The sequence below is a fragment of the Parambassis ranga genome, chromosome 24 (genome assembly GCF_900634625.1).
Source record: "Parambassis ranga chromosome 24, fParRan2.1, whole genome shotgun sequence".
Lineage (NCBI taxonomy): Eukaryota > Metazoa > Chordata > Actinopteri > Ambassidae > Parambassis > Parambassis ranga.
This window is the reverse complement of record NC_041043.1, coordinates 2,866,977-3,011,155: the sequence shown is the minus strand read 5'-3', so window position 1 is coordinate 3,011,155 and position 144,179 is coordinate 2,866,977. Positions and strand designations below refer to the sequence as shown.

Below are 144,179 nucleotides of genomic sequence, written 5' to 3'. Positions count from 1 at the left end.
ATGTGATCATATTCATGATAGAGTTCTGCTGCTCTTTGGTGAGTGTTTCTCTAAGCAGACGCCTCCTGAATACGAGCTGACCAAACAAGTTTTTATGCTAACTTTTGTTATTTACAGATTCCAGTGAAGCCCATCTCCTTGACCTCGCCTCATCTTCCAGATCATCTATCTCCTTTGACTCTCTTGCTTTCCTCTTTTTTTTTCTGGCTCCTTTGGGTTTATTTCAAAAAGTGCCTCCTCTCTTGCTCTGATGAACTTCCAACTATGATGCAATAGTTTCTAAGACTGGCATGTCTCTTTGCGTGGCTCTCTCTCTCTCTCTCTCCATTACATCTATCCATCTCTATCTATCCAGGCTCTCCTCCTTGTGATGTGCACAAATCAACAATTCAGTCACATCTATCCTCTACACTCTGTCTCCAGCCCATTTTTGTGGTTATTCTCAATTCTTTGTCTTGCTTCTTCTAAAGCTCAGTCTGGGCTCACAAATGGCAAATAATATATCTTTTATAATAATTCTAAATGAATGAAGCATGCATGTGAAATTGCAACTCTTCAAGTAGAAGATTACTTTGCACTGTTGCTGGTTTGTGCTTATCGATGCTTTGGTTACAAATACATTTCCTGTTTATTCAAAGAAAAACCTACACATAATATGCTTTTACTTTGAAAGAGGAGTAGTAGGAAGTGATTGCAATGAGTTTGATACTAAAACCTGAAGGTGCTGCCCAGTTAACATAGATGATGGACTGAGAGGAATCATTTGAATTGCATTAGAGGACACTTATTATAATCTACACTAGAGAGGAGTCACAGTGTCAAGAACACACTTTGTGAAGTGTCACACTTGACTGATAAAGAATTATAATTGTAATTGAGCATAACAGAGAGGCGACACTGTGCCTTAGCTAGTTTTATTGGTCTGTTTTGAAATTGCCATGCTTTAACACACACAGGCTTACATTAACTTTTGAAACAAAGAAAAGATTAACTTGGTTGTCTGGAAACTTCAGTGACTCAATCAAAATTAACAGGTCAGTGAACCTTGCTGTTGATTACAGGCATGTGAACAGTTAAACAGAGGCTGTAGACCTTACTGCAGCAGTGCTGGTTCAATTTCAGCCTGTAATCTGTGCCACTCCTCTCCTGCCCCCCACCCATTGTGGTCTTTCTCTCTCTACTTTACAAGGTTAAAAATACCTTGTAAGATGCAGAAAATCTCTGACTAGAAACTAAATGGACCATTTGTTAACTCATACATATAGTATGTATATAGTAGTATAGTATAAATAAAGATCTATCACCAGCTCGCCAGACTATATTTGTTAATAAGGCACCAGGAGAAGCTACCAATCGGACTTCATTAGAGCCATTTACATGTGTATGAAAATCCTGCAGCCTACATTCTGCAGTGCTGCTGGTTTGGATTCAGTGTTTCCTCTGAGCAGAAAAAGAGGTTTGCATTTGGACTGCGACTTTATGTGTGAATCTGTCTGCTCCTGATAGAAGCCTCAGCCTCGCTTGTTATCACCAGACACTTCATAAGTGATTCCCAATTGGATGCTTTCCTGAACTGGGACCCTGAAATCAGATTGTGAATGACTGTGACACTTCAGTGTCCCTCCAGCAGTGTGTCTGAAGCGCTCTCCCTGCTTCTGAACGACAGCAACCTGCCAAAAACCCTCTGAGTGTTTGAAGAGGGGACGTTCTCTGTAATGCCTGCCCGAACCTCAAGTCCTTATTTGTCTCCTACAGGAGAGAACCTCTATTCTCCCTGGATGGTCAATCAAAGCCACTCCATACTGCTTCTGCTGCCAGGGTATCCAGTTCACTTCTGACTCACAGAAGCTGCTTTTTTTCTAGGCATAGAGTTCAGCAGAGAAGATGATGGGTTATAAAACACAGCACGTTTCTGGATCTCTGTAAAGACTCTGATGTAGAAAAAAGAGATGCATATTCTGCACACACGCAGTGCTCACCATGTTTAGTAATTTCCTATGTAGAAATAGCTAAGGCAACATCACTTTGAGTCTGAAGATAGGAGAAAAATGATGATGCTTGTTGCAGCTGGCAGATGATGGTATGACACGGAACCGCTTTAATGTAGTGAGAGGGTATGTTGGACCAAGACATTTTCCTGAACCTAACCAATGTATGTGTCCATTGTTGGACTTTTTTAGTGGTTAGGTTTGGGTTTGGATCAGAAAAAAAGGTCATATTTTGTGTGTGCGTGCAATTTTACACAGCAAAATTCTTTTATCTGCAACAAGCTTTGCCACCATTTTTTTGGCTAGCATCGTTAGGAGTAACACATCAACATGTTATTATGCACACAACAACAGGTGGATACTTTAACCACTACTGTTGCAGTCATTAAATCATAGAAATTCAGACATCCATTTTGATTTTATTGGTGATTATTCAAGCCTATTGGCTGTACAATGTGTTATTGTCTGTGTAGTTATTGAGCAGTGACGGTTCTGTGTCCTATGTTTCACTAGCTAGCATAAACCGCCTCTCTTTTATGACTCCACCTGTGGTGAAGGTAAATAACCAGTCTGTCGATGTACACAGCAACAGGCATTCTTATATTCACAGCACCACAGGGCTTACACCGACTACATGCACTGCAACACAGATGAGTCTGTGAGTGATGCAAGGAGCTGGAACTGAAGTGACATCAAATGAATGAAACAATCCCATTAATGGGGCACTGTTAGAAAAAAAATAATTAAACTTCCATTTCTTCTTATTGATAATTACAATATTGAAGGAAAAGGTACACAATTAAAAACAAACACAAAGGGTTACTGAGTCCTTTAGTTTGGCTGATGTGGCTGATGATGCATCTGCTCAGGTAATTATGGTGCCAGTTAGATACTACTAAGATAATCTCCACCTCTACATATCAACTGTAATTATCAGTGAACATTTGATTACATGTTCTCTTTTCCCCCCTTATTTTTTCCCCTGAGAGCCAGAGGCCTTAAGAAATGTCCCACATCAACAGCTGAGGGAGCCATGAAGGTGTTTTGAAGACAGATGGAGACCATACTTGAAAATCTTTTCGAGTTTTTTTCCCCTACCATGACTGCTCAGTACGTCTGTGTATCCCTTCGCTTCCCATCTCCCCTCACTGTCTCAATCTTCCTCTGTTGTGGGTGTCAGGCAAAGAGGAAGGAGTGGCTGCTGTACTGCCATGACAGAGTGAGGTTGTTGCGCCTCTTCTGTTTTTCATAGCTGCTGCGAAGCTGTCAACCGGTCGCCTGGGGAGGTAGACATATAAAGACAACAAGACAGTAGTATGCCATGCAAGATTGAAGTGTCACATATTGAGGAGACTCCTCCATCATCAGGCTCTGCATAATATGCAAGAGATCACACACACTGTGAGACTCAGGGGGCTAAGTACGGACAAAGCAGGTTTACATGCTAATGTGAAATGTTGTGCTAATGGGTGTCCTTGTTTACTTTTTGGGTTTGTGATAGCTCTCTATACCTGTGTTTACATGTTCCCGTTATGGACATTTTGTCTTGTTGGACAGATGTCACTCTGACCAGTCTGCTGCTACCCAAATAACAGCGAGCTATACCACACTGTGTAGCCTGATACATTCTTATCACAGTAAGCATTAGGCCTTTTCAGTTATCAGCTCCTATATAGGATCAGACCACATGAGGCAGCCACTCACATGAGGTGAGCTGTGAGCACCTGCTGTCTGACCCTGTTTCCGGGTCACTAGCTGTTTTTCCTTGGAGCCACTCTTGTTTAACGTTTTCATAGTTTTTCTGCTTCCAGCCCATCAGCTTCAAGAATGGACTGCTCACTTGTTTCATAATATGTTCCTTTCAATGATGTGCCAATGTAAAAAAATCTGTCAGTGGGTTTATGTTGATGCAAATGTGTGTTTGTTTCATCACTTTTAATATTGTAAAGATTATTCATCGATGATTTAAAAATCTGTACTTTTTAAAAGTTAAACTTTTTTAACCCTCAGAACTGCATAACCAGCAGCTCATTTACACCTTTTCATATTTCTTCTCCCTGTGTGTTGTCAGATGTTTGGCTGTCATAGTGGATCATACTGTGAAAATCAGTTGTGTATTTCATGGTGAAAAATTACTTAAAGCCACAAAGGACACCTCTGTCCGTCCTTGCCTGTTGTCTGCGGTCATTTTGTGTATGTGTATACTTTGTGTGTGTTTACTGTGTGTTCGGGGCCAGACACGAATTGTCTGCTGTGACACTGATAAATGGCGTTGCTCTTTGAGAAGCGTCTTTCAGAGACTCAGTCCCTGCTGGCTGTCTTTTCTCGTTGCTCTGACCTATTATTTATCTGTGAAGAGAGAGGTGGATGACCAGCCTCTGTCTCTCAGAAGACAATCCATCTGCACTGAGAAGCAGTACTGTCACCTGGGTGTCAATCTCTCTCTCATCTCCTTGCTCTGTGAGCACTAAGCCTTATCGCTGTCATGCAAAACTTTGGCACACCCACTAATTTTCACATACAAAGGGTTTGGAGCTGTTAGGTGTTGCTCTATTACTGGGCTGTCAACATTTATAGGACACTTCCAAAGCAGATAGTCAGTGGAAACTTGAGTTCTCCTCACCTTTTGAATAATGAATTATAAGCTGTAATGATACTGCCGCCAACAGCCATCACAACAGCTGCACAAACTTCTCAAATGTTCAGCCTTCTGGGGTATTATTTGTGTGAAATGGAGTCGAGGCTTCAGGCTCCTCTGGCACTCTTTGACTGACGTGTCAGTCTTTGACAAGATTTGACTGACATTTCAAAGCGAGCGCTGCTAAGAGACATGCTGCTAACTTCAGTGGTGAACTTCTGACTGAAACACATCACATTGTAAACGAGGTAAAAGAGGCATCTGGCTTTCAACAAGCCTGCATGAAGCAGGTACACTTCAAGCTTTCTGTTCTTGTAATGGAAGGATTCATTATGCTAATAAGATTGCATTTCACCTTTGAAGTGAAAACTAGCTAGATTAGATGACTAGCATGCATCTTTCATAAAAATATTACAGTATCTAGCAATGGTTTTATCCACCTTCCACAAGGGGAAGCTGAAAAGGTAAGGTAAGGGTGACTAGCCAGTTTAGCTCTCATCCCAAGCTAGTCCAGGTGTAACTCCATATTCTGTCACCTATGTGAGGTAAATTTACCTGTCAACCCATGCCGTACAAATATTTTGACAATGTAATCACTCCTATTGCCAGAATGGGGAGACAAACATTTAGGCACTGTAGCTTTAAAAACACCTGTGGCTGCAGATTGAATGGCAGTCCACACAAATGTTTTAGTAATGACATCATTAGTGCACTTTGTGGGGCTGCTATTACACCAGATAACTGATAAAACAGCAGTTTGTGTTTTTGATAATAGGAGATTATGCGGCAGACATTTGGGTTATTGTAGTATAAGAACAGCAGAGGTGTCTCTATTAACATTAACTGTGACTGTGTCTATTTTAGGGCCCTGGAAAGCTGTGACAGTGTGACAGCATGCACACAGCCATGTTGTGGTTATTTCTTTGACTTCCGCCTGTGCTTTTCATACATGCTCGTCAAAGTACATGTCAAAATGTCTTCCTTAAAAACAATATACTTTCAGTCAATGCACACTTTCAACTCGACCCTCGCTCAGTAACATTTAAATTTAAAGTTGGTTCATGGTTGTATGTACTTGGTGTAGTGTCAGTATTTTCAATGCTTTTCCATAGTCCTTGGTAAACTGAGAGATACTGGTGAGAAAGGAATGCTAATCTGGGAACATGAATAGGACTGTTGTGTTTAACTTCAAAGACATTATTGTGTTACATCTCCACCAGTGTTTTAATTAACTGGGTCAAGGACCACATCTCCTCTTCATTGTACTGGTTTCAAAGAGCCCCGTTATGCATAAACAACAATCAGTTCTGCCCGCTAGTCTTCGGTTTTATCTTATCGCAGTCACCTGGTTCTCAGGCAGGATGTGTTCAGACATTTTGTGTGTGTGTGTGTGTGGCTTAGGGAACAAGGAGGCATAGCTTTAAATGAGAGGGACTTTTTGGGTCATTATTCAGGATGGGGCTTTTAGATGTGCGACTAGATCATCTTTAAAAGGCAGATATCACTGTTCTGGCTTTCGTTAGGTCAGAAAACATCACGTGCAATGAAGGAGCATGAAATGTAGCAGACACATCGACATTTAAGCCGTAGATAGACAGGCGTCTAATCCCCACACAGGAAGTGAGGGAGCAAAAAAAAGTGAGCATGACATGGAAGGAAGATGGACTTAGGAGGTTGAAAGACAGCAACTGCCCACTTCACTGGCAACACTTCTCCTCTGATCTGGTGTTCATTGGCTCATGTTCTAGGCATCCATTCCCAGAGAGCGGGTCCAGCCTGCCAACCTGCTTTGTGTTTTGCATCTGCCCCTTTCACACTCAGCCCTGCCTGCAGCTAATGGATTTATTCACTACAAGAATGCAGCTGGCTGTTTTGATCACAGATCATGTAAGAGGCACAATTCAACTGAGCAGTCAGAGTGTGTTTTGATGGGTTGGTGTGAGTGCAGGTTAATGTTTTTCATGATATATGGCCTATTATTTTGAGTTTTAAGACCTTTTACCAGCTATCTTAATTGCCTTCCTGTTATCTTTATGTGAAGCCGTTTAAATTTAAGTGTGAAACTACCAAAACAAAGCTACTTAGCGAAACACTGTCTTGAGGGGATAACAGCATGTGGATGATCTGGTTGATACATTGGCAGTGAAGCACTAGTGAAGCAAAGGTCTGGTATTTCCAGCAAGTTACACACTAACAGCTCCCTCCTGACTGCAGTTCATCAGGTGGCCACAGGTGGCACTATCAACAAGGGTTGTCTTGTTACATTTAGAAACTTAGAAACAAACATGGCAGTGTTATTTCTAAGTAAATAAAATAAAGGGAACACAGCATACCAGTGCTTCATTGTTATTCAAGAGTGTTACTAATGTTGTTCTTCGCATGAGTAAATTCTGGCTTTTTTTCCCTTTTCCCATCTGTCAGTGCTAGTGGGTAAGACATCATCACTTAGAAAGTTTTTTCTATTCTGAACAAAATTAAAAGTCTACACTGTCACTGTTGTTTCATTGCCTGCAGGCTTTGAAAGCACATAATTTAACAAATACTTGCGTAAAAAATACGAAAATCCACTCCTGAACAACATACCAACCATAGAGATGACTTTGTCCAACATTATTACTGTGCAATATGTGAGGGCGAGCTGGTTATTGATATGAGCTGAGGAGCAGGTACAGTGCTCGGGTTAATGAGGGTCACAGCTACTGCCGGCTGTCAGACAGCTGAGGCGAGACCATCCAGTACATATTAACACAGTTAATTGTGGCTCTAATGCAGCGTTGTCTAGGGCTGCCCTCTCCTTGTAAAGGACCTGAACCGTACCGATGGCAGAGTCTCTTAGACGTCCCCTTGAGGTTGAGAAATTATAACTGCAACACTTAACTTCTGATAGTGACCTACATATTTGGACATAAAAATGTATTTCAAGGACATATTGGAATCAAGAGTACTGAAGTCGAAACTTTATTCTGACACATTGCCTGGCATAGATGTGGTGAAATCTGCAGGTGATGGAGGGGAAGATAGAAGCGCATGTCATTATACAATGCCCCCTTAGCAGTGATATGTTAATATATGAGGATGATGCAGTTGGAGATATCACAGACATATAAGCTGGAGCACCTTGGCCCTGACTTTTCTGACAGATTAAACTGGTCCAGTAGTTTTGGCTCGAGACAGGAAGCACCCTATCAATTCAGTCTCCAGGGTACTACTACAAATGGAGTCTTTCCATTATGCTCCTGGCTGTTGTGACTTCTGTTTTCAAGTCAGTAACGTTGGTGCTTCTGACAATGACTGTAATGCTGAACCACACACTTGTAAATCAGCCTTTAGACGGAGACGAGGGCAGATGTGAACACCTGGAACGAGGTCTTCCCTGTGAAATTAAGGGCCAATCACATTTGATTAACAGACCGCGTGCATGTGAGATTGGGTGGTTGAGTGCACATTCTGAATTTTATCCTAAGATGTTGTCACCATAGCTACTGCTCTAGAGACTGCCTTTGGTTCCATAGCAGCACAAAGCAGGGTGAGGTAGCCACTTTATAGTGTTAAAACTGAACAAGAAGGTTGTGAAGCATTCATCAAAATCTATGTGCTGACATTGTAAGGAGTGCTGACAGAGGACTACTCCACTGAGACACACTAAGTGAAGCACAGCCAAAGATGATGAGGATGTGTTTCATTCACGTTGGTGCTCTGCTCTGATTTTTACATTTTCCTGTTAACTGTCATTCCCAGTGGTGGTGTGGTGTGGTGTCATCGATAATAGATGAAGATTGTTTCAGCAGCAGAAAATGTCTTTATAAAATTTAGAATTGATTTTCCTTTAAAGTTGCTTTGACAAGAACTCCAAACATTGAATTCCTTTGGAATATGAATGTACTTTGAGGCTATCACGCTGCTTTAATATTCCTCGGTATAAAAATAAAATGACTGAATTGGCAAATTCTTGACATTCTGAGTTCTGTCAAGAGCAGCATGAAGAAAAAAATATAGATTTTGTTATATAAACCACAGAAACACAGAACTGGATCTGTTGACAACAAATGACTAAGTCTGCTTGTCAGCGCCTTTAACACAAGTGTTTTTTCTGCTGTGAAATCTAGTTCAGTAAAAAGAATGCTTCTCTGTATGAATGAACAATCGACAACAATGCCACATAAAATGGAAAACGCAACTTATTTTGTAACTTTGGCAGACTTTTGCAGTCATTTGTGCTGACAGCATGTGGCTGATTTTTATAGCTGGTCATGTAAAATCTCCCAGTAAGGAGCCATCATGATAGACAAAAACATGAGAATGAGAAGCTCCAGTAAAGCTGTTTTTGGTGAAAATCAGCCCATTCATGTGTGAGGATGTGTCACATAACGTAACATAAATATTTCCCAAACACACACAACACCATAGGATCAGTCTGGTATGGATATTCAGCCTCACACTCATCTTTTGTTGTGGGATTTAAGATTTGGCGTGAGGCCTCTGGCTGACAGCTTGTCTTCATTCTCTCATATTGTGCCTGTTTGGCATGGCTTCCTAAAAGGAATAAAGGAAGGGGACCTGGATTGTTGGATCCGTGGTGGATGGTACTTGGTTTCACCTGGCTCCTAGAACACTCAGCAGCAGGTGAAACCAGAGACTGCACAGTAGACTGGGTACTCTAGCAACAGAAACTGGAGGGCGAGTGGTGGGGACTGTGGCAGTTCAGAGAGTTATGAGTGGTGTCACTGCTGTGACGCTACAGAACAGCTCCACATCTGTGACGGCAAGGAAAGAAATAATGCCAGCAATGGGCAGCAAGTTTAGAGAGAGGGTCGGTACAGACAGGCAAAGGGTCTGCCACACTGTGTCGTGGGATCAGCAGAAATGGAGCTGAGAATGTTCCCAGCAGGCATCGCTTCATTGATGGAGGCAGCAGGAGACATGGCCGTCTTGGTGGAGACAGGCAGGCTCAGCAGCTGAAGGTGGACTACAGTTGGATGCTGTTGCCATGTCACAAATGTTGCCACTTTCAAAAAAAGAAGCAAATGTCTTCTTCCTGTTCCTTTTAACACAAGTCCCTAAGACCAGATTAACGGTAGTCAGTGCTCCTTTTCACTTATGCTTGTGACTCATGAGGGCAGATTATCACCTGCAGGATGTTTCACATCCATGACACTGTGTCCTTGATCACTCTCGAGCTGCCTGACAGAGCCTTTGAACAGCTTTTAAAGACACCTGCTGTTAAGGCTAAGAGTATGGGTGAGTAGCTTTAACAAGTTAATAGCCCTTCAACCCTGCTTGAGCACCAGTGGGCACTTCTATAATTTGCTAACTGTTAATATCAGAGTAGCAGACCACACTGACAGAATTACTGCAGCACCCTAAAACCTCTTGAAATTGCTTGCTGAAATTAAAATTTAGAGTTACTTCAAAGGTGTTGTTCACAAGTTTAGTTCCTTGTTTGTTGAGAGTTTTTCTTTGTTGCTTTTGGAAATTGTGACATTTTCTGTCCCTTTCATGTTCAGGAGTTTGATGAATTGCCAAACTGTTTGTTGTTTTTACAAAGCTACACTTCTTTTATCATTTGCCTGTACTGGAGTTAATGTTATTTGTCCCTTCTGTTCACAGTGTCCATGTTGATTTGATTACACATACATACACCTCTTTATGCTTAAGGGAAATGGAGGACCCATCATCTCCTTGGTGCATATCTGGTGTTGTCTTAATGCTGTGATCATCCTCTGTGAGCAGGTCTTTATACAGTCTCATCCTATCAATCAGCCATTTTGGGAATGTCGACCTATATTGTGCCATTTCTGTATGAGGACATGTTGCCCTGAGGTGCTGCTATTGTGAGAATTATGGTGACCCAACAAGCTGTGTGCCTCTTCACAAATCATCAACACCTAAAGCTGTTCATCCTTGACTCCTTGAACGAAATAATGAATTCCTGACCCTCTGTAAATCCTCAGAGGACAAAGTACAACCAGATTTTTGAAGGACTAGCACGTCCTTCGTTGCTTCTGTACACCTGTGATACACCACAGAGGGCAGCTGATTGATTAAAGTGTAGTTAGTGTACATTGTCACAACAGGGGAAGACAATCAGGTCTGACACCTTGACACCAAGCATCCTCAAAGGTGCAGCTTCAATCAATTAGAATTACTGCCACTGTGCATGTGCTGTCTCCTGGTGAATATCTGATCGCTAATTAGTTAGCAGCTGTCATTTCCTCATCTGGATAACATTTACATCCCTGCATCAATATTAAATGACCTGAAGAGCCATTTAATCCTTCTTACATGGTAATTGCATAAACACATCGGAGGAAAAGATTCTCATGTAGTCAGCTTGTGTTTAATGCTGCGATCTGCAGATCCTGTAGGAACAGAGACCGGTCATCCATGCTTTTTCCTGATTGTCGCTCTTGCTCGTCTTGCCACCACAACTCCACCTTCCACCAGGGGATTTAAAGGCTCCTCACCGGGGCAGGCTCAGAGATGTCTTCCTGCAGAGTGCTCTGCCACGACCTCTGTCACACGTTCATGGAGTCCGAGTCAGCACCGAAACCTTCACTGCTTCATTGTCAGTTATTTTATCAGTATATTTGCATTGACACTCGCCTCACAACAAATGTCTGAATGAAAATGACCTTTATGACTCTTCATCAGAAACTTCATACACATTTCATATGGTAAAGTTTCTTCTAGTTGAACTCCGCCTCCGTCCTCTCCTAGTCTCAGCCTTGTTTGGAATCATGAAGAAGGTTTCCTGCATTTGAAGGCACACACAGGCTCCTTTGGATTAGGTCTAGGAACAGGTTCCAAATAAACAGCTCAGCTCCTGGATGGTCCCCACCAGCTGTATCCTCTTGCAGCTGCAGCTACCATTGTTTGTTCCAGCTGTGTGTCACTTATCTAATCCGTTTGTCATGGAACCACGAAACCATGCATGTTTCATGCATCTACCATCATGGCTGGTAGGTTGGTTGAAAAATGATTTGTTTGTATTTCTCTACAAAACCCAGAACCAAACAGCTGTTGAGTCCCTTCATTTAGCTACACTCTGTAAAGTTCCTTCCTGTTCATGTCATCATTTGTAATCATTCTTTCAATCATTTAAACCCATGTTATGTCTAGAAATGATGGATTGTCATGGTGTACCAGCCCACACATGTACATGCTCACACACACACACACACACTGACTTGACTCCAAAGTAATTTACAACTGGGATGGCCGCCATCTCTGCAACAGCGTCTCGGTTTGTTTGGAAGAGAAACAGTACATGGCTGCAGCCAGCGGCTACTTGTCTGTCAACAGTGAGCAAAACAAAGCAAATAACGTCTATTAATCATTTACACCTTTTTTCTCATCAATTATTTCTGCATTATGTCAAATAACGTGTTCAGACATGAAGGTGCTTTGTCAACAATGGAGCCTCTGCAGCTGCACGTTCCCGTGAGCTTTGACAGGCCACTGCTGTGAGTATCAGTGTTAGCTAATCCACCCGGGGGGGTGCATCCCTTTACTGAAACACATTTTTTGCTGGCTACAATCCTGCTGAACCAACTTCTCCATCCTGCCAGCCTTCCATCTTACCTTTTTTTAGTTTTTTTTTCTACACAGGAATCACAAACATGAAGCCAGTTCTATCCACAGGGGAGGATTACAGAGGAGAGGAGAAATGTCTAATGCACTCATGCACAGTGCTCTGACATTCTAACTGAAGTCAGCGTGTGCGAGTGTGTGTCCTTTTCTGCTCCAAATAGCCTCGCAGAAATGTCCCGCACATTAACTGACAAATTGTCAGTTAATGTAACTTGCCTTTGTTGCAGGCGTGCCATCAGAGACCCCCCGCTGCTCTGAAAAATTGTCTTCTCAGACCCTTGGCTGTTTTACATCTGCTCATCTCACCACTGGGGTTCTCCAAAACCCCTTGTAGTCCCCCATCACAATGACTGTACCCCACCTTTAGAGCGTCTTTGGTGACAGAATCAGGACAGCTCCGCCATCAGCAGCATCAAAGCCTCGGTGAGACGGAGATGGATTAATAAGTAAAGAAAAGGGAGACAGAACAAGAAAGGCGCCTAGATCACACAAAGGCTGTAAAGTCACCTGGGGCCTCTGAAGGAGACAGAAGTTTTTGAACCTGTTTGTTTTGTCGTACTGGCTCAAAGAGTTCCTATGCATGAGCATCCACCATTCCAGGAAACAGCGGGTAGAGAGAAGATGGACTGCCACTGCTAGCTGGCATATCGAAGTTTGAGGAGCAAAATAAGCCATGTGCTTACACCCGCTTTCACTCAGCACGCCGCTGTTCATTATTCCACCAGTCTGTCAGCTCCCACAGCTGAATCATCGTGGCAGTGCAGGAGGGGGGGGGGGGGGGGGGGGGACGCCACAGCCTCCTGATGCTTTACAGTAATTTTTGATGTTTGAGGATATGAATGGCTCATTGATTATGAGAGGAAATTTAAACAACACACATTCATATGCATGAGAAAAGACTTCAAGTGAGTGAGGCTGAGCTTTTGTGCCAGAGAATTATGTGCTCATGACACTTGGGATTTAAAATTTCATGTGTGGCCCTTTGTCTTCTCCCACACTTGTTCTGTTGCCTGATTCACTTCCTCCTCTCCGGTGCACCATAACTGTCATAACTGAGACAGTCATTCTTATCTCAGCATTGACAGCAGCATTTTGTGGCTACTCCTACTATCAGAGTTGAATACAGCCCAGAGTGTCGGCTCCCTTATTTCCCCTGCCGTCAATCACACAGAAGTTCAACTCTATTAAAAAAAATCACAGCCAAGATAAGATTTTTTTTTATCAAAGTCTGTATGGCTGGCAGCAAAAAGGTGTTTATCAGATACTTAGAAGTTTATGAGGCATTACTATTTATCAGCCTCTATCTGGCATTTAAGTTGAATTTTTATGACATCCCGAAAACAGCTGTGAAATTTACAGAGCAGCAGTAAGGTCACCCCTACCGATGGGCTGTGGCGATCTGCCACGGGCGTCAATCGCCCTTCCCTGCGTCTCACATCTGAGCCTTAACCCGCCCAGCAACTCATGTCACAAAAAAACCCACCAACTATCACAGTTTATTACCTAAGACACACAAACAGAAACAAGCCGTTAAAGGTGTTTCTGTGGTGACATCTGGGATAGCACTTTATGGAGTCGTAGACAAACAGCACACTCCCACACTTAACTTGCTGTGATCCTGCCTGACCTAGGAGAGGTATGGGGGAGGTGCACTGAAGGCCACTCTGCTCCCTTTTCTAATCTGGTATGACAGGTTCTGACTCCAAAAGTATGATTAATGTGAGCTGCAGCTGGACACATTTAATGTCATCTGCAATATCACCCGGCTCCGACAAATGAGGCCCCAAAAGTCATAAATTCCTGTGGCACGTTGTCTATATCCATTAGCAAACAATTTATTGCAGACATTTGTTGTTATTTTCTTATGAGGTGCCACCGAATCCATCAGTCCGTCAGCCTCTGAGCCCAGGAATGCCACAGAAAGTCAAAAGACTGATAGCCTGTATCAAGCTGCCATGAATCATTCATCCGGTATTCACTCATTAAGCAGGTAGAGGTTTGAATTTAGCTTTTTCACTTGAGACAGCACAGAGGAAACCTGAGCATATGGAGCACATTTATATAGGAGTCAACAGTTTTGGGGGTCTGAAGTCTGGTAAAGGGAGTGTTCATAAGTATGACTGGGTCAAAGGCAATTTATAATGAGTGGGGAAATGTCATTGGTCAAAGAAGTGATTAGCTGGACATGTCCCAGGATTCATACAATTTATCTTTCATCATTAAAAAGTCAAAACAAGTATAAAGGAACAAAATCACAAAGTTGCTTCTGAGCTGTGAGTCAGCAGGTGAATGTTATTTTCCTGTCTGTGGCTGACCTTAGTGCTTAAAGGGTCAGTGTGTGGGGGATTAAGTGGCATCTAGTGGTTAGGTTGTAGACTGCAACGTGCAACCCTGAACAACATGGTGAGCTTTTAGGAGGGTGGTCATTAATATTCCTAAAGAAGGTTCTCCCTGATTAGTCGGTTTGATATCACAGTGTTGTATGGACTTGGGAACCCAGTCTTAAAATAGGTGGCAGTGAGGTAAACATTTCCATATAGCCTCCTATTGTTAAAGTGTAACCACCTGTGTGGCAGAACGTAGCCTCACACTTAGAACACAGCATGATAAGTGATATAATTGATGATAAATTGAGTATAGTTCACTATGTTAATTCATGTTATTGATGTAAACATTGATTACTTGGCTTAACAAAATCATTTTCTCTAAGTAACTAGCGCAATGCTAAGTAGTTTTCTGAGTAAAGGTGAGACTTGCCTACACCACATTTGCCACTAAAAGCTTTCATGAATATTAACTAGCTTTGTCAAATGAGAGAATATGACCATCCGTCACAAGTCTTTGGCTGCATCCACTTTCATTTTGTGAAATTCCAAAATGTGATCCGACCTTTATTATGTTGCCCTCACCTTCAAATATTCCTCCTTGATGTTTGTGACAGGTGTGAAATGCTGCCTTTCATCTCCAGTTCTCGACATTTTGCAGTTGACTCAACAGAAGTCTAAAAGTCAGAGTAAACAAAGACGGGTTTTCAGGCTCAAATGGAAAAAAGTAGCACAAATTATAGGCGAATCACTGCTGATGTTTTGTAACATTGCCCTCAATCCAGCACCGACACACCTCACATAGAAAGTATTTGCCCCCCCCGACACCTCCAGCCAACTAAGACGTTTTCTCATTCACTGCACGTTCGACTGTAGCATGCATCTTAATCTGAAGAGACGGTTCCATTTCAGCTCGCTCCCAATAACCTTCCCATTCATCGCTCCCCGCATACACCTTCACTGAAAAGAGGGAAGTGCCCAGAAATAGAAATGAAAGAAGATGATTTCAGTGGCTGAATCATAGATTTACTGGGAACAACTTGAGAGAAGTAGAAACGGGGAGAGAGGAATAAAGAAAGGGGAAGCAAGTTAAGATGAAGTGGGGGGGGGAATGAGGAGATGCGCAGAGAAGAAAATAGCTGGCGTGTTTGACTTTGTGGTGTAGTAACTTGCTCAGGTTGGTACTTTTAGAGCTGGATCTTATTACTGTCTGCCTGGTAAAAAAAAGAGAAAGAAACAAGGTCCACAAGCTTTCAATATTTGTGGTGAGGTGAACATGTTGCGTCATGACGAATGGTCTGGTTAAATACTCCACTTTCTCTATATCATCTTGTTTAAAAAGCAATCAGTATGCTTCCCTGTTTAAGCTGCTAGAATTTGATAGACAAATGAGGTTCAAATCGGAAATGAAAGAGTCTAGAGGAAAGTAATGAATAGATTCCACTCTCCTGATGAGCTTTATGCTGCTGACAAATTACTGATAGACCCAATATTGAGTGCTATAGACTCTGTGCAGTAGCATGATACTTTGTGGGTGCTAAAGACCTGTTGGCACCTTTCACTTTCTCTATTGTCTCTTGGAATGAGACAAGCTAATAAAGACTGGCCTTGATTTAAATGTCATTGTGCCATGTTTCCGTTGCCAGGGAAACATTTCAGTTCAGACCTTGTTGATGTCCAGGCTTTACTTTTATTTGCACCATTTAAATAGAGGTAGCCTCAGCAGGGGCCTTCGGTCAAATGAATGGCTGTAGTGTTTGTGTGAGAGTGTAAGAGTAAGAATAAAAACAACTACTCACCTTTTCTCTACCGCTGTGGTGACGGAGCACAGAGATGTGTAGATTTTGTCCTCAGGCTGCCAGAAATGTCAGCCTGACAGCACACACACACACACCGGTGGTCACTGGCAGAGCAGGACAGAATGCTGATGGGGATGCTGGATAGAGTTGCTGCACAGGTAAAGGCTTCTCTGGCTGCACATACATGACCCCTGAGACACATGTGTAAACACTCAGGCAGAGGCAATCCAACTTCAAAGGCGACAAAACACACACACACATGCATATATTCACACTGTGGCTTCAGTCTGACCACTGGGGGCTCCGGGAGTTGAGAACTGGCTGTCACCGGGCTGTTGTAAAGAGCAGCAGGAGCAGACAAATCTTCAGAGGGAGCTGACCTTTCTGCTGCATCTCTAACCTTTTTTGTGGATCACCTGCTACATCTCCAGGGAACATTCGCGCTCTCAAACTGCTCTAAATCCCTTGTCAGCCTGCTTAAAGTACACACTGTATTGCTGATGCAGTAGATAGGCTGTATGGCTTATGAAGAATAGATAAATCCAATAATGCAGCTCCAAGATCCAAACACCACCAGCACCGCCTCAGACTGGATAGCATCTCTTGAGTACCTCAAGCAGAAAAAAAAAAGCTTCAGAATATTCTCAATGTTTTCATCCTGTTGAAACCACACCAGGCCTCCCCATTGGCCAGTCATTGCAAACCAGACTTGTGTAGTATAGACTTGCAGAACTGTTCTTTGAAATTGTAAAGGAGATCACTAAGTTTGCATGGATACCAACTACGCAGGGGAATAAAGAATAATCCAGAATTCAGAGAATTCAGAATGCTAAAAATCTTCTTTCTCTTTGTGTGTGCAACTCAGCTGTATTGTGTATAAGTGTGTTTTAGACATTCACATGCCCAGAAAATATGAAACATAAAACATCAGAAACATTTAGGAAGGCCATAAGAGCAGTAAAGTTAACATTAAAGGAAGTAGTGCCAGTGTCACTGGTGTCACTAGGTTATATTGTAGTCAATTATTACAGGGCTATGTTCAATACTGAGCTGTGATTGGTCTTCAGTTGCAGCATTTTGTGGTCAGTTATTTCTGTCCTGTGCAGAAATGAGGATCACACACAGTCTGCCAAAGTTCTAAAGGTCCCGCAGCATCTGTGAGACCAGATGGTGTACATGGGAAATCATAAAGTTCACCAGCCCCTAACTTTAAAACCCAAGATGGCTGCTCTGCAAGTCAACAGCAGCAATAACACACTGTTTATTTGCATTTCATCACACAGTCATACACGTGTAGTTATCAGATGCGTCTTGCAGGCAGTGCTCCTTTTAGTTTTCTCATGTTGGTATTACTGGATGCTATGCTCTGCAGCTTGCTTATTAGCATGCTGAGTTCATTAGATATCTCTGCAACACAGAGACATATCAAAAGTGACTTCATCCTTATTCATTAATGGACTCGCAATGCAGACAGATGAAAGCCAGTAATTAAGTTTCATAGAGCTACTTCAGAGTGCAGAGAAACCAAAAACAATTAGAACTTCTTCACCTTTTTTTTTGGCCACATTTGCAGCAGTGCTACCGCTCCTGGGAAAATAGTAAATCTGTTCATTGAAAACTGCTAAAACGTTTGTTCAAAGAACAAAAGAAGAAGCTGTTCACATTCATATTGCTCAGTGTGTGAGATGAATCATGAGCTCAACACTTTTTGTTATGACTGAAGTTTTTAGAGAGCATATAAATCAATAATATCCCCTGATGAGCTTCACCTCCAGTCTCTCAGCAACACTGAATGAATGGGAGCCCATTATCCTGTGGCTTCACTACATCCTACAGTGCATGTGTTCATTATGTGCCCCGCCTCCCTGCTTCCTTCCTGTCATTCTGTCAGCCTCATTGCTTAGGCGATCTCCGCCTTGTTGAGTTGTCTGTGTCCCTCTTGCCTGTCTCTCTCTCTCTCTCTCTCTCTCTCTCTCTCTCTCACCTCAGTCCATCTCCTCTGCTGTAATAGATGCTGAGACCTATTGATTTTTATCCCAAGTACTTCTCACTGGGCATCTGGCTGTCTCTTTCATTTAATCTGTGAGCAGCGCTGAGGTTTTTTCAGGTCAGCGAAGGGTGATCAATTAGACCACCTATTGGATTTTAAGCTCCACATTTTTAATTCAAAAAGGTGCAGCTGACTTTGAAGCTCATACACAGTTTCAAGCAAAGGAGGTTTCAAGGTTTTGTTGCGTGAGGTCTCGTATAAGCTCCCCTGCCGAGGTACTTCAAGGACTACCGCTTACTACTAAATGATAGGACAGTTTGGAAATAACAGACCATTTGTCCCTTGAGCACCTCATAAAAAAACCCTAATGTTGTTTTCTCCCCATTAATCCAAAAGTAGTTTTAAATCACCACAAATTGACACCCTTGAGCAGAAAGGTCTTCAGAAAACGATGCAGCTCCTCCGATGCTAGCTGCATGTGGTAATGAGAGGAAATTGAGTAAAATGTGTTTTTAATTAAAAACAATAAAGCGGCCGATGTTTCATGCATGAAGTACACTCTGAGACTAACCAAAGATGCAATCATGGGTAGCTAAGTCAACAAAGTCAAATATAATGCTCGAGACAAAGGGAGCGACGTGCCCAGACATTAATCAGGCTGTCAAGAAGTGTCCAGATAATAATCAGAGACGACGTGCATCATGCCACTGTGTAGTATCTAATTGCTTGACAGTGTGTGACTCGGTCCCTGAGAAGTGTAATGGGATGAGAGAAGCAGGAGCGTCGCCGCCCCGCCGCCTGGTGCCTGACGCCTCTGGGCTCTGTGTTTGAACAGTATGATTTTTCTAGCGTGCTGCGGCTCGGTGATCATTACTCAGATACTGTAGCTCAGCCAGGGACTATCGACAAGGGTTATTTCTGCCATGCAGTTTGGCTTAAGGGGAAAGATAATGATTATGACATGTATTATTCTAAAAGGTTTTCCTTGTTGCCCCCTGCCTGCTGGATCAGAGGCCTTCTGTTGTCCAGTTTCTCTAGCTGTTCAAAAAAAAATTGCAGCACAGAGGCCCATTAATTAGACTACAGACCCAAACTACAAGCTAAATATTGAATTTTAATATATTCTGCAGATAAAGAGTAAGAACATCATTAACTGCAGCTTTATTTTGTTGATTTTTGAGGTAAATAAACCCCCTGCAGCAAACAAACTTCAAATGTTAACACATGATTACTTTTTATTTAATGAACGAAGCAGACTAGTGAAGTCGCAGAACTTCATTAAACCCTAATTGACTTGTTAGGGCCTGTAAGGCAGGTCAGTGTCAGCTGCTGCTGACAAAGCTAATGAAGGCTATAAAAAGATATCCAAGCTTTCCCGGCACACTTTAACACCTTTGGAAATGTCACAGCGAAAGTGATGGGAAGAAAGGCAAAAGTATGACTGCAAATGGTATGAATACCTGTTCATGTTATTCCTTGAAATGGTCTTTACATAACAGGAAAAAAATAATGTATGTGCATCTAACAGCAGCTAACATCATGCATGCATCCCTCCCTGCTGTGCTCTGTGCTCACCATGCACCAACCCTGGCCTATAGCGCTAAACCTTACTGACATTTCAAGCTTGTTCTCCTATATATTACCAGCCCACCTGGGTAATGTTACCATGCTGCCCTGACAGCTGAGAGTACTAACAGTAGTCATGTTTGTTGTTGTGACTGTGGATGAGGTGTTTTCTTGAATGCCTCCAGTCCTTGTTGTGGTGTGGTAAGACAAAGAGGTGACCCACTAAACAAAACGTGGCTCGTTGGCACCACAGGCAGGAAAACTCAGCAGGGTAACCTTCATTTTTATCTCAGAGACACCATCACATCTGAGCAGACCAAAAAACATTATTAATGCTTTAATGTTTTTATGTCAACAGTGTGAAAAATTATGTAATATTGGCAGACTCACTCTGACCTTAAACCTAACATTAACATCCATCATGCCCTCTGATTTAAATTTGCATGTTGTCCTGTCCATGTAGTCCAACTCAATTTTTTTGTCACACTTATTACAGCAGTGGAAAGTTCAATAACCTCTGTCCTGGACTACTGATATCATCAATAATTTCTGGTTGTACAGCAGTGGACATAAAGCACAGCCCTTCCTCTGTGCTCTCTCTATATATTTCATATAGACACACAAGGACACAAGGACAAACACACACACCCATATGTGGCCTTCTTGTTATCAGGATATACTACAGCTACTGGAGAGTGACTGATCTGTGTGTGTGTGTGTGCTTCAGCTCAGTGTCTCTTGCTCAGGCAGTTGGCCATAGTCATTTTGCAGGAGTGAACGGTGACCTTTGACTCCATTACAGCTGATTGGATTGATCCCCCCCTCCGACAGTTGGCCAGCCACACAACACCACACCCTGCCTGCAGTGACACAGCCAGGACCACACACTGCTGCCTACGGTCCCCTCTGCTCCCCTCCCTCCTCTCCACCCCCTTATCCATCTACCTCACCTGTCCTACAGCAGCTCCTTCCTGCTGCCCTCCTGTTCATTCATCTTTGCCTCTCTTCTTTTTTTCTTCTTTTCTTCTTCTTTTCTTTATTTCCTTCCTACAAATTATCCAGGATGCCTCTTAGGCTTCCTCCTTTATAATGTATCTCTGCTCTTCATCTATCCGTCTCTATCTTTAACCTGCTCGCCCTTCCTTCCTTCCTTTATCATAACTCTGTTGCTGTCTTCTTCTAGTATGTGCACCAACATGTAATTGCTTGATTAATAGGCTTTAATCTGCTGCTGTTCCTTCATGATATTTCAGCACCTGGCTGCAGGGATCTGCTCTGTTGCACTGATGTTGGGTGATAAAGCCCGGCTTACGGTCCGTGTTCCAATCCATTCTGAAAGTGTTTGATTGGGGTTGTATCAGGGCTGCAGTGAATAGATGACTGAGGCTCAGTTGGTGGAGCAGGTGGACCATTAATTGAAATGGTTTGATGTCTGGCTCCACATGTTGAATCTACTGCTGAACAACAAGCAACCTCTTATAAACTGTTAGAATGATGTTACAAGGGGTTAATATATAAGCGATTAGGGGAACTAGAATCATTCTTTAATGCTTGGTATGGGTCTAACAGGATTGCTAGAACGCCCAGGATCTTTCTTTCATGGTTGTTTAAAATGCAACTCCACAGCTGCTGAACTGTATCAGACCTGACACTGTATTCAAAGCAAATGAGCCGTTAGGAACAGACCTTTAAAATGACCGAAGGATCACAGTCTTCTTGGTGAAACATTTGATCTTTTTTCCCCCTCTGCAGTCAAATAGCAGCTAGTTTTCTCCCAGAGTGCCTGTGAGTTGAACAATTGTCTTCTTTTAGTGTGCATTCACCTCCTGCCAATCAGAAAGCAGGACTGACTAAGTCACAGTGAGCCAGTTGATCGCCTCTGACTCACTGACAGAGATCAGAAGCTGGAGGAAAAACCATCAAACTGCTGTTTGCTAACTCTTAACTTTTAAAGGCTTTTAGAGGCTACATCTAGCTATGGTTTGTCACTAGATGGTTCTGGTAAATCAGGATTCCAGATATTAACCTCTGCAATCTAATGGAGGAGTTTAAGTTAGAGGAGCCCCATTAGATTGCAGTCTAATGGGGCTCCTCTAACTTAAACTCCTCCAGTACTTAAAATGGCCACTTAAGGAATTTCCCCTTGGGGATAAATAAAGTAATTCTGATTCTGATGATTCTGATTCTGATAGAGGCTGGCTCCAAAGTGAGTCAGTCCCCATCGACCTTCATGTTAAAATGTCCAGCTAGGCTAAGCATGTTTGAGCTGAATTTCTCTGTCCATAAACATGTAGAAAGTTTAAAGTTAAAGTAATCAAGGACACAACTACTTTGATTGACAGTGCCATCACAGGTCACCCTGACTTTGCCCTTTTTAGATTGCGACCATTGAGTGAATATGATGAAAAATAAAAAGGTAAAACAAAATAAAAACAAAAAGTGTTTTGGCATCAAAATGTCTCTTTCACTCAGTGCTAGAGTTAAACGTCTTTGGCAATACATATTATTACCCTTTTACCTTCTTAGCCTGTCAGTCTCTCTTTATCTCATGCCATGCATCCTTCCCTCGGTTCTTCATTTTGCCTCTATCTCTCCATCCCCTCTCTCACTCCATTATCAGCTGCTGTCTCTCTCTCTCTCCCTCTCTCTCAGTGTTCCAGCCCGGAGCTTAGCTTCCTGGATAAGGTCACTGTCAGCTTATATTAACTGTGGCTGAGTAAATCCATCACTACTGTTGTGTCTGTGTGTTCCAGGATATAAAAACAAACATGTTGTTCCCATCAGGTGTGTGGTGTCCAAATCCACTCTGTGTCCAACATGGCAACATGTCAGGTTTGGACTCATGTAGTCCTCGGCGGTGGTCTCTCTGCACTGTGGTTCCTGGGTAATCATTGTTTATGACTGAAATCAACTTGTTCAGAGACACAGAGTATTTTGTAGCAGGCAGTGATAATAGGTAATAGATTGTCACGTTGTCAGGGTTTCCCTTCACTACAAGTCTTATATTTCAAAGTTAAACAGATGATGGCACGTTGAATCATCAGCCTTACTGACAGTCATGTTTCTGAACAGTTCCTTCGTGCACTTACTGCGTACGCTGTGCCCTGTAGCCCCAGTGTCACTGCATCGTCACCTCCCTTCAGAGTAGAACACCCACTGGTCATTTGTGTATGCAGCTAATCATGACAATTCTTTCTTATGGCTGCAGTATTTCTAATGAGAGCATAGGGGGAAGTTAATGATCCACAAAAAGAGGAGAAGAGTATCTGTGTCACACAGGTCTCACTACTGTCCTGCCCGGGCAGGCGTCTTTACTGGACAGCAGTGGTAGGTCATGAGTCTTTAGGCTCTTTTCACAGTTCATCGATTCCTTTCCTCATCTCCTCTGAGAGTGTTTTAGTCTCGCCTAACTGAGATATGAACAAAGAAGATGAGGAAGGGAGTTGATGAAAAGGACATCTAACAATATGAGACACCACCACCTTGATACTGTCAGTTTAAAGCAGCGTCAATTAAACATGTGTGACACAGCTGCATGTCTGTGTTGTTTTGTCTGTTGCCTGCTGCTATATAATTCTATTTTTTTCTGCCAAAATTCTAAGAAGAACTCAAATCCTCCTCCTTCATACTTTTATCTGCCACAATTGCTCAAAAAACTTCAGTGACACCTGTGTGTATCCTCACTCCTAGCTCCAGTAAGCCTCCTCGGTCCTTGCTCCTCCAGGTGCATTTTAGGAACTGAGACGTCCTTCAATATGGGGCATTGAGATTGATTTCTTAGTCTGAGGAAGAAGGACCGGGAGGCACAAATTGGAGAAATGAGAAGTGAATGTAAGAAGTGAATGTAAGCACAGATTCTGACCGATCCTTTTGTTCACTCTGTATTAGAATATAATTTTTAAATAAACTGTTTTGAAGGTCATCAGCACACTTCTTAAAAATCTGGCACACTATCTGGATTCACGCTAATGTTAAGTTATGCATTATGTTAAATATGGCTGTATAGCTGCATTAATATCTAATATTTAAGCAGTTTGCAAAAATAATGTTAAAACATGGCCTTCTCATTGGAGAGTATGTCATGCAATTAGCGCAGCTTGTTGTGCTTCATGCTCTGATGGCAGTCAGCCCAGGTAAGAAGGTGTGGTTGTTATTTTGTTGTGCGCCATGTGTACTGTAGCCTCATGATCTGTGTGACTTTGACTGTCATGGATAGCCCTGCTCTTAGACATCTGGTAAACACAGCTGTAGCCTGAAGGTGCTTTGAAAACCTTTAAATAAGGGTATTTCTTGATGTAGCAGTGGATATCTTTCAGGAAAGCACAGATGAGCAGGTATATTGCTGCATAGTGCTTTTAACGGTACAGTTAGAATAAGGGAATAAAAGTGTTGTTTCTTAATGGCACACGTTTGATGCTGTTGTGTGTTTCTCTCTTCTTTCATGAACTCACGAAGTATATTTATTCCTTTAATCTGTACAGAAACATGTATAAATACAGAGCTCACCTCACCTTCAGTGTGCAGAATTATTTCCAGTGTAAGCACGAAACAAAAAAAATAATAATTGAAGTCTTGTACCTTTAGAAAGGGAGTGCGTGAATACAGTGTTTAATAAATTACAGTCTTGCTGCATTATAGTGTGGAATGCATTTTAAATGGAGTTCTACTGACCCTGACATACTGCATATAACAACACACACAGACACTCTCTCACATAGGATCCTGCAGATTAACTCGCATTAACCAATCAGTGTCTTTCAGTGGGATAATTGTGATGGTTTCACCAGCTTGTGTGGAAATGTGATTGAAAGTTTACCTCAGCTGGTGCACATAATGGCTTTACATTGTCCTGAGCTCTGGCTTTCCGTTTGTTGCTGCATGAAGCATGCAGCTAACTATGCACTGAGGCTGTGACATTGCTTTATTCTCCTTCATGTCCTGAAACCTGTTTTTTTTAATGTATTATTCAACACTGAATACGAGTGAAGCATTTAAAATGTGTCGGTGTGTGAACAATGCTCCTGTATGTGCGTGCTGGGATCTATTATTCAGCAACAAATTCAAGCAAATTCAAAAAACAGCTCTGTAAAATATGTCTGCACACACATGCATGTGTGTCCTTGTACAAATGTGTGTGTGTGTTTGTGTATATGTGTGTGTGCACTTGCCTTAGAGTCAGCCTTCAATTGTGGACCATGGCCACAAGGGCATTGTTAATGAACCAGGAACTTTGCTGCTATTACTGAAATTTACAAAATAAAAAAAATAAATAAATAAAAAAAGGAGGCCACAGCGTGATTTACATGGTAATGAAAGTATTAGCCGGTTTTGACACGGCTCCAAATGGATAGAAAACAAATATCAATTAGCCCCTTCAATCCTTTGATGTGCTTCATACTCTGAATAAGTTGCGGTGGGGGACGGGGGGGCTTGTCCACTTCAGCCTGATGAAGCTTTTGTTGCGCGGATAATGATGAAGCACAAGTGGACAAATGAACAAATGAGTGCATTTCCTGATGATTGTCTGATGATTCGAGTTTTTTTTCGTCACTGAAAAAAGTGACGATAATCAGGCCACTCAGGGAAATGTTATACGAGTACTGAGGGGCAGTTTATACAAAGGCACCTGTTTCAAATCAATGGAGAAGCAGAGTAAGGAACATTTCAACTGGATGTCAGTCAGAGTTGGGAGTGCTGAGAGGAAGATGCCAAGTTTACCAATCACTATCAGCTTTGATCCATGATCCTACATCATGCCATCTGCCTTGACTTCTAACATGAAATAAATATTACAAAAAAACAGCACTGTTTTAAAAACTGTTAAAGTAATAAATAAGATACCTAAAATGTTTTGTTCTTGCAAAATGCCCCCTGCGAGTCCGAATGTTTCTTCAGCAACCGATGGGTGACATCACAGAAGCTTTGTATTTACTGTCTTTGCTCAGCACCACCTACCTCTGGTGTCCTTGGAATCAAATCACAGCTCCCCTGTGATGATAATTAGCTTGAAACATGACTAGGAAAGCAAAACAACAACCAAAAAAACAAGTTGATATAAACATACCAGCCATCACCACAAGCCATACTGTGCAGGGCTGCATCTCTGTGCATGCAAAACAAGCTAATCCTGTTTGCACGGCTGTGTCCAGAGCTCTGTGGGTGAGCATCACCCCTGTGAGAAATCAAATCAAGTTGTTGTAGTACGTTTTTTAGCCTAGCTTTGCAATCTTGGCCTCTTTCCATGTCATTTTGTCTTCACACAAAACCTGATTTCCCCTCATTAAGTACATAGAGAACTGGAGGAGTTGCCTAGCGACCAGCAGGTAATCCAGCAGGTCATCATACATCATACAGGTTGTTTGTTGGATTACTTCTGTGCTCGATACAAACACCTGCACATACATTTTATATGCTTTTTGATCAAAAATGGATTGCGGCATCGAGCTCCTTCCTTCATTACAGGTTCTCCTGTAGGACTTGGTGGATGTTTCCCGGTGGAGGAATTGTGCTGCACATCCAGAAGTATTTGCAGCCTGTGTATGATGCTGCCAACTGTGTCTCTTGGAGCTTGAGTCTCTTGGAGCTATAACAACTGAAAGAGTGTATCTCTTTGTTTATGTCCTGTTTTTCTACAGAGCTTGAACACCTGCATATAACATAAAAATAACACCTACAAACTGCACAGAAAGTCAAGTTTATCTGCAAACATGTATAAACATCTGAATAATTTTTCCTCCTCCTCCATCTGGGTTACTTGTCAGACTCCCTTAAAAAAGAAAGAGCTAACTTCATGGGGATTTACACAAATAATTTGTAATCTCACAGACTAGGAGAGGTGTGGGTTGAATCAAATCTTTCTGTGTTATGATGACACTTTAAAAAACAAGGCAGAAAATTCCACCAGCACTGAAAGTGTCTGCAGTGTGTGGGAGTGTCTAAATGTTTTTTAGAAGTTACTTAACTGTTCCCAAACACTCTGAGCCGCCATAAGAACGATGCTTTAAAAAACATCATATGCCCACATTTTTCTATAAGAGCTTCTGTTTGTGCTCTCTGTTGGGTGCGGGGTGTGTAACAAGGTTATCTGCAGCTTCTTTTGAGTTTGCCCTGCAGTCGTTGACAAAAACTCTGACTGGGCTTTGATCACTTTGCTCTCTGTGCCGTCCTCTCTTGTTTTTCCACCTCTTTTTCACTCCTCCACTTCCCCTTTTCTTCATCCCATTATCTCTCTCACCCCTTCTTGAACGTTTTTTTTCTCATTCCCTCCCCCTTTCTGAACTTGTTCTCCACGCTGGATAAGAGAAAAAGAGACATCTGTCTAGAAATCAAAAGTGCAGGGAGTCGCGTCTCCACATGAATTCCTACACACCTTGTAATTGCTGTCAGCGAGCCCTCCGACGGCTCACTTAATTGCCTGCCATCCAATTTATGGTGAGATTGGAGAGGTGGGGGGAAGAAAAAGAAAAAAGAAAAGAAGCAAAGACAGATGACAAAAGGAGTAAGGAGGGCAGGAGGGGCGGTGGAGAACCAGGCCCCCAAAAAATGTGGTTTTAAGCACTGAGAGAGGAGGGGCAGACGTTCCATGAAAGTGTGACTAATATTTGATAATAGTATGGAATTTTTATGGCATGGAGTGTGGTTATTGGATTTCCCCCACGCTCAGAAAAGAAGAATGTCACGATGGACCTGCAATTAGTGCAGCACTCCTTCATATTAGTGACTTGAGAGGAATGAGGGTGCTGAAGTAATGATTCTAGGTGGGAGGACTGCCATTGTTCGCATAGATGTTCTGCACAGCATAATTGGTATAAGTGCTGTCATTAACGCTCCACTGAGCTATATAATGTTGTTTTATGCTAAAGCATGTTCAGGGCCTTTTTTTCTGCTATAACATCTACAGATAATGCTGACTGGTGCTGGGATCTGACTGAAAATACAGATAAATACAGGAGGAGTGAAACCCCTAAACACCATCACTGATCACCAGTCTGTGGATGCAGCCCCTGACGAAAGGGGAACAGAACTAAGAAAGGCTGTGATGTAGTCACTTATTCCTGAACTTCCTGTCTACTGAAAGCCACATTATTTCCAGTTTTGTGTTTTTTGGGACACTTTTCTTAAATCAGAAAACAGAATGATGTTTAGGGTATACTGCTGTCTTATGTCAAAACAGATTATTTATTATTAACAGTATGTTAGGGTTAAGAAACAGTCATCGTCCCTTACTATCATTTTATGATGTTTTATGAGATGACCTGACAATACATTTTTTAAGATGTATTGTTATTGTCTTAAAGAGGGTGTTTTAACATCACAGTATAGTAAATTGTTAATTAATCATGCCAAAAAGTACACTGTAAAGAGTAGTTTTTTCACTACATTAGAGTAAACTATCAACTCAGTATTGTGTAGTATCAACACTTATTACACTCCACTGAGTTAAATTTAACTCAATGGAGTGCTGTTGACATTCGAAAGGTAACTCAATTTGAGTAAATTGTGTTATCAATGATTATAATTATCAACACTACAGAGTAACATTTCCTCTCTACAGAGTTATTTATCATACAGAGTTAAATCTTATTAACACTTTACAGAGTAAAACTGTATTAAATTTTTACTCAAATTAGTGTTAATTTGACCCTAAAATTTTAACTCCAGTTTGGAGTAGGACAATGTAGACTTGGAAACAGTTAAATTTGACTCTTTAATGGTTAATTTAACTCTTCAAAATTTACTGTCTATAAGTCATTGATTGGTGAGAAACTGAAGTCTAAAACTTTCCCCATTTTGTCCATTCTAGTATGCTTAATTCCTTCAGTTTTAATCAGCAGTGGTCAGGTCCAGATATTAAGGAACACATATAAAGGACTTTCTTTAAAAAATGTTAAACCATTTGACCATTACATGCAAGTACCGACCTCTGGGGCTTAGAAATGTGGGTCAAGTGTCAAAAACTGCACTTTCCTCTACTGGCCACTTGTACTCCACCTCCTTGCCTGTATTTGGATCAAATGGGGCTTTCATCAGCTTATTACTGAAGACTCTCATGAACTCAAAACACCTCTTTAGTAACCTAAAATAGATGGTTTGTCAATGTTTATTTACAGCCAGGATGAGTTTTAAGCCTTGCAAGGTAAATGATTGTCAGGCTAAAAAAATATCTCTCACTCACAGTTACTCACAATTAACCTCAAATAACCTCATTTGCTGTTTGTCCGTTACACACTCAGGAAGCAAGCTTGTGTCTGGATTGTAGTTTCCAAAAGTCATAGTTACACACTCCTCATGTGTAGTCTCACTCTGCATGTACACTTTAGTCCCTAGTGAAATTTCCCAGCTTGGGATGAATAAAGTATTACTATTCTATTCTATTCTATTCTATTCTATTCTATTCTATTCTATTCTATTCTATTCTATTCTATTCTATTCTATTCTATACACACATTAGAGTACATCCTAATTGACAACAAACATGCACGCCCATACAAACAAAGCAGCAAACCTTTTTATAGTGCAGGTTCATCTCCCAAGCCATGGCTGGGAAGGAGGAAAGAAACAGACCTAAATAAAGCGTGTTGTTCCTGAAGATGAAGTGGCCAGCATCTCCCCTCTGGGTGCAGGCGGTGGATTTGATGAATATTCATGAGAACATCTCTGGTATGAAGGTGGGGGTGGAAGGATGGGGGGGGGGCTGTTTACTCCAACGAGGAGTCAGACGCAGGGTGTTACTGTATCAGAGGTTATGGAGTTGTGTGTGTGTATTTCTCCCTCTGGGGAGTGAGACAGTAGAGGGCCAAAGACGGATGAAGAGGCTGTAGCCGTGGGGACACCTGACATATGGATGTGAACCTAAAGGTCAGAGGACACAGATATGATGTGTTAACATGTGGATGAGTGTGAGTGTGTGTTCTTACAAACTGCTCAGTGTTACATGCTGTGACTTTAATATTCCTCAGGCTCACATCAAACACAGAATGTATAATATCATGCTGGCTTTTGTATAAAAGCAGCAGGTCCTTAAAGCTGCTCATGGTGTGATGAGACGTGTTACACCACAATAAATGCTCCTTAAAAAGGGGCCTATGCAAGTCAAATGGTTTGCATTTAAAAGGCAACAGTGATATAGTGTATATCACAACACCCCCACTTACTTTTCAGTGTATGCCTATACAAAGAGCAAAGTCGAGATGCAGAACACTGCATCAAGAAGCACATTTACATTCTCCCTGGATTCAGCCTTGATTACCTTTCATACTTCTCTCTCTCTCTCTCTCTCTCTCTCTCTCTCTGGCATCCGGCATGTGCTACAGAAATCAAATGACATTTTGCATCAAGGATAATCACCCAACTTTACAGCTATCTGTGAAGCTAATACAAAGTTTGTGAGGAAAGTCCTTACATTATAGACAACTAAATTTAGGTAACATCTCAGGCTGTGTCGGCTTTAAGGATGCTTATTAAAGCAGGATTCTGAGATATACAGACAGAGTAAACGTGATGAAATGAAATGGATGAATAGGGTCAAAGATGTTTGGATTCGTGTGCAGAAGTCGCTCGAGAAAGTATTCTGTGGATGAAATCCCAAAGGAGGTGAGTTGTTGCAGGAACAACAGTGTAAACATGAGTGAGAGAGGTATCGGAGTACAAAGAGTTATAGAAAGCGCAGCATACTCTCATGGCATAGCTTCCACAGGCGGTGCTATGAATGGATGACAACACTCCTGTCTGTCTGTACGCTCTGCTGTTTGCAGTGACACTTTGAGCTGGGATGACTGCTGGCAGTCAAACACAGAAAGAAATCACAATAAAGCACTATATTCCTGAAGACGACTGCTGTTACAAGAGACCTGCTGCAGCCAGAGCGACGCTAGGCTAATGTTATTAGCTGTTTTGCTGACTTGGCACCACTAGATAGGAAAGAAACAAGCCCCTTTAAAAGGCTGTAAAAAATGTCATCCAATGATAATCTACACCTAAAAGAATGTTTAAATATAGCCTTGGCATTTATTTATGAACAATTGTGTCACATTTTTGTGTATTTTCCTGCTGCATTTTGTGTAACTTAGTGAATAAGAATCAGTAACTACAGGCAAGAGACAAAGCTGTAGCTCCTTTTGTACTTTAAGGGAAAATAACAGAGAACTATTGTATGATGATGTCTACATTTCCACTTATTTAAACACTTGAAGCTTAAAGCAGGCTAATTTTGTGCAAACAGTTTTAACAAGTGGCTCCAGCTACACTGACAGAACCTAATGTGCTGACATGTTTTGGCAACATGAAACATTGTAATTAGTGTTTGTCACCCGCTCTCTAACCTAAAGTGTGTGTTGGACTCTTCTTCATTTAGCAGGTGTAAGAATGGAAACTGTTAGCTGAAGCAGGCGAGGCTGCAGGCTGCACGGCAAGTGTGCTGACGAAAAAAAAATTGAGTCACGCTCAATAAAGGTTGTTTGTCTGATGTTAGCTGCAGACAGAGACGAGGTTAGAAGGGCTTAGGGCAGACCAGATGACATGAAATTCTCCTGACAAATCTCCACCCACGGCCTAACACAAGTTCTGGACACTCTGCTAAGTGAAACAAATGTAAAGTGAGTGAGAGGACTGTGAGCTATTGTGGTTTTCTAATATTTGTAATTAAACTTTTAGGTTGTTCACCAAGTTGTTTCAGCCTTAACCCAACTTTGATGTGACAGAGGAGGCCTGGAGACCACTGGAGGGATAAAAAGAAAGGAAGATGGTCACTGAACAGAAGACATGTGGGAGCGATCACTGTGGGTTGAGCTGCAAAAGACAGCAAGCTGCATCAAAGTCTATTATTCTACAGGCAATACACAATCAGAGCAGTGGGATAAATGCAGAGACAGGCTGAGACGGAGCTGGGTAAACAACTGCCAACAATGTATGCAGCAGAACATCTATTTAAATCATGGCAGAGTTAGTGCATTGTAAAAAAAAATACATTTTATTGCTAATAGTCAAAAGTGTGTCTGTGTGTGAATGCAGATGCTGCTGCACCATCTGCAGCTTGGGGAGTGAAGCCCTGATCCACAGAAACCTCTGGAGAGAGAAGGAGCTTTAACGGATGGAGGGTAAAAATAGTAATGGCACTGAAACAAAAGGCGATCCATGCTGCCAATATCAGCTTGTAGTCCTGTGGAGGGAGACTGAAAAACCAAACTGACTTTGCTGGCAGCCCTGCCTCATGTCCCGAGCAGCACCTCGGCGTTTCGATTTGTTTAGTCAGTCTTTTCTCTGAGTGTATTCTTTCTGAACGTGTCACTGTACTGTTTCTCTTTCTGTCTCTGTTTATCAATCTGCCTGTCCATCCAGAGCCCTTTTCCTTGTTAGGAGGTTTCAATACTGATGTGTGCACTATTTGCTCCTAAAGGGGTAAATGTAAACACTCATTTGACTTACATGTGCTTGTGTTTTTAAAAATACTGCATAGTCTTAAGGCTAACTGTAGGATTGTGTGAACTGTTACTACTACAAATGGGACTCAAAAAGACTCAAACCAGCCCATCGTCTTCATACTCGTCAATGACGTCAAACATTCAAACATTGTATTTTCTTTTTTATTACAGTAAGGATGTCAAGGCTGCACACGGTGACATCGCTGCAGCCAACAAAAAAGATGTATGATCTTATACCCGGGCTGGGTCTGAGGTCATGGTGATATTGTGATAGCACTGACTTCTTAGTTTGATTACTATCAGCCTGAGTGACTGAAGAGTGTATTGACTGAGAATGTGAAGAGCTATCTCAGATATTTATGACCGCTCCTTGCTCATGCATTCCTGATGCTGCGGGAAAGGCCAGAGACAAATTGAAATTGTTGAATGAATTGTTTTTGGCTTAGTGTGAATGTATTTCTGGAAGTCTAAATGTGAGCATTGTATTTCTGCTCGTACAGAAAATAACTATATGAGTGTATGTTAGGCAGGGGTTATGTGTTTTTAGCTACGAAAATATGTGTGTGTGTATACAGTATTTATTTACTAACTTTCTTTACAAATATGTTTCAGAGGGAACATTTTGTTACACTCCAGAAAGTGTGATATTTTGAAGCAGTATGGAGGAAGTTTTATGGAACAGTAGGGGTTGACTCTGAGCTTACACTCTGTACCCTACATTACATATTGTGCTACATGTTAGTGTGGATTTTTCCAATATTTAACCAAGGTCTTTCCCTGGCCCTCAGTCAAGGGGATATGAGATGCTCTGATAATATAAAAGTGAGGTGGAGATGTGCTCAATATAATGATTTATATAAATAAATAATAAGATTCTTAAATGCGAAGGATTACAACATATTACAAACTGATTATAAGGTTGAGAGACGGTGACACTTTGGTGCCTCGGGTGCCGTTATTTTCAGACATAAACAAAACTATCCAATAATCAGACAAAAATGATCTATAAAACGATCAATAAGTCGCAGCCCTGAAACTTTTCCAGGGTAATTTAGTTCAGTTTTAACACTTTACTTTCAGCAGCTTGGCTGTGTGACAAATTCAACAGATGCCATCCCTGAGCCTACGAACTTAAACGCTGTTAAAATAAAGAAAGAAAGAAAGAAAATGAACGCACAAAGCAAAATGTCACGAAGCTCAGCTTTATAATAATAATAATACTGCTAAAGGAGTCTGAGGGGAAAAGATGAGGAGAGCATAAAATTGCAAGCAGCCGGTACTGCAAGGGCACCAAGGAGCAGAACAAATAGGTGCATGAACAATTTGCAGAGCCATTTACAAAAACTACAGCGCGAGTGTGTATAGATATATATATATATATATATATACAGGTTGCTGTGATGTAGATTTGTCACGTCACATGTTCTCCTACACCTTAGTAGCCATTAAACTGAGAGGATTTTGCAGCATAAACAATAACTGTCAAGTCTACCTGACATAACATCACCCTGCTGCTGCCTCTGTAGACTCAGTCATTTAACGTCGTCTTCTTCTGATGTCTCTCTGTTCACTGTGTTAAATTTCAAATAGGAGTTCTTCAACATCTATTACTGTACACAGCTTCCAGTGTGTTGGCCTGACATTTACAAATTGGATAATATATAGCTTTGTATAAACACAGGACCTCAGTTTGTGCTACAGTCCCTTTTAACAGCTGCTGCCATTCATAAGTCACTGTCATGTTGCACGCCTTTGAAAATAACTTGAGAAAATAGAGGAGGGATCACGCACCCCTGTTATTTTGTCAGCATTGGTTATTCAATATACAGTGACAGGGATAGGTTGGGTATGTTGAGGAAGTTGTGGGTTGGTGAGGGGGGTTGGACCTTGAATTTAAGCAAGCAGGAGACCGGGGCCCAGCCGAGCAACTGCCTGGCAAGGCAGGGGAAAATAAACAGCGGGCCTGAGGAATCAATTCAGCGTGCCTGTCAGAGGACTGTCAAACTCCCCTCCATGATGGACAGTCTGGATGTTCACAGTCTATTTGCCGCCAGGCTGTGGAGCCGTGAGTAAGTGAACCATGCCGGGCTGAGCACAGACAATATGAAGAGGGAGTGCAAAGCAATATCTGCTGTTGCCATGCTAGATCAGCATAAACGTCAAGGCCAGTGTGGCGTGGCCTGAGGGGTCTTTTGGGGGGAGTCACATGCATGTAGGTGGGTGTTTGTGTCAATACACTCTGATACATATTTGTCATTGTGTGGTTAAATGTTTAACGTGAATCACGCTTGAAATCCGCTCACGCTTCGATTTGTTTGACCAGCTTATTTCACATGAAATCTGAGATCTTTGCAGTAATTAACGACAGGTTTTCTTCTCAGAATTACACAGAACAATCCAAAAACAAACAATATCATCTGTAATTACTCATAATTATCGGCCATGTGGTAGCCGTGCTGAGCCACCCACAGCAACAGCACAATTTTTAAAACCTGTCTGCACTTTCAGAATGGAATTCGTCCAAGACCCAGTTCCAGACAGATAATATTATTCATCCAGTTCTGCATTTCAGTTTTTTTTTTCCTTCGAGCTTGACTTCCCATCATTGCTCAGTGATGAGGAAATTCTGATTAAAAATAGATTCATGGGTTAAAGATTAACCCTGTAGCAGCAACCACTCACTGGAGGGTATCAATATGTTTTTTTCATAGCTTGTTTACTGTTGTTTATGCTATTATCCTGACAATATGTCATCTTCATTCATTATCAATAATTATAGCAAGGCTTGTAAAATGATACCTCCTTGTAGCTGCTATAATTACTCTATCTGCATAATTATTCAAATTATGATTGTTTTTTGTTCCAAACTACCAGATCAGTGTTTGTGTGTTAAAAATAAATAAATAAATAAAAACGGCAGCATATAAAAGGAGGACGGCACGTTTCTCACTTTTCCTGAATCGCTAACACTGGTCTCTGGGGATCTTTGGCTCAGTGTGGATTCGCCTGGTATCCATGGTACAGATGGTTTAACCTATATTCTGTCTGATTGGACGGGGTTGATGTGATCAACGATGAAATGGAATGTGATACACACTCACCGAGCAATTTATTGCACACACCTGTGTGATCTAATACAACGCTCAGCTGTAAATAAAAAGCTTTAGTAAACGCTTACACGTTTCCAGCTCTGTTGTCACAGAGGTGATAAGTCTTCTCATAAAATGGTTGGTGAGTACAAAATAGTTTGAAAACATAGAAAAGATTCTCATTTGAAGGTTTTAACGGTTCCATGAATATAAATTTGATTGAACTTTACAAGTTTAATCAGATTTTAATGCAACTTTAAAAATGAGACCTTAGCAGCTTGTTATTTTCTGGGTTTTGTGTTATTCTCCTTGTTTCTTTGTCATTATTCCTGGGTCTGGATGGGTCTATCCCTATGTTGTTATTATTGTTTTTTTTCCGTATCTGTGGGGTTTGTTTTGTTACTCTGGGTTTCTGTTTATTCCTTATTGTGTCATTGTGTCCTTAGTTGTGTTTGTCTGTGCTCCTGATTACCCTCGTGTGTTGTAGTTGTTTTGTGTTTCCTGTTTTATTTTGAAAGTCTGGCGTTCTTTGTGTAGTCCCATGTGTTTTACTTCCCCCTGTGTTTCCCGTCTGTTTTAATTACCTGCTCCTCCCTAGTTGTGTTCACCTGTGTTTTGTTAGCTGTGTCTGTTTAAGTCCTGTGTTCCCCTTTTTTCTTGTCAGGCCGTCCTGTTATGTTCCAGGTGTATTAACATGTGTTTCCCCATCATTTTTCTAGGGCTCCTGTGTGTATGTTCCTGTCTCTACCTCATTGTGGGCTCCCTCTCCTGGTTCGGTTTGCCTTTCTTGCCGTTCTTTGTTTTTGTTACTGGACCTTGTGGCTTTAATAAAAGCTCATTTTCAGTTGAACATTTGCTTTTGGTGTCTGTGTCTGGGTCCTCCTCAAACTACACACCTGACAGTATGCCCTGACTTAAATGGACCCAGCAGACTAGCTTTTTAATTACCCCTCTGCCATGAAGGAGGGGCAGGAGATCAGTGAATGTCTCAGACTATGCACTCCTCCCCAGGTTTGGGCCACTTTTTGCCTCCATCTCATGGTCTCATGGGCCCTACTAGACAGAGGCGGCGTCCAGTCTAAGGCCTCACTAACAGCCAAAGCCACTCGCTGGTAAACCAGTGGTCACTATGGAGCCGGCAGGGACCAATTCTTCTGTTCCCAAATGTGCTGGTGGTCCAGAGTCCTCCATGGTGTCGTCTGGGCCGATGTCTTCCCTCCTGGGGCTGCCAGGAGGCGGGCTCCGCTCAGCATCTGCAGCTTTGGAGCTGCTAGGTGGCTGGCTCCAACCAATGTCGTCAGCCATTGGACGGTTTAGTTAGCAAGTAAAAACACTAATAGTTGTGCCATTATCCACATGTAAATATAATATATGTCTGTGGCATTAATTCAGATATATTTAAATGCACTGATGCCATGTGAAGAGAAACGGCTTCTGTTCTGGTGACATTTTGACTTAGCTGGAGGATGGCTGTAATGACTGTGTTAAGCTATTAAGTGTGTTGGTGAACCACCAGTGAGCCAGCATGCAGTGTGATTACACTGTTTACACCTGTGTTTGAAGAGTCAAACTGTCTATTGTATCATCTGTGCAGAGCCGTACAGGCTGTTTGTGATCTGCTCATTAGAGAATGTGCTGCTTTCTGCCTCTTTATTTACATGGACGTTGCACCCTCTGTACCGCATCTCTCCTCCAGAGGAAGGAGGCATTTTTCTGAGAATTTAAATCCTGATTAACTTTTCACAAATGGCTGTGTAGTCCCTCTGCTTAAGCTACTGATTCCTTTCCTTTAGGCAGAATCACCACACTAACAATCAAGCAGCTCATTAATGCTGCCACTGTTTGCCTATCAGATTACTGTTCTGATCACACTTAATGCACGGCCCCCTAGTAACCTGCTGTTCTCACTGCCACTGACCCACATCCAGTGTTGGAGAAAAGAATTACATCTAAACATTTTTAATTACAAAATTAATGCATTACATTACTGTATGTAATTAAATTACAGTTTCTTTTGGAACTTTTAATTACAATTGGGGGCTTTTATTTAAATTAAAAAACTACACTATTTTTGTAATTGTAATTGTAACCAATTACCTTTCCAAGGTAATCTTCCCTACACTGACCCACATCTCAGCAGATACTAAAAAATGTTGTCAGGCACGGGAAAAGTGACAGCCATGTTTTCTGTAGAAATGTGACAGCCGGCCTGATGAATAGGCTGCTGAATTTTACACGCTGTCATGGAGGTTTTGAACAGAGAGAGATGCATGTGCTGAGAAGTAAAATGTCCTGAAATCAGCCATCACAAAATTGTAGTTTGAATTAGGAGTGTCACAAAATGCTTGTCTTGTATGATACAAGATGTGAAATAATCCAGATATTTTCCCTTTCTTTATGCTCTAGCTTTGTTGCAGTAGGTGGCATGGAATGGAAACTAAAAACGAAGAACAAGATGTAACTTGCTAGATTCTAGCAAATCAGAACAAAATGTCAGAGGTTACAGAGTGCAAGACGCTCTTCTTCCAACACGTGGAATGGACCAGAGTATTCAGAAAACCCTGATCCATCAGTATGTGTGAAAGGGGTCAGTACACCCAGGCTGTTGGTTCACCTGTAGCTCCATCATCCTGCACATTTTACCACAGCAGAGAGAGGAAGATGCAGGTGCTATAAAGTGAAACTATATACTTTTTTTTACATTAGAATTATTGATGACAGATAAATTGAGAGGGTCTGCAGTTCCTTCCCCTAGCACTATGTAAGTCTGAATATTGGTCAGAAAACACACTGCACTACACGTGACTGGCTTTACAGTGTGTCGGGCATACATGAGTTATGTATAATGTATTTGTTATGTATGCTTGTTGTTCCCTGAATGGATGTTATGGTAGAGCCAGCAAAGAAACCAGAGAGGATCTTGTCAGAGGAATCAAAGAACAGAAAACAAGGAAGCGACTGAGCAAAATCCCAGACAAGATTGAATTGGATGGAAGGGATGCAAGTCTGATGGTGATGTGGTCTTTGCAAGCACACATATACACAGGTATTACTCAGCTCATCGTTATGACAGTGGCAAATCTAGGGGGAGCGAGAGAACAGTTTTCCCATTAAACTCCATTGTGTTGCTGTAGTAAACAGTAGTTGAAGTATACAGATCATAATATTACACATAATTAAAAGTACCTAATTCTTTCAGATAAAGTCCAGAAAGGTTGAGTCCAGGTTTCAACTAGATAAGGTGTTACAACTAATCTTGGTGAGGATGCAACTTTGTTCTTGTTGAAAGAATATTGGGCATTATACAAAGGTAGTCTGCAGCCTGGCTGGGATTTCAGAGGTCTTGCATGGTTGCAGGCGTGTCTGTATATGCAGCGTGACGCAGCTTATGGTGTTTGGGCGCAGGATAACAAAAAATAGGGGCCTCTGTGGACCCTCCTCCCTGTTTGTATCACAGCAGCTTGCGCTGCCAGAGCATTCACGCTCCATTGCTCTGGCCTGAGCGCTCAGCTTTGCCTTGGGATGTCTGGGTCCTGCAGCACAGGACGGTAAATCCTCCTGTGTCTGATGGCTATTGATTAGGTATTCACATCCTGCCTCCTGCCCAGGAGAAAACAGCTCAGGCCTCTGCTCTCTCATCATCCCCCTCTCCCTATTCACCGGCAGGCCCTCACACAGATATGACAGCATACAGTATATTATGCAGGATACAGGCACAGCTTCTTGCTTTTTCTCTCTTCAGCTCAACAAACATCTCGCCTCCGCCTTTGTTTATCTGGCAGTACGACTCTCCTTCCCTTCACCTCTTATCTGACACTTTCTATTCTTCTCATCATCTTTTTTTTTGTCAGCACCTCTCTCATTCTCCTACCTGTCCCTGTCATCTCTGGGACACACTGTGGACATAATTACCAACCGCAGAGGGAGTCTGGAAACACACGCTGTGGTTGTGTGTCATCGCCAATCATGTTAATGTATGCAGATGAGACTGCAAATATAAATCGAGTGTTCCCCTTGGTGGAAGGTCTAAACTTAGCTGACCAGGCGTTCACCACCCTAACCGCTTGGTGACACCGGTTGCAGAAGTGCTTAGTGTGCAATGTCGGTGAACCCTATGGAGTAAACAAACAAACAAACAAACAATCTCAGTGGAGAGTGAGAGTAGCAGCACATGCAAATATGTGAACAAGAGTTCAAACACACAAAAAAATAGAACAGGTTGACATGATTAATGACAAAAAACACCATGGACTTGGTGTTGTTCTGCACAGAAACACTGAAGCGTGGCACTAAATGTAATTTAGGAGACCAAAAATTGCAGCTAAACTATTTATAGCTAGGGATGTGTGTAAACAGTACACCAGCACAACTTTCAATCAAGCTGGAATCAACTGGAATACATCACTTTTATTTGCTCTGTATATCTCCATGCTGCAGCTGCTTTAATGTGTGTGTGTAATGTGTGTGTGTGTGTACAACCCCTCCTACTTATTTCATAAGTCAACATGCAGCTTTTACTAAGAATACAAAGACTTTAATATCATTTGAGGGTGTTTTTTTCTACAGCAGATCTCACTACTGTCTGTGTACAACTATGCATATTATTGTGTGCATGTGTGTGTGTGAGACAGAGGGGATGATAGCAGGAGAGAGGCTTGTTTATTTATGATTTTCTGTGTGAAAGAATAGTTGAGTGAGTGTGGGCGAAAGTAGTGTGTGTGTGTGTGTGTGTGTGTGAGAGAGAGAGAGAGAGCGAGAGAGACAGATTGAGAGGCGTGCTTTCAGGATTTTGTTTAGGTATTGTCACTGTGGATGTCAAGAGTGTTTGTGACAGAAAGGCAGATTACTGTAGTGTGTGTGTGTGTGTGTGTGTTTGTGTGTAAGAGACAAAGAAAGGTATACACTTTTTTCATAAGTCTTGAGAGAGATACAAGGAAGATATGAGTGTTTTGTGGTTTTCCAGGTTGAGCATGGTGTGTGTGTGTACGTGCTTGTCATGTGTGTATGTGTGGGTGCATGTGATGGAGGATCCATAAACCTCCAGGTTCCTGAGCTGGAGGGCTGCCCAGGATCCTCTGCTAACCCATTCTTTGGTGATTTAGGAAGCTATTGATTTCATAGTCCTGCTTTGTTTTTTCCGCTTTCTCATAAATAGCAGATCAAACCCACTATCGCCCCTGTTTGTTTTTCTCTTTTTCTCCTGCGGGCTATTTACTCACTGACATTTCCACCACTATCCTTGTTACATGGTGCAGGAAAACCATTTCATTCTTCTGCACCTCTGCAAATTATCACAGGAAACGCTAATGATGCTTATGAAACAATAAAACATTGTAAACATTGTGATGTAAAACAATACTGACATTGTTAATGTAGCAGAATGTAATGGCGTTTAAAATTACAGGCTCAGTTATGTCCAGACAGTGGTCTAGATCCTTTACTAGCAATAAAAATACCCCATTACAAGTCATATAACTTAATAAAAGTAGATCCATACTATCCAGGTTCCTTCTGTCTCTATGTTGGCAGAGTCCACACAAAGTCCCAAATTCAGGCGAAGAGGTGGAGGGTGAGTGGAGCTGAGGCACAGAAGCAGTAATTGGCACCCAGCTGTCACTCAAAGCCCTTAATTATGCAAAATTATAGGTACTTGCACAATTGAAATAAGTGAGGTGGGTAGCAGCTTGTTAACATCTATGGTCTATGGGGAGTGATGCGGTTTTGGAGACAGCTTCCAGGACCTGTAGAGGGAGCTGCATGGGCTTCATTTCTTAACTCTGCTGCTTGGTTGGTGCATGGTGCAACCTCTGCATTAGTTTAACAGCTAAGGTTCTACATTCATGACGTTCATGAGTGTGGAGCCTTTCGCTATGTTAGCCTCCATAGCTCCATTTTCACGGTTGCAGGGGTCACACGACCCTCCCTAACAATAGTATATAAAAGATGAAGGCATCTGCTGTTTTCTGAGCCTTCACAGTGAAACTGCTTTTCACGCACTCCTCTCTGAGGCTGGTGTGTGTGTGTGTGTGTGTAGAGTGCCATTTTTCTTGAAGCATGAAATGCAATGCACCTGCTTCTTATAGCTCACTGTCTACCTTGCTGCAGTTTTTTGTGTTTTATTGTTTGTCTTCTGAGTTATTGATCTGGGAGTTGTGTGAATATTTCCAATTTTACCAAAGAAGGAGGCCTGTTGTTCTGCTGCTCTGGCTCCTCGTACACATTGAATTTTATGAATCATTTTAAGCATACAAGCACAAAACTGCATGTATATTGTATAAAAGACCCCCCCCCCCAAAAAAAAAAAACAAAAAAAAAACATTTTTTTAAAAATTACAAAATTTGTTCCAGCAGACACTTGCAGGAAAAAATCACACAAATGTCTTCTTGTGGTACTGAAAAGTACCGCACTGCTGCTTTGATGATGACAAAAAGATTGATGATATAATTTAATTTTAATAAATGAAGCATAGCATCAGTCCAGGCTGAGCGTTGTTGTAACACTGTAACTAATGTGCATTAGCTGATTGTTTCATTCGTCAGCTGTTTAGCTAGCAGCTGATGCAGATGTTCAGGGCAGCCATTTTACTCTGCCTCCTCTCAGTGTCGCTCCTCTAACGATCTCAAAACCACCTCCTGCGTGTATTAATAAAGAGGTGGTTTGCTCTAAACCCAATCCTTTGTGTGACTCAGATAGGGCGAGGACCTAAATGTACGATCATTTGCAGTAATTGGTCGAACATCGAGCGGCCATTTCCTCTGCTGAAAGATGATTGTGATGAAGTCCTATGACATAGTGTAATGATGATGAGGAAGAATGTGATGACAGTGTGCTGAAGTAATGGCATTCATGATGATGATAACGATAATGATAATATGCTGTCAGACAATAATGGTGACACACGAACTGCAGATGAATAAGCTTATTAATAATAACACATCCAGATACAGTTATTTTGAGGAGTCAAATATTTGTCTGGCTGGTACAGGTTTATTTCTCACCTTGGCATTTGGGGGATTTCACTCAAGCGTGACTGCAATAAGGTGTGAGGAGGCGGCATGTTTTCTCCTGCGCTATTTTTAAGTCTTTTAGTCAAAGCAGGAATATCAGATTGTCATATGAGAGCTCAGGTAATGTCTGCAATTATGTAAGGCACAGTTTAAATGGGGCCGGCAGCAAAATACTTTGTAACCTTATTAGTCTGTTCAGAGTGACAGAAATATCTCATCCTGTTGCAGACTAATGTCAGGCTGATTTATGGGATGTCACCTCCTGAAACACAAACATTAGCAGCCAAAGTTGTGTTGCGAGTACTCACAGCAGATTTCCTGATTACTTCCCTTCATTGTGTGGCGCAGTCTGGTATGTTTTTGAGAGGCAGGCTGTCACAATGGCCACTCATCATTCGTTCCAGCTATGACAGCGTCATGTAAATTATTGATGTCCAGCGTGACTCGCCGCCTTTTTAAACGTATGATCCAGATTCAGCAGCTGCACAGATTATTTTTTTTTACATTTCTGAAACACTTTTAGGTGTCCAGTTGTTTCTAAACATGCTACTGTTGAAATTGGTGTAGCTAATGTCATGGTTTCTGTCGGTCAGTCGTGTCTCTGTCTCTGTGTGGCTCGCCTATTAATTTGCTAATGCTGGGAAAAGGGAGGACTGCTTACATCCATAAATGCCCATCAGGCATGGAATAAACCAGGAATGTCAACTGCAAATTGACAGGGAGCCACTCCGGACGTTGTCCTTCTATAAGAGGCCACTGTTTTATTTTTGTTTTATTGTTTATTTTCCCACCATCCCCTTTTGTATTCGGCTTGAAACACCTCTATTGTTCACTGCCGTACCACAATTAAAGCTCTAAGGGCCTGAGTAGAAGCGCCTCCCTTTGATCTTTGCCATTATTTTTGCTGCACACAATAGATTATGTTTGTTAGTATGACTGGGGTTTTATTCAGTGGAACATTGTGGGTAGTTTAAATTTATATGAAAAATGAAAATGTTACATTTAAAAAACAGATTTGGGCCGGATCATCTATGTTTTGGACATTGTGGTGCGGGCCAGATGGCTGGATTTGGGCTGCAGGCCTTGAGTTTGACACATGTGCATTAAACCGTTGCACACATGCAAAGCTGCACATACGCTGTAGTTGAGCAGCATGTACAGGATCTGCCTCTTACAATACTCAAGAATTTATATTTTCCTCATCCACAAGACAGACAATGGTAATGTGTGGGTGTTCCTATTATACTACTACTTTAAATGTCAGCCCACAGTCCATTGCGTGCACGGGGGAATTGGCGTCTGCAGGATTGTTTGCAAATAACTGTACTTACTTTTAAAAGCTTCTCACACAAGAGAGTACACATCCATGCACACCTATAGCCCTTGCAACTAGTGACCTCTCATGCAACCCCATGTTAACATGAAAACTGGTGTATAGACAGATATCGGCACAAAGGCTCGCTTTCATCCTTTGGTAACAAAATTTCCATCACACAGAAACCTGGGAAAGCTGACACACACTTTGTTCCCTCCACAAGTTATTTTTTGTAGGTAGTAAATTGTGGAGAGCCTCACAAACAACATGAACATAAATGTTCATGTAATCTGATCTATAATTTGGAGGACTTTCTTGTGTTAATTTGTCCTAAAACTATCTAAAAACAATATATTTATTTGATGCTAAAAATATTGTGAGACTTGTTTGGTGTAATATTACCCCTTCATACTTGTAGAGTATGCTAATGATAGCAAATTGGCTATTGCTGGTGGAGAGGTTGATGAGTGGATGTAAATTGTGTAATAGGGAATATGATAATGGTCATGCTAATGATGAGAATGAAATACTGAATACAGCAGCATTAATGGAGTCAGAATCACAGGGAAGCACAAGCTTGTCTCTGTGTCAGGGCAACAGCTCTAAAAGACTGTTCACCCACCATGAAACAAACAATACGCAGAGCTGAAAAGCAACCATAGCAACCATTTATTTCAGTGTACTGTCACTGATGGTACAAGGGTCCAAATTAGTTAAAAAGCTTCCAGTCACACTCGCATTTAGCTGAATTCCCACTGAATTATCATCCCAATTTATCTTGCAAATGGCATCCCAATTTGTCTCTCTTTTTAGGGGACTCATTGGGGTTTTTGAAGCAGGCCCTATTCCTTTGCGGATATGCATCTCCAAGAACACAGATGCCGTGTTGTTTGTCTCGCTGAGAGCCTCAAAACCCCCCACAGATGTGCTCATTTCCCTAGGCAAGGGAAATGACATGCCTCTGTGCAGAACTTGGACATATTCCCTGCTAATGATATAGAAATACACAGCTAAGCAGTTCGGCTGGGGACAGATTCTGCCTCATTTGGTGAGAATTTTGTTTATATGTGTACAGTACCATGACTCAAACTGTGCCCATATGTCACTTTCAAGTAACAGTGGTAATTAGGTTACAATTAGGGGAAAACACCCCCCGTTGTGTGATCCATGGCATGAAAGTCTCAAGGGCATGAAAAAATGTGCAAGAAACACGAACATGTGTGATCAAAGGAGCACAAGAATCAAAATGAAAGACTGAGTGTGTCTAATGCACCTGCCATTGATCATGGTTCCTCCAATTGTCTGTTGTAATTATTTAGCTGAAGCGCAGCAGGTCGCCACTGACCACAACCTTGCCCTGGGACACGCTGTCAGCGGAATAATAATAAAGCACAGGAAGAAAATTGAAGCAAGGCGCTGGTCTTTCCTTTGACACAGGTCAGACAGCAGAATGTGTTTGTATCATTTTGTGAAACCTAAATTAAATCCAGGTAGATGTAAGAAGGCACTCTGAGGGGAAGAAGGAAGGTGGAGAATTTAATATGGCTGAAAGTAGCATTTGCGTTGGCAGCGTTGATTTTCTGTATAAGATGGTTTTAGGGAGGTAGGCCAAACTGAACCACTGGAATGAGCTCAGGGGATAAGGTGAAGGAGGAAGGAGGCTGAAAAAAAAGAGAGGGAGGTGAGTGAGAAATGAAGATGAAGTGAGGCAGAGAGAGAAGGGAAACTGTCTAGAATGTGTTGAGACAGAGGATGAATGTTTGAGGCCATAGCTTTTAAAAACTCCAATAAAGCCAGCTGGCTCCTGGCCGCATTGGAAAATGGAAAAAAGGAGGCTTTGAGTGGCGAGTCCAGGGGCCTAGCAGAGCGAGGCGGGGCCCGGTGAGGCCGAGCAACGGGGCGGCCTTCCTTTGTGAGCGAGAACTCATTTACAATGGTTAAAGCAGGGTGAGCCGCACTTAGCCAGGCCAAAAAAGAACTGCAGCTTTCATCTGCAGTCTTCAACAGGACTCCAATCTATCATGTGTTTGTAATGAAACACTAGGCTTTCACAATACAGCGTTATTCATCACCTTCTGAGGACATGAAATAGGGGTTGTGCCTTTTTTTTCCTTCTTTCGACTGCATGACTTGTACAAAGCTTTGACTTAAAACAGCATGTGGTGAAGTTGTAGAGGAAAAGAGCCTGCTGGGCAATGATATGACTAAGAAGATGCTCCGCTCACAGTAAACACCAATCCTGTCTGGTCGCGCTGCCATAATGACTGAAAAATCCTGCTGCGCCCTCCCTGCCTGCTCCTCTGCACCTCCAATATTAACATTTTTTCTCAAAGTCAGGCCAAGGCAGGGAGGGGATGGTTGTGTGTTTCTGTTTTAGCATATGAAATGAAGATGTGGAGGCTGGTTAATGTTGTTGACGTCTTTAGGAAGAGTTCTGCATCATGGGGGAAGCATACGTTAGTAACAGGCGGCTTTAAGTTTGAAGTGAATGTATACACCCATAATCACAGCTGACACTGACTAATTAAAACATTTTCTGCTCCACATACACATAAATATATTACTTCAGAGACGTTATGAGCAGGGACTATTTTTTGACAGACAACATCCTGCTGCAAAGATTGTGCATAGAATCCCAAACATATTTTCTAGTACATTCACTCACAGAGTTAATGATGGACACTGATCGATCGTCATGTACGATGTATCTGTGGAACTTCACTTACATGCAGATCACTTCCTTTGTGGCTGGTGTCACTGCTTAATGAAATGCCTTGTTCAGCTGCCAGCCCAGATCACATTTTGGCATATTCAGTTGCATCCACTTTAAATCAACATTTGTGGAAATTGGATCTAAATCCATTTCACTTCTAATCAAATTTTTTTCTGGATGCTTTGGTTGCACAAATCTGACTTCAAATGAAACATGTGTACTAATACCAGCCCCCAGTACGAAGCATTTACACCATGTAATGTTGGTTAAGACTGGATCTCTGCTTTTAAATCTAAGGGGAAAAGGCTTGTGTAAGGTTCGCTCTCCTAAAGATAGAAACTCCTTAGGTTACAGACACTGAGTCAGTGCTTTCTCAGTTAGAGTTCAAAAGTAGGTGACCCCTGTGTACCTAACATGAAATGGAAAGGAGGAAAGTTCACACCATCAAACCGGTAACATGATGTAACCACTGAAAGACGTCAGCAAGCACATGTGCTCTGAGCTCTCTTCTGTACACATAACGTGACCCCACCATTAACAAAAGGAAAATACTGCACAAAGAAAGCAGAAGCAAGGATGTTACTTGTGACCCAATGTCAAAATGACTTTCAGACTCTAGATTGAAAGATTAATGGATGAAAAATTCCAGTTTTATGTGGCATAATGCTTTTATTTTTCCTCTCCTATTAATCATCTTGCTAGCTCTCAGATTTATCTTGCAATTATATGAAGGTCCACACCTACCTTTATGCTACAGATGTGTCAGATATCAGCTCATAAAATGCTTTGCTATGATGAAAGACCTCTCCCTTAGGAGGGAAAATAGTTTATTTTGAGGACAGGAACACACCACTATCCAGGCCACAAGCATTTCCTAAGGGTATAATCAGTGTTTGAATAGATATCATGTAAATGTGTATTCTACCTATCCCACTTCTCTGATAGCTGTAAAGTGTGGAAAAGGTTAGTAAGTGAAGGCAGAGCTGTCCAGATATTTCCCTCCTGCTCTCATCTTGTGTTAAACAGGCCTTCACACTATGATCTGCAAATGTAAAGCAGGACGGACCTTGTTGCAGTCGAGAGCCAGAGGGTGCTTCGTGCACGGAGGGGCGTGAGTCAGTGGATTTGACTGGAATTAAGATCCCCATGCCCATTGAGAAATGGGGCTCACCTCGCCATTACCCATAAATCCTAGCTGCTCTCATTATTAAGGGGATTTGTCTTGTCAGGGGCCCGGACATAGCTCAATTTAGGCTCCAGTTTGCCATCCAGCTTTATTGAGTGGTCTCTCTTCTTAGTTGGAGGCTGGAGACGCCCTTGCCAAACAGGGCTGGTGCGATGACGTCCCCCATCGACATCTTTACAACTTCATCCTCCACTGACTTTGCATACACTTACACCACATATCCTCACTTTGTGCTGAGTCACAGGGATTTGTTTTGAGATGATGTGAGTGTGTGTAGATGTGTGTGTTTGTCCATTTATCATGTGAGGTTACACTGTTTTCTCTGAAATCATAGTTGCCCAGTTAAAAATGCAGACACACACCTCTCTGTCTTTGTGCTTTTCTGTGGGCGGCCTGTCATTATTCTGCTTTGCGTCCTCTTTAACATAGCTATCAGTGGGAGAGAGGCCCTGTCTTTCCAACCTGCTGGTTAGCAGACTGAAGCCGGCATGGCCACCGTTGCATCCATGCTTGTCACTCTGGGTGTATTATCATCAGCAGAAGGCAGATAGCAGTAAAAAAATTAAACACTGCTGTCTCTCTCAGTCTGAGGTTTGTTTTTCTTTCAGTGTCAGTGAATGGTCTGTGTGATAAGCTGGGGGAGGATTTGTTGGTGAGTGGGTTAATCTAGGGTCTACAGGAAGAAAATCAATCAAGTTTTTTGCTTAATTTTCTGTTTTCTGTCTGACCTAGAGGAGTGATGATGCACAGGGGTGATAGAAATGTTTTTCATACTGTGGCAGCAGATGGTACCTTTAAATGTACCTGTGGAGATGTTATTATGTCACTTTCTCTCATCACTATGCAATGAGCAGTCTTTGATCCTTTTATGTTAGCAGTTAGTAGTTGATTGCTATGTTTCCACCAACTGTTGATCAGGTAACCAGTGTCGAAACAAGACTTTGAAAATTGCAGTATTATATTTTGAGACATTGTTCACCTAGAGGTTGCTTTGTCTGTTTTCAGTGTTGTGTGTCATACTCAACTTGTCAAGTCCCATTTACACACACAGAGCAAGTCTGAAATGTTTAGTCATCAATCAGTCATTATGTTAGGTGCCACTAACATATACAGTAAGACCTTGTTAGTGCAACCTTCATGTTTTTGTGTGTTACAACTATTGACGCGACCTCTTCCAGGACGGTTGTTATTGTAGAAAGAACACAATTTCTTGGTTACAACTCAGGGGATAAAAGTTAAAGAGAAAAAACACACACAACAGGGGGACAGCAGTGGCGCAGTGGTATAGCAGGGTTGTCCAGTAACCGGAAGGTTGGTGGTTTGATCCCAACTCCTCCCTAGTCACTGTTGTGTGTTCTTGGGCAAGACACCCAAGCCTGTGGCGCGCCTTGCTAGCTATTAATCCTCTGGGATTAATAAAGTATCTAAAATAAATAAAAAAAAATAAATAAAAACAAAAAGGAAGAAGAGAAGGACGGTGAGACATCCAGACAGATTTAGATTTAAAAATCACTTCAGGAGTCCAACGGTTTTAAAAAGTGTTTCTGTTCCTGTAAATTTCCTGCAGTAGACAAATGCCCATGGAGTCCCACAGGGCTCTTTTCTTGGGCCCTTACTATTTTTCCTAATAAAATATGTCAGGTAACATTTCCATGCTGATGACACACTATTATATCTCTCCTTTACATAACGCCACACGGCTTAACAAGCTTCACATGTGCATTGCACATGTACATAACTGGATGGCTGTTGGATCATTTTAGCCTGCATTTTAAATCTACCTAGCTTGAACTATAAAAATATTCAAAAAAGCAATATGAATATAGAGTATTTAAATTGCAAGAAAAAGAATCCATGTGTCATTTGTGCTGTTGAACTCAGGCACAGGCACACAAGAAACGCTGATACCTGCCACGCACACAGCACACACAATATAAACGATATCTCTCCAACCATTCACTTCCGCTGCATCTCCCATTTACAGCAAGAGATCTCCCAGATAACCCACTATCTCGCAAATTAGAATAGTCACTCAGCCAGCTCCTCTTCAGCACATTCCTTAAAGACAGCAGATTTGTGACAGTCTCAGCCACCAGGATTCAATTTAAATCTCCACTTGACATGCTGAGTATGAGATGGTGCTTTAGAACAATCTTTCTTGTGGAGGTGACAAGGATTTTCCACCGAGGCAGGTCTCGCTGCTGAGTACAATGGCTGATTTAAAAATGCCCTTATGTTCGGTGCTTGACCTTGCGTGCTTGTTTTACAATGCAGTCAAACGGGTGGCATTTTCAACCTGAGAGTAGCTACTGATGAGTTTCATAGTAGCACAGCTTTACCTGCTCATTAAGTCTAAATGCCAGGCACCACCACAGATGGAAGTGCTGCAGTCATTTAACCTAGCGTGTGACAGTAAATGCAGGTAGAGCCATCAAACTGTGAAGAGATACAGGTACGACAATTTGGGAGCAGATGTCAGCTTCAGTGCCAGTGCTGAGCCCTTAGACTCACATATCATAAACCTTGAAATTTCTCAGCAGAGCTGAAAACACTCAGAGTTCTGACCTCAAGGGATATTGTGGCAGTCATTTGCTCTGCAAAAAAAAAAAGCTGCTGTGTGACTCAACAGCTTTTATGAGAAATAAATGTATGAATCACACAACAGAGATGAAATTGAAAATGCTGGGAAGAGTGCCCTGAAATAAACAAATGCTGGGAAGTCACTGCAAGTCAGTGGAATCAGTAGAACTTGAGTGCGAAGCTTTTTACTCAGAGGGTTGAGACAGGTCGCATTGTTTCCAGTGAAGTTATGGGTAGGGATGCACATTATTATTATTTTCAGCAAGAGATCGGTCATGAAATTGGCATCAGGCTGAAAATATTACCTTTAGCAAATCAGCTGGCAGTGATTAAAACTCACTCTGTGCCCATTGTGTACATCCTAAAGACGCCATTACATCATTGAGCATAAAAGGCAGCCGGTATGTCTGCGTAGTGGAAGAAGCTGATAGAGCTGTTATTCACAAAGATAGTTCATGCAAATTGTGTTTATTCAACACTATAAATTGAGAGGGAGGATATATGTGCATATTTTAGCTATGCCAGCTATCAGCCAATAAAAACAATATCAGCATATCCTCAAAAAAGTCTAAATCATACATTCCTGGTTATAACTGGCATTATCAAAGTTATTCAAATGAGAACATGGTCCCTCCTCCCCTACCCCGACAACAGCTGGTGATTTAGTGAGCAAGGAAGTAAGTGAAGGGTGAAAAAAACAACAATCTTTACCTTCCTCGTTGTGCCAGGTGTGTATTTTTTCTATCATGATTCAAACACGGACACTGATGATGATGATGATGATGATGATGGTGAGCAAAAACAGAGATGAAGGCAGGGTTAGGATCATTGTGGTGGAGACTGCAGTAATAGCCTCTGTGGAGTAGCTTCAGTGACACCTGCTGGTGCAGAGACTAGCATGCGAGGGCCTCCTGTAATCACAGTGATTATCTGAATGTGACCAACAGGAAGGTGCCACATTCTTTCCCTGGTTTAATCAGCAGACACATTTACATATCCCAGGAGGTGGCGGTGATGTGCATGACATTAAACAGAAATAAACAGGAATAACCGAGTGCACATAATAAAACAAAGAATTTCACTCCAATGCTGACTCAAGCGTAATACATTATTTAAATAAAAATGTCAACGTGTACAGAGGCTGTTGGATTTACGGCACTGCACAGGATCAGGATAAGACTGAGCAGATGTGATCACACGTCGCCATCTAGTGTTTAAAAAGGAACGATGACTTAAAGGTAAATGTCACTGAATATTTACTTTCCCAAAGGTTGCCTACACATCCAACAGCAGTTACTTCTGTGTAAAGTGCATGTGGTGCAAATCCTGATATTTTATGGGACAGCTCTTAAACAAAAACTAAAGGGAGGGTCTGACCTAATGTGCAGTAATATGCTGGATCTCTAAGATAGGCCTGGACAGTATGACAGATTTCTGATGTCAGAAGGTTAAGTGTCATTGCGGGAAGATACTTTATTTAGGCTGTTAGGCAAAGTATATGTTAAGCATTTTCACAGATAGCATACCTTTATCCTATTAAAAATGCCATGACGCTGAATGTGACAGATCAGAGCACAGTGTTCTGAGGTGTGTGTGTGTTGATAACCAGGGGAAACATGGAGGGAAACTAACACCATACCATACCTCCAAAATTAGAGTGTATATGCAGTGTTTATTTCTGATGATGACAGATGTTAATGGGTTTTTGTCCTTCATAAAATGACCTAACAGTTACAATAGTAAGAACTCTAATTGATTTAAATAAGAAAAAACTTGCAGGACATTTTTCCTTTGGCCTGCTTTCAAAGATGAAGATTCTAATAATATAGTATTATAGTACTATAGTAATATAGTAGTATATAGTAATAGTTTTCAGTAGAACTGAGAGGTGAGACGCATGTTAAACAATCTGTGTTTGGCAGCAATTAAACAAGACAAACGCTGAATGATTATTGACTCTTTTGTGCGTTGGTCTGCATTCTGTTGATAACTTGCTTTGTTTTGTCATTGTTAAAAGTACCTGTTTAAACCAAGAAACACATACTGCATTTAAATGCATTCTGTGGAAGGCCAAAAAATGACATAACCATAATAAATAAATATACATAAATCATTAAATAAAAACATATAAGGAAGAATTTAAAGAAATAAGTGATTAAATAATGATTTAAATAAGTCAATAAAAAATGAACATAAGATTATTAGTAGGTATGGATATAGAAGAGACCTGAAAAAAAGTACAGTATGTACATATATCATTAGTGGCAATCAGCTAAATCAAGTTTTCAGGTCATTTTTTGCTGATGAAATATTTTTTCCAAGTTACAAATCTCAAGTATTAAAATGTTATCATATATTTAAATGGCCACTTTCATTTGTTATGCTCAAATCCCAGGGTTCACAGTGGGAGTTTTGAGTACTGTAACATTCAAAACAATGAAGAACATGAGCACAGATTAGCACTGGTGAGCAATGAAAGATCATTAATACTAGAGCGTAGTCTTTGAAGTGTATAAAATATGTAACATGTCACATTTCTGTTCATTAGAGAAAGTGATTTAAACACATCCTCACACCTTTTAGGTTCATATGTGCTTGTATGTTGCATTCAGTTAATGGTATACTTTTCTAATCTGTGGAGAGATTTAAAAGAACATTGACAGGATTTTACTTTTTTTTGCAGTTTTAGGATCATTAGTGTGATCAGAGTGTGCACAGATCCAGCTTTACTCAAAAAAACTAAATTCTTTAGGTGATTGTAATTTTGTGCCATTATTCCATCTAAAGCAATCAAGTGATCAATAGCATCCTTGTCTGTTGCCTTGATTGTTGTCTTCTTCTTTTGTTAGAGCACCCACATACATAAGGAAGTTGGTCATGTAGTGGCTGATGTGGTAAAATAGGAGGAGGTGGAGGTAAAATGAGGGGATCAGGGTTGTTGTCTTGCTTGCTCTCAGTCTTGCTTGTTCTCAGTTTCTGGTTCTGTGAGCAGTGAGAGAAGTAGAGATTCTGCCAAGCAGAGTTTTCGGTGGTAACTGTATCCTGTCTCCTAACCTGTTTGTTATTTTATTAGATATGAATTTTTTATGCTGATCCACATTGAGTCATTTTCTGTTGCTTTTTTTTTGCTTTTATCTGTTGCTTGTGATCCTTAATCCAGAGCCCCAGAATACACTCATGAAAGGTACTGGTTGAAGTTAGTTACTCAGTTATACATTAATGATTTTAGCACAAAGTGACTTAAAAGAGATGCTTTCACAATTTAGCAATGCAGACAAGAGAGAGAGAGAATTTATGTAAGGTAACTTAAGCAACCTTTTGTTTTCAGCTGAAAGAAAGTATATTTTCAGAGAAGAACAAATTTTGTTGACCACTAAAGTTACACACAGACTGCGCTTCAGCACCTGAATGTCAATACAGGATTTAATCAGCTGCAGGGAAACACAGCCGACAGACGCTCACTCCAGTGAATCAATCAGTATGCATCTGTTTGTGATTATTTCAGTTAAATCACAACTAATTCTGTGTTTTTCAAACCCATCCATTCCTCATCTGTTTAAAACAAACTGCTGCTGCTCATTAAAACCAGCAATAAACACTGAAGAGGTGATAACAGAGGCTCCAAACCTTGAAGTGTGTGTTGTTTGTTTCCCCTTCCTCTCTGATTCCAGGGCATTCTACTCTTAGGTCATTTCTTAGGTCTGGTGTGCTGACATAAAAACAAGGAGCTACCTCATTTGCGCACCAGTTTCCCTCCATTTAGCGTCGAGGTCGTCTGCTTCTTTCTTGTTTTTGACCAGCTTTTTCCACCACTAGCCTTTTAATGTCCTACTCTCATTACTCATACTCATTACTTTTTGTGCAGCAGTGGCATGAAGTCATTAATGCTAAGCAAAAAGGATGAGATTGCCTTGACGTTCAATCTTCAGACACTTCATCAGACCCCACTGTGAAGTCGACGTGATTTACAGCAGGCTACAATTTGTGCTATCCACACAATTAAACAATGCTTCTGTCACTGAATAAAAAATGAATCTCTGCCATTAACTTAAAGGTTGACAGGGTTTTAATGGTTCTGCCCTCCTTCCAAAATTCATTAAAAGTTTTAATTTGCACTTTTACACTTCAGCCCGTACAGTATGTTTACTCCAGTGTTTGCCGTAAGTTCAGTATGCCATTGAAATGTTGGACAAAGCTTTGACTTCACATAGTTCACGGTACCACAGAGCTCCCCGCACAGATCTGAAGGAGACGATTGTTATGAATATGAGGGCTTTAACTTGCTCATCACCAGGGCAACGGCGCGTGCTCATTAAGATGTTGTAAATGTCACGCATTCATTAGATGTTTTGCTGCACAGAATACATTCTGGACAGCGTTATGGACACGGCGATGATATTCTAATGATCTTTTAATTAGTGTTTTTTTTGTAGCTTAAGATTTTCATGGGCTGAAGAGTGACACATCCCTCAGTGTTGCCTGGCCTGATTACAGACCTCTCAATGTTTCATGATTCCTCAAAGATTGCAATTGAGTGTGATTATCAGGATTTACATACATAATTTAGCACCTGGTGTTCCATGTCAGCCATACCCCCCCCTCCTCCAGCTTTACCTGCAGCTAAATAGAGTTGATATATTCTGTTTTTGATACTCTATGTCTCAACCTGAAAAGGTCAGTAAAGAAGGTCAGGAGGAATCGACCTGCTTCTGCCCCACTGAGACCAACACTGATGATGATATTAGCTGACATCTATTGTGTGTGTGTCCTTGTGTTAGTCATGCTGTGGAGGTGTACACTGTTTACCTCACATTTTTTACCAAATAATAAGGTAAAGTGTAGGTTTATAGCCAGGTTTAAGTTACAGTAGATCATGCACAGGCTCATCTCTGTTTATAAAACTGCTTAGAATATGACACAAAGATGTCGCACTGTGCTATTTGTACCACATGATGGCGATGCTGCATCACCATATGCAACAAAGAACCACCTAAGTAAGATGGAAACTATGTGCGCAACAAATGTAGGTGGAGATTGTTATTGTGATTCAGCTCCTTTTCACAGAAGAGAGACTTCTCAGAGGCACACACTGGATATTTGTCACAGATGGAGGGGGAAAGCAGCAACAAATAAAACTCTTTGGGGTGTTGTGAATTTGATTTAGTGGCTTAGGGAGTAGGAAACATCCATATACACTGCAGTTCACAGAGACTGGTGCATTAAATTACATGTTTAAAGGCAACAAATTACTACCTGAAAGTCTGTTTACAGTTTTACAACACACACACACACAGAGGGCTCCTGTATGCTTTACTTTTGGCTGAAACACCCTTAACCCCAACATTACTTTCTGAGTATAGTAGCCTGCTGTGCCTTTGTTCAATGGCAAAGAACAGGGAAGGTTTGTTTGTTGTTTGAAGTTAATGAATTATTTAAAATTAATATCATGTAGCCTAATCAGAGCCATGAATTACTGAATCAGCAGGTCTTCACTGAATGCTGAGCTTAATAATGTGCAACCTTTACAGCAGTGTTTTATAACTGTGTGACTGATGGCCACCCGGGTAATCTATTAACAAGTGATGCAAATGAAGTGAGCTTTGCACCACCATAATGTCAGGTTTTTACTATACCAACCCTGAAATGATTGTTTTAAAAATGTACTTTGTTGTATATGTCTCAGGAAAAAATGTATATCCTCATTTATTTTATTAAGCAAGGTATTTGATATTATTAAGCCTACTTGGCTCACTCAATTGAAGATGATGCTGATTATGATGAAGAAAGAGAATACCAGAGTGTAATCTTAGAGGCTGTAACAGATGAGAAATGAAGCAGCTCTGCAGGTAACCTAATCTGTGGATATGAGTGAGGACTTATCTCATTACACCGTATAGGATGTGACTCTGCTCTGCACCGACGCTGTGCCAGTCAGAAGGTCGAACAGAGTGTCAGGCTCAAGGGGCGGAGGGGGGGAGGGGAGTCGTGCCCTCAATCGCCCGGTGGCACGGGGGTTTGTCATCCCCGACTGCAGTACAACAAGCCGACACTGGTGTGCGCAGTGCAGCTTCCACTAAAACAGTCTGAATTCAGGGTCTGCACCAGCCAGCATCAAGCCAGCTAGCGAGAGACACGCACAGACTGGAAGTCATCCCACCGCGCCTTCAAAATAAAATGACCGAACTGATCATACACAGAGTTCAAAATGTCACACAACTGTAAATCAAAGTTAGCGGAGATGGGTATTAACATGAGAAGAATTCAAATCTACTAAATAAATATTCTCAAATATAATAAAAGAAGTTCTAATTTTGGCACAAACAGAGATTGAAGTGATGTATTATTTGGCAACCTACAACAAAGGTATGAAACTATAATGTAGCGCCATGTCAGAATCAAAGCTGTTTAAATAAATTAAAATCATATCGTAGATACATATTTCTAAATTCTAAAATTAGTTGTGAATGGTAATTTTGTCAAGCTGTGTATTTTTTGTTGGACAAAACAAGAAAGCTGAAGACATCATTTTACAGAGTGGGGATCAATAATTGCTTTTAGGCTACGTGCATTGACACGATACAATTTATTTCATAAACATATTTAAGTTGGTGCATTTAGAGCTAACACCGCCTATTATTTTGAAAATCTATGACCGGATGTTGAGTCTCCCCTCCTCTCCAGACTGTGTTGACACCGGCCATTCAGCAGATCCCTACAGAGCAGCCTCGACTGCCGTATTCTGAGATCCAGGCTCCCTCAGTTCCTGTTTCCGACGCAGCCTTTCTAGTCAGTTTTCTGGAGCAACAAATCTCAGAGCCTCTGCGTCAGTCCCAGTGTCGGCAGCACCGGTCGGATGCCTCTGGACGCCGGTGTATCATGTCAAGGTAGGCGATAATACACCCCCCTCCCTCCATGAATGGCGGAAACGCAGAAGAAGCCGCGGAGGCAGCGCTCTTAAGATTTCCCCGCTACATCCCGGCCTGTTGACTGCGTCGCTGATGAGATCACGGTGACCAAATAGCGGTCATGGTAGGCAGGAATGTCTGGTTCCGTTATATCAGCGGGTGTTTGTGCTCTTCCCAAGGGGCTTGATGCCCTGTTATATTCTAAGAAACTGCCATTCGCCTTCTTCTTTGTTGCTGCTTTGAAAAGAGCGAGTGAGCACGTTCAAAACAAACGCAACGAGCGGGGTAGTTAGCCGGAGACCTGCTTTTACAGAGCGCATCATTACCTGTAGGCTACTGAGCAGTGGGAACGAACGCGGCTTCATTATAACGGCAGCAACAGTGTTAGCTTGTATGCTAGCTACACATCTGTCTGCGTTTGTTTTCCACATATACCGATAAATGACCTCTAGCCTCACACACACACACACATACACATACGCAACAACCCCAGACACATGACATTGAATACAAGTGTGTGTCTACCCGTCGTTGTGTGGTGTGTTGGCTGCTCTGTTATAATCGCCGTTGCCAGGCGTGCGTTTGTTGTCAGTATCTGGAGGTGTGGTTAAGTGTGTAATAAGGCGTCTGATATGTGATTAGGAAATAAAACGGCTCAGCTAAGTCTATGCTTCATCTTCATCACATCAGGACAGCTATAGAGAGGGTGATTTCCCATCCTCTCTCTCTCTCTCTCTTTCACTCACACACACACACACACACACACACACACACACACACACACACACTTTACCAAGCTGATGATAGTAATATGACATTGCCCACATGCAACAGACAGTGTGGTTTTGTGTTCACTGTAGCCTAACTGATAGACTCTGGCACAAGTGCTGGTGAGGCTTGAGGTTCAACTCCCAGCAGGCTCCTGCTGGGAGTTCTAATGGGTGCTCACCCATTAGAAGATGTATGCTTTCAAAGTGATGTGGAAGTACCAACAAATGGCTCGTACAGCTCCCACTTTAAACGCATTAAGGCAAGAACAATTTTTATGGGATACATTTAACTGGAAATAAGTGCAGTAACGTATTGTTTTTTAATGATTCTCCCACTTTTTTTTCAAACCACCTAAAGAAATAGTTCACCACAAAATCAAATATTCATATATTTGTTCATGTAGATGTTTGATGTGTGGTTGAGTGAGACAGTTGCTGGGTGTAGTGATGATGATTCTACACATAATTCCTCATAGCAAGGTCTGTAGATTTTTAGATTTTTTATTAAGTCACTAAGTTCGGATTTCTGGCAAGAGACATTGATATTTAGGTTTTCAGTTGTCAATTTTAGTTTTACTTTCCTACTTAATATTATAACTGTTTAGGTTGATAACAGCATATTTAATTTTAGAGTGAACTGTCCCTTTAATGTGTGATGTTTTTAGCTCTGTGGAGTACACTCATTTGTCTTTCTTTGAGAGTATATTGTCTGACATTAAATTACGAGCCCTGTGTGTTGGTATGGTTTTGATCCATTTACTGCCAATATCCATTTGAATGGAAACCCAACACCTATGGACAACTAATGCATCATTAATGTTATCTAATAAAGTCAGCCATGCTAACTGGGAGCAGATTGATTGAAGCCCCGATCTATTTATGAATAAGTAAACAGCAGCATTATATATTATATATTGCAGTGGGAGCTCTGTCCTGGGTTCCAGTGGCAGCTACTGTGCTGCTTCGGATAGACGCCTGTTTAAATTTGAACTGCTATAAACTGTCTGGGGCCAATTATTTTACATAAAGCAAAGTGACTCATGCTTTGGCAGCAATTTGCTTTGATCTGGGCTTTGCCATTTTTGGATTGAATAGGCATCGCCATGGGTGGACCCATTTATATCAGCCAAGTGCAAATAATTACATTAGAGTAGTTTATTCAAGGCTGCGTAATTTGTGATGAAGCACTTAAATCAAATTGTAGTGATAATGCTCAAAGTAACCCTTGAAATTTACTTGGCAGGTTTGCATTTTTTTTTGCAGAATGCCACATCTGATTGTGTTGTTTCTGCTTGTCGAGTTGATTGCCATGGACAATTCACTGCGGTGCAGCTCCTGAAACACATGATACTGCATCTATAATACAGGAGAATGTTTTGTGGAGAAGTAGCCCTCCTCTTCCTCTATTCATTTGATCTATTTTCATCTGCCCTTTGTGCTTCCACCTTCCATGCCTCATGCCACTGTCTGTCTTCATTTTTGACTAATGAGTTCATTAAACATATTAGCGTTGCTCTGCCAAACAGGTTGGATGCGGTGAATGAAGAATGGGCGGTGATGCATTCAGTAGTTTCACCTGTATTTATACATTTGTCACGTGGCAGAGCACCGTTTCTCTGCTTGGATTTAGTTCAGCAAACAAGCCTCTGCCAAGTGGAGTTTTATTTAAAATAGCATTTGGATTTGTTTTTTATTTCAATCCTGCCTGCAATACCAGCCTGTCACCTGCGCAGCAAGCGCCTCTGTTTGCATGAAAAGCCATTCTAATTTCAAGCATCACAGTGTTTTGGCTCAGTGTACAGTGTGTGTATAATGCTTGATATTGGCTTCAGTGTGCTGTGTATACATCCCCTTTTTCCCCACTGTTGTTCCAGATATATCCCTTTTTCCCCCTGAAAATGTCAGACGGATGAGAGGAGAAGGCTGAATAGAGCTGTGGAGGAAACAAAACATTTTGAAGACATGTTCCCAGTTTTAGGGCCTCATGCTACAAACATAAAGAACACTGAAGTAAAGTGGTTGTGCAAAACACGCCAATGCTTGTAGCAAACTGCAGTGACAATGTTACCAAAGCAGGAAAGACTCATTGTTTTGCTGGAATTGTTAATCTTTGTACAGGGCTTTACAAATCTAGACAATGTACTGTAAATAGAGCAGAAGCCATTGAAAAGAGGTGTTTGCTTTTGTTGTTCCTGCTTTGAAGAAGGGAAAGAAAATTATTATATATGGAAACGTGGGCACACACCCGTTTTTGAACATTATTATTTGAGACTCAGTCTGTCAAGACAAGACAGATAAAGAATAGCTGGTTTGTGGACATGGTTCAGTGAGCAATCTCTGCATGAACTGGCATTTGGCTGGCCTTTTTCATGTGAGGCTGCTGTTTGGTGCTTTGTCTCCTCTACCCTCTAGGCTCTTTAAACACCAGTATACAGATGAAAATATAATCATCAACCTATTAAGATGTTAATGGGTGCGTTGAAAGTATCATGTCTTTTGTGTGTCTAATTGACAACATGCCATTTGAGCAGCACATGTGCAGCCTGTGCACCTGCAGAATGCAGCCTCTCTAAAGGGCAAAATCTGTAGGAAAAAAAAGACTTTTTTGCATCACTTTTCTCCTGCTGTCATCTTGCCAGAGGGACATTATTATCTGTATTGCAAGACCGAGTGTCTGTCTAGTGATTGTACGAGCCAATCACAGGGCTAGTGCGGGGCAGGTTTCCATGGAGAAAAGCAGGCCGGCCTGTGAGGCTGCTGAAGCTCGGCTTGAGCAGGCTAGCCTGATCCCTGCTGATAGCATTCTCCAGCAGCAGGAAAAGAAAAGACCCCAGAAGGCCTGCCCTGCTGCCTGCCTGTCGAAATGTCTCATTGTTTGTCTACCTGTCTTACTCAGTTGAATGTCTGAAGACAGGGTGGAAGAAGGGGAGCTCTGAATAGGAATTCAGTCAGACAGGCACAATGGGAGCTGGGCCCGACAGCCATGTGGCATCAGATTAGATTTGTGCAGGGACTGTATCTAGATCGCATGATGCCTTAGCCACAGCTGTTTTAGGTGAGTTTGGTCGGATGTCTGAATGTGTGTTGGGTTTGCGTGAAGGGATTGCTCTGAGTTTGCCCTGTCCATAGTGTTATTGTGACCAGTCAGAGATCCTGACCTGGACTCTTCCACAAAGAGTGTGCTTCCCCAGCTCTGTTTGGCCCTGCAGGGGAGGCTGCAGTGCACTGGCTTCAGAGAGGATGTGTATTTGTGCACGTGCATGTGTGCTTGCTTTCGTTGTGTCTTGGGGAGATATTGCTGTCGCAGCCTGAGCTGGGAAGTGGGTCTTACGACATTTCTTCTCGGCTCATTGGAGCCATCCAGAAATAGGCATGCACCCATCCTCATGCAGCACCTAAATTCCTCTTTCCTAGTTTTTCTTTCTTTTTTGTAGAAGGTACCTAACTCCCTCTTGTTGCACAGTCCCCTGTGTTCTTTTGAACTAATTTATGTGTTTCTCTCTATATATATGTATTTATTCTAGTTCTATGTCTCTGTGAATGCTTAACAATACTACAAGAATAATGTTTGTAGTGCTTCTCTGCATGAGGAACTGAATTCATGTGGGTATGACACACACAGTGAGAATTTTTAGCTCTTCTGAAGTTGCTCTGAGATTCACTGTGGGGCACAAACAGCTCCCCCAGTCACCCACCTACCCACAAAATCCCCTGATGCTCAGTGCCCGTGGCTCATCAAACAGCCTTGTTAGCCCCTCTGAGTCCACAGCTCAGACCAGGATCAGAGCAGGCATGGAGGGTTAGATGCTGCTAAAAAATCTTAGCTGCCTGACAAAGGAACTGAGCTGTCTGGGTCTTATGCATCCCACTGTGTCTAACTTAAAACAGGATCTAAACTTACTTTGGTCTCTGAGGGCTCTTTCTAGCAAGGGAGGCTCCTGAACATACGAGCCACACTAGTGGCATCCATGGATGGATGGGACAGAGATCTGGAGTGTAGAAGGGGCAGATGGAGAGTGAGGGAAAATTAGGGGAGAAGAGAGAGGTAGTAATTGGGACAGCTGTGCAGCTTCAGGCGCAAGCACTCAGATCACCCCCCTGCTCCTCCACCACCACTTTCCCCACCTCAAAACACAAAAAAGGGAGCCAGAGAGCCAGATGCTGGACATTAGGATCACAGTGACAATAGCCCAGATTCACTCTGTGGCCCAAACACAGAATGCACCATCCCACAAAGGCACATAGGCGCAGAAAGAAACACGACTCTGAGCACATGTGACAGAATGGGTGCATTTCCCACACTTGGGTAAAAAAGGTTGTGTGACAGGCCTGCCTCTGCATTGGGCTTTCTGGATATTCTGGATATTATTCTGTTTTCAACAGAAATTCCCAAAAGCCACTGCACCTCTACACATGAGGACTTCTGAATGTCCTCCATTTAACCTGTGGTATCTGATCCAGCACCGGTTACTATTGAGTGGCCTGTATGTGACCTCTACACAGGTCCAGAGAGGGTTCAACCCCAGGCCCCAGGAAAGTGGGAGCCAGACCACAATGAAAGGCCTGCATTATCTTTTCCACAGGCAGGGGGTTATTCGTGTCTCTGGTGCCAGTCCTGTTTCCTGGAGGGTTTATTTGCCTGGACGGGGGTGAGGGGGGACGGGGGAGGAGGGTTGCTGTTATGCTATTGATCCTCAAGGGGTAAATTCATCTCTGTGACCTCCAATGAGAGGCCTCTGTGTGAGATCAGCTACACTGCACAGTCACTGTAGCTGGAAAAGAGTCAGCGTTTGGCTTAAGACTAAACCCCTCCCCCCCACCTCCCTGGATGTCTGTGCCAAGTTCACAAGAAGTGGCATGGTTAATGTGCATGTGTCCATCTCCATATCTCTTTTAAGAGTTCATTGTAAAGTGTGTGTGGCATTTGCAGTGTGTGTTACTGATGGTTGCCGTTGTAGGGCGGTGGCTGAGAGGATTGTGAGGGATCGTGGAGGATTGGCCTGATTGGATTTCCGTTGTAGGAGTCCTGTCACCTGCCGCAGCGTGGTGCCCTGGAAGACAGCATGGTAGCAATCAGACAGCAGTCGCACTGTGAATATACAGCAAAATCTGCATGCAGGCACGGCAGACACAAGCAGTCATTGTCAAAAAAGAAAGTGTAAATTTCCTTCTTCAAACCACATTGACCAAATAAAAAGGATGTCATGTCATTTTCTTTTTCTTTTTGACAGGCTCAGGTATAAATTAAAAATGATGACTTGACTAATGACTAAAATCTGTTGTTGATCAGAAAACACCAAACTACAATGCAGCTGAAATATATATTGCTGCTGTGAGGTTTAAAAAGCTCAGATATGCTTATGTTTTCCTCCTACATATACTGTAGGTCTATAACCCACAGCTGAATAGAACAGCTTGTTCCATTGAGCTCGACAGGCCTTTTCTCTGGGGGTTGTTGAAAAGCACTCTGGGAAATATAGGAAATCACTAACTGAAGTCGAATTAGACGAGGAAAGCTGAGGGAAAGTGGGTGCAACAACAGTAGTAATTATAACAATCACAGAATAACTCATGCACTGCATTGTTCATCACATACAGTATTGATGGTTTTCAACAGAGAGAATCTGAAGGCATGTGGTCTTTTTTCACAACACACTCCTTTAGGGCTGAGGAGGATTTAAATGAGACATCAGCAAAGGATCAGGGGTGTGCATTACAAAGACGGACTAGAATCATAACCCTCTGAATCCCAAGCAGTTTCTGAGCACTTGTCCCATTTCTGGCTGTGGGTGATGAAAACAGCGCAATCATAGATAGATGTAGGAAGAACAATTGTCATAAATCATAAAAAAGGATTAAACGGGTTAAGCAAACTACTGTATAGATATATGTATTTAATTGTTTGCATTTTAAAAGAAAACAGGTGCTGCTTTTCCCATCAACTGTAAAAAGGCTGCATGGTAGACAAAAATGTGTCACATGACTGCTGGTTGCAAATGAGACAGTTATGGCTTTCTGGTTATGCTGAGGAGTGCAGCTTTTTCACAATCTTTTATTTTGGGTAAAAAAAGATGTGGTTCTGTTTTTTACCAGAATCATGCATCACATGACGCATTCAAGGACCTCTGGAAAGCAGACAGCCTGTTGATTCTTTCAGTTTTTTGGCTCTGATTATCATTTTTGTTCAAGAAAAACATTGATTTGACACTTTTTAGGTTCTGTGTATTTAGATTCAGTTTCTTATTCAAATGTTTATAGTTTGCAAATTAAGTTCTAAGTTGTTCTGTTTACTGAAAGAATAAAAGCTTTTTTTTTAGGCAGACACACACACGTTTGCTGAACTTCCTTTCTGGTAGTCAGAGATAACATCTTGTCAACAGCTTGCAGTCTTTTTCTAGTCTCTTCATCTAGATGGGTTATAAGAAGGCCAGATACAGGCAAGTCATGACAATCCTGTTCAACTGTTGTTGAACTGTGATTCTGGTCAAACACTATTCTTGCCACAGCTGACACTCGGTTATGTTGGTGGATGAAACTATTTTACCCTCACCATCAAAGGGTGCCCACAGATAGGGAAAAATATTTGGACGATGTTTATTCTGCTTTCTAAGAGGTTATCGAAGTGTCAAAGAGCAGATTACCTTCCGATTCTCACTGTGAGCTGAAGTCCTTTATACCTCTGCTCACATGAAACAAAAAAAGCATCACAAAGCTAGATTTGCAAAATAGGGACAAAACATCTCATCAGCAGGATTTGACATATATTACAGCTGCAGTGCGTTTGCAGAATAGATTTAAGGTTATATTAACTTAATAGATGCAACTTGAATCATTTCCAGGAGTTTCCTATTTGGAATATAGTGGGAATGTCTCTCTGCGGACCTCGTTGTGATGTCCAATCTCTTGTTGCTTAATGGTGTTTCTGGGTATTAAAGAGTTGTGTGTGCCAGGAAAGTCTTTTCCAATGTTTCAGTTATCGATTGAGCTATAAAATAAATTTATAGTGCTCGTGTTGCAGGCTTTGCATTATAGATATTGCATTTTTTTGTGATACTGCAACATCAATACAAATCTTCAGTACTTGCACAGTGCAGACAGCAGTTGTTTGCAGGTTGTGATAAAAGTCCATATAAGTAAAAGAGGCAAAGAGGCATGTATTACTCTAAAGAACAACACCACTGGCAGCTGGCAGGTGGTTTCAATAAAAAAAAATGTGAAAAGGGGGGGGTTGATTTTATTTTTTTTTGCCAGTTCCACATCACTCCTAAAATAAATAATTGCAGAAGTGAAAGAGACTGTGTGCATTCTTGCATAAACATGATGTGGAGAGTAAATTGAGCCGTACTCTAGGTACAAAGCTGTGTCTTTATCATTCTTTTCTGTCTGCCATTTTTCCTGCATTGTTAAGCCTTCGCAGAACAATTGCTTCAGTCAAAGAAATGAACTTCTTCCTGGAGTGTGTCGTCTGTTGTGAGCACGGTACCAGTCTGTAATACCACAGTTTCCTCTTTATTTTTCTGGTACAAATGTAAACTGTTCAACTACAGGATGTAATATTCTTCTGCAAAGATCTAGCAGTAGGTTTCTTATGTTTCTGTTTCGTCATTGTGTTAAAACACTTTGCAGCAGTGTCATAACGCTATGCTGTAAATAGCAGCACTTTTTTTCTTGCTGCCTCTGCAGGCTTCTTGGTGCCCCTCAGTCCTCCCTCAGTGCATGTGAGAGTGGCAGCGATGGCATTCACCTATGTCAAAGCCCTTGGTAAACCAGCATGAGACCATTTGCATCTGATATGCCTGTCATGTAGCCCCAGGGGTCTTGCTTCACACAGTGTCACCTCCTACTCTGGCTCTCGTATCATGCTGCTGTGGTACCAACCCTGCCGCAACCTCGCTGCCTCTCGCAGCCTGTGCCATCAGTGCAGGGTGGACTTTAAAGGGCCCACTTGGCAGACCAATTCCTCAGTTTTAACTGTGGTCTGGGAGTGCAATAACAACATGCCAGTCAGATATAAGAGCCTCTAATAGGACTCAATGAGATGACACAGCAGTCTGTGGTCCTGTTATGCTGCTGGAGGAGCTGGAGGACAGATGGGGGATAAAAAAGTAAGCAGAGCAAGTCAATGACCTCATCCCAAAAAATGATGAAACATTCCTCACAGGATCTGCAGAAAGGTGCAATAGAGGACTGGATGTAGGCGGCGTAAGGGGTGCTCAGTCCTGAGGGATGTGTTCTGTGTGTCTGTGTTGGTGGCCCACAGCTAATTTTGACGAGGTTCGAGGAGACACTCGTGTGAAGCCAGCATCACTACCAGGTTTTCAAATATGCGTCTGTAAAATAGCTGTGTGACAAGCTGCTCCAGAAACAGAAAACAGCCTCTCCTAGCCTGTTTTTTTCTTTACTTTTCTTTGATCTTGTGACAACAGCAAAGAATTGAAGTTGGCACATCAACTCAGTGAGGAGCTTTAAACAGCCGGCGAGGGCTTTGCCTCCACACTTTGATTTGTGGAGTAAATGAAGGATTATTATAGATGAATCCAGTGTTATGCTTGTCCTCCAACTCTTGATGTTTGAACTAAAGCAGTGCAACCAGCCGAACTGCTCTACTGTCACATTCAAGGATGAATGAGGCGAGCCCTGTATGGCACACGTACTAATTGTCATTCTGCATGCACATAGAAAATAGAAAGGGTGTTGTTGTAGTCTGTGAGTTGATTGCATGGGCACTATTGAACTACTTGTCCCAATGAGTGGGGAGGTCTTTACAGTTTGGAGAGGGCCAGACCTTGGCCAAGGTCGAGCTGCAGAGATCCAGCTTCATCTGTAAACTTACCCTTCTATTTGAACGCTGACCCCTCCACTCGATTGAAATAACAAAAAGCCTTTCGCGCTCTCTGTCTCCTTTTCCCTCCATGGCAGCATCATCCTCACTCGGTCTTTGCTCTCCTCTGGCAATTGGCGCCCTAATTGAGGCACTCTTGAGCCATGTTTATCACCGTGGCAACGTTGCCCTGCAGATAATCATTGTCTTGTGGATTAGCATAACAACAGAGAAGAGGCTTTGCTTTAATTCCACTAACACTGGACCAAGCTCCTTTGTGTCGGCTCGCCTGCCGGGCTTGTCTTAACTGGGATTAGAAGCATGGGCCCTCACATTGCGCTCATGCCCCTGCCTTCACACTTGTGTGAACCCTCTTGGTGCCCTTTAGGTGCGTCTCACAGCCACAATCATATCATTTTTGCCATTGCATCATGAGCCCCACCTTAATGTGTTTTTTCCCAAAAAGTAGATCACCATCACAGCTAAACATTCTGAAGCAGCTGTATCATTGCTGTCTGTGTCTCTACCAAGTGCTCTCTGTTTGTTTACCTGCACAAGTCTGCCAAGTGACGTAAAATTCCTTCCAATGGATTTTTACCAGGTCTGCTCGTCTGTCCAGTACTTCATGGTGCAATACCAGACTTACATAATGAAGGCTACTTAGCAGAAGAAAGACTGTTGATTAATTATGGCATATGGAGGAGAAAGACGCTGCGAGTAATGCACCACCAGACTGTTAGGATAGCAATGCAGTCAACTGGTGAAATCACTGTGCACCTTCATTGTTTTGGATGAAGAGTAAAATTACTGGAAAGCTGTAGGCCACACATGGACAAAGGAGAGCTGGATACAGAACAGTAACAGGAACCAGGAACAGTAACCTCTTTGGCCAGGTGCAATACCAAAGTCTTTGTCTGTATATTGCTCTAGTTTCATAAATATTTTAAATGTTCTACTGCATATACAGACATGTTTTATGACACATTTTCAGTGGATAATTTTCCTCTGACGAAGCTTAATGTCCACCGATTTTCTTCTCTTTCATAGCAAAAAAGACAAACAAACATTTGTCAGCTTTATCGAAGGAAAAAACATATTCCCCCAGAAACTATTTGTGTAGTAAAACCTGCAGTTCACACAAACGTATTAACATATTTTAAGTCTGTATTTAGAGATTTCAGATGTCAGATATGTAAGATTTTGTACACAAAAAATGCATTGCTAAAGCTAGATTCAAAACTAGCTTGAGAGAAGAGTTCATATTCTGTTTTACCTCTCAACATCTTATTAGATGATGTGGCTTTTTAGATGCCATTCGGATGCATTGGTCTTAGAATATGGGTCAGGGTATTTGTGATGCTGTTTGAGGATCCAGAATCCCTTTGTTTAAAGCTCACTGACACTTAAATCTTGGAAATTGTGTAACCCAAAAACATAAAAAATACTGATTGCTAATTAAAATTATGACATTAACATCACAACATTGCACTGGCATGCAGAACTGCCTGGCTGGTTTAAGGAGAAGTGAGTCACAATTGGTAGCAGGTGGGTAGTTGGGCAAGTGTGGGGAGAGGAGGCTGGTTAGTAACAGTAGCGTGCTCTGCTGTCCTTTCCTGATCTGTCGCTGCAGTGCAGAAGGGGCTCCCATGGGAGACTGGGTGTAACCACTTGTCTATTCCCGCTGGCAGAGGGGAGCTGGAGAGCACAGAGGCGGAGGAGTGAAGGGGAGAGGAAAGGCATAGGGGGGAGTCAGAGCAGCCGCTGACCCCATAAGCACATGCGATTAAGAAGAATAATAAAAAGGGGTCTTGGCAGTGCTTCACTAATATGCGTGGTAATTTAAAGACACTCCGAAAAGAAATGTCAGGGATGAGTGGGTGGGCACATTTAATGTGTGTGAGGGAGAGAGTCACACACATCAACAATCTCCATGGAGGATTCTTGTGGTAAAGCATTTTCGGCTTCTCGAGCAAACAAGTGGTGAGGCGTGTAAAAGGAATTTCAGGCTCTCTCTAAAAGATGACCACACCAGTGCAAAAGGAGATTTTTTTGGAAAGATTAGCAGTTTCAAACACACACTCCTTTGTCCCATTTAGTTTTGTGGGATGGTGGTTTCACACATTTTCCTGTGGCGGATATTATCTAAGTATGTTATCCTTTGCCAGCCTTTTTTTCCAGTCTGATTTGCTATGTTTAAGGCTACCAACCCACCCGCCAGCCAGCAGTGTTTAATTCAGTTTAACTTGTGCTGTCAGTACTTGGCAAGGCCTCGGCAGTATAACATAGCCAGTAGCTGTGGATAACATTTCTCTTAGTTAATCCAAGGGACTGTTGTGGACTCCTGTGGTCATTCCGTGACCCACGTTTGGAAAAACAGGACGATAGAATCCAAATAAGCACCGACACTGCAGGCTGCTTGTGTTTGCTTCCAGTGTGTGGCTGTTTACAAGTGAGCAGGGGGGAGGGTGAGTGGTGTGAGGCAGGCTGCTGGAGCAGGTGACATCTGTGACCCAGCACAACAGTGGTGGATGCCGGACACATGCTCCTTCCTCAAAGGCTACTGGCACCCTTTCCGCCTCATTGGGCTCTTGCCCACATGCACGCACAGACACAGACACACACACGTATTAACTACATCCCAATGATTCCACTGTACATTCAGTTATTATGAGTCAACATACCTTTAGGATATAAATATTGCATTTTCCCCTGCACAGTTGTTTTTTTTATATTTTAAGCTGTTGACCTGCAAAATACAAGCTGCTAACAATTACTTTGTCAACATGACAGCCTGCCAAACATCAGGATCATCGGCTTACTCAAAATGACCTCTTGATATGTGCAGCTCAGCTTTTCTGCTTCACACAAAAATTAGATTTTAGTTTGAAGTATCCCATTTCTCATCAGTGAACGCCACACACACAGTCACTCACACACAGTACAAACTGCACATGTGCCTGCCTAAATTGGAAGGTGAAAATCAAACGATTGATCATTGCTGAGTTAGTAACCTATTATATTTACCAAGCCATTAGCTGCCTGATAATTTAACTGTTAATTAAAACAAAGTCCTCAGTGGGGTCCCAGTCTCTCCTCACTGAGATGAAGGCTGTAATATACAGTAAAGAGTAGACCTGTACTGTTATTTCACAATGCTTTTCCTCTATATACTCACATTCAGCCCTTAGTCATGTAATTGTGACTTCATGATGTTAATACTTCATCCATCATAGAGAACTCCATATCAATTCCTGATGTTGATGTTGTGTTTGTTCACTTTTACATAGAAAATAGTCTGTATGTTCAGAGTTTTTTAATCACACTGCTGGGTGGGTCTGCAGAAAACTTTTCACCCGGGTGTAATGTCTAAATCACTGCTGATTGCAGCAGCTGTGGATAGATACCCCGTCTGTGTTTGAAGCTTCCCACTGAAGACAGAAGCCAGATGTTAGTAGGTGTTATTGGATTTTTCTGTCCAGTGTGAAATGACCCAGATATCCACAGTAATTAACACTTTTCATTAGAAGTATTACAAGCTTGCAATAAGTCAAAAGACATCGTTCTTTAATTTTTCTTTTTCAATGTACTTCTACCCCTTCATATTGACCCACCCCTCTTCTCCCTGGAGAGAGCTCATTTCTCCTCACGAATTCTCGTTGTATTTAGTAGATAACGCACACACTCTATGATGTCTCTTATCTCTTATCTCCTGCAGTAAATACCGGCTCTGTTTGTTTTATCCTTCCTGCCAGTTCTTCTTTTTTCACCTTTTCGTTTTCCTCTCAGGTGACGCCCAGTGCCTTGTCCGAGTATGCACAATGGATCAGAATTGTCAGAATAACTAAATGGTGTGCTGACCTGCCTCGTGACCCCTGCTCTTTATCAAATTCTATGATACACTGTAGTTGGACACCCCCACCTCTCCCCACACTTTTTTCTGTGAGAGGTATAGAGATTTGTTGTTCCATATCTCTGGCAGTGCAGTACTTTGCTTGCTTACTGCCGTTGACAGAGTGTGTGTCCAGCACAGGCTACGCTTGACTGCATCAGGGTAATGCTGCTGGCTAGCAAACAAACAACATATATTACATCGGCAGCAGGAAGAGTGGTTATACAGCCCAAGGGGGACACAGTGGCTATGTGTTTGTATGTGTTTTTATTCATGATTGTGTAAGTGTGTGCATTGACCTACTGTGTAGGCTACACTGACTGAAGCAATAGACCCACGCCGTGTAAGACCTGCCCGAACCAGGCTGGAGGCAGTAGTGAAATAACATCAAAATGCCACAAGTACGAACCATCACACAGAACATTTATGTACACTTGCTGCATTGCTTGCATTGTTTGTTTAAGTGCAGGCCTTGGCAAAGGTCAAAAGAACTCTGAAAGAACCTGGAGAAGAGCAGAGAAGCCATTGTTTAAGAGACAAGTAAGCAACTATTAAGATATTTTTTTTAAGTGAAAACCCATCTATGATTGGAAAGATGTGGTCATTGTCTTGTGTGACACTTTTGAAGTGTGGCAGTGAAGGCATTTTCTGTATTTTCTCGCAGTAAGCTTTTGAAACTGGTAATGAATCAAGTGCAGTGCTTTGTGTTTTTGGAATGCTTTGCAGCTACACAGTATTTTGAGTATGTTGAGTATGAGGTTGTTCTTGACCATAAGGATGAACAAGGAAAAGATGAAAACACCAAGCCTTTCTGCGAGCAAAGCACCATAAGCACCAAAAAAAAAATGCTGGTCTAAAGTATGAATATTTAAAATCTCCTTAAAATCAGCTGTGCTTGTGATGTTACAGGCAGTCAGTGCACCTTTCTGGACCTTCAGTGTAGCTTTTCTTGGTCCGTCCTGCCTTCTCTTCCAACGCTTTGAAGTCTAATGCCAAAATAGGACTTTTGTTTTCTTTCTCTAGCCTCAGAGAGCCCACTTGTGTCTGCAAGAAACCACTGAAATTAATTTTAAAGTAGGTTTACCACTGGCTTTAGCTTCAGTAAACCCTGCCAGAGAAAAGCCCTCACTATAGAATGAAGGATTGTAGCTGGATTTCTGTCCACTTAGTTGTGTCCCTTCACAGGAAATGTAATGTTATAATATTGGGAAAATCTGCTTTTTTCTCACCCTGGATTTCCCCTTTCCTGCTCTTATCGTTTTCTATAATTATATTTGTCATTCATTCCTATGTTTTCTGTGGCATGTGAGCGCACAAGGCTCAGGTCATGTGATTATTATCAAAAGAACAGTAGTTCTGTTCACAGATGTCCCCATCAATATGATCTGACAGGCTTGCAATATCTTATTTTCTCTCATCTGTCACTGTCCCTCATGCTTCCTTTGTTTCTCACCTCATTTTCTTACACATGGTCTCTCATATCAACAGACGCAGATGCTGACGGATATGTAGAATTATATTGAAATCACTATGCCCTCTTGATAACATTCCTTCTATCATTGCATCAATAACCTTCTTCCTGAGCAGATACAGACAAACTGTGGCTCAAGCAGAGGGGTGTGTGTGTATGAGGCGCCAGTCTGTGCTCCCTGTGAGGTCCTCAGCTCTCTCCAGCCTTCCAGATGGCCATGGTGTCCCAGCACCACACCTTTTGCTCACATGACACTCCCTACATCCTGCCATCCACTGCCCACACACCTCCTCCGCTCCCTTTCACTAAGTACACAATTACAGATGAAGAGAAGGATGTCTTACATAAATTCCTCATTAGCATTAATCTTGTAACGATTACAGTTTAGGGATTTCTGGCACCTGCTTGAATAGCGATGGCAAAACAGTCGGAAAAGGTCAAAGCTCCAATAACACAACATATCACAAAACAGAGGACTTACAATTAGGTTGTTCTTAATGATTACTACAAATTTTAACTAAAAAGTGCAGTTTGAGAGATAATTAGTTTAAAAAAGGTTAAAATGAACATCTAAACAGCATCTGAAGAAATGGCAGCTGTGACATTATATAAAAGGCATTTATGTGCTGTGTTGCGGAAATAATAACTTAAATTAGCATGCTAACTAGCTTGTACTGGAGTGTAGCGTTGTAGTGTTGCACCAGATGAGAAGGTGAGCCAATGTAGTGGAAGATGCTGAAAACACTACAGAGACCAGGATTATTAGGACAGCTGACTAGCTACATCAGACTTCGTTTTGCTGCCCTTCTGCACCCCATACATGTCATTTGCAACATTACCACCCCCTACATCAGGCAACAATGAGGGCTTGAGGCCAGGCTGTGATAGTATATCTAGCAGGCATCATGCTGGTTGGTTGTTGATGTTCACATTCACTTGTCCACGTGCCATAGAAATTAAGGATTTTTTCAACAAATTGAAGGAAGGGGGACATCTTGTAGTGTAAGAAATGTATGTCCAATTGAAGGCTGGGCAAACATGGATTTGACCCCCAGATGCAGGAGCTTTTGTCATGGGACAGACCCACCAGACACCCACTGTATTTATCCTTTTAGAGAAAATGAAAAAATCTTTCAGACCCTGCCCACAGATTGAAATGTGCTGAATGTGTCAGTAACAGAAAATACCGACCTGTATTTTTTTTTTAAAAACACGGATCATTAAATTATTCAGTGAAAGTCTGCAAAGGATGTATGCTCTTGCTTTGCAATGCCCTGTTTCACATTCATGGTGCAGCTCCGATTCGCTCGGGGAGTCCTGCAGGAGAACCGCGTGTTACTTTCCTTCTTGTGCTACAGTACCAAGCAGCTACACTGGAGCTGATTGGACAGTGTGCGCTCAGCTCATGGGCACATGTGAATGTGGGGGGAGAGGGTAATTTATCCTCATTTCTAGTCACAATATATTGTCTCTTTGACTTGTTACTGGATTCTGTTTTCCAACTTTGAATCAGGCCCTTAGGTTCGGTTCCCTTCCTCCTGTCTTTCAGTCATTATTGCTACAAGGTTCAGCTATTCAAACGATGTATTCCCATTTGCTCTGTGCTCAGCAGCACCCCTTTTCATTAACGTGTTTCATTCACTCCATGCTGTTCCCTGTTAATACATCCCTCCTTTCACCTCCCAGCTGAATTCCTTGCTGTATATATATAAACGCCCATTTGTTGTCCCTATCATGATCATCTCTCTCCCTCTGCCCTGTCTGCCTCTTCCTGTTATTTCCCTCTTCCTTTCCTCACCATGTGCTCAGTGTAAACCCCCCCCTTCCTTCTTATATTTCCGTCCCTCCCTGCCTGCCTCCATCCTTACTGCAGGGTTGAATCATCCCCATTTCTGCTTGCCTTGTCACGTTTGGCCCCTGTGTGCGTCTGTCCAGGCCTCATCACACGGTGATGGCGCTAGCTGGACTGACATCTCGCCGCAGTGCTACAGGCTTCTGATGTCCGTGACGCCAGCTCTGACCTGTCCCTCACTCCAAAGCACTGACATCATCAAAACAGGACACATTTCTGCCCCTAGGGCTAATAATTGCCAAGTATGGTATGAGCCATTTTCATCCATGCCATTTGCAGATTAGAGGGGGAAGAAGAGAAGGGAGTTGCATATCTTTTCGTCTTTTTTTCTGTGTGTTATCAAAGACATACTCTAGCTGGGTGCAGATTTTTAGGCCTTTTCATGTAGTTCGTATTCTGCCGTCGCCTCACTCTGTATTCTCTCGCTGTTCTCAGAGACAGAGGGACCACATCAGCACTATTCTCTTCAGAGCTTTCCCCCACAAGGGAGCCAGCTCTTCCCCATGCTCTCCGCTTCAAATGACACACCTCAGATCACACGCGCGCATATGCTCACATGCATACATACACTCAGAACAGCAGAACCTCCATCCTTGATGTAAAAGTGCACACAAATGAAAGCCCCAGCATCCTCCTTGGTGGAAAATGGAGTCATGGTCCTTCTGCTCGCATAAACTGACAGACAAGCCAAGCGAAAAATGGAATCAAAATGTCCCTATATTGGGGAGCGTGTGGGCATGAGCAGTGGCACTGTGTGATTCTGTAACAAGCACATGCAAATCAAGTCAAACCAACCTCAGGCTCATTAAATAAAACATGGGAGCAAGGACAAAAGCCTGCTTCTACTGTAACCTTGCATATTCATAATGAGTGCTCTTTCCTAATGTGGAGGGGAAGGATGTTACACAGGCTGACATTATGTGGCTGGGTGCTTCTTGGGTATGTGCTGCTGTTCTGCAGACTCCAAGCACGGCACAGTATTTTGACCCTGTGTGCTCCTAAGTTTACTTTATATCAGAGATTTTGTAGCATATTGAAATATTCAGTTATACCTAAAAATGTGCTACAAATATTTACTACTAATACTAATACTGCAAGAGCGAAACAAAGTTCACGATTACTCCTGTATTTATGCAAGAATACACTTTAGTGAATCTTTTGGTGTAACCAAATTTCTAATCATTATAATAGTTGTTGCTTCTGGTTGATACTGCTTGGTATGCTTGGAAATGGTGTCAATAACCATCAATTAATCAGGGTAGGATAAAGTTCTATTTATGTAATTATTTACTGCATTTTTGTCACACATTTTGTCAACAAGTAAAAATCCTATCTGATAAATTGATGTTGCAGTTATAGTGGTGTTGGCTTGCCACAGACTGATCTGAGTATTAGTGTTTGGTCTTTGTTTTGATTACTAGGATAGTTGGCCAGTGGGCAGAGAGGCCAGTGAGAGTCAGGATTAGATGTCTCCACTGATCGGGAGCAGGCCTTTGGGAACATAAAGTAAAGGGAGAGCCCATTTGGATCAGGCCATGCTGATCCATTGGCCCAGAGTGATGGGTGAGAGATCTGCTGTGACTGGGCTGTGACAGACAGTGTTCATTAATGCTCCAGCCTCTGCTGTAGAGTCCAATCAAGGGGCTCCACACACAAGCACCCTCAACGACTAAAGCCCTCACACACACACACACAGCTATCCAAGCAATGAGACAGGCGGGCTCAGCGTGGGCACTGATGGCTTCACTGCCTCAATTGATGGGTGCTTAGAAGGGAGTGAAAAAGGAGAGCTGGAGATACAGGGCCAGCAAGGCTGAGCCTGAGAGAGATGGAGCGGTAGGTCTGCTCTGTCGATGACTCTCTGATAGCATGAGCTTAGTAACACTTCTGCTCAACATGCAAAGCCATTGCATTAACCCACATGCTAACCAGCTGTTTTCATTAAACGCTTCATTTCTAAAAATCTCTTTAGCTGTCACCAGAGACACTACGACCCTAAAAAAGCTCCCTGACTTCCAGGTGCTGGATTACACTGGTAAAAAAGCTATCTGTTATATTTTACGCATTTCAGGCTTGTAGCCAATGCTTGTATCTGGAGTGAGTCATGAGGAGGGCAATGATAGAATTCGTTTATAGTTGCAAATTGCCAACATTAGAGCCAACCAATATTGCATAAATATCAGTCTCTACAAGGAACTGGCAGAGCTCTGCTGTGACTGAATGTGAATCTACAGTCGCTGCCATGTGACAGACTTGGCAAGACAGAAGGAGCAGTGTCTGTCACAGTACTGTGTCTGTTTGTACTGTCATTCAAATGTTTACCTCCCAAATACCCATCTGAAATGTAATCAGCAATGTGTGCATTGATTGTGAGCCTGTTTGGTGGTGGTGATTGACTCAAATGCTGGACAAACAGACAGAGTGCCTGCAAGCATTTTCCTTAGATAAAAAGGACAAATGCTGACTAGAGCCGCGTCGTCCTGATCTGTCCTTGACCTCGCTGATAGGGAAGACAGTACAAAAACAGCAGCATGCAAAGTGGAGAAAGCAAGCACGGGGTGCTTTGAAAACAGTTTGCTTCATAAGGGTATTAAAATCCAGAAGAGGTGCTTTAAGGACAATATGTTTCTGACATCCTTTGCATTCCTGCACTGCTTCAGAATGTATTTGTAATATTTAACCCCAAGCTGCTACTCATCTCGGTGTGTGTTTTTTTTTACTTTTTTGTGTCATTTTAGGTTATTTTTTTACTGCAATATAAAGTCCTGCATCACAATCACTACTAAAAGTACAAAGACAACACTGTCATTAAGACGGTAAATATTTTGTTTTTAAAAAAAGAGACCTTGATGTCCTGATGATTATTGGTTCTAAAGTGGACTTGGTGAATGCAACATTTTGCAAGTGATCCCAGCTTATAGGCTTCAAACAATCTTGCAAGCTTCTTGCTGTAGATATGTAACTCTGCACACTCAACCTTTAAACCTTATTCTGCATAACAACTGTACAGGCCAGCTGATTAAACAACATTTCTCTAAATTATGACTCCTTATCCGTGACTCCTAGCCAAGCATGGCTCCCTAGTAGTGTAAACTGTGTGTTTTTTTGATTATAAGACATCACACATGGTGCATTCAAGGACTGATGATTCTTTGTTTTCGCGTTCCTGCCAATAAACACTTTAACACAGGCAGTATATGATAAAGTGTTTGCTGTTTTTTTTTTAGTTGGACTTCTCAGCATCACATTCTGTATAGATAATCCCACTGTGGGTGGCTGTTTTATAGTGCAATTATTATAAAGAAAATCAAGTGATACTTCCAAATTCATTGAAAGTGTGCGCCTGTGGTACGTTAAACTAACCTGGGTGGATTGATAGCTAAGCACACAGTTTTTAGTTGAAATAAAGAAGCAAATAGAGGAAGAAATTTGCTTCTTCCTGTCTCATTTTGACTGCTTTGTTCTGTTCCCAAATGTGCAGAATTATTTAGATTGAAGATGGAGTTTCACTGAAATTGTGCAAGGTTATATCTTGATGTAATTTTACAAATTGGATTCCAGAAATTCAAATCTCATGTGCTGTTGTCTGTGACATTGGGAATGAAATGCCATTAATGAGTGTGTAAAACTGATTTGGAATTGTCTGTAATTATGGGGTATGCTTAGAAAGATTTTGAAATTAACTGTGACAGAAAATCTAAAACATGAGCACACCTTTGTCTTTTTCAACGAGTGTGATATTCTCCAGAGAACACTTATCTATTTCAAAAGATAGTTCCCATACTAAGCAGGCGGATTCTCACTATTTTTAGTAAAAAAGATTTTTAGTTGATCTAATCAGTCAAAGTGGTAACATTGATTTCAGCATCCTTCATCATGTCCTGTTTGTTAGTTTTAAGCTGTCATTCACTCACCTTCTTTCAAAATAAAACGTACCAATGAACTTTTTTTTTTTGCTCCGCCCCTTCTCTGATGCCTTTCTGTGAAGAGCTTGTGTGAAATCACATGAGACAGCAGGAAGCAGGGAGGAAACTGATCAGTTGCATTAGATGACATCTGTGTCTACTGTATGTGTGTGAGCTGCTCCTGGACATATAACAGCCAACATAGCTGTTTGATTCAGAGCTGCCTCTCAGAGCACGTCCCTTGGAGCGGTTGGGAATGAAAACAGATCAGGTTTTGCTCTATCAGGAGAGCGGGCGTCGAGCGGGGTAATGAATTCCAGGAGGCTGAGCATGCTAACGAGTTCATTATTCCGGCTTGGTTTAGGAGTAATTACCATTTTGCATCCGAAGCCATTCAAGACCTGGTTGTTCTTGTCAAATTAAGGCAAGTGTGAATTCAGATAAACATTTGTGTAGGTGTAAATGCACAAGGTGGGCTTTTGTGACAGCCAGGAGTATGTGTGGTGTTCTACTGATATCCACATAGATGTAGGGCCTGAGCAGAAGTAAGGATGCCTGTGATGGGCCTCAAGGTTCTGGATATGTTCGCGAGAACATCACTAGAAGCCAGGACATGGACTTGTGACACCCTTTTGTGTTTTTATCTGCAAACCTGCTTTTTGCTCCTCACAGTTTTGCATGAGATTGAAAATGGCATGATCCTAATAAGCAGCCATGCATAGAGCCTACATCAGATAAGAAGACTCATTTAGGTCTCAGAAGGATGTCATTAATTATAAAAAAGGAACAGGCCCCTCTAGTTGTCTGTGTTGGTACACTTATTCCCTGACTTCCCTGAGTACATAGTCAAGAGTATGGAGGATGGGTAAATGTATCCCGTGAAAGGGTTAGAATTCTCCTATGCTTCATTAAATCTTTTTACAGAGGTTGTCCAATCAATTTTACTGAAAAGATAGATTCAAGTACAGGCGTGTGAGAAACAGATGGATAATCTAAAATGTCAGTGATGTACTTTCTTTTGGAAAATGTGCAGCAATGTGCAATTTTAATCCACAAAGATATGAGATGTAATGTCCTTCACTGTTGTGAACACTGTTGTCTTACCGAAAGGACTTGTGGAACTCAGTGTTGTGTCTCAAGCCTGCAATCCTGGCTAATTAAACAGACTTGAGTATGAATGCACTGTTTTTTGATGACACCATTGAACGATTAACCGTATAATTTAGGCTGTAAAATAAGTTTAATGGGTACACTATGGAAAAGTAATCCCACATATAGTTGGCATGAATAGATTTATTAGCCTACTTGTTTGTCTCTGCAGTAAAGTGGCCATTTGAGGAACTGCATTTTTTGGCACATTCACATTTGCTTTTGTGTCTGCCTCCCTGACAGCATCAGTCACTCTTAAAATAGTGACTAACACTACTTGTTCCCTGTTCATTTTGACAAAATACTTCTTTACCAATGTGTTTCATTATCCAGTAGTTAGTTGTGTCTTCTTATTGGTTGTGTAAAATGAATGTACCCTTAGATTGGTAATCTTTGTTGTTTCCTTTCCTTCTCTTTTGTTATTGTGCCCATGACTTCTGCTACATATTTTATGACACACACATCGCAGAATGCATGAAGCACAAATACATGAGAGCTGTCATTATGCTTCATTGCCCCCTAGCAACAACCATGCATTGTGGATACAACAATTTGCCTCTGTGTATGAAGTCAAATTACTGTTGTTGCACCCATCATTAAAGTAAATAGTGCCCCAACAGCTGTTATTAACTTACACACAGTACAACAGCAAAGAACAGAAGAGTAACAGATCTCAGTTAGCATTTAGCACAACACATACTTGTAAAATTCTTGTCTGGAACAAATGTGGAGTAGAAGTGATACATTACCACAATCTTGGCTATGAACATTGTGAGTCCCCACCTAGTAGTGTTTGTCACACAGGGCCTTTGTTGTCATGAATAAATAGACATATTACTGAAAGTCCAGAGTTCAACCCACATTGCTGGCTATAGCCACAAGCACACGCTCAGTCTTCAAAGGAAAAACATGTTCCCAATACCTCAAGTCAGAAAGTAGTGTTTTGGTTCTCACTGGACCACGGACACCAGGGCAGGTTTAAAGGTTTTATAGGCAAAGTAAGGTAAGGATGACTTGATGACTAGAGTGAGTAGCTGGGCTGGCTGATGGTGGATGGTGGCTTAGGTGCAAGATTTAAGAAGAACAAAAATATGACACCAGAAAGTATCACTAAGCCTGGCCTTGTGATAGTATGATTATAGTTCAATATTCAGAAATCCACATGCATGGGAAGGGATTTTAATAGTGAAAGAGATTATACATACTGGAATTGAACATGTAATGGATGATTGTTGCTTGTTCATCTAAGAACCCTGCAAGTTCAGAAACTCCTACATCCTTTGTAATGGGGTCTTTACACCCAGTACATTAAGATGTTTTTTTCTGGTTATTAACACTGCTCTAATTATTACATCTGCCCTCAAACACCCGTGGTGTCTCTGCAGCTGTTTAGCTCCGTATTGGAAGGAGGGTTGTGCAATTCATTAGAAGAGCATACCACTGCGTGTGTGCAACTGGGATTTGTAAACTTCACATCACAAAGGTTTCTCAAAAAAGTGAAACTTGGAAAGAAATAATAATCTAGTGGATTTCTGCCGAATATTTAGTTGCTAGGCAACGGTTTTTGGCATTCGACAGGAATCCGCAAGTAAAGGAGGTGGTGAAAGAGGCGGGTGAGTTGGGGTGCGTTTGTGGCAAAACGGAAACATGAGTGGATCAAAATAGGTTGTATGGATAAAATGGCAATTTCCCCAGCCCTGAAGTGTTGTTTTGACAAATTGGCCCACATACAGGACAGTTGTTTACCAAACCAGAGGCATTTGAACAGCATGGCCCACCATTATTGCAGCGATTTTACAAGCACTTATTCAAAGCTCTAAAATTTCAAGTATTTTTCTTTGATTGCTAGCAGTGAAATTTAAAGCGATTTACAGCTGCCCAGGGCTCTAGAGTGTGACTAATTTAGTCGCACATGCAACCTAATTTATCAATGGTGCAACCAAAAAACAATCTGTGGTTGCACCTGTGTGACCAGCCATTCAAGAGTTGGAGATATGGGTCTAATATCCCCTCTGCTTCAGTCAGACCAAGACGGTCGGCTGGAAATCCATAAGAAAAGAAGAAGAACATGGACATGTTGCGCAGGGAGCTGAATGCTGTGGGCTGAAGCTTGTTACATACTCCAAGAGAACAGAGAAATCTGTTCGTTTTCCCAAAGTGACAAGAACAAAAACAGAGTTCGTTTTAGCCCAGACATTTCATACTTCACGAGAAACGTGTGCAGAACTCTTTATACGACACACACACAAGGGTGTGTTAAATGACAAACCCCCAACCAGTGCAAAACGTTAGTCTCAATCCCTGGCTGCTGTGTGTTCATCTGCTTTGATTGTTAAGATATAGCATCTTCTCACCATATGCCTTTAGCACACTTTACTGACAAAACTCTGCAACAGCAAATGTCCATGTCCACCCTGTCTCACTGCTGCTATTTTTCTGTGTTTCATTTTCCTTGGTTTGTTGTAGCCATTACCAGCCTCTCTCAGCCCCTCTGGCAACCAGTGAAGAAGTCCATGACATTGATGCAGGATTGTCTTAACACGCTTCCCCATCTGAGCCCATTTTCTTTTTCAGATTGGGAGTTCGGATATTTATAATCTTGGGGCACCAGCTAATGGTATTTGCAGAGGAAAATCAGTTTAGTGCGTGTTTTCTGTAATGGCTCTGACTGCATGGCATTGCCAGCGGCCCTGTCTTGAATGTTGGAAGGATGGCTCTAATTTGGGCTAATGGGTGACTCAGTCGTCATCATCATGTGTCCCTCAGTGGGCTGCAGATGGCTGGTAAGGCATGGGTCGGCGGAGCCACAGCAACACACAGAACAACACGATGCATCAAGCCAGTGACACATGCAGCCAACTCTGACATTTGTAGAGCCCCATTCAGTGAGAGAGAAGGAGGATGAGGTGAGACTTGCTCAGCTATAGGTGAACAAAACACAGAAGAAGAGGTTAATCAGTGGCCAAGCTAATCAAATCGTTTGTCATCAGATTAGATTAAGTGCAGTGAAGTAAATTGCAGTGCAGTAAAGATAGTCATGTTGAAAAGTTACAAGCCCCTTTTTTATGTTTTTGCTGCAGTGAAGTGAAATACAGTGCAGTAAATTTAAGTCAAGTGCAGTGCATCGCAGACAAGTGCAGTGAAGTCAATTGCAGTGGTTTTAAGTGCAGTGAAGTCAATTGCAGTGAGTCAATTGCAGTGAGGTCAAGTGCAGTGAAGTAAAGCGCAGTGGGGGCAATTGCAGTGGGGGTAAGTGCAGTGAGGTAAATTGCAGTGGATTTGAGTGCAGTGAGGTCAAGTGCAATGGTATTAAGTGCAGTGAAGTAAAGCGTAGTGCAGTGAAGTTAAGTGCTTTGTAGTCAATTGCAGTGGAGATAGGTGCAGTGCAAAAAATAGACATAAAGGGCTCTGGCCCTTCATATACAGTTGATTGATGGGAGACAGCCTAGGAGTCACAGCATCTTACAGTGTCCATGGAACGAATGTAAAGGAAGGAAAAAGATAGTCATGTTGAAAAGTTACAAGCCCCTCCTAATTTTATGTTTCTGCTGCAGTCAAGTTAAATGCAGTGCAGTGAATTTAAGTCAAGTGCAGTGAAGGAAATTGCAGTGAAATCAAGTGCAGTGAGTAAAGTGCAGTGCATTTAAAGCATTGAACCTTCCCTTGGGCAATCATCTGGGAAGATCGCCGCAGTTCTGCAGGTATCCAAGCTCTGTGAAATGGTTATGCATGGTAAGTGGCTGCTTACCTGTGCTCAACTTATCTTCACCAGCCTGATAATGGAGACAAGGCAAGTTAATCACAGTGGCAACTGGAACACAAGGCAGCAGCTACTTAAACAAGGATGGTGGCCCTGTGTGTGTGAGATGCAGGTTGTTTAAGGGGGAGGGTGAAGGGGGTGTCCAAAAGCATGCCGGTCCCTGGTGGGGCATTTGACTAAGGCCAGACAGGAGTGCTGCAGTGCTTAGTTTACATTCCACAGAGCCGGCTGAGCTTCACCAGCCTCTGCTCTGTTTAGACATGTATGCTAGACAAAGACACACACCTGTAAATGTTAATATATTCCTCAGAAATATGTTTCCTTTGCAAGTCTGCAAATTTATGAACATTCCACAACCTGTCATCTCACATTAGCAGTATAGGCAGATACCCAACAATCTCATCTGTGCTACATCACTCCACCCATCCCATCCTCAGGTAACCTTAGTAACAGCGTCACTTTCCCTCTTTGTGATGGAGTGTATTGAGGGGGGAGGGGGGGGGGGGGGTTGCAGCATAGGGGAAATCAGTCCCAGGGGAGGAGCCGGCCAGTTTACAACTGTACCGAGCAGCACAGGCTTGCACTCCACCCCAGCCCCCCCCCCCCCTCAGAGACCCATTACCAGGGGTCAGAGCTCGAGTCTCAGGGCATCTGCACTGCGCAAGCCTCCATGTGCAACCTGTCAAAGATCAGCCACGTGACCTGAGTACATATGGGGCGAGCACGTCTGGTTTGTCAGGAGGTAACTAGTGTCTGCTGTGGATCATCTGTGTGTGAGCCAGTGAAGGAACAAGGAGGGCAACAACAGCTGTTAGCACATTCTGCATTTCTGCACATATTGATTTGAACTAGGCAGCTGGTGCAGGAAAATTAGTAGCCCCACACGTAAATTTTGCCTTTATATTTAATTTGGCTGCTGTGATGCCCTAAAGAGGTAGCTATGCTTGATATCTAAGATATTTTATTTGACAGTACACCTCCTTCACCCATAGGTCAAGATTTGTGAACTAAGTAAGGATAAAAGTCCTTTTTTTTAAATGTCTGCTGCAGTGATGGATGAAGAAAGTGTATCTGGATGTAACCCTTATAACCCAACTGAGAGATGTGTTGAACATCTGGGTGATGCAGACATCAAATACAACTACAATACTGACCTTTTTTTAGAGTATCTCACCATCATGATTCAAACAATCTCCTGTTTACATTAATGAACAGATGTCTTTACTGGCTGACTGCTTGTGATGTGATACATGTAAGAATATAATTTCATAAGGAAAAGTTTGATTTACCTTAATGAAAATGTGCAAGTATTATAATGTAAAATGATGGATCACCACGGCTAGCCCTGGAAATGACTAATGGTAGCGAAATAAGGCCTGTGGTTTGTGTGCAGTGAAAATTCTGTGCAGTGGATAAATATCAATATTTGAAAAGACTCCGGTCAGGTGAAGGATGCCTACGCGTGTATGTAAATAATCTAAGGGGGAATATACATATAATGTAATACAAAAACAAGGTCAGTACACAGTAATCAGTCCAATAAGGCGACAGTACAAAAGGGCTAGGCTAAATCGGGAACAATGTCTGAAGCTAAGTCAAAAACATGAAGGCTATCCACACTGGGAAAGGTACAAAAGGACTAGGCAAAGGTAAACAATCCAAAAAACAAGCACGATTATACACTAAGAATCTAGATACACTGAATAGGGCTAGAATGCTTGAAGCAAAACACTTGTGATGATCTGGCTAGGAGTGAGGGGAGATGCCTGAATACACAAAGGAACACAATCAGACAAAGGTGGCCCACAGTGGGGCAGGGCAGGCAATCAGCAGGGGGAGAGAATACACGAGGAGGGGATGACGAGATACCTGAAAAGAGAGGGCGGTTAGATCTACAAAAAAAAAAAAAACATGAACACAACATTTTTAAAAAAGAAAACTAAAATGTGGAGACCTGACAAATACTGTGCAACATTACTGTTTTAGTGCTGTTATTCAAGTTTATAAATAGCTAAGGTTTTTTTTAGCACCAGTTGATCAGACAGAGACCACTGAAAACAGCTTCATTGTCATTAACTGTCTTAAAAGAAGATGGGTGTAATAAAGCCTCTAAATGACAGATTAATGTGCCTTACATGGTTGGTTTTGATTTGAATATGCAAGAAGTTAAAGCCAATAGCCAATAGATTTGTCCCAACCCTGTTTTTTTTAGCTCCAGCAAACCCGTCATCTCTGATTAACACAACGGTCATTGCTACTTGAGCTCTAACATCAGACAAAGGAGGGGTATACTGAGGAATACAGAGATTTACCAGACTTAATCAAGGGCTTGAAGGATATGCAAAACAAAAAAACACAGCTTTGTCTTAGTGATCAGTTGGATCAAAGTCTTGAAGAGGTTCGTTTATTTTCTGCGAGTATCTCAAAAGAGTTGTAATTTAGTGCTGTGTACTGTTGTCAGTCATCACCTCTTGTTCTGCACCAATAAACGAAACCCAGCAGCAAAATGTTATTTGATAAAAAAAAAACAGGGAAAATACAGTGCATCGCAGTCAGTGGAAATTGGATCACCCATTTTTGTACAGCTTTTGTGTGTGTGTTTTTTTCTTTTCTGAGAAGGTGCTTTTGTTGTCATTCAAAATAAAGAAATCTGTGCAGATTCAAAGCCATGACGCAGTAAATGCTTATTAAACTACAATGATCATAATATATTGCACTTGGAATATGCAGTGGGTGGACATAATTACATCAACACTTGTAAACTGTAATACAATCTAATAAAATAGCCTTGCAAAAATAAAAAAACACTTTTATGAAGCTGATTTAAAAAAAATCCAATAGCATATTGCAAAATTACAGTTTTCTATATTGAACAACAATATAACCTCACAACAAACCTCTCTGAGAATTGTTTTGTATCGACATTTGTATTGCAGGACTGTGAGCATTAGAATTTACAGCTCTTATTTTATTTGTTTCGCCTCTTGTTTGGAGACAGGCCCCTCTTATACCACAGTTCAATTCAGTGACAGTGTTTGAACCAGCCTGATCCAAGATGCTATGGAGATAATTGACTGTGCGGCATGTTTGTATCACAAAGCCTGCGATGATTGGGAGTATAATAGTCCAGTAAATTTGCATGAATAAGTTAGGTAACGCTAGTCTCATTAGCTCGTGTAAGAGACTTTTTGTGCCTGAGCAAAGATGAGATATTGAGCTGACTCAATGAAATGTCAACAAAAACACTGCCAACATACAGCCTACTTCAGCATTGGACACACAACGGAAAATTGATGATAACAGGTGTTAAACAAGTGGTGGGCCGAGGATTTCAGAGTGTTTTACGAGTCATTAATAAACATATCCCACGCCGCCGCCGCCCCCTATCACTAAAACTGGCTGCCAGCTATTGCTGCATACACCACATGAAAACATCCCTTTGTATGTGTCGTGAGTGTGTGTTTGGTATGATACGCATTTTAGTGAGCATGCATCAGCTGCATGAGCCCAACCTTTCCACTGCCTCGCCACTCTCTCTGATGGGGCCGCTGGAATCAAATCAAGTCAAACCCATTTCATGGACCTCCCTGCTCTGACGAACTTCCCCAGTGTCTCTGGCATCAACAAAAATACAAGATGACATTAAGGAAGCATGTAAACATCAAACTGAGTGCATGTGACACACATAAGCATCACTACATAAATATAATTCAAAGCAGTGGCATATGACAGGTTGTGTACATGATGTTCCTTTCTCTCTACCCCTGTATTCCCACAGTGCCTAGTTGAAAGGACCTGTAACCCAGCGTGTACAACTTTTCCCCCTCCCTTAGGAGACAATCTATAATGAGAAAGCACCATTATGGGTCCAGCAGGAGCCTGTGTCTCTGTACTGCTGCTGCTGCTTCCACAGTTACCCATGAGGTCTTTCTTTTTGTTAGTTAAGGGGAAGAGCAGCCGCAGACGTCCCTCGCTCTCTGCTTGTTAGCCAGCAGTAATGACTAGGCTGTGGGGAGCCAGGCAACCAGGCCAAGACGTTGGCAGCCCGTTCCCCTCTGCTGGCCCTCAGCTCACCGACAGGAAGGGGAACAGAAGCAGACACCACAGAGGACACACTGGGAGGATCAGATCCGGCAGACTGTGGAGGAAAGAACGGAGTGTAGAGGGGGAGGTGATTTCTACCTCCGGACAGAATGAGACCGAACTAGACTATTACCGACACAGACGAGCACATGGGACCCAGCTATCGATGGTTAGCAGCGCTAAGATCAATGCATACTTTTTACAAAACCTGCCTCGTAGGTTTATGGTTTTCTGCAGGATCATGTATTCACAGAGATGTGATTAGATTTTCTAAGCTTAGTGGCTCTTTAAATTGGGCAAAATCTCAGCTGAAGGTTTTCCAACACAATCAAAAACGGAACACTCTTATCTCAAGATACAAAATGAAACAGGAACAAACTGCCTGCAGTGTTTAAGCACATCAAAAGCACATGAAAAGCAACTACGGTGTACAGTCATATTGTTTGTATGATCACCATAGTGTATGTTTATACACTATGTACCGTGGCATCATGTCTGCTTGACCGGATCAATAATTCAGAAGCAGATACAGGAGTCATCTGCATTACAAGGCAATGCAGCGGAATGAATTGGTTGTCACTGTGCCTGTTGGATGGTCACCAGGAAGAGCAATGGGAGTAATGTCATGTACTAATGAATATGTGGATGCAATATACATTTAATGCACTCCAAGGGCCCATAAACAAGCATCAGTGTGAGGGACAGAATGAGGATTCATTTGGCTGTCAGTAGTTTGGTTTACAGAGTTCAAGATGAAACTGGCGATGGTGCCTGAGGGGTGGATTAGCTGTTGAGGAAGGACGTTGTTGCTCAGCTAGGCTTGTATCGATAGGTTGTGGCTGGGAGGTAGACAAGAGCCAGGCTAAGAGAGCCAGGAGAGTTTTCATTGTGGCTACCTTGAATCAAATGCATTACACTGTGAGTCTACTACATAAGATTGTAGTGCTTTTATCTTTATTATTAGCATTATTTTCCTACACTGTGCCTGAGCCCAGGGCCGTAGACTCCATCTATTTGGGTGGATCGAATGCAACACTGCGTAAAGACTCATAAACAACATCTGCAGCAGCAGCAACCAGGCACTCCCTCAGTGCCTTGTTTTCCTGCCAAGTCCGCCAAACATTCCCTCTCATCTGCCCAGGCCACCATCCCTTCTTCTCTTCTGTTTCTTCTGTCAGTGCCTTCAGGAAGACCCATCTTTCATGCGGACTGTTGACTTAGCACAGACCCAGCCGCCCTTCCTGCGCTGTGGATTCACTTGAATAGAATGGAGCTGAGCTGACTGTGATGCTGAAACACAATAGGCAGTGCATTATTGATTATGTTTGTGATCTAACCTTGGTGCTCAGGAGTACTGCTACTCCTCCCTCCCTCATGTACCCATGCATAATTTCTGCAGTGAATCAGTAATTTTATTTTCACCAATGTAATGGAAAGTTGGGAGTACTAAAACAGATTCTAGCATTGGGTCTGTCAGAGGTCAGCATAGCAAACTGAAAGAATTGGAGGGGAATGTCTGCACAAGAGTGAAAAGGAGAAAGTGCTCCATTATAAATAGATGTCATCAATCAGGGGAATGTCCTTCATTTGGCATGCGTCAGTCCTAGAGCGAGAAATGCATATTCAATCTTCAACAATGAGTGTCAGTCAGACCGCTTTCAGCCAGACACATGACAGCTGTGCACAGTGGCTGGTTACACACTCAGAGAATAGGAGCTGCAAGCAAGTGAGGGGGTGAAAGCCCAATCAGTACACAAGGGAACTGAATAAGCAACAAACCAGTACCTTCCCCAGAGGAAGATTGATGGACTTCCCTGTTGTCTGGTGCCAGCACTGATGTTTAAGACAACTGAAACAATGCACATGTAACGCTACATATGTGTAACATGATTGTTATGTCTGACTCAAAGGAGGGCGCCTCGGTCCCTGCTGGTTGTCTCTCATCTCATCCTCACAACTGTAAGAGGGGGGAGGGGGGGGGCAGTGTGTTGTTGTGTTATTGAAACAGGGATGCAGCTGCTCCCAGTTGGATCACAATGTTCTGCCAGCAGTGGAAGAAAAGTGTTTAGTCTCTTTCTTCACTTTCAGCCTTTTGCAAAGTCACGTTGTGTAAACTCCAGCACTGGCTTTACCAAGTACTAATAAGGCCTCAGTGGTGCCTGCACTGGATAGAAATGAAAAATCCTTTGCAGCAACGCATGAATGTATTCCTCTGTTTTCCTGTGGGAGACAGAGTAGTAAAAGGAGGGAGTGTTGGTGTGATTGCTTCAGCTCAGTGTTAGCACTACCTGATGCTCGGTGTATTGAGTTTTCTTCATGTGCTGTTCGCTAACGTAATTTGAGCAACAGGTCCTGCTTAGAGGAGATGGGAGCGCACATGGCAGTTTTCTAGTGCTTTGTTAACAGGGGTCGGGGTGGACAGTGTGCAAAGATTCCCTTTTAATCGTATTTAGGAAACTTCATCCTCTCAAGGTGAGGCAGGGATTTTGTTATTGACTCTTTTTATTGTCCTCCAGGGGAATGCAGAGTTGAACCATTTAGGGCCAAGCTCCAATGAAAACACTAAAAAAGCCTGTGGTTATGAAAGGCCACAGAGGGAATGTTTACTATAGTCTGTAATTGTCAGTTTCATGACACTAACAACCAATGTTCAGGGTGAGTCCAGGCTGAATGTAGTGAATGTGAATGGTGACTCCAGAAAAGCAACAACACTTCTGTGATGATAGGATTGTTTTGCTACAACACCAGAATAAACTCTTCTTGAACCAGTCACAAGAGTTCATGCCCGCTGCCTCTGTAGAGCTACAGCTCAGAAAAAGAAAAAGGCCCTCCACATCAGGCTGCACACATGGAAACTGTTACACAATCTATACATTAACTACAAAAGACTTACAAACGCATCACATCGAGTGGAAAGAGCACTCAAGCGGAAGCTGACGAGCTGAGCAGACACTCAAACACAATACTAGACGTAGAGCCAGAGTGAAAGAGACAGAGGAGAAGTCAGGCGAACCAATGAGCGCGGACCCCAAGCAGAAAACACAACCTGACGGGGACGAGGAGTTCTGTCAATACAGCTTGCCCTGTGACGCATGCAGGCTGCTGAGGTGGAGGGACAAGGAGAAAAAAAGGCAAGAAAAATGGAAGGAAAAATGTTTGAGAGTGACAGGATATGAGGTGCATAAATTGGATCCTGGAAATAGTGCTCAAGCTGTCTCAGATCAGACTTATTCCTGTCTAATCGGCAACTAAACTCTTATTTTCAAACCTCCTGAAGCTCAACATAACTAAGTAATTTCTCATCATTAAGCCAGGGTAAAAGTGTTTTAACATTTTCAAACAATCCTGACCCAAAGCAAAGCAATTAAATGGGAAATTCGGTGCAGGCTTACCCAACTCTGGTCTATCCAGGTCCCTCTGGGTTTGGGTTTAAATGTCAAGCTCTAACAAAAAAAATAAAAAATCTGACGATAAAGGAGGTAATGGAGTTTAAGAGGAAGCTGGCAACCAGAGTGAAGCAGAAAGGAGCCAAGCAGAGAGTTGAGAGGAGGACAGCAGCACACCTGCACAGATGCAGTCAGGCTGCACAAAAACACCCACCTCAACTCGTCAATTATTCATTTCGGAATCCGCTTCAACATTTATTCATGCCGGTTGCTAGTCCATCACTCAGACCAATGCATGCAGTTGAAGCAATTTTAAGTTTTCATTTCATCTCACATGCATGTCTTTGGAGTGTGTGTGAGGGACAGCAGAGCACCTGGAGGAGGAAATCAAGAGAGGAGGGTGAAGTCGACAAAAAAAAAAGACCAGAGCTGAGACACTTCATGCTTGAAGGTGACATCCTGACTGTCACTGCACTGAATTGTGCAGTGATGAAATGAAATCCATTAAAATGCATTAATCTCGACTCATGCTAGATGTTGGATCTGTGTGTCAGCTTTCTCCTGCAGGTGCTGTGTATTTTTATCTCTTGTCTAGGCAAAAGCCAGAGTCTAAGGCTGAGCTGAGGATATATAAATATGTCACTTGTTACTGCTGACGTGTTTTCACAGTGTGTGGATTTAAGGTCACAGAGCAAAGGGTTGAAGGCGAGAGTGTTGGTAATGTAAGAGAGGGCCATGAATCTGTGGGAGCTGTGTGTGTTACTGCTGTTTATAGGACTCCTTCTCTGTATTAGTCAGGACTCCAGCCCCTCGGGGAACACTCTTCATCTTCCCCTCTGTCTTTGTGTCTACCACCACCATCTTTCTTCTGATTACCACCTCCCTGGCTCCCACTTTTCCAACCACACTCCTTTTTTATTTCCTCCCTTTTGTCTTTCTCTGTGACTATTTTTTTACTCAGTGTCCTTGTAGTCTGGGCATTCCTATACTGTTTACTTTTCTCTCCTTCTTGTTCTTAGTTTTCCTTCTCTGCTGCTGCTCGGATCTCTTCTGCCAAAGCACCTTTTCTTTTCCCTGGTCATTGCTTTATCATTCAAGCCCCGGCCTCAGTGAGGGCACTTCGACTTGTGTTGATGGTGGTGAGGTTGGGAGGGTTACATTTGCCCTGAGCCAGGGTGTAATGGGAGTTAACCGCTGACCGTAAATTCTGTCACAGAAGATGAGTGAGGTAGGAAATGTTGAGGGGTTGGGCGCGCTGCTTATTGTGTTGGAAATGTAACTTATTGCACCAGAGACCGCTGAGCCCCCTGTTCTCGTCAATCTCGGCTTTTATTGGGAGATTGCGATAGGAGATCAGAACAATTTTTCTCACTGTCTTCCTCGGTGCCTGGTGTCCCCTTACCACCAGCTTCAGACCCAGACACATTCTTTCTCTTGTCTGCTCGCGCTGCAGTGTCATTTCTGATTTTCTCCATTCACCTTCCTGCCAGCTTTGTCACTGAGGCTGCAGTTACACATCATCACACTATTTTATAGTGGCAGTTTTTTTTTTATCTTAAAGTATGTTTCATTGGTCCACACAGTAGTGAACAACGACCTAGCCTACCTGGGTATAAATCCAATGAGCGTATTAATAGAAAGGAAGCTTGTGAAAGGCAGATCAGATCAGACTAATGCTCACCGTGTCCCCGGCCGGAGGATGCTCATCAAAAGTGACATCATTGTGCAAGATTACACTTTATCGGTTGTGGCAATAAGGTTACTTAAATGCTTCTGATCAGCTGTTTGTTGTGGAAAGAGCTAAGACAATGAATAAAAACAATGAACCCAGTGCATTCTGGGTACCTTTAGTGTCAAATCACCAATTGACAAAATCAGTTTTATAACCACTGGTTATACAGTGCTTTTTTTCTGATCAATTAAACCTACAATGCAGGGTTTAATTGTCCTTCCATGGCACACACCTCATAGGTCACTATATAGAATAGAAAGTGATTTGCACTTCTCTACTGTAAGCCAAGTCTATCTCTTCAGTGCAGAATATTACTTTTACAGGATCATATGTGTGCATACTGCCGTCTGTTCAAATGAGTCAACAGTTGTGCATCCCCTGCTCTGTTTGAAAGATATTTGCCGTGTTTTTTTTATTCCCCTCTTATTGTGGATTGGCAACAAATCATTAGAATTGTGATCACAATGTTCTGACCACTTCTAACTTGTTTCAAAGGTCTGATTATAATCTGGGCAAAATCCATATTCAGTGGATCCAAGCTTATCGCAGTATGCGTCACTGCATATTCAGATGATAAAAATCACTCAGTTTCGTGCAGTGTAACAGTAGTCGTCCTTTTTATCCCTCTTCCTCCTCCTCCTATTCTCCCTTCCTCTCCAGCCAGATTTTCGTCTATTATGCCTTCGCTTCTCTCTCTGTTCTCCTGTGTATTCAGCCACTCATTAGACCGCTTTAAAGTGACTGAATGAAGGTTGGCACCCTCTGCATGGGGTCACTACAGGCCCATCCACCCTCCCTTACTGTCCCCATCTCTTTAGCTTGTCCCTGGCACCCCAGGCTGTGAAAGGTCAGCTGTCATTGGGACTCATTATGAGGAACAGAAATTGGAACAGACAGTGAGTGTGTGTGCATAGATCCCAGCAGCAATATAGCTCAAGGTAGAGGGATAATGCAGACCTTGAGCTTCTGCTTTTCTGTTACTCGCAAATAATGATGGTCAAGGTTCTCTGCGGTGTGCACACTCTGGACTGTGTTTCTTAACAATGCTGTGCATAAAGTAAGTGATCAATTTGCAATTTCTCTGCCACCCACCCATCCTTGCATAAATGCTTGGCCATACCCGTGCACATGTACTCACACTTAATGTTGTCTGGGCTCGAGCTGCTTGAGTGGCACTGACTCCTGCTCTTTTCCCCTTCTCTCTCAAACACACACGCACCATTGCAGAGCCGGTTCATCACCCTCACTGACACGGTGAATTTACAATGCTGTCCTTGACCACATCTGAGCCCTGAGATCCACCTTCACTCGTCAGGAGACAGATTGGGTTGGCAGGTGGGGTGCCCGCCCAGGTCCACAATTTTTATTTGGATATAAAAAGTAATAAAACAGAGGAATGACTGGTACATTTTACTGCTAATCATATGTCCCTCTGTTGCAATTAAAAACTTGTTTGCATTAACCACTAGCACAAACAAGCCCCACCTAACCCCCCCCCCACTTGCTCCAGTCCTGTGAGGTGTGTGTATGTATGTGTAAAGTTGTGAGTTTGGCTACCTATCTTTGTGTCACTGTGCGACCGAGTGTGCACGTGTGAATGCGTGTGCATGTGTATCCTGCTGTCAGCGAATTCTCCACAGAGATAACCTTGAAGGAGAGGCTGTGTGCTCAGCTCTGATACTGAATGCCAAGCTGCAGCAGGCTCAGCGGTTACGTGGCTAGAACTTCTCTGAGACCTTTAGCCACTTCTGTGAGACTTAATCCCGAAGTTACGATGAGGTGAGCAGCCTTCAGTGCCTGAGTGGAGGTACCGCTCAGATATACTTAATTCTCAAAAATGAAGATGTGCAACATTCTCTGAAACGAGGAGACAAATATTTGATCTTTGTACTCTCTGCTAACCCCGTCTCCATTGGGTTTATTATTCTCTGTACCTTTCACTCTATAAGAGTCTAAATGTTGACATTGGCAGGCTGATCGTATTGGCATATTTTTGTATACTTTATTGAAACACCCTACTTAACACATCAAGTGACTCTAAGTACCTACAAGTCTCCAGCTTTTTTACAATATGCATCTTATGGACAAGTTTCCTTTATGTCAAGTACATGTTTGCTAAGTATTTTTTGGTAAATAGACTTAGGAACTTCTATGAAATAACCTCTTCAAACTACAACTTGACATAGAGAAAGAGACTTAAAGATGTTGTATGTTTTTTTTTTATAATGTGACAGATCTAGATTTTTTGTGTTATAGCTAAGTAAGCTGGAGTCCAGAGCCACCTTGCTGCCTAAAAACAATATCAAAGTCAGTCGGTAATTAGTGTGTGATTGCAAGATCTAAACACTCACTGAGGACATGACCTCGGTGTATGCTGTGTTACCTCAGGGCCTTTCCACGCGCATGTAATAAAAACCCATTACATTTATGGGAAAGTCATGCCCTTTACTCCCACCTCACCATCTCACCGTTTTCCTCTCTTTCCTCATGCTTGTCCCTTCGCCAGCCTTTCTCTTTGCCTTCTAGCTTAGGTTAATGGACTCCTGCACATTCAGCTTAGAAATGCTGTGAAGTAAACAGCAGCTCATGAAATATTTACCACTCTCCTGTGTCTGTGTGTGTGTGAGGGTGGATGTCTGTGCGTCTGCGTGTGCAGTGGACTGTGCTGAGCCGTTGTGACTACCACACCACCCACCCACGCACGCATGCGCACGCGCACACAAACACACACACACACATGTACATACATACATACAGACAGTATAAAACACCAGGGGCACCCCTAAAATCTATGGGTGTCTCTGCATCTCGTGTGCCAGCCAGCTGAGTAGGGAAAGGGAGCGCTGGGAGTCACTCAGCTCACTGCTGCTGAGTGAGTCAGACATTTGCTGGTATTCATATTGATGGGGAAAAAAATCGCAGATAGAATTTGTTTTTGTTGCAGATGGCAGGCAGCAGGGGTAGGGTTACAGTGCCCTTCCTAGTTTCCTCTTTTTTAGAAAAAATGCTTTATCTGTTTTTAAAAAACATTTGCTGATTCATTACTAAAGGCTTTGGCTATGGTGCTTATGTGTTCGGCACCCATACGATCCATCCCATGGAACTAGAAGGTCGCCGGATTGAACCTCCACACCAGCTGAGAAAATAAGCAGCTCAGTGATCATTTGTAGGAAACTGTAGGAAATGAGTGTAGCTTTATGGCTATAAAGAAAGGCTGTTTCTCAAGAACAGCTTGCTCAGCAATCTCTCCCTGGATAAATAATGGTTAAAAAATGCTGCCTGAGTTGGTGTTGATGTTTCTCCTGCTGCATTTTTGTTGTCCGAGCACCTGCAAGATGCCTCCCTGCATTGTGCTCATATAACTGATAAGGAGGATCAGATGTCTCAAACTGGTGATACACTGGGCTGGAAATTTGACAGTATCAGCACAAATACATGTCTGTTCAATCATAGGCCACATTCGGCTGTCAAGTAGATATTTTTGCATCACAGAAATGGAAACAACTTTGGCACTTTTATTCTTTCCCGTTGGCATCCTTTCAGTGTTGCTATGCATTTGTTCCTGATCCTCTCCTACCTGTCTGTTATCCAGACACCCACCTTATATCTTTCTGCCACCACGCTACATACCATGACATCCTGCTCCACATCCCCCCTTAGGGTTGCCCCTAGCAACCCACATTAATACAGACTCCTGCACTAACGCAGATGAGATGCGACAGTATAGATATATATATGGTATAGGTGAGGCTCTCCCTTTGTCGTCCTCGAAGTGGAGTGGTTGTGTTGGTGTAATAGAAGCCATCCTTAGCTGAGCTCCATGCATAATTCAGCAATGGGCCTCATCGTGGTGCTTATTGTCTGGAGACCTGAGGCTGCTGATAGATGACCTGCTGCAACCCGCTGCACTGTGAATGTCGAGACGGTTTGCCCCTCACGGTGCCATGTGTGCAGCACCTGCCTTTCCGCCGTGAGAAGGCATTGTGAGAGAATGATGATATTTGAAAAGCAAGGTCACGAGGAAAGATTTGGGGTGTAAGTGTCCTAGGCAGTACAGACGAGAGGTTCTATTTATGAGCGGCATAGTCCTACTTTTTCTCTCCGTTTATAAAGTAGCACGGCTGCACATTCAAAAGGGAAGCAGTCACATCTTTCATTCTGTCCATAGCAGCTAAGACCTAGCAATCATGTTTCCACTTTAGTCAGAGGATGAGGGAGGAGGGGCCTGAGGGAAGAAAGCAGAATAAAAGAAGAAGCACTATGTGGCCAACTTTGTCTGAAATCCCACTGTCAGCAGATCTGTCATACAGTCCAACTAAGGAATGATTGTGCCACAGTGGGGAACCTTTATTTATTTATTTAACTGACATTATTATAATATTCATTATTTATGTGCCCGTCTGTTTAACTCAAGGGCAGATGTGAGAGGTTTGAGGAAATGCAAAAATCTCCTATTTTTTTGGTGGAATATTACCCTTCCAGATCTTCATCAGTGGAATAAATTGTAGTAGAGTATCACCATTGAGTGTTCTCTCTTTAATCAGGCCACATTCTGCGGACACAGAACTCAATGGATGTCTCCTCATTCTTTTAATTATAAAGCTCAGCTATCTAAAACTGTTTAATGTATTTCTCCTCTCCTCTGCCACTTCATCATATCCAAGGCTAAGCTGAAAGGCATGATGAAAAGGATCTGTAAGACCGTCTTTGTTCATTTTCTGAAGCCATTGACTGCATTTACTAATTGCCATAATGTGCAGTTAGTGAAGGCGGCTTTAATGTTAAGACCGAATTAACCAGTATCTCTGCAGATTTTCTACCTTCTGAGGTGAAGTGTGCCTCTTTGGTAAGGGTTATTGCAGGGTTTAAATACAAGGGGTTGTCTCTGAGCACACATTAATTTAATTAATTTAATGTGATGATTTTTTATTTTGTACTGTTCTACAGCATAAACTCCTATTAACAAGCAAATTTGTTTTCACTGTTATTTGTGCTTTAGACTGTGGAATAATCGCACCAAAACTGCGATTTTTGGAAAACTGAAAAGTGTAGCAGACGTATGCTTTACCCAATTTGGGCTGTCACAATACTAGAAATTTGGTAATTGTACCAAAACACCTAAAATAAATAAATAAATATGTGAATTATGTTGAATAGAGTGAGTTCTTGTCATATGTTTGTGCCTCTAAAAAGGCTTAAGATATGTTAGCTGTACACAGTACAGTACAGTACAATACAGACATTTCAAGGCCTGCTGCACACATTAACAATAGCATTCAGGTGTCTGTCAATGGTAAATATTGCAGCAGTAACCTGAGCATTGTTAAAACAGGTGCAGACTACACTCAGAGTTATTAAGCTGCCCTCATGAGTTCCAGAGGGGAGTGCCCTGTAGTCCATGTAATATATACTAGCTGGGTTATATGGCCACACGTATGGCATTCCACGCTTCCTGTTATTTGGACAGTTCTTCTATCAAATACTTAGATTTTGACGCCTAAGTCAAGATGACACCAGTGACTCCACTGACCCCAGAAAGCCATAGGAGACATTATACAGCTGCTGTCCATAACGATGAAGCTCATCTGTATCAGTGTCTTTCCATGATCTCAACTGATATTGCTCACTATTATTCCAATTTAACCTCTGTTAGTATAGCAGTAATGTATTAGCTTAACTTTCTTGTATCAGCAGAACAACTAGCTAGACATTTTATCCCTAAATCTTTCCCATATCCAATTTGGCAGCAGTAGACTGTCCCATCCAGCAGATTTTTTTTTATTCCATCAGTCTTAGTCTACTGCACACAAACCTCATTATGGTTCCTCAAACATAGCGACAAGTTTGTGCAGCCTGGCTTTTAGTGAAGTCCCAGTCGTGCATTAGCTGGTGAAGTGCTATCCTCTCGCACCTCATATTTTCCATAATAAAACACAGCTCAGCACATCCCTGTGCTGCCTGCATTAAGAGGAGCCACCCTGGTTTCAGCCCAGGTTAGCTGCAACAGACGCACCAGCCTAGTAGGAAGTGATATATTCACAGATTTCAATAATCTCACATTACTTAGTGAGACGTGAAGGAGAATCTCTGCACCTTGTTCTTTAAGGGATCCCAGGTGCTGCGTTCTGGGCAGTTTGCACCACTCAAGCATAAGCAGTCTCTATGGTATTACTGAATGCACCATTTATGTCCTACATATCAACTATGCTTCCATGGTAAACATGATGAGCCACTGATAACCTACTTCTGTGCTGCCAGCCGAACCCCAGCAGGAACATTTTCCTCTGTCTTGAATGCTCAGAGGCAGGAACACCAGAGACGCTGCGACGTGTCAATCAACCCCATCCCACCAGCACCACTCACATAAAGTCTAAGATGCTTGGCAATATTTCAGCGTACTGTGGTGCACACTTGATAGCACATACACACACACGCACGCATCTGCCAGTCTTCATTCCATCACAGGACAAGTCTCAGTTGTGTGGCAAGGCTTTGTTGGGGAGTTGACAGTGAAGGTTGCTTCATAAACCCGGCACGCGTCCATCACCATCTCCCCTGCTGCTATGGTATGAAGGGAAGTGATGATCTAGGGATTTTTAGTTCCCTCTCCTCCATTAGCTCACTGTATCACCGTGACAATGTTGCCTTCTGTCACACAGTCTACTAGGATGCCAGTGGGCACTTGGGAAGAGGGAAAATGTTTTTTTGCCAAACAATCCATTAACTGTCTGTATGGTGGCTTCTTTGTATGTGTAGAGGGGGGGGGGGGGGGGGGGGGGCTTTTGACTGACTGCGGTGTACATGAGTACAAGTGCGTGTAATGTGCAAGCAGGCAAGACGATGAAAGTGGAACATCCGTGTCCTGCCTCGACAGCAATGCAGGATAGCTGAGGGACCACACATCACTATGTAAATGCAAATTGCAGTGTCATGCTGATCAATCCTGTAGGCTGCTGAGACAGGGTTATGTTGGGACCAGTCAGCAGCATCTTGGCTGTTAGTCTGTCTGTGCTCTCTGTTTCTGCATCTGTCTCTTGTTTTTACTTGGCAAGCTCCTTAATGGTTTTTGTTTGCTTCTGTTTGGCCTACAAGCACAGGAAGCATTTGCAAATCCAAAATGTTGGCTCATCTAACTCCATTCTCTGTTTTTGTTCTTACAGGATGCAACTTGAATAAGAAAATATTGTGCGACTGGAAGGACACAGAAAGGCAGCGTTGGATAAACTGGTCAAGGCAGATCAAGGTGGAGGGGCGAAGACACCAATCAGAAGGTCCAAATACAGACTGAGTGTGCTAGCCATGCTTTAGCACACAGGAAAGACTGGTTGATCTCTGGAGAAACACCCGCCTACCTTTTCTCATACACTCCTAGTCACAAACGCTCTTTATCTTGTCATTTACCATCCCTGCAGAGATGCCGATGCCCACGTTGGCTCTGTGGCACTTGTGGTGACGGGGCACAGAGTGCGTGTGCGCATCCGGCAAGCAGGCCGGCGGGGTCGGTGGGTGTACAGGCACACCAAGACACATTTTTGGCCTGGCGTGGTCGAACCATGCGGCCCTGGGCGGGTTCATGGCGTTGGATTACCCTGGTGCTGTTGGCCTGGGGCACACTCCTCTTCTACATTGGCGGTCATTTGGTGAGGGACAGCGAACATCCGGAGCGGTCCAGCCGGGAGCTCTCTAAGATCCTGGCCAAATTGGAGCGACTGAAGCAGCAGAATGAAGACCTGCGGCGCATGGCAGAATCGCTTAGGTAACAACAAACTTGCTTGGCTTGTGTCGTGTGATAGTAATCTGCCGAATCAGGTGAATAGGCCGGATGTTGGATGGGTTAAAATCTGCATTTCTGGCTGGCAGCCATCAACACTGTGGCAGTGCTGACTTGCATTTTTCCTTCCCTTAAACAAAAAAAAATGCCACAAATGTTATAGGCTTCAAACTGTCTGCATAGTCACTCAGGTGGAGCTGTATAAAACTGAATAATCATCTCCCTCCACGTTCCTTCCTAAAACTTTAAGCATTTCCAACACTTTAATGTGAATTGGAATCTTTATTTGTTTTCAGATGTACAACAACACCATCCAGCATCATCTTGTATTTTTTTTTTGCTTTGCGTATCCTTAGAATAGTTTACAGCTCTGCTAATGCTAAATCTTTTGATTTGAACACACCGGTGTGCTGTGTTCTTCTTTGCTGTTAACATAATTCTCTGAAGTCCAGCAGTAAGTGTAGCCTATAGCTCCTTGGTAATGCAATCAAGATAATTTCCAAATGCCAGAATGTTGCAGTGAGATGATTGTTTTTTTGGTTTTTATAAAAATGTAATCAGCATCTGATTAAATCAGCACCTTGTGTGTGGTATACTGTTAAACAAGTGCTGCTGCAGGGTTTCTTTAGCTGAATAGTTTCAAAAGCTGAGCAGTTTTGTCAGAAATGCTGTGTGTGTGACAGACAGATGGATAGTCTGTCACACACCTCTCCAGATTTTGTTGTGTTATTTTGGAAGACAATAGCACATTGTACGAGCCCATTAACCTCGCAGCGTCGTTCACACATTCAAGCTATGTGTAATGGAGAGACAGATGGTTCTGCTCTTATCTCTGCATGCTGACAGGGTTTATTTTTACAAATAAACACTGGGTCTGTACACGTTGTGTGCGTGTGTGGATGCATGTACAAGGGGAAACGGTGCTATGTGCTGTATTAACAGGGAACTTGAGCTTCAGATGTTTCCATTGCTGCTCTGCTGTGATATTCCAATTCACTTTGATGCAGGGCCCTCATCAGTGCACACAAACATAAAAAAACCCATGCACACACACATTGCTTCAGACAGCTGGTCCCTGATTAAATCCCTTGCTTTTGTAATTATTCAAAATTGGCTCAAAAACAAAGGTGGAATTCAAGGCATAAAAAAACAAGTGCAGCTTTCAGTCGACCAGTGTCCAGATGGGTCCCCGACACACTGCATGCTTGTTGCTTGTTATTGAGTTCGGTTGTTGATGTGGGACTGAGGCCTCCACAGTTGTTTACTAGGGCAGTGCTACAGTGCCTTCTCAAGTCTCTCTAAGCTTCAGCTAAGTATCCGGCACAGCAAGCCAAAAACAGGCAACTGACTTGCTGAGGTTAAGCTTTATGAACTATCGACAACAATGGGGGTTAGTGTGTCCTCTGCTGAATTCTGGATTTCAGTGTGTGTGTGTGTGTATACGAGCATGCACATGTGTAATGGTCAGGAGTGCCTCATTCTGTAGTGTCGTCTCCTTACACTACAGCCCTAACAGTCACAAAGAAGCTGTTAGTGAGCTGCTCATCATCCTTGCCTCAGCCCCTCCTGCCCCCGTTCATTACCTCCTCCTGTTTTCCACTCCTTTACCTCCTCCTTTTGCCTCATTCTACTACCAAACTGCTGACAGAGGCATGGCGCAGAGCCAGACTGCAGCCGGCAGGTTGTCACAGAATGACTGACTATGGAACAACTCACTAGCTCACTGATCGACTACCTCCATGCGTGCTTAACCCAATTCTTACCAGCTTATATGTTCTACCGATTTTGAACTGTGAACACGGATCTCTGAATGTTGTACAAGAAGCAGTACCCGTTCTAAGCAAGCACCTCCTGCTGACATGAGATAAATAAAGCAGGTTTCATCCAAAGCATCCCATTCATTTTTTATGAGTGGCTTCAGAGAGATTCAAACCCATAAAACTGACATTATTACACATTGTGTGGAGTTCATGCACTGCACTGAGACTGATTTATAGTTCAAAGTAGAATTTAACTTGGTTAGTGCCATTACACCCCAGCAGCACTGAGATAGATGTGTTATGCATTATCGGGGAATGTGGTGCATTCATTATACACCTGAAGGAGCTTGTTTACATTGTTTTACTCACTTTATGATAGAGAGTGATAGTCATGCTGAAGCAGTTTGCACCAGATATTGATTTTCTCGATCGCAAACTGGCTGAATCGCTGAGAATCCCCCACACTCTCTGCCTGGTTTTGCTGAACTCCCCATAATCCTTAGAATAGAATTGTCATGTAATATTAATCAATCACTCAGTCATTGCTTGGATTCAAATTAGCATCACCTGGCTGGCCTGTAGATCCAGTCCAGCAATTCAGTTATAAATGACTTGAGTGACAGGCAGCGTGCCACCCCACCAATCACCCAGCATCATTAATGAGAGGTGAGCATGAGGTCGAGCTGCTCATACTGTCTGACTCCGCCCTCACTGCAGCTGTCAGTCACCTCGGACGCAAAGCCACGGCTCCTGCAGAGACAATGACACGCGGCAGCCTGATGGTGTGACATCGGCGAGAGCGAGAGTGACAGCTGGGCTGAGCGATGAGAACCTGATCGATCCCCCAGGCATGCCAACTGAGAGGGATGGAGAGCAAGGATGGAGGGAGGAGGGCGATGCAGAGGAGGCGAAAAGGATGGGAGCATGATGGATGGCGTGAGGACTGCGCTAAGTAAAGAGCAGCAAGAAGGAAATGAAAAATGAGGACTGAGGGGATGAGAAGAGTTGCAGAGACCACAGTCATTGCCCTAATCTGCTTTATATGTTATTTCAGCCTACCTCGGTGCCAACAGGATGCAGTTGTACAATACCATCCAAAAAGTGGTTGGTAAAAGGCAGTGCAGTGCACATTTCTGTGATTAATACATTGCAGCACACTGTTTCAGATGACCCTGCGCTGTAAACCCTTGTAATGTGTCCTGCGAGCTGTAACGGTGGCAAAGAATTATTTGCATACTCAGTACCATGTGACCCAGATGCAGGACAGATAGAGAGGATTGAGACTAATTGTTCTTCCATGCTTCAGTGGAATTGTCTTTTAATGGCACAGGCAACTGACCGTTAGACCCAAATTACTCACCTTCTCTCTGTCCTTGTGTGGTGAGTTTTGGCCACAGTAACCATTACAGTCCCCACAATTTGACTCGTATCTTTCTAGTTAAACTGAAAATGTAAATGTAACTTATCAGCTGTAACAATGGTCAAAGGTGAAAAAACTACATGACTGCACGAAAGTGGGATTGTAGTTTCTTTATCCTAGAAAAGGAAGAAAAACATAAACATGCACAATGCATTGGGTTTGTTGCCTTCTTTAATCCCTATGAACATCCAATCACAGACATTTCTAACTCCAGCTTTGGTTGTTGTTTCTTAACGTTTCTATCCAACACTCCTCTATGTGGCTTCCAGATATTTCCTATAACATGTTTGTGCAGCTTTGTCCAAAAGAAACTAAACAGACAGCAACTCCACCAGCTGTCCCCATGCGGGTCTCATGGCTGCAGTGGCCTGATCCGCTTACTTCCTCCTGTCCCACATTTCTCTCTAAATAGTTTTAGTCCTACCAACCAGATCCTGCCGCCACCTCCAGACCTGAGCTCCCATCGACCCGGCCGTCGCTCAGGCCTGGTGAGAGTAAGTCTGCTACCACACTCACACACTGGCCCCATTGTTGGAGCTGTCTGTAGTTGGGACATCTTTGTCAAGTAAGGCTCAGAGCAGAGCTGGCTCGCTTTGGATGTACTGAGGCGTTGGAGCATGCGAGGCAAGAATGCACCATTCAGAATCAGTTTGCTTGGAATTACAGTGTTGGAGTCACTAGATATAACACTGACTGGAATGGGACAAAGACATTAACTGATTCGATAGACGTATTTATACACACAGCTCACATACATACAGAAAATACAGTGCATACAGGCGTAGCATTATTCCATACCTAACAGATTCTGAGCTGTAGCAGCAGGTTTTCATGGGAACAGCAGACATTTTGTGTTTACTTGCCACATTCCTGTGGTTTATTAGCTTGACTTATTGGAGTCAAGTGGTTAGAGAGTTCCCAAGAAAGACTGGACCATGTTAGTCCACTCACACCGTGGTGATGCACACCCACACATTAATGTTTAAAGCAAATTGTGTTCCAGCACCACCCTTTCATGTATACCTCATACTTTAAATTTCCATATATATGTATGGCTTTTTTTAGGTTAGCACATAGAGTTCCTTTTGAAGTCAGCCAGACTATATTAAATCTGTGTCCACTCCAGTGCCACCGAGGCCTCCAGCATCTGAATCCTCTTTACCCTCTGAACTCTATGGTTACCTGGTACATAGGCCAAAGCCAGTGGAGTGACAGCTGGGGCACCTTTCCCTTTGGAAACTGGGTTGCTTGCTAAACCTCACCTGCTTCCCAGCTCTGTGTGCATTGCCTCTGGGGCTCATCATCACCCCCTTCTTTCATACCGTGTCTTTCATTTTTTGCAGTATCTCCCTCCACCTTTGAGCCCCGCCTTCCTCCATTCCCAGAGTTTTTCCTCATCTGTTAGCTCTCCTGTATCGTTTGATTAAGAACCAGCTGCCTTGTCTAGTCTCTGCTTTTTTCTGGTCCTTTAGAGATACCATCAGGGATCATTTGTGCTTGTGTTTGCCACCTTCCTGTGTGTGTTTTGATACTGTTGAGTTTGGATTTATTTCATTTCTGCATATTTCGGTTGTTTGTGTTTTGCCTACAGTAATGCTGTAACAATTGCCATAGCATAGTGTCTCTTTGGGGCATCTAGCTAACCTCTGCACAATGTCCCTACCCATTATCCTGTGCTGGTATGGCCTATTTCTACACATATCCTGTTACTTTATGCTATAGATTTTGCAGCACTTAAAACCCCTGAGAAATGATGTCACTCAGTTAACAGCTCTGCTTCCTGTACAGTGGTGTAACTAGCAGGTTAGGGTGTGGCCTTTTGGGACAGCTTGTTGAATACATTTTGAACAGCTGTAGCTGTGAGAAGAGATAGCGAAGCTGACACTGAGAGGAAATGCACCTGGGTCTTATTTCAAAAGATCTGTGTCAGGCAGCTGAATGGGCACACCACAGATTTCACAAAGAAAGGAAGACATGCATATAAATATCCATCTTGTCACAACGGCTTATCATTGTCCATTGTGCCATTACATATAACATAAAAGTTGAAATATCCACCTCAGTTTCCATGGCTTAGCAGCAGAATGCTCGGTTAGTGCTCAGTGAAGTGGGAGGCAGGCTTCTTAGGGAGCAGGATGTGAACACTTGTGCAGGGGCTTTTGCAGCTTTTAAGGTCTCAGTTTGATGCCTAGTAGTGCCTGATGTTACTTTCTCTACAAACTGAGTTTGTCTGCTTTGATGACTCATTAACATGGCCTTTATAGCGCTTTTCAAATGCTCCTGTGTATTCGGGCATATTCTCTTTTTAATACTTTTATGTAGAAGAATTGATTGTGTACTGTATAATGCCTGGCACTGTTTCCCCCCTGGCTGATTTGAATTATTTCTTCTGAGCATGTCAGAATGCTCATCTGTGTTTTCATTACATGCTGCTGTAGTTATTCATACAGTACTCTCCCAAGATGCAAATTTACTGTATAATTTAGCATTTATTAGTCAGAGATCATTGACAAAACGCTGAAACATATGCAGTTGTAACACAAATGATTTGAAAATGGCTCATTTCATTACATTAAATGGACTGAAATGCTGCCTAAACATAATTTCAACTGGAAGAAGTAATCGTGCCTTAAAGGACATTATTGTTTATGAACAAACCTGTCCTTCGTATTTTTATTATTTATTATTTTATTTAAAAAAAAGCCACACAGATGTACACATACTCCTGAATTGTGTTTTGTAGGGGATTTATTATTATTAATTATTTTGTGCCCTAATGTTATGCAGCTCTCTGTATATGCAGTTCAGCTGTTTGAGTGATCATGCAGCAAGTCTCGAGGACATGGTGCCAACACCAGTGGAGGATGCTGCTTAAATTCAGATGTGGCAGAAAGAGCCTGGAGGATGACCTTCGTCCTGAAGGGCTGGTTATCGTCAAAGATCGATGAATAACACTACAGTATGTTGCTATAGAGCTGGGTGTCTCACAGGAATGTGGCGTTGCAGTCATCATCTACTCTCGGTGGGCCCCTAAACTCCTGTCAATGGATTTGATGTTTTTAGATAGATACTTGGATGGCACATTTCCAGTGAGGAATGAAAGGAAACATCAAACATCACTGGCTTGCAGGAAGCTACATCAGTGAGGTTTGCATGATTTTTTTTGCTGCTGGACTACCTGGAAAATGGTCAGGCTATTACATGGCCCTGATGTCTGAGACAGCTACAGAAGAAGCTGACAAAAGGAGCAGCCACCCACCAGGGCAGCATTCACGCCCAGAGGTCCACAGCGGTGATGGCTGACATCCAGAAATGTGCAGTTGAACTTGGTTTGTCATTCTCAGACAATCTTTAATGCAATATGTGAAAAGAAGGAGCTGTTTTGACTGTGATGGTGACTCTAGTTATAAAAAAATGTATAAAGTAAATATGGAATTGTTTGTGACCTGTGTACATGTTGTGTTTTACAATAGATTGAGCATTTCCAGGCCATCATGTCCGCCGCTGCACTGCTGTAGCATATTTTACATTGGGTGCACTGATCAGAGGGAATTTCCACTGTGGCCACTGATAAATGGTCAAAGTACAGTGACTAATCATCTATAATCTGCACTTATTAAAATGGCTGTGACCCACATTAAATATATTTCTATCAGTTCTAGAGTTAAATGTTAAAATATTGCATTACTAACTCATTATTTGCCATTCACAGAGGCAGTAACCACAGAGAATAAAAACCTGGCTTATTATTTGCTTTTATTCATTCTCTCCTACAGGTTATTTAACAAAATAAATCACCATAATGTGACCTTCAGTGCACAGATATGGATGCTTCAATGCTTGGTGTAAACTGTAGTGAAGGTGCCAGGTTCAACATGAGGAGTAACTCAGTATTCTGTGCATAAGCTCATAATAAACTATGCCAGAGCTCCAATGGGGCTACACTGTGTTAGTAAAAGAAAAAGAATTTTCAGCACAAAGTAAGTTCACTTCAACTTTAAAGTCAAGAAATGGGAATCAAGTCAACCCACTAAGACACAGTTTGGATCACAATTACCAGTGGATGTTGGTCAGAGTGTGTGGCTGCAAGCCATGCTGTGTGAGTTTCATTTTTAAAAATTAGGTGTAGGATGGGTTGACTCAGACATTTTGGAATCCAATAAACTTTTGTGAACTAGCTTGTTGATTTTTATTTTTTTTTTGTTCTGTTTCAGTATTTTAGCAGTTTATTCAAATGCTTACATATTATTTTCTGTTTTTTCTTTTACTCGCTCTAAATGAGGCTTTTCAAGACTCAAGATTGATTCGTCACTTTTATTAATCCCAAATGGATTTGTCTTTGTTAATAATGCTGCACAAAGTGTATATGTATGTATCTGCAAAGTATTCTGTTTTTGCTATTGGTGTGCTCATGCTCAGCCATTACATCTTCTTCTTGTGTTCCCCAGGATACCTGAGGGGCAGGCAGAAGCTGGGTCCTTGGCAGCAGGGAGGCTGCGCTCCCTGGAGGACCAGTTAACCAGAGCCAAACAGAAGATCCACAGCTTTCAGAAACTCACTGGAGATGGTGAGTGCGGCGGGGCAGACCTCAAAGGTTGCGGGGAAGGGTTTGGCATGGAGCTTAGAAATGTGGAAGAATTGATTTGGGAGGTGCGTGGGCTGACTACATATGGTAAAGTCAGCGGCACTTGTGGGATTCTTCCTGCAGCGAGAACCACAGTCTAGTCCAGTGGTGAACCTGCTGCCGTGATGGCAGAGCCGCTGTCGTATGAGCAGGGTTATGTGTGTATTTGCCACTCTAAGCAGTGGCCAAAGGGGCAGGAAAGCTGTCAAGTGAGCGGGGAAATGTGTGAATGAAGTGGAAGCTGTGAGAATGCCCCACTGGCAGAATGGACGAGTGAGAAGAGAGAAAAGAGAGACAGACACAGAGAAAATAAAAAAGGACATGTGAGCATGGAGGGCAGCAGAGGGTCAGCCTTTCCATCTTGCCGCAGGGGAAGAAAAAGCTAAAAATACCCTCCAGCTTTTTTTCCACAAGAGAGGGAGTAAAGACAGAAGACAGAGAAAGTACGTAAAAAAAGAGCTTTTCCATCTTCACCACCTCCTTCTCCTCCTCTCCTGCTTGTGGCTGACCTTCCCTTCCCTCATTTTTTTCTTTCTCTGCAGAAACCAGAGCAGGCAGCTGTGTTTCCATGTGGGTTACTCCACATTGTTTGGCTCGGGTGGGGTGTAAAGTTCCTTCCTGTGTGCGAAAAACATGAGAGAGAAAGACATGATGCACAAAAACAGTGATCAAGTGATTCCTAACGAGGTCAAAGTAACACCCAGGGACATATGAAAGAGGCAAATTTTAATGGTTATGTACTGAAACCTTGCTTTGTGCCAGAAACGTATTTACACTCTAATAATGTAATGCTCAGTCGTTCTTCAAGACCTCCTGGCATCCTTTTCAACCTCATTTCTTCTAGCTGTATTCCCATAGAGAGGCTTTGAAGTTAACGTCACTGATTCGTTGTTTTAGATCATACCTATGCCCCAGATGTCATGCTAGTAGAATACCTTTTGTGTTTCCTTTTTTTCTACAGGCCCCGGGCCCACTCAGGAGGAGCTGCGGAGGAGGGTGGAGAATGGCGTGAAGGAGTTCTGGTACTTTGTTCGCAGCGAGGTGAAGAAATTGGCCAATGTTGAGCCAAGCGAGAGGCAGAAGTACGCTGATACACTCCTGCAGGACCTGGGACACCAGGAGAGGTGAGCACTGACATGAGATCAGTATATGCAGACTTATTGTGTCTCTGAAAAGCACTCATAACAAGAAGGGTGACGTGGCTTTTTGTGTGGAGTTTTCCTGTCTGCTAAGGTTTCCTTTCAAAGTCCACCATCAAGCACGTTGTGTGTCTGAAACTTCACATGACATTCTACATGACTGACTGAACAATGCTCCTAGGAAGAGTTAGTAGTGTCAGTGCACATTTCAAGTCAATTTAAAATCAATCTAATGTATGTTCTTGACAACTAAATAGCTCTCAAATGCATTAAGAAAAGAAATTGCCTGCCAGTTCACTGCTTTCACACGTTACCTTCCCGCAGGGTTTTGTGGAGGAGCTGGCATGTTTATTTGTGCTTTAGAATGTAATCGACATGCATACACTTCTCTGCATTTATTCTTAAGCTCACTCAAGGTGCAGGAACAAACACCCAGACTGTGCATTTTTTACCTCTTGTTTTATTTTTCTTCTATGTCTGCAAATACCCTACTTGTATTTCCAAGCTTTTATGTGCCTTATAAAAGTTAGTGGAAATGGTTGCCGGGAACATAAAACCTCAACACACCAAACAGATCATGCTGAAAGATAAGCTGAACAGGAGTTGCAGTGTTAGCTTTGACTTTAAACCCTAAACAGAGTTCTTTTTGCCATCCCAAGGGCTGAACCGAATCATCCATAGGTGATAGATTCTAGATGCTACAAGTGTTAATAGTAGGGAGAATGCTAGTACTATTAAGACTAGAAAGCAGACTATGCAGTGGTTCATTAGTAACAGAGGGCAAAGGTCACAGACACACCTTCTGTCATGTGGATCCTCACAGCTGAATGAAGGAAAGCCTGGTGTCACTTAGCCAAGTGCTTCCATTGTAATCCTGTTGAAGTGGCTTACAGGAGCCATTGTCTTAGCCTAAGTAGCTTTCCAACCGAGTCTTCACCCCATACACAGACACACACACACACACACACACAAACGTTCGCTTTCCATCTAAGCCCTCCACCCCCACCTCTTGAGTTTTCTTTGTGTGTGCTTCAGGCGAAAGGCCGAGAGAGCCGGCCCAGATAGGGACAGGAGGGTGAAAGAGCAATGAAATGTTTGACTTAAATAAATGCACCCCTGCTTGATTTAAATTCTGCTCAGGAAGCCAGTAAGGTCCTTGTCTTTGAAAAAGTAAAATAAAATAGCATGTGGGTACTTAGCAGCTCTCGCAACAAGGACAGAAAAAAAAAATACCACTGCATTTTAAAGAGCTTTCACTTTCACAGTTTTATAGACAGCTAAAAGGAAGTGGAAGACCACAGGGATGAACCAGAATACAGCAGTTCAAAGTTCAGTTGTCTGCAACAAGAAATTTTAGTTTACACAGTGATTACATCATGTAACGGGGGAGACATAAAAATATAAAGTTTGAACATCTAGGTGTGCACCATCTGCTGATGAAAATCATGTGATATGTTTGACAGCTTGCCGGTTTAGTATTACACAGTACATGCCATAAACATACTGTTTGCAGTGAAACCATATACACTAACTGTGCCTTTAGCAAATAAAAGCATGCAATAAAGGAAAAGAGGAACAGGAAAAGGATGAGGAGGAAGAGCAAGAAATGCAAGAACAGTATGAAGGGCAGAACACGCCTCAAACTCAGCATTAAAACTCCTACAAAAGAATGTCTTGTAGCCCGATCATACAACAGGATGGGTATGATAGTGTGGCTGTATTGTGTCAGAAACACAGAAAAAAAGGCTCAGTTTCAAACTGGCTAAACAGTGCTTACCGAATGGCTTATGTCACAGACCGGTGTCCTGGCTGTTAGAGACACGGACTCTTGACTTTCCTCTCTTATGCCCACCCATTGTCTCACCTGACCTACTGATATTCACACTGTAATCTGAGCCTACTGTCGCAGCATCGGCACAGAGAAGAGCTGAGCGCCTCCAGCCTCCACATCTGCAGCCTGAGCCCCTCTGTGTCTGGGAGGAAGCCTACAAGCTTCACATATGAAAAAAAAAAGTTTACACACATTTATATGTACCCAAACACACACTATATATGCAGGACTCCATGTATGTGTAGTGTTCCCTGGTCTTGCTGCCAAGTCCCTCAGGGCTTGTCTGTTGATTCCTCCTTGTTAAGTTTTTTGGGGGCAGCCAGGTTTTTCTTTCCTTTCTGCAGATCATTGGTGATGGTCCCCCTGGCGCCTCTGGGGGAGAGTTTGACATGCGTTCACACACTGTGGTTCCTGCTTCAAAATGGGACAATGAGTAATGATACTGTCTTTAGTCAGCTTAGAAAGGCACTATACACCATGCACTCATGAAAAGGGATGCTTGTCTGCTTTGTGTTTGTGTCTTTGCATGCGCTACTGAATATATGTATAAGAAGTCTCAGTCACACAGGATGTGACTGATTTAGGTCAAAGAAGTGAGTAACAAATTAAGCTTGCATAAGTGTGTTTGTGATGTGTTTCCATCTGCCCTTAGCTGCCTATATCGGAGCTCTTGGGCATGTTTGGAAGCGGATGGTCACGATTTTAGTCAGTGTTTGACATATTCACAAATTCTCCGTCAGTGTGGCGTGCAGATGGCAGACTTAATCCACGAGAACAGCCAAACAACCAGGAAGACGTGGCTGTGTGTCAGTCAGCATCAGAGAAACAACACTTTTTCTGTAAATGTCATGAAAGAATGTGGAGCGTGATAACATATGTTGCTCTTATTCAAATCATCATCAGGTGATGGAGGTGCAGGGTTCATTTGTTTGTTAGTTGGCCTTTGCCCTCTAGTCTTTGTGGTGTACAAAGGCGAGATGAGGCAATGTCACAATGCAATACTGTCACCAGTGGCTCTATGTGTGAGTTAGACTGCAACAAAAAGTGTTGCAGAGTTGGAGTACAGATGATGTAGCTCAATGTCATCTACGAGTGGAAAGTTTTCTATGGGTGTTTTGACTAACAAAATATTTCAGTAAACAGTTTTACACTTTAAGAGCTTAACATAGTATAAATATTTAGTGAAACTGCACTTCCTGTTTTCAGTTTGGTGAAGTATTTTAATGTGTTTATTGTGATACATAATGATACAAATTTGCTAGATCCAGCTACATGAGAGGAAACTACTAATATTTTATAAATCAAATCTGGTGCTTTCTCGTTGGCGAGTCTGATCTGATCTAATACTGTGAACCTCTATGTAAGACCACACGTATGTTTTACGTCCTCGGTGGTTCAGTTGCTGAATTTCCTCCAATAAAGCTGGAAATCGACACATTCCAAACAGGCACGGTTTGAAAGGCTAACGTTTTTGAGGAAATACAGTACATCATCAGTGGGACACAGCTCACTGACTGTAGTGCATTTAATCATAACACAGTCCTGCTCATTGATTTGGAGTGGTCCAACCACATGTGTTTGAAACATGTTTTTTTTTGTCTGCCTCTTCACATATTTCATAGAAAGATCAGTGCAATTAACACAAACACCATTTGAGTTACCCTGTTTGATTTGTTTTGTGACCAGTAGTATATTCCAGGATCCTTCTCTCACATACTGAATGACTGCTGTGGGAATAAGCAGCACTTTCAGCAGGATTAAGATATTGGCATGCTAAGGAGATAAGGTTATGTGTTTTATTATCTTTGAGGGTCCACATATTAATAACAAGAAGTGTCTAATATACTGCATGTTTAAAGGTTTAACAATACTGCTAGATGTAGAGATAATTAATGAGACTAAAAAACTGCCTGTTCTGAATTGTTTATGCAGGTCCATCATGACAGACTTGTACTACCTCAGCCAGGCGGACGGAGCTGGTGAATGGAGAACTAAGGAGGCTAAAGATTTGTCGGATCTGGTCCAGAACAGAATCACCTACCTACAGGTATCTACAGTGCAGACACACCTGCTGCTTTGCCAACTGGCCCCGTTCTTGCTCACTCACATTGCATGTAGACGCCACTCTGTTGTGAGCATTCATGTAAATGTACACACATATGCGCTTCCTTCGTCATCTTTCACGCTTGCTTGTCTCATTTGCACCATCCATAACTGTCAGCATCACTTTCCACGAGGAGCAGGTGAGGGGTGTGATAGCACACTGTTCCAATCTGACAAGCAGGACTCTTGTTGTTGTCAGCGGTTTAGTGTCACACACACACACGCTGCAAAGCACATTGAGACATATGGAGAGATGCAAAATGACAGATCGGCAGACACGCATATGCAGGAATGCAAGATGGACACAAACACACATGCTGAGGTTTAGATTGATGCACTTACATCTTCATACACACAAACAGACCTGAGACCCAGGACACATCCGCTCACCCCAGACGCCCCGCTCGCCCTCCACCAGTGCTGGTGCAGCCAGGTTGTCGGATGGGGTGGTGTGGTGCAGCACCAGGCCCTGCAGCATTAATGAGCCGGTGTGTTTGATGAAGAGGACCCAGTCAGTCTGGCTGGGCGGAGACAGCACCACTAACAGCTGCTGTCACCACCGCTGAGGGATCACACCGCTCTACCAGCTGCCATCACTAATTCATCACACACACACCGTTGTGCACAGATGGATTCACCCGCACCAACCAATTGGCACACACACACTTACGCACACAGCCACAAGATTGATGCACATGCTCATACGCTAAAGGCTGGTGTGTGTGTGTATTTGTGTGTATGTCTCTTGCTGTCTCACTCACACACATTGGCACATCTATATGTACACACAGAGACAGACTCCTCCCTCCTATCCTGCTGTCTCTGCCACCCGCACCAGCTTCTCGCCTCATTCCTGGTTTAACTAACTCCATCTCTGCGTCTGCTCCATCTGTCCACTCACAACGTTCAGTTACGATGCCTGGTTCCTTCAGATGGAGCCCTGTTGGACAAGCTTTTCATCTATTTTTGCACTATGAGCCTTTGATTAGTGGTATTATTCAGTAATGAACAGGAATGTGTTTTGGATCTTTGGTATTTTTGCACTTGCACTTTTTGTGTTTTCAACAGATCACTACGAAATATCCAGATCTTTAAAAAGTACCAGTTGGAGTGAGAGCATTCATCATTGTTGACACTTAAGACTTAAGGTTCAATATGGTTACATAACTTCTTTTGCATTTTTTAAAGGCATTGTGCTTACATATGTCCTTTTTTGTGAAGGCCTAGGTACACAATTTAAACCCCACAGAGGACTCCATGAGTAATAATGAAAACTCATCAATAGAAAAGCAATTACAGAACACAAAACATTAAATTGCAATCACTGTGGAAAGTTGCAGTAAAATGCACCAAAATGGGGTTTGATTTTACTTTTAAAAAAATCTAAATTAAATGCTTAAAACTTTAACGACTGCTTGCTTGAATTGTGTTTTGTTCTTTCACCTTTGTCATTGTTGGTGTTGGCACAGCCTGTGCACTAGGTGTTTCTCCTCTGAAAAACAATGTAAGAACTTTAATGAGCTGAATACACTGTGCAGTCTACAGAAACATCATTATGTGTTTTGTAAATCTGCTGTATGGAGACACCTTAAAGTTTCTCAAATTCAGAAATTCAGTTGTTCAGCCATAGTCTGTACATAAGTGATATACCTCTCTCTCTTTGATCACTCTGCCCAAAGAACACCATTTAAACAGGCACTTAGCCTACAGAACCAGCCAGCACTCACAGACTGCCGTCATAATCCTTGAACCACATCTCAGCACTCAGCAGAGTCAGTCCAGCTAAACATGGGAGCTGATGGGGATGTTCTCACACAGATGAAGAAGAAGTGCTTTAAACCTTTTTTTTGTATAATTGATTATTTGCTTTATCATTGACATGATGATTGATTGTCAAGGATTAATTAATCGATGCATAGTGGCATTTTAACCAGTCGGCAATGTGTTAAAAATGATTACCCTTAATCAGACTTTACAAATGTTTATTGAGCTGGGTCAGGGAACCAGAAAAACGGAGGCCAGCAAATGCAACATGTGTGTTTTGGTGAACGCCATTGTTGTTCTTTATTGCTGGTATGAGTTCTTTGAGCATTTTTGATGCCTATTGGCACTGACAGGCTGCTCATTTGTCCTCCCACAGCAATGATGGAAGTAATGACAATTCAGTCACTAATTGAAAACTCTGGTCCATGCATGATAGCGACCCCTGCAAACAGACGTCAGATTGTGTATAGGTCGTATAAGAGTTATAACTCTTCTATAACTCTTCTCCTCATTAACCTCATAAACGTGTTTCTAATGAGTTTATGGTGTTGAGCTTTCTTCAGTACAAGCTATAATAAATAGTGATCCTATTATTAATGAGAACAGATAATATAGCACAGTATGCTTCAGAGCATACCTGGCATTGTATGTGTTGGTTCTTCCTCCTCAGCAGCTCCACTCTGCTTGGAGGACACACAATATAACAGTGTAACAAGTATGCATCTGTAAGGAGAAAAGTCCTGTCATCTCTGTATACACACAGAGGATTGCATGCGGTTACATACCGGCAAAGCATCCTTGAATTTTTCTGAATAAACCACTGAGTCCTTGGTAGAGATAGAAGAAGCAAGAGAGTTGATGATGCAGCATCATAGAAATGCAGTTGTTCCTTGATGGTCCACGTAGCAGTGGGTGGCATCCTGGTACATGCTGGTACTGTGACTCAGGTGCCACGCTTCAGGCAGAAAACAAGGTCCTTGTTTGTCAGGATGCCAGTGTAGATTATTAGAGCAGTAAGTTAGCTTACAGTACACCTATGGGGCTAATGGTAAAGTGGCAGAGGGAATACCTGTGCAGCTTGCTCTGTCAGCTCAGTGGCTCTGTTCGTGTTATTGAACAGCAGCAGCGGTAATCAGTTTTCTGCACCTAAAGGATCCAACACTGTCCTCTACTCTCCTCCTCTCCTCTTTCCTTTCGTCTCTCCTTCTTCTTTCTGTTTTCACTTTCCTTGTTTTGCCCTTATTTTTAATGCCTTCCATCCTTTTTTTCTCATCTCAACTCCACTGTTTTTATTCCCTCGTGTTGCTTTTCCCTCTTCTGCTTCCCTCCTCCTCCTCTCTTCCTCTTCCTCTCCTGCTAGCGTGTGATAGGCAGTGTTAGCCGGTGGGTGCCGTGCGGCCTGATTACTGTGAACCATCCACAGCTGCAGCAGCCTAATGAGGAAAACACTCCCATCAGCCGGTAATTGCTGTTTAGGAAGCTGGTTGGCACTAGTGGTGCAGAGTCGCTCAGACCGGCTGCCGAGCGAATCACAACCCGCCCGGCAACTCATTGACAACGCAGCGTGTGTCACTCTGTTGGTTTCCACAAAAAAAAAAGAAAAGAAAGAAATTCTTGTTTCTTCCCCTGGTGCTTCACATTTGGTATTCTTCCCCTCAGACTTTGTATGATATTGAAGCTAATTTTTGATGAGGAATACGACTGATGTTTGGGGGAACTGGAGAGAGTGTCAGAGGAATATATAGACACATGAAAAGTAGAGTGGAAACAAAAAAAGGCTGTGAAAAAGTGAAGGAATTAGGGAGTACAAGAACTCCGGAGGAGATTAAGGGGGAAGAGGTATTTAAGAATAAGGCTGACATTTTTGTTGTTGTCAGCAAATCCCAGGAAAAGACCAACCCCAACAATGACTAAGTCCATCTTTCATACATTCAGCCTTTCTTTAAAAGGCTCAGCAATTTCCAGCTTGTATACAGCACTATAATTTACATCAAATATCACTGAAACGGGAGCCAGTTGTGTATCTGCTGAGCACAAAAAAATGGACTGAAAATATTCAGCGTCCGTTTTCATTGTATTGAGGAAACATGGCACCCAGTGCAATGGAAAGGAGAGTAGCATGCAAATGATGAAAAAAGAAGTTTCCTGTAGCATCACAGCAAACAACAGTGAGAAAAAGAAAGTGACAGGTACAGGGAGAAAGGCAAGCTGAGAAGTGAGCACTCGAAATTAGAGTGAAGTGGAGTATGATGCCGGCAAAGAAAACAATACCAGCTATGTGTTATTACAAGTAGAAAGCGGGTCTTTCAGAGGCACAAGGCGAAGGTCAAGCAATAAACCGTGTTGAAACACACTTTCTTTCTCCTCCTAGAACCCCCCGGACTGCAGTAAGGCGAGAAAGCTGGTATGTAACATCAATAAGGGCTGTGGATACGGCTGCCAGCTCCACCACGTCGTCTACTGCTTCATGATCGCTTATGGCACCCAGCGCACGCTCATCCTGGAGTCTCACAACTGGCGCTACGCCCCCGGCGGCTGGGAGACCGTCTTCCTGCCCGTCAGTAACACCTGCACAGACCGCTCTGGAGCCAGCACTGGACACTGGTCAGGTGGGTACACACACGCATGTGCAAAATCTTGTAAATTTATTTATGTGAAAAATCCTCTGACCCACAGTAAGTTTAGACTGATAGTATGTGATAGACATTTGAAAGAGGAAATTGCAATTTCCTGGTAGATTTTGAAATTATACTTTAAGGAGTAGTAGGATAGATTTTGTGGCAGCTAGTGGTGAGACTACAGATGGCAGTTAACTGAATACTAATGCACAAGAAGTTATGTTGACTGCCACTTAAAGTCTTAAAAATGTCAAAGGCCCTCTCACTGTTTCGTTTGTCCCTTCTGGGCTGCTGTAGAAACACGGTCAGCTCTGTGAAAGAGGGCTTGCTCCCTAACATTAATATGAAGACTTGTTTTAAGTTCATGAAAACATGACTTTTTTTGTGTCACTTCCCTGCTAAAGTCCTTCTGTCTCCATTTGCACTCGCAGAGCTTTTATTCAGTTAAAAGTACTTAAATAAATTAACCACTGTAGCATAGTTAGTGCTACCACGCTGCTTTCTACTCATTACCAGCCTTGTTTTCTGGCTGCATGCTCATGACATGCCAGGAAAAATGGCAAAGTAGTTAATTATCTTTTTCTTTTTTTTTACTGTATTGAAAAAACAAAGAAAATGAAAAACAATTTTAATGGTCTGATCAGTTATTGAGTTTGGAGTGTTGGAGTGTCATGCATCATGTTAGAAAATGTGGTTCAGACATTCATGGCATCCAAAAACCTGAAACACTTTCAGCTTTGGCTTTTATTGTATTTAATGCTTTAGACTTGTTAGTTGTGTCTGATTAGAATTCTTCACTTGTTCTAGGCTGTCTGTAGTGAACACTTTATTCAAGCATGAGTTAGTTCATATGTATAGTGTGCATCTAACAGCAGAGAGTGATGCGCTGGTTGGGGAGACATTGGCCTCCCTGCTAATGTAGGAATGTGGTAGAATCATTTATGAGTGAACAGTTGTATGAATTTAAGGTGTGATTTTTAATGTGCTACATTATTTATGGATGTATTTGCCTTTACTAAGCTGACAGAATCAAATCATTTGTGAATGGACGTATCATTATGAGACGGTACCTGTCTCTCTATCAATTTCTCTCTCATTGCCTTTTCTCTTCTCATGGCTGCATCCCTTTAGCTCTTCATTTTTCTCCTATCGCTTCATTTGACTCAGGCTCTCCTGGGCTCTCCCTTCTTATCTCCTGTACTCCCACTGCCTTCTTTCTCTTATTTTCCTGCCTTTCATGTGTCCTCTCCCACTATCTAATGTATATTTGCGGTGACTGTCTTACAAAACAGCCTCCTATAGCTCCATATATGCCATCTGGTAGTTCACACCCCAACAGACAGCTCACCGCTACCAACGCCCCTCCCTACCTCAGGCCTTTTAGCATTCTGCATTGTTATTCCTATAAAATCCTGCTATTTGCAGAGGCAGTAGTTTCTGATGATCAAGCCGGCTAACTAGCTGGGCATAGCTAATAGAGGAGCCTACTGGGAGCTTGGCTGTGCCTGCGGTCATGCCTGTTTTGTTAACAGTACGAGCAAGTACATTCCTTGGGGCACTGGACCACAAAGGGATGCTGAAGCCTTGGATTAATAAGTAGGTATACATTGAATATCTCACTAATTAAGCGGACTGTTTGCCCACGCCAGTACAATTACAGTGTTTTAATGGAGTGAATACTGATCTCTTGAAACCTCACAGTGCTGCCACTACAACCCGGTGAATTCTGACCTTTTGAACATTGTCTTTTTAATGGAATTTGACAGTTTTGGTATTTTATGCAGCAGTCTTACCAAATTCCTGTTTCCTCATGTATTTTAACATGGTTAGCCTACTTTCATTAACGTTTTCCCCGAGGATGGGAGCACATCAACATTTATAGACTGAGAGAGGATGCATTGTATATGTATATGTGACTACGACAGGGTATTTCTGTCAGGGAAACACATTGCTTGGGGGGAACATCAAAGATAAAGAGGAAGTCATTATGGGACCTGCTGATTTTCTTCCCCCAGATGGGAAATGGGAAAAACAAAACATTACAAGAAAACCCACATTGAAATTATCATAACATAGCAGGGAGACGCCCTCTGTAATTTTCTCTACAGCTGAGGAGTTTGTGTAAATAATTCAGAAGAGAAAACTCACCTGTAGGTCAAAGGAAATGTATATTATATCAAAATAATTAGTAGACCAAGACATTTGATGTTATTCACCCCCTATAGCTCTGTTCTTGTTGGTACTAATGAGCAGATTCACCATAAGACCGGTGGACCAGGCAACTACGCATGGAAATGGAGATAGACTGTATATAATGGACAAGCTGTGTGTGAAGTCGCCTATAGGATTGTAAAGAGACATCTTGAGTCTGTGTTGAAGGCTTGAACTGTTACCACGGTGATATCATAGTTTGCCTAATATCCAGGTTAATCCAAATACTGACAAAGAGATTGAGTGCTGCAGAAGCAGGAAGCTCATGAAGTGAGTCAGCACCTGCCTGTCACGCAAAGCTGGCATGCCCATATGTATACAAAATGTTAATACCCCGGAATGGTCATCATTAAAAAAAGATTAGTAGTAGAGGCCAAACTGTTTTTGCACCAGCCTGTAAACATGTCTATTTCTGCTGTGAAGTTGGACATTTTACATGCAGGTCTATGTGGATTGACTTGCCTGGAGGGACTAGTTTTTGATATTTGCGTACAGGCCTCATTTCTTAGGCCCATAGATTTCTACTTGAAGCTGACAACCCTTGTTTCTCTCTGGGTTCTATCCAGCAACACTAATTGCTGAGAAACAGAGCTGCTTTCTACCAAAAAAAAATTAACAGGTCTGACAACATGGTCCAAACATTATCTGCTGTGCAAAACTATAAAGACAGTTTTTTTTATACCCAGTCCCACTGCAGCGTTATTCCACTTGCTGTTCTGTCATAACTTTTATGTCCAGTAGACAGCATGAGAAAGCTTAGCGCTGTGGCATGCCTGCTGTAACAGCCTAAACACATGGGAGGGGAAACCAGTCCTCCTGTGGAACAATGGTTCGTTGATCAAAGAGCTAATTTGCCAAAGAGAGCGTATTCCTTTGAGGGCCATTGTACAGATATTACAGCCTTATGTGTGAGTCCGAGAACAGCAGGAGAAACATAATGTTCCCTGGCATGTAAAGACCGTAACAAGAGATCTCCAAGTTCATAAACTCAGCCTCAAATGTATTATGAATGGAGATGCTCTGTATTTTCTGTCTGGATGGTGTCACTCAGGGTTTTCCAGTTTCACAATTATGTTAATCTTATGAAATATTTATTAGACTCAGAATACATCTTAGGCTTAAAGCACAGCAAAGGAACTCTGTGTCAATGTGGACCAATATGCTTTAAATGATGATGCATATACCGGAAATGTATGCAGAGGCTTTGGAGTTTAGATCAAATTTAGAGGAGCTTTGTGATCTAATTAAGTAGCTGTGGGAGGACAACATGCTGCATATCTGTACATTTGTGCCAGTGCAGGCCTCAAAAATATGCCCATTGCCCCCTTATGTGAATCATGCCAATGCTGTTATATAAGCAAAGACAGGCCTGGGAATATTTTTTCTGTTCAATATTTAATGCTTCTACCAATTTATATTCAGTTCATGCTCCAGCACGCATGCACGCACGCATGCACGCACGCACACACACACATTCGAGCTTCCGTTTCTGTCCTTGTTTTTTAACATGTTTATTATGTAGCATCTCTGTAAAAGGCCATTTTAATGACTCATTATGCCATTTATTTAGAAGTGTGTTATGGAGGCAGCTGTATCAGGGCCTGTCTGTGGCACTTACAGAAGCCACTTTAGTCTGAAAGAATGCAGGCCTCAAACTTGTTTTGAGGGAAAGCAGGGGTTTACACACACACACACACACACACACACACACACATAGAGAAAGGAAACAATGATCAGGGTTTAAGACTCAAAGAGAGTGAAGGTTGTGTCTGCCAGGTATATACCTGCTGCTGAGATGAGATTAGGAAGAGCTCATTGTGTGTGTTTGTTTGTGTCTTTCTTTTTATTGCGGTTTTATTTGGATAGCCTTAGTTATCACCGTCAAAGCACCCTTTTCCCTCTGTACAGAAGATCCTGTGCTTGTGCACACCATACATACAGTCTATGTTTCCACGGATGTTACATGATTGTGTGAGCGTTCTGCTTTTGTTCACACATGCAGGTGCATGTGCCTTTTGTGTGCAGACAGCTGGCCCTGAAATGTAGGGAGGTCTGGCAAGTGTGAGGGGAGGCTTTATGCTGCCCAAAGAGGTGACCTTCATAATCAGCCCTGCTCAGCCCAGGGCTTCTTTCAAGCAGGACTCAGCCCGAGGGAGGCCAATGCCAGACCACCAAACTGCTACACCTCCCCCACCCTTCCCCAGCTCCCTCCAGTCCAGGTCCCTGCCTCAGCCCCTGGCCCTACACAGCCTTGATAGAAAGGAGCTTACCTTGGCCTTTAAGCAAGGACAGACAAAGTGCAGCTGTCTGTCACTGGAGCTGCACTCTGGAGGTTGAAGTGATGCAGGAATTAATAGAATGAAACTGCAATATCACACTGCATCACAATGTATATTCCCTTTGCCTTTCTATTGTATGGTAAGATGACAGCCACTTCAGTCTGATCCTCACAGTGTTAAAACGCTGCGCTATAAAGCAGAAATAAATGTGTTTACACCATCGTCTCTGTAGAAAATTCACCTTCATGACAGGTTTGTGCTGAATTTTTATGTTACTCCTCACCTGTTTAAGTTGTATTAAGGCAGTTGGGTGCCTGGGCCGCTAGCAAGCAGAAGAGTTCAAAACAGCAGCAAGGACACTGGACCACTAACACAGTCTGAACCCAATCTGTTCAACAAGAGTCAAGTGATTTCACTAAATCTCAAACATCTCAGTAGACACAGCATGTCACAACGACTGTCCTTCCAGTCCTGATTAGAATAATGAATACCAGCACCATGCTCAATGCCACTTATCATAAAAAATTGCCAAAAATTTGCTGTTTGGCAGCAAACAAAGACTTAAACTGAGCATTTGATGCTTCTGTTGTTTCAGTGTAAGAAGAATATGTTTCCAGATAAAACAAGCAAAGTGAAGTCCTTATTTCTGAGGATCTGTGACAAGCCTGTTTCACTATTTTCTCATGATAATCCACAAAATCATCTCCTATATCCCTGATTTTGAAGTAAATCCTCCTCTGTGTGCTCTTCTAGGAGAGGCTCATGATAAGGATGTTCAAGTTGTGGAGCTGCCCATCGTGGACAGCCTCCACCCTCGGCCTCCCTACCTGCCTCTGGCGATCCCCGAGGACCTGGCTCCTCGCCTGCAGCGTCTGCACGGTGACCCGTCCGTCTGGTGGGTGTCCCAGTTTGTCAAGTACCTGGTACGCCCTCAGGCATGGTTAGAGAAGGAGATCCAGCAGAGCACTGCCAAGCTGGGCTTCAAACACCCCATCATCGGGTAAGGACGATCAGATCTCTTCTCTGTGTGTGTGTGTCTTTTTGTCTGTGGTTATAAAAGCTTCAGTAATAATGACTTATAGTTTGCCTCTACATAAAGGTTACACAGTGCTATACAGTCTAAACAAACAGAAAACAAAGACATAGCCATGAGGGTTGTGGGTGAATACAAACATTGCTGTGGGAGAGGTTAATATAAGGTTAGCACAATAGTATTAATATAACCTGATTTGATAGTAGTGTTTTGTTTTGGTTTATTTTTTATCCTTGGGTGTCTTTTACTTTTTTATTAGTCCTCTGTTTACACTCCAACAACTCATATCCATGCTAATCAACTGCTTTAAAGACGTTTCATCATTCTGTACTCATCACTCCAAGCATCTGATTCCACTTGTTTTGTTGTCCCCATTAACATCACCCTGTACCAAACACTGATCTAACAGTTGTGACTTTTTTTTTATAAAGCATTTATATAACTAAATACGTCACTCTGGGATTTCAAAATCGACAAATGCAGACGAACCAAGGAAAGAAAAGCTTACCACACCTAAACAATTGCATTAAGCTGCCGGCTTTGCTTTTATCTTCAGTAGTCTTTGTCAATTAAAGGATAAGGCTGACTGTTTTCTATATTTTTCTTGATGTCAACAAATCCCAATCCCTGTGTTAACAAGTGTTGTCTGTCTGGTCAAAACTAGGTTGTTCCTCTCCTCAGACATCAAAGAGCTACATCAGTGTATCAGTTGGCATGTACCCTTATTACAAGCAACTATAGTTTACTTAAAGCTGACCCCACATACACAGCGCTGGTGCAGCACCCAGTGTTTTGGGAAAAATTAAACTATATAACTGAGACTTTAAAATTTACATCTTAAGACTGTGCCTATGTCTCCCTGTGGACACCACAGATGCATGGTATCGTTATTTGCATTTTACATGCACTGTCAATTCCTCATCTACAGGATAGCATAGTCTGACACACACTTTCTTCTTTTCTCAAAGTCTGAGCAGTTTCCCTAACTTGACAGGATTCTGTGTAACACATCACACGCTGGATGAACCATCTGTCAGTCACCGTGCATCAGATCAATGAATCACTAAGAAGTAAACTCAACAAGCAGCTGAGGATCTTTGAAGGTTAGCACTTGGCAGTTAGGATGTTAGCATGTAAGCTGACACATTTTCTTTGTAAGAAAAATGTGTCCATAAAAACCACTTTTACTTGTGCCAAACAAAACAAGTAAAACATACCCAAGAGATTGATATACACTCTGCTTTCAAAAGCTTTGCTGACAGGAGAAATATAACAGAACACAGTCTTTCATTTACTTCTACATTACAGGATGTCCAAATCTTACTTTTCTTGAAAGTTGGTATAAAGATGAGATAATAAATCTCCATCCCAGATATGTCATTACGAGGTCTAATTTCAGTCTCTGATACCAGCTTCTATTCTGACTGCTTAGTGTTGCCTCCAGAGATTTGTGCTCTCGCTGTTTGAAACTGACTTGTCCAGTGCAGCATAATTGGGAAGTATTCAGCACTTTGAGGTGATCGTTTCCCACGAGGCCTTCTCCCCCTCGCCTTGTGGGAATGCACAAAGCCGCAATACTGCAAGCCACTTCTGATAGCAGCTCTCTAAGAAATGGGTTAGACATGCTTAGCTGTTTATTCAGCTGTTTACTTTCCTCCTGTATCGCTGTCAGATGCTCAGTCAACCCGCGTTCACGGTTCTGTCTGCCAGCCTCTCTTGACTCATAAATAATTCGTCCCAGCACCACTTCAAACCTGGATCAAATAAGACTTTGCAAATAATTCTCGGCAGTTGTTTTAACCTACTTGGTGTAGCAGATGGGAGGGGATTTACCATATTAGGACAGTATACATTATGACTGGTGAGCTGTCAATCATGGGAAAGTATGTGACTTTCAAGTACTTTGCAGAGATGTTCTAAAGTTTGTGCACCGTCCCATGAGGCTGACTCCACCCGCCTGGGAGAGGAAGCAGTTATAAGAGTTATATCTTAATAGTTTGTTAAGGTTTACTTCTGTCTTCCTCTTCACAGCTCTCATATCCTTATGCTCACGCTTTCTGTGCCAGCTTGTTGCCCTTCATAACTTCTCTTCTTAGCTGCGAGCTGTCTCCCTTTTCCTGTCCTGCTCTGTTTCATTCTCCCTCATGTTTGGCTCTCTCTCTTTTCTTTCCTCAGATTCTCCTCTCTTTACTTCTTACCTCTGCTTTTCATCACTACAGTCGCTGCTGTCTCATTCTCCCAGCCCCCTTTGACTCTCCTCCCCCTTTCTTTTCCATTTTTTTTTTACTTTCTCTGACTCATCTCCCCGTCCTCTCACATCCCCTAATTTGTGATCGTTCCTACATCTTCATTTGTTCATTGTGCTCCAGGATTTTTTTTTTTTGTAATTTTTATATTTCACACTCACCTCTCCCTCATATTCCCCAGGCGTACATCCATATCCTTGATTCTCTTATAGTTTTCCACACTGTTCTTTGTGTTTCCTACTCCAGCCTCACTCTTCCACCCACACATACACACACACCACCCCTTTTCTCCCTCCATATCACTGGGGAAAGTGTTACTGAAATGAAGCGCTGGATAGAACAAAGTTTTTATCCCTCTTCCCTTCTCAGCTCATGATGCAGCCACTCTGCTCCAATGTCTGTGTGCTTCTGTCAGCGCTGTGGGGGAAGATGATACAAACGTGTGTGAGAAGGTAGTCGGGTGTGAATGCAGGATATATAAATGGGGTTGAAAGACATCTATAGTGTTGGCACAAGGGGGTGGCAGCAGTGGTGGGAAAGGCAAGGGCAGATAGATTGTCCATCTTGAAGGGCAGAGAGGCAGCTTGTCCCAAGAGCATCCATCAACAATTGTCACCCGACTCCCCTCATGCCTCTGTCAGCACTGCTGCGCTCTCCTTGCTGCTCTGTTTGGGCGCAAGTTGCAGGGAAGGCTGGGAGCCATCGACTAAAAGCTGCTCTCAGTGCTGCCACAGTTTAATGCTGCCACAAGGATAGTGGGATGGCTGCAGATGCAACAGCAGTATCACCATGGAAATGTGTTTACCAAGAGGTGAAATTTACTGTCTAGTATGAAATTATATTCTACACCCTTACATTTTAAGTTATACTGAGAATAAAAAAAAATCAGCAAGAACTGAGGAGCAGTACTTTTAGTGACCACTTGAGGCTGGCTCCACTTCTGCATCACTCTTTCACCTCAGGGTGGATGTTAAATGGTGAGCAAAGCCTATTATCTGCTCATTGGAGCTGACCAATCAGAGCAGAGGAAGTGGGACAGCCTCCCTGGCGCAAGGAAACAATTAAATATGGAAGAGCTGTTGGGCTGTTTCATGGGAACTTTGGTCATTATCTATAATTACAGTAAAGATAAATCTTAATAACAACTGTTAACTACTGTTTGCTTATATGTAATTATAGCGGGAGCTGTTTTCAGTACCTGATAGGCAGCCAGAGCGCTGAGGTCATTCTCACACAAATAATTTATTCCGTTTATATGCTGTTGTCACACTCTGCCAGAATCAGCACTTGCTGTCTCTGGTGTGGGCGTGTTTGATGTCTTTAATGTATGCTTTTACGCCCACCGTGAGAATTGCCCGGCCTCGCCAATACTGTATGAATAGAAAGAAATGAATTGAATTATTGTAGCAGCAGTGTGGGAGAGTGCTGGTGGCACCGGGGGAGGGAGGGGGGGAGATGGCAAAGGGCTAAGCAATACCTCACTGCGGTCTCGGCTGCTTTGACAGACACAGAAAAGGCGAGACAAAAAACAAAAAGGCTCGCAGGAACAAAAAAATCCAGCAGACATGAAAGCAGCAGGAGAGAGAGAGAGACCCACAAAGGAAGGATGTCAGGACCTCTGTCCGCTCTGAGACGCACACCGAATGAAATACTCCCAACACCCGTGTCACCCCTTCTCCCTCTCATTCTCACCTCCATTCTTTGTTTCTCTGGCAGGCATCCCCAATAGTTGTGATTGATTTCTAGCCAGTGGTAGAAATTAGCCTGTTTATCGGACTTTTTCTGCTTCTGACTCACAAAGGGAGCAACCTTGAGGTTAGAGAAGCTCTTTCAATCCGCAAAGCAACAGAGAGATCCTGAATAGGGGGAAGGAACAGACTAATATTGCTCACTTGGGGGCTCTAAACCCTGGATGTTCCTGTGGTGCTGTCCCGGAGAACATCTGGCTGTCCTGCACCATGTTGGAACTAAAAGTGGAAAAAAATGAGGCTAAAAAATACATTTCATTTGCCCCAAAGGCGTGAAGTCACAATGCAGATATAGCCTGGTAGTTTTGTAATTGAATAGTTCTGGATGGAATAAAATTGTGTTTCGGCGTCCATCAGTTTGAGTGCTGTGTCTGTGTCAGAGGAGGAGCCCCTGTTCTCCCCCTATCCTTTTCAAGCTGTGAGCTTTTTCTACAGCCGATGACAGCAGTCTCTCTTTGTCCTTCCTTACTGGAAGCAATGACAAGGACACCAGAAGAAAAAAAAAAAGCATGGTCGGGTTGGTTATTTCTCTTTCTGTCCATCTTTCTGTCTCGCTACATTTCTTATACTTCCTCTCTCTGTCACCATTTGACTTTTCGCTTTTTGTTTGTGTTTACACCGACAAGATTCCCAAAATATGCCACTCAACAAAAGTGCTGTTTCTTTTCTTTTTTTCTCACTTGGGTGACAGAACGACACATGAATTTACTGTTATTTTGAAAACTGCAGGGCTGAAACTTGCTTCTGTCAAACATCAGTGAAAAACATCAATGTAATTCTGTTTATCTTTAAGTACAAGGGCTGATAGTAGATAGTAGATAGTGTATGTCATTCTCTGTGTGTGTGTGTGTGTCTGCAGAGTCCATGTGAGGAGGACAGATAAAGTGGGAACAGAGGCGGCCTTCCATCCCATAGAGGAGTACATGCTGCATGTGGAGGAGCAGTTCCAAAATCTGGCCAGGCGTGTCCACATCGACAAGAAACGGGTTTACCTGGCCACTGATGACCCCTCCCTGCTGCAAGAAGCTAAGACCAAGTCAGTGTGTAGGATATTTCTTATATTTCTTTTGCTTACTCAGCATGTGTCTTTATTTAACCCTATGTGCTCCTTTCAGGTATCCAGAATATGAGTTCATCAGTGATAACTCCATCTCGTGGTCGGCCGGCCTTCACAACCGCTATACTGAGAACTCACTGAGAGGAGTCATCCTGGACATTCACTTCCTGTCTCAGACTGACTTCCTCGTCTGCACCTTCTCCTCGCAGGTAACCTCACGCTCTTCAGTTCACTGTCAGAGACAGCATGCAGTGGAAGTAATTCTGATGTGGGCTTGTTTATAAAGAGAGAAGCAAAACAGTAATAAAATAAATATGGTTGATACACTTAATAAAAAATAGGTTCTCTTTCATAGCATTCGTTTCGTGTCTCACTATGGGAGAACGCCCCCTGCGTGATCCCGACAGAAGCTTTAATTACACTACACCAGCCCTTGGGGCTGGTATCAGTGACGTCTATGTCAGGAGGGACCGCCCTCCTCCTATATAATAGGCTGACATAGCTTCAGTCGCCATTCAAACACCTCTTCTCGCTTCTCACAGAAGCCTGATGACAACTGTGTTACTGGGTGCCTAGCTAAACTGCCCACTGATTCGAGTGAAAACTCGGTCACCGGGCGCTTGGTCCCACACGACACGGTTGCTTCACAGCTGAAGAATAGTAGAAATACTATTCCACGCTATCGGTGAAAGTAGAAATACTCTTGCCTCAAGTAGCAATACTTGTCACAGCCGAAGTAGCGATACTTCTGCTAACAGCGGGTGCGTTAGCATCGTCTGTAGGTAGCAATACCACTATACAGCTCACGCTAATAATACCCACAGCAGGTAGCGATACCTCATCACAGGCTAGCCAGGAAAATAGCCATTTTTCCCTGAACACAACCAGTAGCTGCACAAGCTAACGCTAGCGCCCTTGAACCCTATGCTAGTCATGGCCACGGCTAACAACCCCGCTGAAGTCGGGAAAAGCCCAAAGCTTTGCCCCTGCGGCAATAAAATGTCTAGCTGGGACACTCACCCCGTGTGTGCAGCATGTCTGGGCGTACCTCACGCGCAGGCGGCTATGTCCTCCACGGACGATTGTATCCACTGCGCTGCTTTCCCACGCAAGTTGCTCCGCCGACGGCTAGCTCGCCAGGCTAGTTTGTCCGGCGGTGACCCACTGCTGTCGGAGACAGCCTCGCCGCAAGGCGGGGTGGATATGTCGGGTGGGGCGGCTGAAGCGCTGCCGCCCGGGCTGAGTTGGGCAGACGCAGTTCCCCAGACTGCAGACTCCTGTTTCCCGTCAGAGGAGGGATGGGAGAGCCTTATCCGTGTCGACCCGAGACGAGACGCTGATGACGAGGAGGGAGAGTCTGCCGACTCCGAGCTCCTGTTATCAGACGGTGACGAAGAAGAAACTAACTTCAGCGTCACCGGCGGGGCTGCAAAGCCGGGCGTCGCGATGGGAGAAATCCCTTCGGCGCTTTCTCCCCTGGATCTCGACATGCAGGACATGTGCAAACGTGCCGCTGTAAGGCTCAACATCCCGTGGCCCACGGTTCAAGCCGAGGAAGTCAGGTCTCGCTTTGATGGCAAGAAGCTGCCCAAAGCAAAGAAGACGGGGAAACAAGTGCTGCCAATTTTCCCAGAGCTGCTTGATGAGATAGCGGCTACGTGGAAAGCTAAACCATACAGCGAGAAACACCCCATCTCGGGGAGCTCCCTGTTGGATTGCGAGGGGATGGAGGCTAACGGCATCCGCCAAATACCTCCCATTGAGCCGCTGGTAGCGACACACCTTCACCCGAAGACGTCCCTGTCCTCCTCGGTTTCATCTTTTCCCTCCAAGACAGACCGCTTTCAGTCCAGCCTCACTGACAAGTGTTATAAGGCGGCGGCTCTGTCGGCCAGAGCTCTCAACGCCTCCTCTATCCTGACGGCCTACCAGGCGGAATTAGAGGAGGACATGACGGCTAAACCAGATAACTCCCTGTGGGAAGAAATCTGCGTCATTACGGACCACGTCCTTCGCCTCCACAAGGTGGCTATCCAAGCCACGGGAAGAGCCATGGGTCTTATGGTCCTGCAAGAGAGAGCGCGCTGGCTGGGGCTCACCAACCTCACGACTAAGGAGAAAGAGGAGCTCCTCGACACTCCGGTCGTCCCTCATGGGCTCTTCGGCTCGGCTGTTGCCTCCATGCAGAAGAGATGTGAGGAGAAAAAGAGAGATGATGAGGCGCTGAAACTTTGCCTGCCGAGGAGGGCTCCACCTGTTACTCCCGGCACTTCGCGTCAGTCATATGCTCAGGCTGTCTCTCACCCGGCTCCTGCTTATCGGATCCCCAAGGTGTCCAAGACGCAGGCAGCCCCTCCAGCCCCTAAAAGCGCCGGCAACCCATGGGCTAGGAAGCAGTCTCCCCATGCTCGGCAAGCCGCTCCACCACCTCAACCCGCTACCGCGACGGTGAGGAAGAGGAAGCGGCAGGCCTGACCGCTTCTCCCCAGGTGGAGGGCCGACCCAGGCTGCCCCCCCAACGGGTCGCCCTGCCCTTCTCCAGCTCAGTTCCAGAGCGGGTTCTGCGGGACGTTGCCCGCATAGAGTGCAGCACTTGGGCCGGTGTTCACGTTCGAGTGCCCAACAAACACAGACAGCATTCTCAGTGTTGCACAAGCACTTCTGTCTTGCACTCTGTAATAAAACAGTCCAATGCGCATCCAGGCAGAGAGCCGAGGGCGCTGTTGACTATGACTATGAAAAAAATGCAGAAAAAAGATATGTTAAGACACACAACTATCTTCTCTGCTATAACACAGCCCGCGGGGACCAACATCCCCGCGGCTGTGACGCGGTCCGCCCGGGCACCTCCATGCAGCAGGCAGGAGTCACCGGGGCGGATGGGCGTTGGGTGTTACGCACCTCGACCTCAAGAGGGCGCCAACGTACCACATATGACAGAGTTGCCGGTCAGCCCGCTTTCTCTGCACACAGAGAATTGGGCGGCCTGCACACGGTCAGAATGGGTGTTGAGAACCGTTCAGAAGGGTTACAGACTTCAATTCAGAGCCGTTCCACCTCATTTCAAAGGGATGATTTTTTCTCATGCTCAGGGAGAATCCGCAAACATTCTCCTAGAGGAAATTTCCACTCTGAGGGAGAAAGGAGCAATAAGAGTTGTCCCGCCCGAGGAGGCCCACAGCGGGTTCTACTCGAGGTATTTCCTGGTTCCAAAAAAGGGGGGGCAGGGGATGAGGGCCATCCTGGACCTCAGAGCCCTGAACCACTATTTAAGGAAATACAAATTCAGGATGCTGACACACGCCTCTCTGCTGCGTTTCGTGCGGGCAGGCGATTGGTTCACATCTGTCGACCTGAGGGATGCATATTTCCACATTCCAGTGTATCCTCCACACTGGAAGTTTCTCAGGTTTGCCTTCCGAGGGACAGCATACGAGTTCATGGTGCTGCCGTTCGGCCTGTCATTGAGTCCCAGAGTGTTTGTGAAATGCACAGAGGCAGCTGTAGCCCCACTCAGGGAGAGAGGCATCCGCGTGGCCACTTACATAGACGACTGGCTTGTCGCAGCCTCTACACCCCGAGAGGCGGCCCACCATACAGATGTTCTCAGGGAACATCTGGTGAGTTTGGGGTTTCGCCTGAATATGGAAAAAAGCATGTTGACACCTTCTCAGTGCATCACCTTCATAGGCCTGACTTTGGACTCTCTCCAAGGCAGAGTTTTCCTGTCTCAGGACAGGGTGGTGGCAATGAAAGGATGCCTTGCACTGTTTCACAGGGGCAACACAGTCACACTCAGACAGTGTCAGAGGCTGTTAGGCCTGATGGCCTCGTCTGTGGTGGTGATACCCCTGGGACGCCTGTACATGAGAGGGCCTCAGCGTTGGGTAGCCTCCCTTGGCCTAGATCCTCTCCGAGATGGTCATCGACGGGTGAGGGTTTCTGTGGACTGCTCACTGGCTCTGCGCCAGTGGAAGAGCCCAGGGTTTCTGACCCAGGGGGCTACCATGGGAACTGTTTCGGCCAGGAAGGTGATCTCTACAGATGCCTCTCTCACAGGCTGGGGTGCTACACACGAAGGGAGGACAGTGAACGGGAAGTGGGGCCCTCACATGCGCTTCACCCACATAAACTGTCTGGAGCTGATTGCTGTTCATTTGGCTCTAAAACATTTCCTCCCCTGGCTGCGGGGACACCATGTCCTAGTGAGGACAGACAACTCCACCGTGGTAGCCTACATCAACAGGCAGGGAGGCTTGAGATCTCTGCGGTTGCATGCGCTGGCACACAGACTGATAGTCTGGAGCAATGTGCACTTTCAGTCACTGAGAGCGACTCATGTTCCAGGCGTACTGAATTGCGGGGCGGACCTACTCTCCAGGGGGATCCCTCTATATGCAGACTGGAGACTTCACCCAGAAGTGGTGAAGCAGATTTGGCTGCGGTATGGACGGGCGGCAGTGGACCTTTATGCGTCAGCGGAGAATGCCCAGTGTCCGCTGTTCTTCTCCCTGCACGACCGAGTGGCTCCGCTGGGGATCGATGCACTGGCACACGAGTGGCCACGTGCTCTCCTGTATGCTTTTCCCCCAGTGGCTCTCATCCCTCCAACTCTGGCCAGAGTGAGGGAGAAGGGGCTGGTCGTAATCCTGGTGGCTCCGCACTGGCCAGCGAAACACTGGATGGCGGAGATTTACCAGCTTCTGGCGGGCACGCCTTGGCAGCTGCCATTACGCAGGGACCTGCTATCCCAGGCACGAGGGGAAATATTTCACCCTCACCCAGAGAGGCTGGCTCTGTGGGCCTGGCCCGTGAGTGGTTTAACCTGAACTCAACAGGACTCCCAAACAGTGTCATTGAGACTATTCAATGTGCTAGGGCCTCATCGACTAGGAAGTTGTATGGGCTTAAGTGGCAAGTGTTTGAGAGCTGGTGCTCGGAGTCCCAGGCCATTCCTTTTCAGTGTTCTGTGGGGGTGATTTTATCCTTTCTGCAGGACCTCATTGAGAAGGAAAAATCTTTTTCAACCATCAAGGTGTACCTGGCGGCAATCTCTGCTTGCCATGTTGGTTTTGATGGTAAATCTGTGGGTCGACACCCTCTGGTGTGTCAGTTCATGAAAGGTGCACGACGTAAATTGCCGGTATCTAGGTCTCTTACGCCGTCATGGGACCTGCCCACGGTGCTGGATGCTCTTTCTGGTCCACCTTTTGAACCACTGGATCAGGTGGACTTGAAGGTGGTATCTCTTAAGACAGCGCTGCTCCTGGCCTTGGCCTCGGCTAAGCGCGTCGGTGAGGTTCATGCCCTGTCTGTGCACGAGGCTTGTACCCATTTTTCACCAGGGGGCGAGAGGGTCAGTATGCAGCCTAACCCAGCCTTTATCCCAAAGGTGGTTGGGTCTCTCTCCCCAATAGAGCTGGTTGCTTTTTATCCACCGCCTTACTCCTCTGAGGAGCATCGGCGTCTGCATACGCTGTGTCCGGTCCGTGCACTAAGGACCTATCTGGACAGGACTCAGGGTGTTAGGCAGAGTGACCAGTTGTTTGTGTCCTGGGCTAAGCCATGTGTGGGCAAGCCAGTCTCAAAACAGCGGCTTTCCCACTGGATTGTGGAGGCTATTGCTCTGGCTTACACGACCAAAGGTCTTCCGCCTCCTGCTGGTCTGCGTGCGCACTCCACTAGGGGCCTTGCTGCTTCCTGGGCTCTCTTTAAGGGGGTTTCAGCCCAGGAAATTTGTGCAGCTGCAAGTTGGGCTTCACCCCACACTTTTGCTAGGTTTTACAAGTTGGATGTTACAGTTCCAACCCTGGCACATTCAGTTCTTGGGGTAGGGTTTTCACGGGGTACAACCCACTCTTCGTGAGGCCCCTCTGGGACAGTTGTCATTTTTACAGGCATGTCTGGCAATCCGGGAGTCAGTATTTCTCCCATAGTGAGACACGAAACGAATGCTATGAAAGAGAACTGGAGGTTATGGCTATAACCATGGTTCTCTGATTAGCATGAGTGAGTGTCTCACCAGACCACCCTCCTTGCTATGGAAGCGAGGAAGAGGTGAGCTTGTTTGAATGGCGACTGAAGCTATGTCAGCCTATTATATAGGAGGAGGGCGGTCCCTCCTGACATAGACGTCACTGATACCAGCCCCAAGGGCTGGTGTAGTGTAATTAAAGCTTCTGTCGGGATCACGCAGGGGGCGTTCTCCCATAGTGAGACACTCACTCATGCTAATCAGAGAACCATGGTTATAGCCATAACCTCCAGATATGTTGTTAACATTTCAAATAGATAGATAGATACTTTATTGATCCCCCAGGGAAAATTCAAGTATCCAGTAGCAGCAATGGAACAGACAGCCTGGCATGCAATGTACAGTGGAATTTGTGTATATATATACTGTATATCAAGAAAAACACTACAAGGATAGTAAGAGTCCAGGTAAGTGGCTTAACACGTGGCTCGAGTCCTGCTCCCAGGAAGGAGTTGAAGAGCCGTACAGCCTGAGGGACAAATGACTTCCTCAGTCTGTCTGTGGAGCAGGCCAGGGGCAACAGTCTGTCGCTGGAGGAGCTCCTCTGCCTGATGATGATGGTGATGTCCATCCTGGACAATATCTTGCTGCAGATCTTCTTCAAATATTCAGTTAACATTGCTGTTACAAGTGCTGTTACAATGAGGTATAACATGGAGTGGACTGGCTTCCCACTGTGTGCCAGCTACATAATTCCTATTCACTTATTATTCCACTTCAGGGATCTAAATGCAATGAATCACATTTTATCCCTCTTTTAGCAGGACTGAAATGAAACGTGTGCATCTCTCCTCATGCCTCTACAGCAGTATCCATTTATAGATCCTCTGTCTTTTTTTCTCAGGTCTGCCGTGTAGCCTATGAGATCATGCAGACTCTGCATCCGGACGCATCCTCCTTCTTTTACTCCCTGGACGACATTTACTATTTTGGAGGTCAAAATGCCCACAATCAGATCGCCATCTACCCACACCAGCCGCGTAACAGCGAGGACATTCCCCTGGAGCCCGGCGATGTGATCGGCGTGGCCGGCAACCACTGGGACGGATACTCCAAAGGCATCAACCGCAAACTGGGCCGCACAGGCCTCTACCCATCCTACAAGGTCAAAGAGAAAATTGAGACGGTGAAGTACCCAATGTACCCCGAGGCGGACAAACTGCTTAACTCTCAAAACAAGTAAAAAAAAAATGACAAAAAAAACTTAAAGAGAAGAGAGGGAGTGAGGAGAAACGCGCAGTCTCCAATTCCAGAGAAGGAGGTTGCTTTTTGTACAGAAGAGAGAGGCGTACTCAGTGCGCTAAGCTAAGAAGAAAAGAAGAAGCCTGTACCCAGGGGTGATGGGAATGAGAATGCACTCTGTGTGTTTATGTGAGTGTGTGAGTGTGTGTGTTTGTGCGTGCGTGTGAGAATGTATGTGTAAATGCCTGTGCATAATGTCAGGTCATGGAAGACTTGCACCCTACCACTACTCCCCCGCCTGACATTCTGACGTCGGGTCTGTAGAGATGTAGACATTGATTTTAAATAAAGCAAGAAAACAATTAAAAATCTACACAACTGACCAGGCTCGCTCTGGGACTACTGTAAAGACTGGCACACTGCACCCCCTCCTCCTCATCCTCCCACCCCATCCCCCCACTAAGGACTGAGCTTTGAATCAATGACTGAGGAAAAAAATGACAAACTGGAAGAAGTGTTTCGATTTTTACTTAATTCTTTTAAGTGGTTTTGATTTAATCTTGCCTTTCTTTTACTCCTTGTTTTGTTTTGTTCACTGAATGTACTGTACTCTCTTCTTGCCATGCTCACCGCTGCCCCCTCCTCCACTTCCTCCTCTTCCTCCTGCTCCTCCTCCTCCTCACTGTGCTTCTTCTATCTTGTCTCTTCATGTGCAATTAATTTTACAAAACCATTGTGCTTTTATCAAGTGTTTTTAAATGGTCTTAATTTTATATGTGTGTACGTTTGGGGCTTGTGCATTGTATACTGTACAGTGTGTGCGTGTGTGCGAGAGGATGGTGTGTGATCAAGTGTGCCAGTGTGTGTGTAAAAGTCTAAGAGGCCATGTTGCAACCATGTGCCTGATTATTTGTGAGCAGTGTATGTTTTAATCTACCCCCCCCCCTCTCCCCACCACCCCCTCCCCCACCCCTGAGTGAATAGTGTTTGTGTGGCCAGCGGGAGGCTGGCGGTGACAGCGAGCACTGTCTTCAACCCTCAGCACTTGGAAACAATGGTGAACTCCAGTCTGCTGACCGCTAGTGAACAATGGTAAGATTGATGTGGAGTATGGTGCACGCATACACAAACACATACACATACACGGACACAGGAGCGGTCCTGAGGCTCACCAAAAAGAAGCACTCCTCCCATAAAGATAGTGTCCTTTTTGCTGTCTCTTCTGTCCATCTGTTTGTTTGTTTTTTTGTTTTTTTTTGTTTTTTTTACTTTTAACGTTGCTGTTTTAAAATAAATGAGGTGAACATGTTTAAAAAATAATGATGCTATGTCATATCAGCCCCCCCTCCCTCCTCCCCCTCCCCTCCAATCATGAAGGCTTTTTTTATGTTCTTGGGCATTGTCTTTGATAACCACAGATCGAATAAACTTGAGAAACCAACATTCTGATTCTGTTCGCCATCTGCTCCTCCGTCTCTATTAACAGGCGACACCTGCTCATTCAGTCAGGCTAAACATGGCTTCCACTACAGTCCAGACTGAAAATGAAGGCTTCTTATTTTTTTAAACATATTTGAAGAGATGATTTCCTGAAGGGTATCCATCTATTTTTGAAGAGTGTAAATCATTACCTGAATTTCATCTTTTGATATTCTCCGTTGAAAAAAAACCCAGCTCTAAAAACTGATATCATTTTGGCATCACCTCCTGACTTCAAACAGTAGCAGTGGTTTGTTTCATAAATCATTCAGTAAGAATTCATTTATGAGTCATTTCAAAGAAGCTCTTAAATCTGTCTTTGATGTACATTTCAAACCAAGGACCAAGATCAGTACCTTCAACAGAGACATTACCATCCTTCATTTTGATATATCTTGTGACAGCTACATGACATTTCTGCCCCAAATACCAACATTTCTCCCCATGGAGCCACCATGTAAGGTGTGTCAGTGAGGCAGAAGATAACTTCCTGCTCTTGTCTAGTGTCCTACTTCCTACTTCCTGCATGTCTAAATCGTTTATGATCTTGTTCTCTGTGTCTTATTTATGAGCTGTCTTGTTACTTTCTTACTCAGGGGGCTCTAGGAGTTTCATTACAGATCCCACTTTAATTTGGATGCTGATCTGCATGCTTCATTGGACGCCTATAAGGAAAGCCACAGCACTGCCAGAAGAGATGAGGATTTTTTTTTGTTGAGAAGGGGAGAATAATAGTTTTATTGCTCTTTTTTTCTCCCTTTCTTCTCTGATGCTTGACAACAATCCGCAACCAATTTAGCCCACGTTGACAAAGCGCTCACGACGCTCACGCTGTGTACAACAGTTCATTGAACATCTCTTTTCACTGGAAAAGAGTCCCTCGTGGGCTTTATAAACGCACGCTAACTGGAGGGCACTTTAATTAAAATACACTCGTTGCTGTCACAGTGGCCTGTAACAGTAGTTTAAGAGAGACGTTAGTTCAGTTAATTATTCTGTTAATTGGCCGCCGCTTCTGATGGAGAGCATTCATGGTTTTTATCGGGCAGGTTGCTTTTTTTCTGCATTTGTGGTCTAATTGTTGCTTCCCTCATTGAGAACACATCCAGGCCATTTATGGGCCTCCCACATAGACGTTTTGTCTCATCTGAGGGCTTCAACCACTTTAAACGTGTGTTGAGAAAGACATCATTCTTTCCTCCCTGTCAGTGTTTTCCTGCAGCCTCATCAGCACCATCTTACCATAGCCTGTTAGCATGTTGATATTTTCTAATTACCATTAAACACAAGGTACAGCTGAGGGCGTAAAAGAAAAAAAAGGTATCAGGCTATAACTTAAAACATAGGCCTGATGGTAGCATTAGATGACGAGTCAGGGGATCACTGAAGTCAGAGCCTGGAAGCACTGGAATACATTTCAGATCCAGTTTTTCTATGATGCTGTACTTTTACCTGTGGCAACAGAGAAAACGTGAGCTGATCTCCAACATCAGCACTAAAATGGTGCTGGCTGAGACTACCTTACCATCCACAGAGCCTTATCAAGGCTACATGCAGACATGTGAGGGATGTCTTAAAAGAAATATGAGTAAAAGTGAGCCTAGGCTTTAATGCTCAGAGAACACAGACCAAGATTTCACTGTGGCCAATGTAACTGATGGAAATCACATTATATTGAGATAAGTGGGTACCCCATCGCCTGGTGGAATTCTAATCTTGTAAAGGGCAGCTGAATTAATTCTGACTGACTCATGAAAAGAGGGAGAGGAAATGGAAATGATTATTGTAGTCCTGGCCAGGGCCAATCAGCACTCTGTTGGCACAGCAGTAACAAGCGATGTCTGCCCTACGGTACCTGGCCCACATCAAAGCAGAGGGGAGGAGCTCGAATGAAAAAACAGTCAGGTTCAGCAGGCACAAGAGGATTAAAGGTGTCAATCTTCCTCACTTTTCACATTAAATCAACTTGGTGATCGGAAGCAGTTTGTATTTCATTAGCTCATTGTTTTTAATCCCACCTGTTGTCTTCACCCGTGATAAAACTCATCCTGTAAAGCTGAATCTTGGCACAGAGCAGAGCACATCATCACTCACAGGAGCAGAGGCATTTTGTTTGGCACACATACTGTACTTAACAGTGATCCCTGCTGTGAATCCAGTAAATCAGAGGTTCTAATGGAGTGCTGACACAGTGAGGCCTTTACGGTCATTCAGAAAACAGATGCATCAGCAATTATACACCTTCACTTTAGAAAAGCAGAAAAAGGCTTGGAACTGAAGGATTGAGTCTCATGAATTAAGATATAACACATTTAATAAAGTAAAACCCAAAGAATAATATAATGCTCAAAGAAATAAAGGAAGCATGAAATATTCCAGTTGAAAATCTTCATTCATTACATAGTGGAATACATTGAGAACAAAATAACATAAAAATGATCAATGTGAATAAAAATTATTAACCCATGGAGGTCTGGATTTGGAACCATACTCAAAATAAAAGTGGAAAATCACATTACAGGCTGATCCAACTTGAGTGGAAATTCTTCAAGACAAGTCAGAATGAGGCTTAGTAGTGTGTGTGGCCTCCATGTGCCTGTATGACCTCTACAACGCCTGCATGCTCCTGATGAGGCAGCAGATGTTGTCCTGAGGGATCTCAGACTCCTGGACAGTCTGTGGTGCAACGTGGCGTTGGTGGATGGAACGAGACAGATGAAGACAAAGGATGTGCTCAATTCAGGTTTGGGAAAAGGGCAGGCCAGTCCATAGTATCAGAGCCTTCATCATGCAGGAACTGTCACATGTGCTCAGTGTGAACCTGCTCTCATCCGTGAAGAGCACAGGGCACCAATGGCAAAACTGGTGTTCTCTGGCAAATAGCATTCACCCTGCATGGTGTTGGGCTGTAAGCACAAGCCCCACTTGTGGACGTCTGGCCCTCATACCACCCTCATGGAGTCTGTTTCTGACAGTTTGAGCAGAGACATGCATATTAGTGGCCTGCTGGAGGTCTTGTTGCAGGGCTCTGGCAGTGCTCCTTTTGCTCCTCCTTGCACAAAGCAGGAGGTAGCGGTCCTGCTGCCAGGTTGTTGCCCTCCTACGGCCCCCTCCACGTCTCCTGGTGTACTGGCCTGTCTCCTGTCCTCCTATCTATTCCATGCTCTGGACACTGTGCTGACAGACACAGCAAACCTTCTTGCAACAGCTCTCATTGATGTGCCATCCTGGATGAGCTGCACTACTTGAGCAACACCGCCTCATGCTGCCTCTAGGGGTGAGAGCACTGGCAAAATACAAAAGTGACCAAACATCAGGCAGAAAGGATGAGAACAGAGAAATGGTCTGTGGCCAGCACCTGCAGAACCTCTCCTTTATAGGGGCTGTCTTGATAATTGACTCTCACTTCCACCTGTTGTCTATTCCATTTGCACAACAGCAGCTGAAATTGATTCACAATCAGTGTTGATCCTAACTGGACAGGCTGGTTTCACAGAAGTGTGACTGACTTTGACTTTACATTGTGTTGTTTAAGTGTTCCCTTTATTTTTTGAGCAGTGTATATATATATATATATATATATATATATATATATATATATGTACACTCAACAAAAATATAAACGCAACACTTTTGTTTTTGCTCCCATGTTTCATGAGATGGACTTGAAGACCTAAACTTCATTCCAGATACACAATATTACCATTCCTCTCAAACATTGTTCACAAATCTGTCTAAATGTGTGATAGTGAGCACTTCTGCTTTGCTGAGATAATCCATCCCACCTCACAGGTGTGCCACATCAAGATGCTGATCTGACATCATGATTAGTGCACAGGTGTACCTTAAACTGCCCACAATAAAAGGCCACCCTGAAATGTGCATTTTGTTTCTGCTTTATTGGCGGTCTGGGGACTCAGAACCAGTCAGTATCTGGTGTGACCACCATTTGCCTCATGCAGTGCAACACATCTTCTTCGCATAGAGTTTATCAGATTGTCTATTGTGGCCTGTGGAATGTTGGTCCACTCCTCTTCAATGGCTGTGCGAAGTTGCTGGATATTAGTGGGAACTGGTGCACGCTGTCGTATACGCCGGTCAAGCACATCCCAAACATGTTCAATGGGTGACATGTCCGGTGAGTATGCTGGCCATGCAAGAACTGGGACATTTTCAGCTTCCAAGAATTGTGTACAGATCCTTGCAACATGGGGCCGTGCATTATCTTGCTGAAACATGAGGTGATGTTCATGGATGTATGGCACAACAATGGGCCTCAGGATCTCATCACGGTATCTCTGTGCATTCAAAATGCCATCAATAAAATGCACCTGTGTTCTTCGTCCATAACAGATGCCTGCCCATACCATGACCCCACCACCACCATGGGCCACTCGATCCACAACATTGACATCAGCAAAGCGCTCACCCACATGACGCCACACACGCTGTCTGCCATCTGCCCTGAACAATGTAAACCGAGATTCGTCCGCCATCGAATGTGAGCATTTGCCCACTCAAGTCTGTTACGGCGACGATCTGGAGTCAGGTTAAGACCCCGATGAGGACGACGAGCATGCAGTTGAGCTTCCCTGAGACGGTTTCTGACAGTTTGTGCAGAAATTGTTTGGTTATGCAAACCAATTGTTTCAGCAGCTGTCTGAGTGGCTGGTCTCAGACGATCTCGGAGGTGAACCTGCTGGATGTGGAGGTCCTGGGCTGGTGTGGTTACTCGTGGTCTGCGGTTGTGAGGCCGGTTGGATGTACTGCCATATTCTCTGAAACGCCTTTGGAGACGGCTTATGGTGGAGAAATGAACATTCAATGCACGAGCAACAGATCTGGTTGACATTCCTGCTGTCAGCATGCCAATTGCACGCTCCCTCAATGCTTGTGGCATCTGTGGCATTTTGCTGTGAGACAAAACTGCACATTTCAGGGTGGCCTTTTATTGTGGGCAGTTTGAGGTACACCTGTGCACTAATCATGATGTCAGATCAGCATCTTGATGTGGCACACCTGTGAGGTGGGATGGATTATCTCAGCAAAGCAGAAGTGCTCACTATCACACATTTAGACAGATTTGTGAACAATGTTTGAGAGGAATGGTAATATTGTGTATCTGGAATGAAGTTTAGATCTTCAAGTCCATCTCATGAAACATGGGAGCAAAAACAAAAGTGTTGCGTTTGTATTTTTGTTGAGTATATGTATATGGCTATTTTGCTACCTATCGAGCTGTATGCAGACTGCAGCAGACCAGGAGCCTCATATATGAAACATTGGATGGGATCTATATTTCAACTACATTTAAATGTGGATGCAACCAATCTATGTGTAACATTACCATGCAAATTACAGTATTACCGAGAAATGTCTGCATGTAGATCTGCCTCATATCTGGCCCTGTACATACATACAGATACAAACATAAAACAGATAGATCGGTAGATGTACCTCATTCATCTCAAACTGGTATGCTTGGTCATGGGCTGAGATACACTGGGAGAAAGAAAGAGTGAGAATGTAAATTAAAGGGAGATCACACACAAAAAGACACACACACATTTTAATCTGTAAAAATATTACTCTTTTATATTCCTTATAATGGCAGTTCAACAAAACTTCTACACGTTGCTGTTATCCTGCAAGTAACATTTAAACACATGTTTTGAGAGCAGAGTGCAGGTTTTTAGTAAAAAAATCTCTGCAGCAGAACAGTCTTAACAACGAGCTGTTGACAGTTTCATGAAGAACACAGCTGGTCTGAGAGCTTGGTGATGTCGCAGATAATTGAGCTGCAGTCAGTCTACTCTCTGTGGCTTTCTTTGTTATAAAGCAGACAATAAAGCTCTTTGAATTTCCAGCATGATGAAGACCAAGTGTGTTATTAGTAGTGGTGTCATAACAATGGCATATTAAAGCATGGTAATGATGTGATGGGATGAATGTATTATTATCACAGTATACAATGGTGCCTTAAAGGATAATAGCAGTTTATTATAGCTTCAGTTGTTGATTTGTTTCATAGTTTTATCATCAAACCCATTAGCAATAATTATCCGCTGACAGCGATAGGAATAATAGATGAATGTTAGAAACAACCCCACATTTTATTCAAACGTATTTAAAATATTACTATAATGAACAACAGCCCATGTAAATATACAGCATATGCTTGATTTAACTATAAAAAGAAAACAATATTTTTTAATAGTACTGGAACAAACAGCTATTATCTCCATAAAAACATAAGTCAATGTACTGAGGCATATTAGCAAAAAAAAAAGAATAAAAGAAAAAAAAGAGCCATATTGGCTACTTCCGGGTACGTATTGACGTTTGATGACTGGAGTCGTATTAGCGACCTGAGGATGCCTACACTAATGAATGCTACCAACTGACACTCGAAGGAAACTCTTTGAAGAACTTTGATTTCGTAGGTTCGGATCTTGTAGCACCACCATAGTGGACTTATTACAATATTACAATATTTGAAAACACTCCCCGTTTTAATGAGAGGTCGAAGTTCAAATGAGCATCACAGGCGCCTGTACAGCGGCCAGCTAGCATTTTAGCTAAAATGTTTGTCTCGATTTAATTTATTTAATTTTAAGGCGCTGTAAATTAGAAAGAAGAACAGTTTTAGTGGGCCCTGTGGACACGACACAGGAGTTGACGACTCAATCTTCCAGCTTTGTCCACTGCCCCGGGACAGTCTTGCATTGTTTGACCCAAACGCTCCTGCTCCAGCTGGACACCTGGACCCTGACATGTCTGCCATGTTGCTTGTTTCTTGGCCTTGTCAAAGGAGAGGGTGAGAAGTTTCTCCTCAATTATTTGGTATTTTCTATTATAACACCTGCTATTTGTAGTAGCCTTTTGTTTAGAGATCGGGACAACAGCCAGACAATGATTGAGAACAATTGCCCTATCATGTCATTGGGGAAGTTAGTGCAGCAATACATAAAGTCGTCATATTTATGTTTTTGCCAAGCAACATAGCCTCTATGCTACAGAAAGCAGCTACTGTGTGCTTTAATCATGGTTATGGTTGATATACAGCTGTTATATTGGTTGTGCACATATCATCTAAATTCACATTTCCAGCTCATGATGTATGTGCACATAGTTAATATTTGCAGTGAGTGCTCAATATAAATGGTATTTTTATGTATACATATACAATGTTTTTAGGTCAGAGGTGCATACTCCAAGGCCACTGAGCTGTGAGAGATCATAGATCTGAGAGAATAAATTACATATATATTATGTATTATACTACATATTGTTTGAAGATCTATATGAAGAGAATATGAACGTTGTTGGACACTTGTCTGTGACTGTTTACTGGCACAGTGGTTTCCCCATTTCGGGTGTTATCCTGGTTTAGATTGTATTCAGGATGTGGTGTTTACATGAAGGCAGCCTTTCATATTACAGTTCTGCATGAATAGTGTTGTCACATATTACAGTAAACTAATGGATGTCAGTGGGACGTCTGCTCTACTGTACACCACAGAAAATAATGTTCCTGCTGAAACATCCACCATTCCTGTGTGTGTCCATGTGCAGCCTGCTGCAGCAGCAGTGGGGAGGCAGGTCTATAGCTCCAGTCTCCTCCCCGCCTCCCCCTGTTGCTGCTGCTGCCTGCGGGGTTCAGCCCGCTGTGATGACCATTAGTGTCTGGCTGAGGCTGCAGGAGATAACAGGTGATTTAAGGCCCTGTACCCCAACACAGCCAGAGAGAAATGGCCAGCTGCTGCTTATCTTCCTCTCCGCCATACTCCACACACTTTTACATTAGGCTTCCCTATTCAAAGCCATCTGTCTTCCCAGTCAGGGTTTGATAAAACCTCCTGCGTACTTCACGAAGGGGGAGGAGCAGGAGAGTGAGGAGACACACATTGCCACTCCGCCTGCATACTTATACCCACAGCAATTCCGAGGAT

At 43.0% G+C, this 144,179-nt stretch overlaps 1 protein-coding gene across 2 annotated transcripts; it reads left to right on the top strand.

Moving 5' to 3' along the window:
- Positions 1 to 56,896: 56,896 nt before the first annotated feature.
- On the top strand, positions 56,897 to 136,088 carry fut8b (fucosyltransferase 8b (alpha (1,6) fucosyltransferase)). 2 transcript variants are annotated; one of them, XM_028397547.1, is made up of 10 exons: positions 56,897 to 57,089; positions 99,089 to 99,684; positions 107,328 to 107,446; positions 108,465 to 108,627; positions 112,406 to 112,520; positions 116,712 to 116,949; positions 122,202 to 122,448; positions 127,335 to 127,511; positions 127,591 to 127,741; positions 134,411 to 136,088. In XM_028397547.1, the coding sequence occupies exons 2-10, from the start codon at positions 99,482 to 99,484 to the stop codon at positions 134,747 to 134,749; spliced, it is 1,752 nt and encodes a 583-aa protein (XP_028253348.1). In that variant the 5' UTR covers positions 56,897 to 57,089; positions 99,089 to 99,481; the 3' UTR covers positions 134,750 to 136,088. The 2 variants fall into 2 exon arrangements, with proteins under 2 accessions (XP_028253348.1, XP_028253349.1); XM_028397548.1 differs by lacking the exon at positions 56,897 to 57,089 and adding an exon at positions 79,870 to 79,970.
- The last annotated feature ends 8,091 nt before the right edge of the window (positions 136,089 to 144,179 follow it).

Coding starts and splice junctions, on each gene's coding strand:
- fut8b (XM_028397547.1), top strand. CDS start 99,482: ATGCGGCCCTGGGCGGGTTCATGGCGTTGGATTACCCTGGTGCTGTTG. Junction 107,447..108,464: donor TCAGAAACTCACTGGAGATG/GTGAGTGCGGCG, acceptor TTTTTTCTACAG/GCCCCGGGCCCACTCAGGAG. Junction 127,742..134,410: donor TCTGCACCTTCTCCTCGCAG/GTAACCTCACGC, acceptor TTTTTTTCTCAG/GTCTGCCGTGTAGCCTATGA.